Source organism: Capricornis sumatraensis, unplaced genomic scaffold (genome assembly GCF_032405125.1).
Source record: "Capricornis sumatraensis isolate serow.1 unplaced genomic scaffold, serow.2 scaffold1, whole genome shotgun sequence".
Classification (NCBI taxonomy): domain Eukaryota; kingdom Metazoa; phylum Chordata; class Mammalia; order Artiodactyla; family Bovidae; genus Capricornis; species Capricornis sumatraensis.
The window spans coordinates 10,321,485-10,465,663 of record NW_027184612.1 but is presented as its reverse complement, the minus strand read 5'-3'; positions in this window follow the sequence as shown (position 1 = coordinate 10,465,663).

The following is a 144,179-nucleotide window of genomic DNA, read 5'->3' as shown; positions in this document are numbered from 1 at the left end:
AGGCAGTCAACAGAGTAATTTCCAACACTGAGGCAGCTAGTATATTGATAAAACAACTGGCATTTGAAAATGCTAATTCTACCTGCCAGGCCATTTTACGTCCTATTAAAAAAACTGGGGAAATAATAGATTATATCAGGCAATGTGCAGATGTAGGACCAGCGATGATGCAGGGCGTTGCCATAGCTGCAGCCATAAAGGGAAATTCTTACCAGCAGGCAGTACAGTCTTTTTTTACAAATAGAAATAACCCGTCAAAGAGTCATTCCAGTAGTCCAGGCCAGAATATTGGTTTATCCAAGGCCTGCTTCTCTTGCGGACGGGAAGGGCACCTTATGCGAGCTTGTCCCCAAAAAGCAGCCGGTTCTTCTCTGCCGAATTCTCCCTCCCCGGCTGTGCCTACTAATCTCCCTAGATCTCTCTGCCCTCGTTGTCAAAAAGGATATCACTGGGCAAAAGAATGTAGGTCACAATTCCATAGAAATGGAGCCTTTTTGGGCCCCGACCAGCAGTCGGGAAACGGATTGAGGGGCCAGCCTCAGGCCCCGACAACAATTGGGGCAGCCTCACTGAACCCATTCATTCCCTTCGTCCCATCGCAGAACTCATCAGAGCAACCCCAGGCAGCGCAGGACTGGACCTCAGTTCCACCACCTCAGCAATATTAACACCAGATAGCCCCACTGTAAAAATACCTACAGGAGTTAAAGGCCCATTACCAACAGGTTTAGTAGGAATTATACTAGGCAGAAGTTCCTTAGCTATGCAAGGTCTCACAATCATCCCTGGAGTAATTGACTCAGATTATACAGGAGAAATCCAGATAATGATTTCACCCCCAACTAAAACTTTCCAAATACATCAGGGACAAAGAATAGCCCAACTTTTGCTTTTGCCTTACCACACTGCAATTGGGCGCACAGCTACTCAAAATGAAAGGCAGGATAAAGGATTTGGGTCTAGTGATATGGTTTTTTGGATAACAGAAATTACTCAGAAACGTCCTATGAAGACTATCCTGATTAATGGCAAGTCTATTGTGGGGTTATTAGACACAGGAGCAGATGTTTCTTGCATTTCAGGAAAAGACTGGCCCAGCTCCTGGCCCACACATACTACTGAAAATAACTTGGTGGGGATAGGAAGAGCCCCCACAATAGCCAAAAGTGCAAAAATTTTAGATTGGCAATTTGAGGATACCCGTGGAACTTTCCAACCTTATGTCGTTCCTTCGCTCCCCCTTACCCTGTGGGGGAGGGACGTGCTATCTCAAATGGGAGTGTTACTTTTTAGCCCTGATGATAAAGTGACCTCTCAGATGTTGCAGATGGGCTATGATCCATCAAAAGGATTGGGTAAACAACAGACAGGAATAATTGAGCCAATTTGCCCAACTCCTCGCAAGCTACGTGCTGGATTGGGATATCCAAATTTATAATTGAGGCCATTGTTTTTGCTGCCGACCCCATCACATGGAAATCTCAAGATCCGGTGTGGGTAGAACAGTGGCCTCTGCATAAGGAAAAATTATTGGCAGCTAAAGCATTAATCTTTGAACAATTAGAATTGGGACATATTGAGCCCTCCAATAGCCCCTGGAACACTCCTATTTTTGTCATTAAGAAAAAATCTGGTAAATGGCGACTTTTACAGGATTTGAGAGCTATTAATGCCACCATGGAGGACATGGGGGCCTTACAGCCTGGGCTCCCTTCCCCAGTAGCCGTTCCAGAGGGATATAATATAATTGTTATTGATTTACAAGATTGTTTTTTCACTATTCCCTTAAATCCTGAGGATAAAAAGCGATTTGCCTTTAGTCTGCCATCAGAAAATCTTAAACAGCCTTATTTACGGTTTCAGTGGAAGGTTCTGCCTCAGGGAATGAAAAATAGCCCTACTTTATGCCAAAAATTTGTTAATGCCGCTCTAGAAGATACTAGGGCTAAATATGAACACGTGTATATGATTCACTATATGGATGATATTTTAATAGCTCATCCTGATAGAGTTCACCTGCAGACTGTGCTCCAGGACCTGACCCAGGCATTGACAGACAGAGGCCTAAAAATTGCCCCAGAAAAAATTCAAATCAATCCGCCCATAACTTACTTAGGAAGAGTCATAAATTCGGAAACGGTGACTCATACCCCGCTGCAATTGAGAAAAGACCATCTTATTACTTTAAATGATTATCAAAAACTCTTAGGTGATATTAATTGGATTAGACCATATTTAAAATTAACCACTGCCGAATTAAAACCTCTTTTTAACACTTTACGCGGGGATCCTGATCCAACCTCAAAAAGACAATTAACAGCTGAGGCTCAAGAAGCCCTAGGCAAAGTAGAAGCAGCCTTATCAAATAGCTATGTAAAAAGAATTGATTTGACGATGACGTGGCAGTTCCTTTGCCTAGCTACTCCAACGGCGCCTACGGGAGTTCTGTGGCAACGCGGCCCTTTAGAATGGATCCATCTTCCTACCCAAGCTAAAAAAGTCGTGGCTTCTTATCCTGGTTTAATTGCCACATTAATGCTAAAAGGAAGGAAGCGGAGCATTGAATTGTTTGGTAAAGAGCCATCAGAGATTGTAATTCCATATAATAAGGAGCAGCTTGATGCTCTTTTAATGTTTGATGAAGACTGGCAGATTGCCATAGGGAATTACTGTGGTCAAATTTTGCATCATTTACCCTCGCATGTTTTACTAAATTTTATGTCTAACCATCCAGTTATTTTTCCTGTCCGGTGTAAACAGTTCCCTATTTCAGATGCTCAGGTAGTCTTTACTGATGGATCGGCTAACGGTAGAGCCTCTATAGTCACAAGAGATCATCAAAAACTTTTGGAAACACAAGAAACTTCAGCTCAAAGGGCTGAAATCACAGCTGTTATTGAGGCCTTTGTTATGTTTGCGGAGAAAGAATTTAACCTTTATTCTGACTCTCAGTATGTGGTCAGGCTGTTTCCACACATTGAGACTGCAGTTTTGCCTGAAAACAAAACTGCTATCTTCCATTTGTTAACTAAACTGCAGCAGCAAATATGGAAAAGAAATCGGGCGTTCTTTATCGGCCACATTCGGGCTCATTCCGGCCTGCCTGGCCCTTTAAATGCTCTCAATGAATTGGCAGATTCGTTAACCAGGATTTCAGTGGCTTCTGTTTTTGAAGAAGCTCGAGCTTCTCACTCACTTCATCACCAAAATGCCACTGCCTTACGATACCAGTTTCAAATTCCTCGAGAATCTGCCCGAGAGATTGTTCGTTCTTGTTCACATTGTCCTACTACCGTGAATGCTTTGCCTCTGGGAGTTAACCCTCGCGGTCTCAAACCTAATGCACTCTGGCAAATGGATGTAACCCATGTCTCTTCATTTGGAAAACTGTCTTTTGTTCATGTAACTGTAGATACCTTCTCTCATGTTATTATTGCCACTGCTCGTACAGGGGAAGCAGTTAAAGATGTAATACAACATCTTTTTACATGCTTTTCCTATCTGGGCTTGCCAAAAGCTTTAAAAACTGATAATGCTCCTGCTTACACTTCTAAATCTTTTCAGCAATTCTGTACAAGATTTCAAATTAAACATAACACCGGCATCCCTTATAACCCACAAGGACAAGCCATTGTGGAAAGAGCACATCAAACACTGAAAATCCATATTCAAAAACTAAAAGAAGGGGAATTTAAATATAGTTCCCCCCATCAGATTTTGCAACATGCTCTTTTCGTAATAAATAACTTAAATGCTGATTCATCCGGAAACACTGCAATGCTTCGCCATTGGTGCCCAGAGCAATTGAATGCAAAACCATTAGTAAAATGGAGGGACCTTCTTTCCGGACAATGGAAAGGTCCTGACCCCTTATTAACCAATGGGCGAGGGTATGCTTGTGTTTTTCCACAGGACGCGGACGCTCCGATTTGGGTTCCAGACAGACTAATTCGCCATGTCTCAGCTCCCCGGATACCAGAATCCCCCGCCACCGCGATCTCTAAAAAGGAAGAAACTCCCTCTTCCCCCGCTCCCTCCGCCAGCACGGGAAACGCCGCTGACCCCAGGACAGCTGACATTGGAGATCCCGGATAGGCGCGGATCGGAGCCACCCACTGGACAGATGTCACGACTTCAGATACAGGATATTGCACCCCCTGACATTTTGCCTCGCAGGAATCCATTAGGACGCCCAGCTCAGTCAACCCAACAAGCCTCCTTGCCCACCTGGGGACAGATTAAAGCTCTTTGTCGCCAGGCACAGGGGATAGCTACCCTACAGGGATCGTCAGTCTCTCCTGAAAAGGTGTTTATTGCCATGCTTGCCTTGCTCTCTTGCCAGGTAAGCGCTGCTTCCATTCCAACCAAATATTGGGCGTTTCTCCCGGATCCTCCAACTTTCCAAGTTGTTACTTGGAACAGTGACCCCATACGAGTTAGTACAGACCAGCCTCGCCTTTTGGGAGGATCTTATACTTCCTATACAAAAGACCAATACCCTATTAATTTCAATTATACCTTTAAAGGACTAGCAGATGATTTTCCTGTCTGCTTTAATTTTCCTCCTGGCCTTACAGGAGACTTCTTTACCAAGACAGGATGCATTGGAGCCTCCACAAAAGCAGTTATGACAGATTCCCCAACCTCTAAATTTGCATCTATAGGGGATCGGTCTGCTTGGATATTACGAGCCCGTATGCCTGGGGTCCTTGGCCCCTATAAGTCTTTGTCTCTCAAAACTCCATCAGAATATCCAAATTGTGATGATGTTGCTCCCTCAGATGTTATTTGGAAAACTATAGATGATCATTCAGGATATCCGATTTGGAAATCTTGTATTTATAATTCGAGAGTAGATTACAATATGCCGGGAGGAAGAAATTGTGCGATTCAGGACTGGAGCAACCCAAATCCAGGTCAAGACCCTGAGTCTGACGATGACTTTATCAATAGATTGGATAATTGGAAAGAATATTCAATTTCTTGGCCGTTAGTTGCCACCAGACGGCATCATAACCAATTTGTTCCCCCTATGCTGTCTTATATAACTAGAGGTAAAACCTTTTGGCAGCCAGAAATTTGGAGAGCCCTTGCGGCTACCGCCCCTATTATTTTAATCCGACAAAAAAATACCTCTATTTACTCTATTTTAGCTTGTCTACTCTCTCCTTATGTTTTTCTTTTCACTAATGATTCTGAAAGACTTAACATACAATTGAATTATACAGGTGGACCCCATGTAGTGTCTTGTGAACAATGTATGCTTTCATCCTGTTTAACTCCTCAATATAAAGTTTGCTCTTTCATGGTTTTAAAACGTCCGCCCTATCTCATGGTACCTGTAACTGTAGCCACGTATTGGTATGATAACCATGGCCTAGCTGTACTGCAACAGCTACAAGATTTAATGCGAACACGACGGTTTGTGGGCTTACTTGTTTTGGGAATATCAGCTTTGATAACCGCAATTACTTCTGTTACTGTGGCGGCATTATCATTGTCTCAACAAGTGTATACTGCCCAATATGTTGACACCGTATCCAAAAATGTTTCTCTAACGCTGGCAACCCAGGAAATTATAGATAGGAAGCTAGAAATAAGGATTGATGCCTTAGAAGAAGCAGTAATGCATATTGGGAATGAATTACAGAGTCTGAAAATGAAATTGGCTCTTTCATGTCATGCCGATTACCGGTGGATATGTGTTACATCCCTGAAAGTAAATGAGACAGATTTTAAATGGGAGAGGGTCAAAAATCATATTTTAGGTGTCTGGAACAGCTCAGATATTAGTTTAGATTTAGGGAAACTTCATAATCAGATTCAGACCTTGGAACACTCCCGATTAGATTTTACCGCCGCAGGAGAAGCCAATGACTTTTTCCACACCTTCTCTGACTTCATTTCTGGAAAAACTCTTCTGACTACTGTCTCTAGCTATGCTGCTGTGGGTGCCATAATCCTGCTCCTTGTAATCCTGCTTCCTTGTGTTGTCAGGACTCTTCGGCAGAGCATTCGGAATCTCGCGACTGAACTGCACCTAATTTTTTTAAAAAACTAATAAAGAAGGGGGAGTTGCCGGAAGCCAGTGTGAGGAATCCCGCCCGTGACAAGGTCATGAGGAAGGAAGCTGACATACGCAAGGCGTGCTCAGACTTCAGGGACCCCTCTGGATATTCCTAAGCATGTACCCCAGCAAAAATCTGCCGGCTTTTGTGCTCTGCTTTTCCACTTTTCTGATATTCTCTGGAAAAAAGTCAATTCAGGGTTTTAGTCTTCTGCATTTGAAAGGGATGTTTCAGTTAAACCCCTCTGATAGCTCTCTAGTCTGCCTAACAGGTTCCCCAGACCTCTTACAGCTTGTGAATTGCTTACAGCCCCCCAACCGCGAGAGGCACAAAGCTTACAGCTTGTGAATTGCTTACAGCCCCCCAACCGCGGGAGGCACAAAGCTTAAAAGCATCTTAAAGATACAGAGCCTTTTCTAAAGAGTTAAAAATTATATTGGTAGAGGGTTTTCACTGTTGACTCAAGGATTGCTGCCAGACCTCCTTATTCTTTATCTTTTAGGCACCTGGAAGGATGTTAATGTAAGCAGGATGTAGAAAAAGATACATAGTAGTTTTGATGTTAGCAACACTAGACTTTTGAGTTAATTGCTTCTCTTTTGCTATAAATCACTGCACTCCCTCTACTTGTTATAAGTTGCTGTATCCTTGCTGTCTAAGAATGTAACTTTCTTTAGTGCTTTCCGAGAGTGGCACCAGACCTTGGGAAGATCAACACAAATAAGTCTTGTGGTTGACAAACCCTTATCAGAAAAAAGGCTGTAAAATGTTAATTGGCCCTTTTGGTTGGAAGATGATGTAAATTACCTAAGACTTGTGTATACAATTAGGTATGCAGAGAGAAAAGCCTGGTTTTGATAAGAGTCTGGACTGCTAACGCTGCATAACTTTGTGTTACCCATTGATCTCCATGTTTTATCAAAAGTATAAAAGGCCTTCTGAACAATAAAGGACGGGACCAGATTCTCAGACCAGTTTCTCGGACTAGTCTCGGCCTGGTGTCTTGGGAATATGGCTCCCCCCGTGTCTCTCTCTCTCTCTCTTTTTCTCTCCCTTTTCTTCCCTCTGCTCTTTACTTTAATTTCAGGCTGAATTTCCATCTGGGGCGCGGAGGCTCGCCAGGTCTACTTATTTGCCCTGGTTATTAAGATCCGCGAGAAAGGGAGCTTAAGGCGAGGCACCCTTAGATATTCAAGCGGGCACCGGTGGCCCAACGTAGATGGTGCAAATTCCTTGTCTGGAATTTTATTGGTCTTCCGCATAAACCAAGCTATTCAGCCCTATTTCTCCACTTAATCTTCCTACTGCACTACAGTTTCTTAATCTAATCTTATATTAATAAATAAACAAGTCTTTCCACGCCAACGCCGTCCACCCTACGAATTCCCTGGATCCACCGGGGCTGGACCCCGGCAATACCCGTCTCCACTAGAGAGGAAGCACGATGGTCCCGCCCACATCCAGAGGAGCCCCGTTTACCCCTCGTAGCTCGAGATGAGGGATCCTTTCCCTGCTTTCAACGGGAAAGAATTCCCGGCGTTCCCGTCACATCTCAAGAGGAGGCACTCTCAACAGGAAAGGCGAGAGGAACTCCATGGTCGTACCACCATTCCAAGAGTCCCCCAGATGTCTCAGTCCATTCCAGAGGAAACTCTGTGCCCTGCACTGGCTCATCTTTCACGCCGAGGATCGACTCACACCACGGTGGCACGTGGGACAGCCCTGTGGGAAAGCCTCGAGGGAAAACCACAGATCCTTTGATCCACGCGACGGGAAGCGTGACATTGCTGCTACAGCCTGGAAAGAAAACGCACGTGCATGCCCCCACTCGAGACGAGGCCTGACTCCCCTGCGGAGACTCCAGAAGTACCCAAAGATCCATGTCAGCCCCTGAGAGGAATCCTCGGTTCCGGCCCTGACTCCACACAAGGTTTTTGGCCCCGGTATCGACGGGAGAGGAATCCCGAGAGGCCCCCTAGCAACTCGCATAGGGACTGGCCTCTCCTGAGGCCACCAGGGCGGGTCCCTGAGGTCCCCGTCGTAACTCGAGGACACCTGCCGCATCTCGAGAAAATCCAGGAAGTTCTCCCTTCCAGGCGAGAAGAATCCTATTTCCGATGAGGCGTCTGGAGACTAATGACACCTAACCTCTGGAATTTCGAAAGGGTCTTTCACACCCTTGCTGCAACTCAAGAAGTTCACTTCCATACCCGTCTCCACTCGAGAGGAAGCAGGATGGTCCCGCCCACATCCAGAGGAGCCCCGTTTCCCCCTCGTAGCTCGAGATGAGGGATCCTTTCCCTGGTTTCAACGGGAAAGAATTCCCGGCGTTCCCGTCGCATCTCAAGAGGAGGCACTCTCAACAGGAAAGGCGAGAGGAACTCCATGGTGGTACCACCATTCCAAGAGTCCCCCAGATGTCTCAGTCCATTCCAAAGGAAGCTCTTTGCCCTGCACTGGCTCATCTTTCACGCCGAGGATCGACTCACACCACGGTGGCACGTGGGACAGCCCTGTGGGAAAGCCTCGAGGGAAAGCCTCGAGGGAAAACCACAGATCCTATGATCCACGCGACGGGAAGCGTGACATTGCTGCTACAGCCTGGAAGGAAAGTGCACGTGCATACCCCCTCACGAGACGAGGCCTGTCTCCCCTGGCGAGACTCCAGAAGTACCCAAAGATCCATATCAGCCCCTGAGAGGAATCCTCGGTTCTGGCCCTGACTCCACACAAGGTTTTTGGCCCCGGTATCGACGGGAGAGGAATCCCGAGAGGCCCCGTATCAAATCGCATGGGGACTGGCCTCTTGAGGCAACCAGGGCGGGTCCCTGAGGTCCCCGTCGTAACTCGAGAACACCTGCCGCAACTCGAGAAAATCAAGGAAGTTCTCCCTTGCAGGCGAGATGAGGCCTATTTCCGATGAGGCGTCTGGAGACTAATGACACCTAACCTCTGGAACTTCGAAAGGGTCTTTCACACCCTTGCTGCAACTCAAGAAGTTCACCGCCATACCCGTCTCCACTCGAGAGGAAGCACGATGGTCCCGCCCACATCCAGAGGAGCCCCGTTTCCCCCTCATAGCTCGAGATGAGGGATCCTTTCCCTGCTTTCAATGGGAAAGAATTCCCGGCGTTCCCGTCGCATCTCAAGAGGAGGCACTCTCAACAGGAAAGGCGAGAGGAACTCCATGGTCGTACCACCATTCCAAGAGTCCCCCAGATGTCTCAGTCCATTCCAGAGGAACCTCTTTGCCCTGCACTGGCTCATCTTTGACGCCGAGGATCGACTCACACCACGGTGGCACGTGGGACAGCCCTGCGGGAAAGCCTCGAGGGAAAGCCTCGAGGGAAAACCACAGATCCTTAGATGCACGCGACGGGAAGCGTGACATTGCTGCTACAGCCTGGAAGGAAAGCGCACGTGCATGCCCCCACTCGAGACGAGGCCTGACTCCCCTGGGGAGACTCCAGAAGTACCCAAAGATCCATGTCACCCCTGTGAGGAATCCTCGGTTCCGGCCCTGACTCCACACAAGGTTTTTGGCCCTAGTATCGACGGGAGAGGAATCCCGAGAGGCCCCCTAGCAACTCGCATGGGGACTGGCCTCTCCTGAGGCCATCAGGGCGGGTCCCTGTGGTACCCGTCGTAACTCGAGAACACCTGCCGCACCTCGAGAAAATCCAGGAAGTTCTCCCTTCCAGGCGAGATGAGGTCTATTTCCGATGAGGCATCTGGAGACTGACACGTAACCTCTGGAACTCGAAAGGGTCTTTCACACCCTTGCTGCAACTCAAGAAGTTCACCGCCATACCCGTCTCCACTCGAGAGGAAGCACGATGGTCCCACCCACATCCAGAGGAGCCCCGTTTCCCCCTCGTAACTCCAGATGAGGGATCCTTTCCCTGCTTTCAACGGGAAAGAATTCCCGGCGTTCCCGTCGCATCTCAAGAGGAGGCACTCTCAACAGGAAAGGCGAGAGGAACTCCATGGTCGTACCACCATTCCAAGAGTCCCCCAGATGTCTCAGTCCATTCCAGAGGAACCTCTTTGCCCTGCACTGGCTCATCTTTCACGCCGAGGATCGACTCACAACACGGTGGCACGTGGGACAGCCCTGTGGTAAAGCCTCGAGGGAAAGCCTCGAGGGAAAACCACAGATCCTTTGATGCACGCGACGGGAAGCGTGACATTGCTGCTACAGCCTGGAAGGAAAGCGCACGTGCATGCCCCCACTCGAGACGAGGCCTGACTCCCCTGGGGAGACTCCAGAAGTACCCAAAGATCCATATCACCCCTGAGAGGAATCCTCGGTTCCGGCCCTGACTCCACACAAGGTTTTTGGCCCCGGTATCGAGGGGAGAGGAATCCCGAGAGGCCCCCTAGCAACTCGCATGGGGACTGGCCTCTCCTGAGGCCACCAGGGCGTGTCCCTGAGGTCCCCGTCATTACTCGAGAACACCTGCCGCAACTCGAGAAAATCCAGGAAGTTCTCCCTTCCAGGCGAGATGAGGCGCATTTCCGATGAGGCGTCTGGAGACTAATGACACCTAACCTCTGGAACTTCGAAAGGGTCTTTCACACCCTTGCTGCAACTCAAGAAGTTCACCGCCATACCCGTCTCCACTCGAGAGGAAGCACGATGGTCCCGCCCACTTCCAGAGGAGCCCCGTTTCCCCCTCGGAGCTCGAGATGTGGGATCCTTTCCCTGCTTTCAACGGGAAAGAATTCCCGGCGTTCCCGTCGCATCTCAAGAGGAGGCACTCTCAACAGGAAAGTCGAGAGGAACTCCAGGGTCGTACCACCATTCCAAGAGTCCCCCAGATGTCTCAGTCCATTCCAGAGGAACCTCTTTGCCCTGCACTGGCTCATCTTCCACGCCCAGGATCGACTCACACCACGGTGGCACGTGGGACAGCCCTGTGGGAAAGCCTCGAGGGAAAGCCTCGAGGGAAAACCACAGATCCTTTGATCCACGCGACGGGAAGTGTGACATTGCTGCTACAGCCTGGAAGGAAAGCGCACGTGCATGCCCCCACTGGAGACGAGGCCTGACTCCCCTGGGGAGACTCCAGAAGTACCCAAAGATCCATGTCAGCCCCTGAGAGGAATCCTCGGTTCCGGCCTTGACTCCACACAAGGTTTTTGGCCCCGGTATCGACGGGAGAGGAATCCCGAGAGGCCCCCTAGCAACTCGCATGGGGACTGGCCTCTCCTGAGGCCACCAGGGCGGGTCCCTGAGGTCCCCGTCGTAACTCGAGAACACCTGCCGCAACTCGAGAAAATCCAGGAAGTTCTCCCTTCCAGTCGAGATGAGGCCTATTTCCGATGAGGCGTCTGGATACTAATGACACCTAACCTCTGGAACTTCGAAAGGGTCTTTCACACCCTTGCTGCAACTCAAGAAGTTCAGCGCCATACCCGTGTCCACTCGAGAGGAAGCACGATGGTCCCGCCCACATCCAGAGGAGCCCCGTTTCACCCTCGTAGCTCGAGATGAGGGATCCTTTCCCTGCTTTCAACGGGAAAGAATTCCCGGCGTTCCCGTCGCATCTCAAGAGGAGGCACTCTCAACAGGAAAGGCGAGAGGAACTCCATGGTCGTACCACCATTCCAAGAGTCGCCCAGATGTCTCAGTCCATTCCAGAGGAACCTCTTTGCCCTGCACTGGCTCATCTTTCACGCCGAGGATCGACTCACACCACGGTGGCACGTGGGACAGCCCTGCTGGAAAGCCTCGAGGGAAAGCCTCGAGGGAAAACCACAGATCCTTTGATGCACGCGACGGGAAGCGTGACATTGCTGCTACAGCCTGGAAGGAAAGCGCACGTGCATGCCCCCTCTCGAGACGAGGCCTGACTCCCCTGGGGAGACTCCAGAAGTACCCAAAGATCCATGTCAGCCCCTGAGAGGAATCCTCGGTTCCGGCCCTGACTCCACACAAGGTTTTTGGCCCCGGTATCGACGGGAGAGGAATCCCGAGAGGCCCCCTAGCAACTCGCATGGGGACTGGCCTCTCCTGAGGCCACCAGGGCGGGTCCCTGAGGTCCCCGTCGTAACTCGAGAACACCTGCCGCAACTCGAGAAAATCCTGGAAGTTCTCCCTTCCAGGCGAGATGAGGCCTATTTCCGATGAGGCGTCTGGAGACTAATGACACCTAACCTCTGGAACGTCGAAAGGGTCTTTCACACCCTTGCTGCAACTCAAGAAGTTCACCGCCATACCCGTGTCCACTCGAGAGGAAGCACGATGGTCCCGCCCACATCCAGATGAGCCCCGTTTCCCCCTCGTAGCTCGAGATGAGGGATCCTTTCCCTGCTTTCAACGGGAAAGAATTCCCGGCGTTCCCGTCGCATCCAAAGAGGAGGCACTCTCAACAGGAAAGGCGAGAGGAACTCCATGGTCGTACCACCATTCCAAGAGTCCCCCAGATGTCTCAGTCCATTCCAGAGGAACCTCTTTGCCCTGCACTGGCTCATCTTTCACGCCGAGGATCGACTCACACCACGGTGGCACGTGGGACAGCCCTGTGGGAAAGCCTCGAGGGAAAACCACAGATCCTTTGATGCACGCGACGGGAAGCGTGACATTGCTGCTACAGCCTGGAAGGAAAGCGCACGTGCATGCCCCCACTCGAGACGAGGCCTGACTCCCCTGGGGAGACTCCAGAAGTATCCAAAGATCCATGTCACCCCTGAGAGGAATGCTCGGTTCCGGCCCTGACTCCACACAAGGCTTTTGGCCCCGGTATCGACGGGAGAGGAATCCCGAGAGGCCCCCTAGCAACTCGCATGGGGACTGGCCTCTCCTGAGGCCACCAGGGCGGGTCCCTGAGGTCCCCGTCGTAACTCGAGAACACCTGCCGCAACTCGAGAAAATCCAGGAAGTTCTCCCTTCCAGGCGAGATGAGGCCTATTTCCGATGAGGCGTCTGCAGACTAATGACACCTAAACTCTGGAACTTCGAAAGGGTCTTTCACACCCTTGCTGCAACTCAAGAAGTTCACCGCCATACCCGTGTCCACTCGGGAGGAAGCACGATGGTCCCGCCCACATCCAGAGGAGCCCCATTTCCCCCTCGGAGCTCGAGATGAGGGATCCTTTCCCTGCTTTCAACGGGAAAGAATTCCCGGCGTTCCCGTCGCATCTCAAGAGGAGGCACTCTCAACAGGAAAGGCGAGAGGAACTCCATGGTCGTACCACCATTCCAAGAGTCCCCCAGATGTCTCAGTCCATTCCAGAGGAACCTCTTTGCCCTGCACTGGCTCATCTTTCACGCCGAGGATCGACTCACACCACGGTGGCACGTGGGACAGCCCTGTGGGAAAGCCTCGAGGGAAAACCACAGATCCTTTGATCCACGCGACGGGAAGCGAGACATTGCTGCTACAGCCTGGAAGGAAAGCACACGTGCATGCCCCCAATCGAGAAGAGGCCTGACTCCCCTGGTGGGATTCCAGAAGTACCCAAAGATCCATGTCAGCTCCTTAGAGGAATCCTCGGTTCCAGCCCTGACTCCACACAAGGTTTTTGGCCCCGGTATCGACGGGAGAGGAATCCCGAGAGGCCCCCTAGCAACTCGCATGGGGACTGGCCTCTCCTGAGGCCACCAGAGCGGGTCCCTGAGGTCCCCGTCGTAACTCGAGAACACCGGACGCACCTCGAGAAAATCCGGGAAGTTCTCCCTTCCAGGCGAGATGAGGCCTATTTCCGATGAGGCGACTGGAGACTAATGACACCTAACCTCTGGAACTTCGAAAGGGCCTTTCACACCCTTGCTGCAACTCAAGAAGTTTATCGCCATACCCGTCTCCACACGAGAGAAAGCACGATGGTCCCGCCCACATCCAGAGGAGCCCCGTTTCCCCCTCGGAGCTCGAGATGAGGGATCCTTTCCCTGCTTTCAACGGGAAAGAATTCCCGGCATTCCCGTCGAATCTCAAGAGGAGGCACTCTCAACAGGAAAGGCGAGAGGAACTCCATGGTCGTACCACCATTCCAAGAGTCCCCCAGATGTCTCAGTCCATTCCAGAGGAACCTCTTTGCCCTGCACTGGCTCATCTTTCACGCCGAGGATCGACTCACACCACGGTGGCACGTGGGACAGCCCTGTGGGAAAGCCTCGAGGGAAAGCCTCGAGGGAAAACCACAGATCCTTTAATCCACAAGACGGGAAGCGTGACATTGCTGCTACAGCCTGGAAGGAAAGCGCACGTGCATGCCCCCACTCGAGACGAGGCCTGACTCCCCTGGGGAGACTCTAGAAGTACCCAAAGATCCATGTCAGCCCCTGAGAGGAATCCTCGGTTCCGGCCCTGACACCACACAAGTTTTTTGGCCCCGGTATCGACGGGAGAGGAATCCCGAGAGGCCCCCTAGCAACTTGCATGGGGACTGGCCTCTCCTGAGGCCACCAGGGCGGGTCCCTGAGGTCCCCGTCGTAACTCGAGAACACCTGCTGCAACTCGAGAAAATCCAGGAAGTTCTCCCTTCCAGGCGAGATGAGGCCTATTTCCGATGAGGCGTCTCGAGACTAATGACACCTAACCTCTGGAACTTCGAAAGGGTCTTTCACACCCTTGCTGCAACTCAAGAAGTTTACCGCCATACCCGTCTCCACACGAGAGAAAGCACGATGGTCCCGCCCACATACAGAGGAGCCACGTTTCCCCCTCGGAGCTCGAGATGAGGGATCCTTTCGCTGCTTCCAACGGGAAAGAATTCCCGGCATTCCCGTCGCAGCTCAAGAGGAGGCACTCTCAACAGGAAAGGCGAGAGGAACTCCATGGTCGTACCACCATTCCAAGAGTCCCCCAGATGTCTCAGTCCATTCCAGAGGAACCTCTTTGCCCTGCACTGGCTCATCTTTCACGCCGAGGATCGACTCACAGAAAGGTGGCACGTGGGACAGCCCTGTGGGAAAGCCTCGAGGGAAAGCCTCGAGGGAAAACCACAGATCCTTTAATCCTCGCGATGGGAAGCGTGACATTGCTGCTACAGCCTGGAAGGAAAGCGCACGTGCATGCCCCCACTCGAGACGAGGCCTGACTCCCCTGGGGAGACTCCAGAAGTACCCAAAGATCCATGTAACCCCTGAGAGGAATGCTCGGTTCCGGCCCTGACTCCACACAAGGCTTTTGGCCCCGGTATCGACGGGAGAGGAATCCCGAGAGGCCCCCTAGCAACTCGCATGGGGACTGGCCTCTCCTGAGGCCACCAGGGCGGGTCCCTGAGGTCCCCGTCGTAACTCGAGAACACCTGCCGCAACTCGAGAAAATCCAGGAAGTTCTCCCTTCCAGGCGAGATGAGGTCTATTTCCGATGAGGCGTCTGGAGACTGACACGTAACCTCTGGAACTTCGAAAGGGTCTTTCACACCCTTGCTGCAACTCAAGAAGTTCACCGACATACCCGTGTCCACTCGAGAGGAAGCACGATGGTCCCGCCCACATCCCGAGGAGCCCCGTTTCCCCCTCGTAGCTCGAGATGAGGGATCCTTTCCCTGCTTTCAACGGGAAAGAATTCCCGGAGTTCCCGTCACAACTCAAGAGGAGGCACTCTCAACAGGAAAGGCGAGAGGAACTCCATGGTCGTACCACCATTCCAAGAGTCCCCCAGATGTCTCAGTCCATTCCAGAGGAACCTCTTTGCCCTGCACTGGCTCATCTTTCACTCCGAGGATCGACTCAAACCACGGTGGCACATGGGACAGCCCTGTGGGAAAGCCTCGAGGGAAAGCCTCGAGGGAAAACCACAGATCATTTGATCCACGGGACGGGAAGCGTGACATTGCTGCTACAGCCTGAAAGGAAAACGCACGTGCATGCCCCCACTCGAGAAGAGGCCTGACTCCCCTGGGGAGACTCTAGAAGTACCCAAAGATCCATGTCAGCCCCTGAGAGGAATCCTCGGTTCTGGCCCTGACTCCACACAAGGTTTTTGGCCCCGGTATCGACTGGAGAGGAATCCCGAGAGGCCCCCTAGCAACTCGCATGGGGACTGGACTCTCCTGAGGCCATCAGGGCGGGTCCCTGTGGTACCCGTCGTAACTCGAGAACACCTGCCGCACCTCGAGAAAATCCAGGAAGTTCTCCCTTCCAGGCTAGATGAGGCCTATTTCCGATGAGGCGTCTGGAGACTAATGACACCTAACCTCTGGAACTTCGAAAGGGTCTTTCACACCCTTGCTGCAACTCAAGAAGTTCACCGACATACCCGTGTCCACTCGAGAGGAAGCACGATGGTCCCGCCCACATCCCGAGGAGCCCCGTTTCCCCCTCGTAGCTCGAGATGAGGGATCCTTTCCCTGCTTTCAACGGGAAAGAATTCCCGGCGTTCTCGTCACAACTCAAGAGGAGGCACTCTCAACAGGAAAGGCGAGAGGAACTCCATGGTCGTACCACCATTCCAAGAGTCTCCCAGATGTCTCAGTCCATTCCAGAGGAACCTCTTTGCCCTGCACTGGCTCATCTTTCACGCCGAGGATCGACTCACACCACGGTGGCACGTGGGACAGCCCTGTGGGAAAGCCTCGAGGGAAAGCCTCGAGGGAAAACCACAGATCCTTTGATCCACGCGACGGGAAGCGTGACATTGCTGCTACAGCCTGGAAGGATAGCGCACGTGCATGCCCCCACTCGAGACGAGGCCTGACTCCCCTGGGGAGACTCCAGAAGTACCCAAAGATCCATGTCAGCCCCTGAGAGGAATCCTCGGTTCTGGCCCTGACTCCACACAAGGTTTTTGGCGCCAGTATCGACGGGAGAGGAATCCCGAGAGGCCCCCTAGCAACTCGCATGGGGACTGGCCTCTCCTGAGGCCATCAGGGCGGGTCCCTGTGGTACCCGTCGTAACTCGAAAACACCTGCCGCACCTCGAGAAAATCCAGGAAGTTCTCCCTTCCAGGCGAGATGAGGCCTATTTCCGATGAGGCGTCTGGAGACTAATGACACCTAACCTCTGGAACTTCGGAAGGGTCTTTCACACCCTTGCTGCAACTCAAGAAGTTCGCCGACATACCCGTGTCCACTCGAGAGGAAGCACGATGGTCCCGCCCACATCCCGAGGAGCCCCGTTTCCCCCTCGTAGCTCGAGATGAGGGATCCTTTCCCTGCTTTCAACGGGAAAGAATTCCCGGCGTTCCCGTCGCATCTCAAGAGGAGGCACTCTCAACAGGAAAGGCGAGAGGAACTCCATGGTCGTACCAACATTCCAAGAGTCCCCCAGATGTCTCAGTCCATTCCAGAGGAACCTCTTTGCCCTGCACTGGCTCATCTTTCACGCCGAGGATCGACTCACACCACGGTGGCACGTGGGACAGCCCTGTGGGAAAGCCTCGAGGGAAACCTCGAGGGAAAACCACAGATCATTTGATCCACGGGACGGGAAGCGTGACATTGCTGCTACAGCCTGGAAGGAAAGCGCACGTGCATGCCCCCACTCGAGACGAGGCCTGACTCCCCTGGGGAGACTCCAGAAGTACCCAAAGATCCATGTCAGCCCCTGAGAGGAATCCTCGGTTCCGGCCCTGACTCCACACAAGGTATTTGGCCTCAGTATCGACGGGAGAGGAATCCCTAGAGGCCCCCTAGCAACACGCATGGGGACTGGCCTCTCCTGAGGCCATCAGGGCGGGTCCCTGTGGTACCAGTCGTAACTCGAGAACACCTGCCGCACCTCGAGAAAATCCAGGAAGTTCTCCCTTCCAGGCGAGATGAGGTCTATTTCCGATGAGGCGTCTGGAGACTGACACGTAACCTCTGGAACTTCGAAAGGGTCTTTCACACCCTTGCTGCAACTCAAGAAGTTCACCGCCATACCCGTCTCCACTCGAGAGGAAGCACGATGGTCCCGCCCACATCCAGAGGAGCCCCGTTTCCCCCTCATAGCTCGACATGAGGGATCCTTTCCCTGCTTTCAACGGGAAAGAATTCCCAGCGTTCCCGTCCCATCTCAAGAGGAGGCACTCTCAACAGGAAAGGCGAGAGGAACTCCATGGTCGTACCACCATTCCAAGAGTCCCCCAGATGTCTCAGTCCATTCCAGAGGAACCTCTTTGCCCTGCACTGGCTCATCTTTCACTCCGAGGATCGACTCACACCACGGTGGCACATGGGACAGCCCTGTGGGAAAGCCTCGAGGGAAAGCCTCGAGGGAAAACCACAGATCCTTTGATCCACGCGACGGGAAGCGTGACATTGCTGCTACAGCCTGGAAGGAAAGCGCACGTGCATGCCCCCACTCGAGACGAGGCCTGACTCCCCTGGGGCGACTCCAGAAGTACCCAAAGATCCATGTCACCCCTGAGAGGAATCCTCGGTTCTGGCCCTGACTCCACACAAGGTTTTTGGCGCCGGTATCGACGGGAGAGGAATCCCGAGAGGCCCCCTAGCAACTCGCATGGGGACTGGCCTCTCCTGAGGCCATCAGGGCGGGTCCCTGTGGTACCCGTCGTAACTCGAAAACACCTGCCGCACCTCGAGAAAATCCAGGAAGTTCTCCCTTCCAGGCGAGATGAGGCCTATTTCCGATGAGGCGTCTGGAGACTAATGACACCTAACCTCTGGAACTTCGGAAGGGTCTTTCACACCCTTGCTGCAACTCAAGAAGTTCACCGACATACCCGTGTCCACTCGAGAGGAAGCACGATGGTCCCGCCCACATCCCGAGGAGCCCCGTTTCCCCCTCGTAGCTCGAGATGAGGGATCCTTTCACTGCTTTCAACGGGAAAGAATTCCCGGCGTTCCCGTCGCATCTCAAGAGGAGGCACTCTCAACAGGAAAGGCGAGAGGAACTCCATGGTCGTACCACCATTCCAAGAGTCCCCCAGATGTCTCAGTCCATTCCAGAGGAACCCCTTTGCCCTGCACTGGCTCATCTTTCACGCCGAGGATCGACTCACACCACGGTGGCACGTGGGACAGCCCTGTGGGAAAGCCTCGAGGGAAAGCCTCGAGGGAAAACCACAGATCATTTGATCCACGCGACGGGAAGCGTGACATTGCTGCTACAGCCTGAAAGGAAAGCACACGTGCATGCCCCCTCTCGAGACGAGGCCTGACTCTCCTGGGGAGACTCTAGAAGTACCCAAAGATCCATGTCAGCCCCTGAGAGGAATCCTCGGTTCCGGCCCTGACTCCACACAAGGATTTTGGCCCCGGTATCGACGGGAGAGGAATCCCGAGAGGCCCCCTAGCAACTCGCATGGGGATTGGCCTCTCCTGAGGCCACCAGGGCGGGTCCCTGAGGTCCCCGTCGTAACTCGAGAACACCTGCCGCAACTCGAGAAAATCCAGGAAGTTCTCCCTTCCAGGCGAGATGAGGCCTATTTCCGATGAGGCGTCTGGAGACTAATGACACCTAACCTCTGGAACTTCGAAAGGGTCTTTCACACCCTTGCAGCAACTCAAGAAGTTTACCGCCATACCCGTCTCCACAAGAGAGGAAGCACGATGGTCCCGCCCACATCCAGAGGAGCCCCGTTTCCCCCTCGTAGCTCGAGATGAGGGATCCTTTCCCTGCTTTCAACGGGAAAGTATTCCCAGCGATCCCGTCGCATCTCAAGAGGAGGCACTCTCAACAGGAAAGGCGAGAGGAACTCCATGGTCGTACCACCATTCCAAGAGTCCCTCAGATGTCTCAGTCCATTCCAGAGGAACCTCTTTGCCCTGCACTGGCTCATCTTTCACTCCGAGGATCGACTCACACCACGGTGGCACGTGGGACAGCCCTGTGGGAAAGCCTCGAGAGAAAACCACAGATCATTTGATCCACGCGACGGGAAGCGTGACATTGCTGCTACAGCCTGGAAGGAAAGCGCACGTCCATGCCCCCACTCGAGACCAGGCCTGACTCCCCTGGGGAGATTCTAGAAGTACCCAAAGATCCATGTCAGCCCCTGAGAGGAATCCTCGGTTCTGGCCCTGACTCCACACAAGGTTTTTGGCCCCGGTATCGACGGGAGAGGAATCCCGAGAGGCCCCCTATCAACTCGCATGGGGACTGGCCTCTCCTGAGGCCATCAGGGCGGGTCCCTGTGGTACCCGTCGTAACTCGAGAACACCTGCCGCACCTCGAGAAAATCCAGGAAGTTCTCCCTTCCAGGCTAGATGAGGCCTGTTTCCGATGAGGCGTCTGGAGACTAATGACACCTAACCTCTGGAACTTCGAAAGGGTCTTTCACACCCTTGCTGCAACTCAAGAAGTTCACCGACATACCCGTGTCCACTCGAGAGGAAGCACGATGGCCCTGCCCACATCCCGAGGAGCCCCGTTTCCCCCTCGTAGCTCGAGATGAGGGATCCTTTCCCTGCTTTCAACGGGAAAGAATTCCCGGCGTTCCCATCGCATCTCAAGAGGAGGCACTCTCAACAGGAAAGGCGAGAGGAACTCCATGGTCGTACCACCATTCCAAGAGTCCCCCAGATGTCTCAGTCCATTCCAGAGGAACCTCTTTGCCCTGCACTGGCTCATCTTTCATGCCGAGGATCGACTCACACCACGGTGGCACGTGGGACAGCCCTGTGGGAAAGCCTCGAGGGAAAGCCTCGAGGGAAAACCACAGATCCTTTGATGCACGCGACGGGAAGCGTGACATTGCTGCTACAGCCTGGAAGGAAAGCACACGTGCATGCCCCCACTCGAGACGAGGCCTGACTCCCCTGGGGAGACTCCAGAAGTACCCAAAGATCCATGTCAGCCCCTGAGAGGAATCCTCGGTTCCAGCCCTGACTCCACACAAGGTTTTTGGCCCCGGTATCGACGGGAGAGGAATCCCGAGAGGCCCCCTAGCAACTCGCATGGGGACTGGCCTCTCCTGAGGCCACCAGGGCGGGTCCCTGAGGTCCCCGTCGTAACTCGAGAACACCTGCCGCAACTCGAGAAAATCCAGGAAGTTCTCCCTTCCAGGCGAGATGAGGCCTATTTCCGATGAGGCGTCTGGAGACTAATGACACCCAACCTCTGGAACTTCGAAAGGGTCTTTCACACCCTTGCTGCAACTCAAGAAGTTCACCGACATACCCGTGTCCACTCGAGAGGAAGCACGATGGTCCCGCCCACATCCCGAGGAGCCCCGTTTCCCCCTCGTAGCTCGAGATGAGGGATCCTTTCCCTGATTTCAACGGGAAAGAATTCCCGGAGTTCCCGTCACAACTCAAGAGGAGGCACTCTCAACAGGAAAGGCGAGAGGAACTCCATGGTCGTACCACCATTCCAAGAGTCCCACAGATGTCTCAGTCCATTCCAGAGGAACCTCTTTGCCCTGCACTGTCTCATCTTTCACGCCGAGGATCGACTCACACCACGGTGGCACGTGGGACAGCCCTGTGGGAAAGCCTCGAGGGAAAGCCTCGAGGGAAAACCACAGATCCTTTGATCCACAAGACGGGAAGCGTGACATTGCTGCTACAGCCTGGAAGGAAAGCGCACGTGCATGCCCCCACTCGAGACGAGGCCTGACTCCCCTGGGGAGACTCTAGAAGTACCCAAAGATCCATATCAGCCCCTGAGAGGAATCCTCGGTTCCGGCCCTGACTCCACACAAGGTTTTTGGCCCCGGTATCGACGGGAGAGGAATCCCGAGAGGCCACCTAGCAACTCGCATGGAGACTGGCCGTTCCTGAGGCCATCAGGGCGGGTCCCTGTGGTACCCGTCGTAACTCGAGAACACCTGCCGCACCTCGAGAAAATTCAGGAAGTTCTCCCTTCCAGGCTAGATGAGGCCTATTTCCGATGAGGCTTCTGGAGACTAATGACACCTAACCTCTGGAACTTCGAAAGGGTCTTTCACACCCTTGCTGCAACTCAAGAAGTTCACCGCCATACCCGTCTCCACTCGAGAGGAAGCACGATGGTCCCGCCCACATCCAGAGGAGCCCTGTTTCCCCCTCGTAGCTCGAGAAGAGGGATCCTTTCCCTGCTTCCAACGGGAAAGAATTCCCGGCATTCCCGTCGCAGCTCAAGAGGAGGCACTCTCAACAGGAAAGGCGAGAGGAACTCCATGGTCGTACCACCATTCCAAGAGTCCCCCAGATGTCTCAGTCCATTCCAGAGGAACCTCTTTGCCCTGCACTGGCTCATCTTTCACGCCGAGGATCGACTCACAGAAAGGTGGCACGTAGGACAGCCCTGTGGGAAAGCCTCGAGGGAAAGCCTCGAGGGAAAACCACAGATCCTTTAATCCTCGCGATGGGAAGCGTGACATTGCTGCTACAGCCTGGAAGGAAAGCGCACGTGCATGCCCCCACTCGAGACGAGGCCTGACTCCCCTGGGGAGACTGCAGAAGTACCCAAAGATCCATGTAACCCCTGAGAGGAATGCTCGGTTCCGGCCCTGACTCCACACAAGGCTTTTGGCCCCGGTATCGACGGGAGAGGAATCCCGAGAGGCCCCCTAGCAACTCGCATGGGGACTGGCCTCTACTGAGGCCACCAGGGCGGGTCCCTGAGGTCCCCGTCGTAACTCGAGAACACCTGACGCAACTCGAGAAAATCCAGGAAGTTCTCCCTTCCAGGCGAGATGAGGCCTATTTCCGATGAGGCGTCTGGAGACTAATGACACCTAACCTCTGGAACTTCGAAAGGGTCTTTCACACCCTTGCTGCAACTAAAGAAGTTCACCGCCATACCCGTGTCCACTTGGGAGGAAGCACGATGGTCCCGCCCACATCCAGAGGAGCCCCGTTTCCCCCTCGGAGCTCGAGATGAGGGATCCTTTCCCTGCTTTCAACGGGAAAGAATTCCCGGCGTTCCCGTCGCATCTCAAGAGGAGGCACTCTCAACAGGAAAGGCGAGAGGAACTCCATGGTCGTACCACCATTCCAAGAGTCCCCCAGATGTCTCAGTCCATTCCAGAGGAACCCCTTTGCCCTGCACTGGCTCATCTTTCACGCCGAGGATCGACTCACACCACGGTGGCACGTGGGACAGCCCTGTGGGAAAGCCTCGAGGGAAAGCCTCGAGGGAAAACCACAGATCATTTGATCCACGCGACGGGAAGCGTGACATTGCTGCTACAGCCTGGAAGGAAAGCGCACGTGCATGCCCCCACTCGAGACGAGGCCTGACTCCCCTGGGGAGACTCCAGAAGTACCCAAAGATCCATGTCAGCCCCTGAGAGGAATCCTCGGTTCCGGCCCTGACTCCACACAAGGTTTTTGGCCCCGGTATCGACGGGAGAGGAATCCCGAGAGGCCCCCTAGCAACTCGCATGGGGACTGGCCTCTCCTGAGGCCACCAGGGCGGGTCCCTGAGGTCCCCGTCGTAACTCGAGAACACCTGCCCCAACTCGAGAAAATCCAGGAAATTCTCCCTTCCAGGCGAGATGAGGCCTATTTCCGATGAGGCGTCTGGAGACTAATGACACCTAACCTCTGGAACTTCGAAAGGGTCTTTCACACCCTTGCTGCAACTCAAGAAGTTCACCGCCATACCCGTCTCCACTCGAGAGGAAGCACGATGGTCCCGCCCACATCCAGAGGAGCCCCGTTTCCCCCTCGTAGCTCGAGATGAGGGATCCTTTCCCTGCTTTCAACGGGAAAGAATTCCCGGCGTTCCCGTCGGATCTCAAGAGGAGGCACTCTTAACAGGAAAGGCGAGAGGAACTCCATGGTCGTACCACCATTCCAAGAGTCCCCCAGATGTCTCAGTCCATTCCAGAGGAACCTCTTTGCCCTGCACTGGCTCATCATTCGCGCCGAGGATCGACTCACACCACGGTGGCACATGGGACAGCCCTGTGGGAAAGCCTCGAGGGAAAGCCTCGAGGGAAAACCACAGATCCTTTGATCCACGCGACGGGAAGCGTGACATTGCTGCTACAGCCTGGAAGGAAAGCGCACGTGCATGCCCCCACTCGAGACGAGGCCTGACTCCCCTGGGGAGACTCCAGAAGTACCCAAAGGTCCATGTCAGCCCCTGAGAGGAATCCTCGGTTCTGGCCCTGACTCCACACAAGGTTTTTGGCCCCGGTATCGACGGGAGAGGAATCCCGAGAGGCCCCCTAGCAACTCGCATGGGGACTGGCCTCTCCTGAGGCCACCAGGGCGGGTCCCTGAGGTCCCCGTCGTAACTCGAAAACACCAGCCGCAACTCGAGAAAATCCAGGAAGTTCTCCCTTCCAGGCGAGATGAGGCCTATTTCCGATGAGGCGTCTGGAGACTAATGACACCTAATCTCTGGAACTTCGAAAGGGTCTCTCACACCCTTGCTGCAACTCAAGAAGTTTACCGCCATTCCCGTCTCCACACGAGAGAAAGCACGATGGTCCCGCCCACATCCAGAGGATCCCCGTTTCCACCTCGTAGCTCGAGATGAGGGATCCTTTCCCTGCTTTCAACGGGAAAGAATTCCCGGCATTCCCGTCGCATCTCAAGAGGAGGCACTCTCAACAGGAAAGGCGAGAGGAACTCCATGGTCGTACCACCATTCCAAGAGTCCCCCAGATGTCTCAGTCCATTCCAGAGGAACCTCTTTGCCCTGCACTGGCTCATCTTTCACGCCGAGAATCGACTCAAACCACGGTGGCACGTGGGACAGCCCTGTGGGAAAGCCTCGAGGGAAAGCCTAGAGGGAAAACCACAGATACTTTGATCCACGCGACGGGAAGCGTGACATTGCTGCTATAGCCTGGAAGGAAAGCGCACGTGCATGCCCCCACTCGAGACGAGGCCTGACTCCCCTGGGGAGACTCCAGAAGTACCCAAAGATCCATGTCAGCCCCTGAGAGGAATCCTCGGTTCCGGCCCTGACACCACACAAGGTATTTGGCCCCAGTATCGACGGGAGAGGAATCCCGAGAGGCCCCCTAGCAACACGCATGGGGACTGGCCTCTCCTGAGGCCATCAGGGCGGGTCCCTGTGGTACCAGTCGTAACTCGAGAACACCTGCCGCACCTCGAGAAAATCCAGGAAGTTCTCCCTTCCAGGCGAGATGAGGTCTATTTCCGATGAGGCGTCTGGAGACTGACACGTAACCTCTGGAACTTCGAAAGGGTCTTTCACACCCTTGCTGCAACTCAAGAAGTTCACCGACATACCCGTGTCCACTCGAGAGGAAGCACGATGGTCCCGCCCACATCCCGAGGAGCCCCGTTTCCCCCTCGTAGCTTGAGATGAGGGATCCTTTCCCTGATTTCAACGGGAAAGAATTCCCGGAGTTCCCGTCACAACTCAAGAGGAGGCACTCTCAACAGGAAAGGCGAGAGGAACTCCATGGTCGTACCACCATTCCAAGAGTCCCCCAGATGTCTCAGTCCATTCCAGAGGAACCTCTTTGCCCTGCACTGGCTCATCTTTCACTCCGAGGATCGACTCACACCACGGTGGCACATGGGACAGCCCTGTGGGAAAGCCTCGAGGGAAAGCCTCGAGGGAAAACCACAGATCATTTGATCCACGGGACGGGAAGCGTGACATTGCTGCTACAGCCTGGAAGGAAAGCGCACGTGCATGCCCCCACTCGAGAAGAGGCCTGACTCCCCTGGGGAGACTCTAGAATTACCCAAAGATCCATGTCAGCCCCTGAGAGGAATCCTCGGTTCTGGCCCTGACTCCACACAAGGTTTTTGGCCCCGGTATCGACTGGAGAGGAATCCCGAGAGGCCCCCTAGCAACTCGCATGGGGACTGGCCTCTCCTGAGGCCATCAGGGCGGGTCCCTGTGGTACCCGTCGTAACTCGAGAACACCTGCCGCACCTCGAGAAAATCCAGGAAGTTCTCCCTTCCAGGCTAGATGAGGCCTATTTCCGATGAGGCGTCTGGAGACTAATGACACCTAACCTCTGGAACTTCGAAAGGGTCTTTCACACCCTTGCTGCAACTCAAGAAGTTCACCGACATACCCGTGTCCACTCGAGAGGAAGCACGATGGTCCCGCCCACATCCCGAGGAGCCCCGTTTCCCCCTCGTAGCTCGAGATGAGGGATCCTTTCCCTGCTTTCAACGGGAAAGAATTCCCGGCGTTCTCGTCACAACTCAAGAGGAGGCACTCTCAACAGGAAAGGCGAGAGGAACTCCATGGTCGTACCACCATTCCAAGAGTCCCCCAGATGTCTCAGTCCATTCCAGAGGAACCTCTTTGCCCTGCACTGGCTCATCTTTCACGCCGAGGATCGACTCACACCACGGTGGCACGTGGGACAGCCCTGTGGGAAAGCCTCGAGGGAAAGCCTCGAGGGAAAACCACAGATCCTTTGATCCACGCGACGGGAAGCGTGACATTGCTGCTACAGCCTGGAAGGAAAGCGCACGTGCATGCCCCCACTCGAGACGAGGCCTGACTCCCCTGGGGAGACTCCAGAAGTACCCAAAGATCCATGTCAGCCCCTGAGAGGAATCCTCGGTTCCGGCCCTGACTCCACACAAGGTTTTTGGCCCCGGTATCGACGGGAGAGGAATCCCGAGAGGCCCCCTAGCAACTCGCATGGGGACTGGCCTCTCCTGAGGCCACCAGGGCGGGTCCCTGAGGTCCCCGTCGTAACTCGAGAACACCTGCCGCAACTCGAGAAAATCCAGGAAGTTCTCCCTTCCAGGCGAGATGAGGCCTATTTCCGATGAGGCGTCTGGAGACTAATGACACCCAAACTCTGGAACTTCGAAAGGGTCTTTCACACCCTTGCTGCAACTCAAGAAGTTTACCGCCATACCCGTCTCCACACGAGAGAAAGCACGATGGTCCCGCCCACATCCAGAGGAGCCCCGTTTCCCCCTCGTAGCTCGAGATGAGGGATCCTTTCCCTGCTTTCAACGGGAAAGAATTCCCGGCATTCCCGTCGCATCTCAAGAGGAGGCACTCTCAACAGGAAAGGCGAGAGGAACTCCATGGTCGTACCACCATTCCAAGAGTCCCCCAGATGTCTCAGTCCATTCCAGAGGAACCTCTTTGCCCTGCACTGGCTCATCTTTCACGCCGAGAATCGACTCAAACCACGGTGGCACGTGGGACAGCCCTGTGGGAAAGCCTCGAGGGAAAGCCTAGAGGGAAAACCACAGATACTTTGATCCACGCGACGGGAAGCGTGACATTGCTGCTATAGCCTGGAAGGAAAGCGCACGTGCATGCCCCCACTCGAGACGAGGCCTGACTCCCCTGGGGAGACTCCAGAAGTACCCAAAGATCCATGTCAGCCCCTGAGAGGAATCCTCGGTTCCGGCCCTGACACCACACAAGGTATTTGGCCCCAGTATCGACGGGAGAGGAATCCCGAGAGGCCCCCTAGCAACACGCATGGGGACTGGCCTCTCCTGAGGCCATCAGGGCGGGTCCCTGTGGTACCAGTCGTAACTCGAGAACACCTGCCGCACCTCGAGAAAATCCAGGAAGTTCTCCCTTCCAGGCGAGATGAGGTCTATTTCCGATGAGGCGTCTGGAGACTGACACGTAACCTCTGGAACTTCGAAAGGGTCTTTCACACCCTTGCTGCAACTCAAGAAGTTCACCGACATACCCGTGTCCACTCGAGAGGAAGCACGATGGTCCCGCCCACATCCCGAGGAGCCCCGTTTCCCCCTCGTAGCTTGAGATGAGGGATCCTTTCCCTGATTTCAATGGGAAAGAATTCCCGGAGTTCCCGTCACAACTCAAGAGGAGGCACTCTCAACAGGAAAGGCGAGAGGAACTCCATGGTCGTACCACCATTCCAAGAGTCCCCCAGATGTCTCAGTCCATTCCAGAGGAACCTCTTTGCCCTGCACTGGCTCATCTTTCATGCCGAGGATCGACTCACACCACGGTGGCACGTGGGACAGCCCTGTGGGAAAGCCTCGAGGGAAAGCCTCGAGGGAAAACCACAGATCCTTTGATGCACGCGACGGGAAGCGTGACATTGCTGCTACAGCCTGGAAGGAAAGCACACGTGCATGCCCCCACTCGAGACGAGGCCTGACTCCCCTGGGGAGACTCCAGAAGTACCCAAAGATCCATGTCAGCCCCTGAGAGGAATCCTCGGTTCCAGCCCTGACTCCACACAAGGTTTTTGGCCCCGGTATCGACGGGAGAGGAATCCCGAGAGGCCCCCTAGCAACTCTCATGGGGACTGGCCTCTCCTGAGGCCACCAGGGCGGGTCCCTGAGGTCCCCGTCGTAACTCGAGAACACCTGCCGCAACTCGAGAAAATCCAGGAAGTTCTCCCTTCCAGGCGAGATGAGGCCTATTTCCGATGAGGCGTCTGGAGACTAATGACACCCAACCTCTGGAACTTCGAAAGGGTCTTTCACACCCTTGCTGCAACTCAAGAAGTTCACCGACATACCCGTGTCCACTCGAGAGGAAGCACGATGGTCCCGCCCACATCCCGAGGAGCCCCGTTTCCCCCTCGTAGCTCGAGATGAGGGATCCTTTCCCTGATTTCAACGGGAAAGAATTCCCGGAGTTCCCGTCACAACTCAAGAGGAGGCACTCTCAACAGGAAAGGCGAGAGGAACTCCATGGTCGTACCACCATTCCAAGAGTCCCCCAGATGTCTCAGTCCATTCCAGAGGAACCTCTTTGCCCTGCACTGGCTCATCTTTCACGCCGAGGATCGACTCACACCACGGTGGCACGTGGGACAGCCCTGTGGGAAAGCCTCGAGGGAAAGCCTCGAGGGAAAACCACAGATCCTTTGATGCACGCGACGGGAAGCGTGACATTGCTGCTACAGCCTGGAAGGAAAGCGCACGTGCATGCCCCCACTCGAGACGAGGCCTGACTCCCCTGGGGAGACTCCAGAAGTACCCAAAGATCCATGTCACCCCTGAGAGGAATGCTCGGTTCCGGCCCTGACTCCACACAAGTCTTTTGGCCCCGGTATCGACGGGAGAGGAATCCCGAGAGGCCCCCTAGCAACACGCATGGGGACTGGCCTCTCCTGAGGCCACCAGGGCGGGTCCCTGAGGTCCCCGTCGTAACTCGAGAACACCTGCCGCAACTCGAGAAAATCCAGGAAGTTCTCCCTTCCAGGCGAGATGAGTCCTATTTCCGATGAGGCGTCTGCAGACTAATGACACCTAAACTCTGGAACTCCGAAAGGGTCTTTCACACCCTTGCTGCAACTCAAGAAGTTCACCGCCATACCCGTGTCCACTCGGGAGGAAGCACGATGGTTCCGCCCACATCCAGAAGAGGCCCATTTCCCCCTCGGAGCTCGAGATGAGGGATCCGTTCCCTGCTTTCAACGGGAAAGAATTCCCGGCGTTCCCGTCGCATCTCAAGAGGAGGCACTCTCAACAGGAAAGGCGAGAGGAACTCCATGGTCGTACCACCATTCCAAGAGTCCCCCAGATGTCTCAGTCCATTCCAGAGGAACCTCTTTGCCCTGCACTGGCTCATCTTTCACGCCGAGGATCGACTCACACCACGGTGGCACGTGGGACAGCCCTGTGGGAAAGCCTCGAGGGAAAACCACAGATCCTTTGATCCACGCGACGGGAAGCGTGACATTGCTGCTACAGCCTGGAAGGAAAGCACACGTGCATGCCCCCAATCGAGAAGAGGCCTGACTCCCCTGGTGGGACTCCAGAAGTACCCAAAGATCCATGTCAGCTCCTGAGAGGAATCCTCGGTTCCAGCCCTGACTCCACACAAGGTTTTTGGCCCCGGTATCGACGGGAGAGGAATCCCGAGAGGCCCCCTAGCAACTCGCATGGGGACTGGCCTCTCCTGAGGCCACCAGGGCGGGTCCCTGAGGTCCCCGTCGTAACTCGAGAACACCGGACGCACCTCGAGAAAATCCGGGAAGTTCTCCCTTCCAGGCGAGATGAGGCCTATTTCCGATGAGGCCTCTGGAGACTAATGACACCTAACCTCTGGAACTTCGAAAGGGTCTTTCACACCCTTGCTTCAACTCAAGAAGTTTACCGCCATACCCGTCTCCACAAGAGAGAAAGCACGATGGTCCCGCCCACATCCAGAGGAGCCCCGTTTCCCCCTCGGAGCTCGAGTTGAGGGATCCTTTCCCTGCTTTCAACGGGAAAGAATTCCCGGCATTCCCGTCGCATCTCAAGAGGAGGCACTCTCAACAGGAAAGGCGAGAGGAACTCCATGGTCGTACCACCATTCCAAGAGTCCCACAGATGTCTCAGTCCATTCCAGAGGAACCTCTTTGCCCTGCACTGGCTCATCTTTCACGCCGAGGATCGACTCACACCACGGTGGCACGTGGGACAGCCCTGTGGGAAAGCCTCGAGGGAAAGCCTCGAGGGAAAACCACAGATCCTTTGATCCACAAGACGGGAAGCGTGACATTGCTGCTACAGCCTGGAAGGAAAGCGCACGTGCATGCCCCCACTCGAGACGAGGCCTGACTCCCCTGGGGAGACTCTAGAAGTACCCAAAGATCCATGTCAGCCCCTGAGAGGAATCCTCGGTTCCGGCCCTGACTCCACACAAGGTTTTTGGCCCCGGTATCGACGGGAGAGGAATCCCGAGAGGCCACCTAGCAACTCGCATGGAGACTGGCCGTTCCTGAGGCCATCAGGGCGGGTCCCTGTGGTACCCGTCGTAACTCGAGAACACCTGCCGCACCTCGAGAAAATTCAGGAAGTTCTCCCTTCCAGGCTAGATGAGGCCTATTTCCGATGAGGCTTCTGGAGACTAATGACACCTAACCTCTGGAACTTCGAAAGGGTCTTTCACACCCTTGCTGCAACTCAAGAAGTTCACCGCCATACCCGTCTCCACTCGAGAGGAAGCACGATGGTCCCGCCCACATCCAGAGGAGCCCTGTTTCCCCCTCGTAGCTCGAGAAGAGGGATCCTTTCCCTGCTTCCAACGGGAAAGAATTCCCGGCATTCCCGTCGCAGCTCAAGAGGAGGCACTCTCAACAGGAAAGGCGAGAGGAACTCCATGGTCGTACCACCATTCCAAGAGTCCCCCAGATGTCTCAGTCCATTCCAGAGGAACCTCTTTGCCCTGCACTGGCTCATCTTTCACGCCGAGGATCGACTCACAGAAAGGTGGCACGTAGGACAGCCCTGTGGGAAAGCCTCGAGGGAAAGCCTCGAGGGAAAACCACAGATCCTTTAATCCTCGCGATGGGAAGCGTGACATTGCTGCTACAGCCTGGAAGGAAAGCGCACGTGCATGCCCCCACTCGAGACGAGGCCTGACTCCCCTGGGGAGACTCCAGAAGTACCCAAAGATCCATGTAACCCCTGAGAGGAATGCTCGGTTCCGGCCCTGACTCCACACAAGGCTTTTGGCCCAGGTATCGACGGGAGAGGAATCCCGAGAGGCCCCCTAGCAACTCGCATGGGGACTGGCCTCTACTGAGGCCACCAGGGCGGGTCCCTGAGGTCCCCGTCGTAACTCGAGAACACCTGACGCAACTCGAGAAAATCCAGGAAGTTCTCCCTTCCAGGCGAGATGAGGCCTATTTCCGATGAGGCGTCTGGAGACTAATGACACCTAACCTCTGGAACTTCGAAAGGGTCTTTCACACCCTTGCTGCAACTAAAGAAGTTCACCGCCATACCCGTGTCCACTCGGGAGGAAGCACGATGGTCCCGCCCACATCCAGAGGAGCCCCGTTTCCCCCTCGGAGCTCGAGATGAGGGATCCTTTCCCTGCTTTCAATGGGAAAGAATTCCCGGCGTTCCCGTCGCATCTCAAGAGGAGGCACTCTCAACAGGAAAGGCGAGAGGAACTCCATGGTCGTACCACCATTCCAAGAGTCCCCCAGATGTCTCAGTCCATTCCAGAGGAACCCCTTTGCCCTGCACTGGCTCATCTTTCACGCCGAGGATCGACTCACACCACGGTGGCACGTGGGACAGCCCTGTGGGAAAGCCTCGAGGGAAAGCCTCGAGGGAAAACCACAGATCATTTGATCCACGCGACGGGAAGCGTGACATTGCTGCTACAGCCTGGAAGGAAAGCGCACGTGCATGCCCCCACTCGAGACGAGGCCTGACTCCCCTGGGGAGACTCCAGAAGTACCCAAAGATCCATGTCAGCCCCTGAGAGGAATCCTCGGTTCCGGCCCTGACTCCACACAAGGTTTTTGGCCCCGGTATCGACGGGAGAGGAATCCCGAGAGGCCCCCTAGCAACTCGCATGGGGACTGGCCTCTCCTGAGGCCACCAGGGCGGGTCCCTGAGGTCCCCGTCGTAACTCGAGAACACCTGCCCCAACTCGAGAAAATCCAGGAAGTTCTCCCTTCCAGGCGAGATGAGGCCTATTTCCGATGAGGCGTCTGGAGACTAATGACACCTAACCTCTGGAACTTCGAAAGGGTCTTTCACACCCTTGCTGCAACTCAAGAAGTTCACCGCCATACCCGTCTCCACTCGAGAGGAAGCACGATGGTCCCGCCCACATCCAGAGGAGCCCCGTTTCACCCTCGTAGCTCGAGATGAGGGATCCTTTCCCTGCTTTCAACGGGAAAGAATTCCCGGCGTTCCCGTCGGATCTCAAGAGGAGGCACTCTTAACAGGAAAGGCGAGAGGAACTCCATGGTCGTACCACCATTCCAAGAGTCCCCCAGATGTCTCAGTCCATTCCAGAGGAACCTCTTTGCCCTGCACTGGCTCATCATTCGCGCCGAGGATCGACTCACACCACGGTGGCACGTGGGACAGCCCTGTGGGAAAGCCTCGAGGGAAAGCCTCGAGGGAAAACCACAGATCCTTTGATCCACGCGACGGGAAGCGTGACATTGCTGCTACAGCCTGGAAGGAAAGCGCACGTGCATGCCCCCACTCGAGACGAGGCCTGACTCCCCTGGGGAGACTCCAGAAGTACCCAAAGGTCCATGTCAGCCCCTGAGAGGAATCCTCGGTTCTGGCCCTGACTCCACACAAGGTTTTTGGCCCCGGTATCGACGGGAGAGGAATCCCGAGAGGCCCCCTAGCAACTCGCATGGGGACTGGCCTCTCCTGAGGCCACCAGGGCGGGTCCCTGAGGTCCCCGTTGTAACTCGAAAACACCTGCCGCAACTCGAGAAAATCCAGGAAGTTCTTCCTTCCAGGCGAGATGAGGCCTATTTCCGATGAGGCGTCTGGAGACTAATGACACCTAATCTCTGGAACTTCGAAAGGGTCTTTCACACCCTTGCTGCAACTCAAGAAGTTTACCGCCATTCCCGTCTCCACACGAGAGAAAGCACGATGGTCCCGCCCACATCCAGAGGATCCCCGTTTCCACCTCGTAGCTCGAGATGAGGGATCCTTTCCCTGCTTTCAACGGGAAAGAATTCCCGGCATTCCCGTCGCATCTCAAGAGGAGGCACTCTCAACAGGAAAGGCGAGAGGAACTCCATGGTCGTACCACCATTCCAAGAGTCCCCCAGATGTCTCAGTCCATTCCAGAGGAACCTCTTTGCCCTGCACTGGCTCATCTTTCACGCCGAGAATCGACTCAAACCACGGTGGCACGTGGGACAGCCCTGTGGGAAAGCCTCGAGGGAAAGCCTAGAGGGAAAACCACAGATACTTTGATCCACGCGACGGGAAGCGTGACATTGCTGCTATAGCCTGGAAGGAAAGCGCACGTGCATGCCCCCACTCGAGACGAGGCCTGACTCCCCTGGGGAGACTCCAGAAGTACCCAAAGATCCATGTCAGCCCCTGAGAGGAATCCTCGGTTCCGGCCCTGACACCACACAAGGTATTTGGCCCCAGTATCGACGGGAGAGGAATCCCGAGAGGCCCCCTAGCAACACGCATGGGGACTGGCCTCTCCTGAGGCCATCAGGGCGGGTCCCTGTGGTACCAGTCGTAACTCGAGAACACCTGCCGCACCTCGAGAAAATCCAGGAAGTTCTCCCTTCCAGGCGAGATGAGGTCTATTTCCGATGAGGCGTCTGGAGACTGACACGTAACCTCTGGAACTTCGAAAGGGTCTTTCACACCCTTGCTGCAACTCAAGAAGTTCACCGACATACCCGTGTCCACTCGAGAGGAAGCACGATGGTCCCGCCCACATCCCGAGGAGCCCCGTTTCCCCCTCGTAGCTTGAGATGAGGGATCCTTTCCCTGATTTCAACGGGAAAGAATTCCCGGAGTTCCCGTCACAACTCAAGAGGAGGCACTCTCAACAGGAAAGGCGAGAGGAACTCCATGGTCGTACCACCATTCCAAGAGTCCCCCAGATGTCTCAGTCCATTCCAGAGGAACCTCTTTGCCCTGCACTGGCTCATCTTTCACTCCGAGGATCGACTCACACCACGGTGGCACATGGGACAGCCCTGTGGGAAAGCCTCGAGGGAAAGCCTCGAGGGAAAACCACAGATCATTTGATCCACGGGACGGGAAGCGTGACATTGCTGCTACAGCCTGGAAGGAAAGCGCACGTGCATGCCCCCACTCGAGAAGAGGCCTGACTCCCCTGGGGAGACTCTAGAATTACCCAAAGATCCATGTCAGCCCCTGAGAGGAATCCTCGGTTCTGGCCCTGACTCCACACAAGGTTTTTGGCCCCGGTATCGACTGGAGAGGAATCCCGAGAGGCCCCCTAGCAACTCGCATGGGGACTGGCCTCTCCTGAGGCCATCAGGGCGGGTCCCTGTGGTACCCGTCGTAACTCGAGAACACCTGCCGCACCTCGAGAAAATCCAGGAAGTTCTCCCTTCCAGGCTAGATGAGGCCTATTTCCGATGAGGCGTCTGGAGACTAATGACACCTAACCTCTGGAACTTCGAAAGGGTCTTTCACACCCTTGCTGCAACTCAAGAAGTTCACCGACATACCCGTGTCCACTCGAGAGGAAGCACGATGGTCCCGCCCACATCCCGAGGAGCCCCGTTTCCCCCTCGTAGCTCGAGATGAGGGATCCTTTCCCTGCTTTCAACGGGAAAGAATTCCCGGCGTTCTCGTCACAACTCAAGAGGAGGCACTCTCAACAGGAAAGGCGAGAGGAACTCCATGGTCGTACCACCATTCCAAGAGTCCCCCAGATGTCTCAGTCCATTCCAGAGGAACCTCTTTGCCCTGCACTGGCTCATCTTTCACGCCGAGGATCGACTCACACCACGGTGGCACGTGGGACAGCCCTGTGGGAAAGCCTCGAGGGAAAGCCTCGAGGGAAAACCACAGATCCTTTGATCCACGCGACGGGAAGCATGACATTGCTGCTACAGCCTGGAAGGAAAGCGCACGTGCATGCCCCCACTCGAGACGAGGCCTGACTCCCCTGGGGAGACTCCAGAAGTACCCAAAGATCCATGTCAGCCCCTGAGAGGAATCCTCGGTTCCGGCCCTGACTCCACACAAGGTTTTTGGCCCCGGTATCGACGGGAGAGGAATCCCGAGAGGCCCCCTAGCAACTCGCATGGGGACTGGCCTCTCCTGAGGCCACCAGGGCGGGTCCCTGAGGTCCCCGTCGTAACTCGAGAACACCTGCCGCAACTCGAGAAAATCCAGGAAGTTCTCCCTTCCAGGCGAGATGAGGCCTATTTCCGATGAGGCGTCTGGAGACTAATGACACCCAAACTCTGGAACTTCGAAAGGGTCTTTCACACCCTTGCTGCAACTCAAGAAGTTTACCGCCATACCCGTCTCCACACGAGAGAAAGCACGATGGTCCCGCCCACATCCAGAGGAGCCCCGTTTCCCCCTCGTAGCTCGAGATGAGGGATCCTTTCCCTGCTTTCAACGGGAAATAATTCCAGGCATTCCCGTCGCATCTCAAGAGGAGGCACTCTCAACAGGAAAGGCGAGAGGAACTCCATGGTCGTACCACCATTCCAAGAGTCCCCCAGATGTCTCAGTCCATTCCAGAGGAACCTCTTTGCCCTGCACTGGCTCATCATTCGCGCCGAGGATCGACTCACACCACGGTGGCACGTGGGACAGCCCTGTGGGAAAGCCTCGAGGGAAAGCCTCGAGGGAAAACCACAGATCCTTTGATCCACGCGACGGGAAGCGTGACATTGCTGCTACAGCCTGGAAGGAAAGCGCACGTGCATGCCCCCACTCGAGACGAGGCCTGACTCCCCTGGGGAGACTCCAGAAGTACCCAAAGATCCATGTCAGCCCCTGAGAGGAATCCTCGGTTCTGGCCCTGACTCCACACAAGGTTTTTGGCCCCGGTATCGACGGGAGAGGAATCCCGAGAGGCCCCCTAGCAACTCGCATGGGGACTGGCCTCTCCTGAGGCCACCAGGGCGGGTCCCTGAGGTCCCCGTCGTAACTCGAAAACACCTGCCGCAACTCGAGAAAATCCAGGAAGTTCTCCCTTCCAGGCGAGATGAGGCCTATTTCCGATGAGGCGTCTGGAGACTAATGACACCTAATCTCTGGAACTTCGAAAGGGTCTTTCACACCCTTGCTGCAACTCAAGAAGTTTACCGCCATTCCCGTCTCCACACGAGAGAAAGCACGATGGTCCCGCCCACATCCAGAGGATCCCCGTTTCCACCTCGTAGCTCGAGATGAGGGATCCTTTCCCTGCTTTCAACGGGAAAGAATTCCCGGCATTCCCGTCGCATCTCAAGAGGAGGCACTCTCAACAGGAAAGGCGAGAGGAACTCCATGGTCGTACCACCATTCCAAGAGTCCCCCAGATGTCTCAGTCCATTCCAGAGGAACCTCTTTGCCCTGCACTGGCTCATCTTTCACGCCGAGAATCGACTCAAACCACGGTGGCACGTGGGACAGCCCTGTGGGAAAGCCTCGAGGGAAAGCCTAGAGGGAAAACCACAGATACTTTGATCCACGCGACGGGAAGCGTGACATTGCTGCTATAGCCTGGAAGGAAAGCGCACGTGCATGCCCCCACTCGAGACGAGGCCTGACTCCCCTGGGGAGACTCCAGAAGTACCCAAAGATCCATGTCAGCCCCTGAGAGGAATCCTCTGTTCCGGCCCTGACACCACACAAGGTATTTGGCCCCAGTATCGACGGGAGAGGAATCACGAGAGGCCCCCTAGCAACACGCATGGGGACTGGCCTCTCCTGAGGCCATCAGGGCGGGTCCCTGTGGTACCAGTCGTAACTCGAGAACACCTGCCGCACCTCGAGAAAATCCAGGAAGTTCTCCCTTCCAGGCGAGATGAGGTCTATTTCCGATGAGGCGTCTGGAGACTGACACGTAACCTCTGGAACTTCTAAAGGGTCTTTCACACCCTTGCTGCAACTCAAGAAGTTCACCGACATACCCGTGTCCACTCGAGAGGAAGCACGATGGTCCCGCCCACATCCCGAGGAGCCCCGTTTCCCCCTCGTAGCTTGAGATGAGGGATCCTTTCCCTGATTTCAACGGGAAAGAATTCCCGGAGTTCCCGTCACAACTCAAGAGGAGGCACTCTCAACAGGAAAGGCGAGAGGAACTCCATGGTCGTACCACCATTCCAAGAGTCCCCCAGATGTCTCAGTCCATTCCAGAGGAACCTCTTTGCCCTGCACTGGCTCATCTTTCATGCCGAGGATCGACTCACACCACGGTGGCACGTGGGACAGCCCTGTGGGAAAGCCTCGAGGGAAAGCCTCGAGGGAAAACCACAGATCCTTTGATGCACGCGACGGGAAGCGTGACATTGCTGCTACAGCCTGGAAGGAAAGCACACGTGCATGCCCCCACTCGAGACGAGGCCTGACTCCCCTGGGGAGACTCCAGAAGTACCCAAAGATCCATGTCAGCCCCTGAGAGGAATCCTCGGTTCCAGCCCTGACTCCACACAAGGTTTTTGGCCCCGGTATCGACGGGAGAGGAATCCCGAGAGGCCCCCTAGCAACTCGCATGGGGACTGGCCTCTCCTGAGGCCACCAGGGCGGGTCCCTGAGGTCCCCGTCGTAACTCGAGAACACCTGCCGCAACTCGAGAAAATCCAGGAAGTTCTCCCTTCCAGGCGAGATGAGGCCTATTTCCGATGAGGCGTCTGGAGACTAATGACACCCAACCTCTGGAACTTCGAAAGGGTCTTTCACACCCTTGCTGCAACTCAAGAAGTTCACCGACATACCCGTGTCCACTCGAGAGGAAGCACGATGGTCCCGCCCACATCCCGAGGAGCCCCGTTTCCCCCTCGTAGCTCGAGATGAGGGATCCGTTCCCTGCTTTCAACGGGAAAGAATTCCCGGCGTTCCCGTCGCATCTCAAGAGGAGGCACTCTCAACAGGAAAGGCGAGAGGAACTCCATGGTCGTACCACCATTCCAAGAGTCCCCCAGATGTCTCAGTCCATTCCAGAGGAACCTCTTTGCCCTGCACTGGCTCATCTTTCACGCCGAGGATCGACTCACACCACGGTGGCACGTGGGACAGCCCTGTGGGAAAGCCTCGAGGGAAAACCACAGATCCTTTGATCCACGCGACGGGAAGCGTGACATTGCTGCTACAGCCTGGAAGGAAAGCACACGTGCATGCCCCCAATCGAGAAGAGGCCTGACTCCCCTGGTGGGACTCCAGAAGTACCCAAAGATCCATGTCAGCTCCTGAGAGGAATCCTCGGTTCCAGCCCTGACTCCACACAAGGTTTTTGGCCCCGGTATCGACGGGAGAGGAATCCCGAGAGGCCCCCTAGCAACTCGCATGGGGACTGGCCTCTCCTGAGGCCACCAGGGCGGGTCCCTGAGGTCCCCGTCGTAACTCGAGAACACCGGACGCACCTCGAGAAAATCCGGGAAGTTCTCCCTTCCAGGCGAGATGAGGCCTATTTCCGATGAGGCCTCTGGAGACTAATGACACCTAACCTCTGGAACTTCGAAAGGGTCTTTCACACCCTTGCTGCAACTCAAGAAGTTTACCGCCATACCCGTCTCCACAAGAGAGAAAGCACGATGGACCCGCCCACATCCAGAGGAGCCCCGTTTCCCCCTCGGAGCTCGAGATGAGGGATCCTTTCCCTGCTTTCAACGGGAAAGAATTCCCGGCATTCCCGTCGCATCTCAAGAGGAGGCACTCTCAACAGGAAAGGCGAGAGGAACTCCATGGTCGTACCACCATTCCAAGAGTCCCACAGATGTCTCAGTCCATTCCAGAGGAACCTCTTTGCCCTGCACTGGCTCATCTTTCACGCCGAGGATCGACTCACACCACGGTGGCACGTGGGACAGCCCTGTGGGAAAGCCTCGAGGGAAAGCCTCGAGGGAAAACCACAGATCCTTTGATCCACAAGACGGGAAGCGTGACATTGCTGCTACAGCCTGGAAGGAAAGCGCACGTGCATGCCCCCACTCGAGACGAGGCCTGACTCCCCTGGGGAGACTCTAGAAGTACCCAAAGATGCATGTCAGCCCCTGAGAGGAATCCTCGGTTCCGGCCCTGACTCCACACAAGGTTTTTGGCCCCGGTATCGACGGGAGAGGAATCCCGAGAGGCCACCTAGCAACTCGCATGGAGACTGGCCGTTCCTGAGGCCATCAGGGCGGGTCCCTGTGGTACCCGTCGTAACTCGAGAACACCTGCCGCACCTCGAGAAAATTCAGGAAGTTCTCCCTTCCAGGCTAGATGAGGCCTATTTCCGATGAGGCTTCTGGAGACTAATGACACCTAACCTCTGGAACTTCGAAAGGGTCTTTCACACCCTTGCTGCAACTCAAGAAGTTCACCGCCATACCCGTCTCCACTCGAGAGGAAGCACGATGGTCCCGCCCACATCCAGAGGAGCCCCGTTTCCCCCTCGTAGCTCGAGATGAGGGATCCTTTCCCTGCTTTCAACGGGAAAGAATTCCCGGCGTTCCCGTCGGATCTCAAGAGGAGGCACTCTTAACAGGAAAGGCGAGAGGAACTCCATGGTCGTACCACCATTCCAAGAGTCCCCCAGATGTCTCAGTCCATTCCAGAGGAACCTCTTTGCCCTGCACTGGCTCATCATTCGCGCCGAGGATCGACTCACACCACGGTGGCACGTGGGACAGCCCTGTGGGAAAGCCTCGAGGGAAAGCCTCGAGGGAAAACCACAGATCCTTTGATCCACGCGACGGGAAGCGTGACATTGCTGCTACAGCCTGGAAGGAAAGCGCACGTGCATGCCCCCACTCGAGACGAGGCCTGACTCCCCTGGGGAGACTCCAGAAGTACCCAAAGGTCCATGTCAGCCCCTGAGAGGAATCCTCGGTTCTGGCCCTGACTCCACACAAGGTTTTTGGCCCCGGTATCGACGGGAGAGGAATCCCGAGAGGCCCCCTAGCAACTCGCATGGGGACTGGCCTCTCCTGAGGCCACCAGGGCGGGTCCCTGAGGTCCCCGTCGTAACTCGAAAACACCTGCCGCAACTCGAGAAAATCCAGGAAGTTCTCCCTTCCAGGCGAGATGAGGCCTATTTCCGATGAGGCGTCTGGAGACTAATGACACCTAATCTCTGGAACTTCGAAAGGGTCTTTCACACCCTTGCTGCAACTCAAGAAGTTTACCGCCATTCCCGTCTCCACACGAGAGAAAGCACGATGGTCCCGCCCACATCCAGAGGATCCCCGTTTCCACCTCGTAGCTCGAGATGAGGGATCCTTTCCCTGCTTTCAACGGGAAAGAATTCCCGGCATTCCCGTCGCATCTCAAGAGGAGGCACTCTCAACAGGAAAGGCGAGAGGAACTCCATGGTCGTACCACCATTCCAAGAGTCCCCCAGATGTCTCAGTCCATTCCAGAGGAACCTCTTTGCCCTGCACTGGCTCATCTTTCACGCCGAGAATCGACTCAAACCACGGTGGCACGTGGGACAGCCCTGTGGGAAAGCCTCGAGGGAAAGCCTAGAGGGAAAACCACAGATACTTTGATCCACGCGACGGGAAGCGTGACATTGCTGCTATAGCCTGGAAGGAAAGCGCACGTGCATGCCCCCACTCGAGACGAGGCCTGACTCCCCTGGGGAGACTCCAGAAGTACCCAAAGATCCATGTCAGCCCCTGAGAGGAATCCTCGGTTCCGGCCCTGACACCACACAAGGTATTTGGCCCCAGTATCGACGGGAGAGGAATCCCGAGAGGCCCCCTAGCAACACGCATGGGGACTGGCCTCTCCTGAGGCCATCAGGGCGGGTCCCTGTGGTACCAGTCGTAACTCGAGAACACCTGCCGCACCTCGAGAAAATCCAGGAAGTTCTCCCTTCCAGGCGAGATGAGGTCTATTTCCGATGAGGCGTCTGGAGACTGACACGTAACCTCTGGAACTTCGAAAGGGTCTTTCACACCCTTGCTGCAACTCAAGAAGTTCACCGACATACCCGTGTCCACTCGAGAGGAAGCACGATGGTCCCGCCCACATCCCGAGGAGCCCCGTTTCCCCCTCGTAGCTTGAGATGAGGGATCCTTTCCCTGATTTCAACGGGAAAGAATTCCCGGAGTTCCCGTCACAACTCAAGAGGAGGCACTCTCAACAGGAAAGGCGAGAGGAACTCCATGGTCGTACCACCATTCCAAGAGTCCCCCAGATGTCTCAGTCCATTCCAGAGGAACCTCTTTGCCCTGCACTGGCTCATCTTTCACTCCGAGGATCGACTCACACCACGGTGGCACATGGGACAGCCCTGTGGGAAAGCCTCGAGGGAAAGCCTCGAGGGAAAACCACAGATCATTTGATCCACGGGACGGGAAGCGTGACATTGCTGCTACAGCCTGGAAGGAAAGCGCACGTGCATGCCCCCACTCGAGAAGAGGCCTGACTCCCCTGGGGAGACTCTAGAATTACCCAAAGATCCATGTCAGCCCCTGAGAGGAATCCTCGGTTCTGGCCCTGACTCCACACAAGGTTTTTGGCCCCGGTATCGACTGGAGAGGAATCCCGAGAGGCCCCCTAGCAACTCGCATGGGGACTGGCCTCTCCTGAGGCCATCAGGGCGGGTCCCTGTGGTACCCGTCGTAACTCGAGAACACCTGCCGCACCTCGAGAAAATCCAGGAAGTTCTCCCTTCCAGGCTAGATGAGGCCTATTTCCGATGAGGCGTCTGGAGACTAATGACACCTAACCTCTGGAACTTCGAAAGGGTCTTTCACACCCTTGCTGCAACTCAAGAAGTTCACCGACATACCCGTGTCCACTCGAGAGGAAGCACGATGGTCCCGCCCACATCCCGAGGAGCCCCGTTTCCCCCTCGTAGCTCGAGATGAGGGATCCTTTCCCTGCTTTCAACGGGAAAGAATTCCCGGCGTTCTCGTCACAACTCAAGAGGAGGCACTCTCAACAGGAAAGGCGAGAGGAACTCCATGGTCGTACCACCATTCCAAGAGTCCCCCAGATGTCTCAGTCCATTCCAGAGGAACCTCTTTGCCCTGCACTGGCTCATCTTTCACGCCGAGGATCGACTCACACCACGGTGGCACGTGGGACAGCCCTGTGGGAAAGCCTCGAGGGAAAGCCTCGAGGGAAAACCACAGATCCTTTGATCCACGCGACGGGAAGCGTGACATTGCTGCTACAGCCTGGAAGGAAAGCGCACGTGCATGCCCCCACTCGAGACGAGGCCTGACTCCCCTGGGGAGACTCCAGAAGTACCCAAAGATCCATGTCAGCCCCTGAGAGGAATCCTCGGTTCCGGCCCTGATTCCACACAAGGTTTTTGGCCCCGGTATCGACGGGAGAGGAATCCCGAGAGGCCCCCTAGCAACTCGCATGGGGACTGGCCTCTCCTGAGGCCACCAGGGCGGGTCCCTGAGGTCCCCGTCGTAACTCGAGAACACCTGCCGCAACTCGAGAAAATCCAGGAAGTTCTCCCTTCCAGGCGAGATGAGGCCTATTTCCGATGAGGCGTCTGGAGACTAATGACACCCAAACTCTGGAACTTCGAAAGGGTCTTTCACACCCTTGCTGCAACTCAAGAAGTTTACCGCCATACCCGTCTCCACACGAGAGAAAGCACGATGGTCCCGCCCACATCCAGAGGAGCCCCGTTTCCCCCTCGTAGCTCGAGATGAGGGATCCTTTCCCTGCTTTCAACGGGAAAGAATTCCCGGCATTCCCGTCGCATCTCAAGAGGAGGCACTCTCAACAGGAAAGGCGAGAGGAACTCCATGGTCGTACCACCATTCCAAGAGTCCCCCAGATGTCTCAGTCCATTCCAGAGGAACCTCTTTGCCCTGCACTGGCTCATCATTCGCGCCGAGGATCGACTCACACCACGGTGGCACGTGGGACAGCCCTGTGGGAAAGCCTCGAGGGAAAGCCTCGAGGGAAAACCACAGATCCTTTGATCCACGCGACGGGAAGCGTGACATTGCTGCTACAGCCTGGAAGGAAAGCGCACGTGCATGCCCCCACTCGAGACGAGGCCTGACTCCCCTGGGGAGACTCCAGAAGTACCCAAAGATCCATGTCAGCCCCTGAGAGGAATCCTCGGTTCTGGCCCTGACTCCACACAAGGTTTTTGGCCCCGGTATCGACGGGAGAGGAATCCCGAGAGGCCCCCTAGCAACTCGCATGGGGACTGGCCTCTCCTGAGGCCACCAGGGCCGGTCCCTGAGGTCCCCGTCGTAACTCGAAAACACCTGCCGCAACTCGAGAAAATCCAGGAAGTTCTCCCTTCCAGGCGAGATGAGGCCTATTTCCGATGAGGCGTCTGGAGACTAATGACACCTAATCTCTGGAACTTCGAAAGGGTCTTTCACACCCTTGCTGCAACTCAAGAAGTTTACCGCCATTCCCGTCTCCACACGAGAGAAAGCACGATGGTCCCGCCCACATCCAGAGGATCCCCGTTTCCACCTCGTAGCTCGAGATGAGGGATCCTTTCCCTGCTTTCAACGGGAAAGAATTCCCGGCATTCCCGTCGCATCTCAAGAGGAGGCACTCTCAACAGGAAAGGCGAGAGGAACTCCATGGTCGTACCACCATTCCAAGAGTCCCCCAGATGTCTCAGTCCATTCCAGAGGAACCTCTTTGCCCTGCACTGGCTCATCTTTCACGCCGAGAATCGACTCAAACCACGGTGGCACGTGGGACAGCCCTGTGGGAAAGCCTCGAGGGAAAGCCTAGAGGGAAAACCACAGATACTTTGATCCACGCGACGGGAAGCGTGACATTTCTGCTACAGCCTGGAAGGAAAGCGCACGTGCATGCCCCCACTCGAGACGAGGCCTGACTCCCCTGGGGAGACTCCAGAAGTACCCAAAGATCCATGTCAGCCCCTGAGAGGAATCCTCGGTTCCGGCCCTGACTCCACACAAGGTTTTTGGCCCCGGTATCGACGGGAGAGGAATCCCGAGAGGCCCCCTAGCAACTCGCATGGGGACTGGCCTCTCCTGAGGCCACCAGGGCGGGTCCCTGAGGTCCCCGTCGTAACTCGAGAACACCTGCCGCAACTCGAGAAAATCCAGGAAGTTCTCCCTTCCAGGCGAGATGAGGTCTATTTCCGATGAGGCGTCTGGAGACTGACACGTAACCTCTGGAACATCGAAAGGGTCTTTCACACCCTTGCTGCAACTCAAGAAGTTCACCGCCATACCCGTCTCCACTCGAGAGGAAGCACGATGGTCCCGCCCACATCCAGAGGAGCCCCGTTTCCCCCTCGTAGCTCGACATGAGGGATCCTTTCCCTGCTTTCAACGGGAAAGAATTCCCAGCGTTCCCGTCGCATCTCAAGAGGAGGCACTCTCAACAGGAAAGGCGAGAGGAACTCCATGGTCGTACCACCATTCCAAGAGTCCCCCAGATGTCTCAGTCCATTCCAGAGGAACCTCTTTGCCCTGCACTGGCTCATCTTTCACTCCGAGGATCGACTCACACCACGGTGGCACATGGGACAGCCCTGTGGGAAAGCCTCGAGGGAAAGCCTCGAGGGAAAACCACAGATCATTTGATCCACGCGACGGGAAGCGTGACATTGCTGCTACAGCCTGGAAGGAAAGCGCACGTGCATGCCCCCACTCGAGACGAGGCCTGACTCCCCTGGGGAGACTCTAGAAGTACCCAAAGATCCATGTCAGCCCCTGAGAGGAATCCTCGGTTCTGGCCCTGACTCCACACAAGGTTTTTGGCCCCGGTATCGACTGGAGAGGAATCCCGGCAGGCCCCCTAGCAACTCGCATGGGGACTGGCCTCTCCTGAGGCCATCAGGGCGGGTCCCTGTGGTACCCGTCGTAACTCGAGAACACCTGCCGCACCTCGAGAAAATCCAGGAAGTTCTCCCTTCCAGGCTAGATGAGGCCTATTTCCGATGAGGCGTCTGGAGACTAATGACACCTAACCTCTGGAACTTCGAAAGGGTCTTTCACACCCTTGCTGCAACTCAAGAAGTTCACCGACATACCCGTGTCCACTCGAGAGGAAGCACGATGGTCCCGCCCACATCCCGAGGAGCCCCGTTTCCCCCTCGTAGCTCGAGATGAGGGATCCTTTCCCTGCTTTCAACGGGAAAGAATTCCCGGCGTTCCCGTCACAACTCAAGAGGAGGCACTCTCAACAGGAAAGGCGAGAGGAACTCCATGGTCGTACCACCATTCCAAGAGTCCCCCAGATGTCTCAGTCCATTCCAGAGGAACCTCTTTGCCCTGCACTGGCTCATCTTTCACGCCGAGGATCGACTCACACCACGGTGGCACGTGGGACAGCCCTGTGGGAAAGCCTCGAGGGAAAGCCTCGAGGGAAAACCACAGATCCTTTGATCCACGCGACGGGAAGCGTGACATTGCTGCTACAGCCTGGAAGGAAAGCGCACGTGCATGCCCCCACTCGAGACGAGGCCTGACTCCCCTGGGGAGACTCCAGAAGTACCCAAAGGTCCATGTCAGCCCCTGAGAGGAATCCTCGGTTCTGGCCCTGACTCCACACAAGGTTTTTGGCCCCGGTATCGACGGGAGAGGAATCCCGAGAGGCCCCCTAGCAACTCGCATGGGGACTGGCCTCTCCTGAGGCCACCAGGGCGGGTCCCTGAGGTCCCCGTCGTAACTCGAAAACACCTGCCGCAACTCGAGAAAATCCAGGAAGTTCTCCCTTCCAGGCGAGATGAGGCCTATTTCCGATGAGGCGTCTGGAGACTAATGACACCTAATCTCTGGAACTTCGAAAGGGTCTTTCACACCCTTGCTGCAACTCAAGAAGTTTACCGCCATTCCCGTCTCCACACGAGAGAAAGCACGATGGTCCCGCCCACATCCAGAGGATCCCCGTTTCCACCTCGTAGCTCGAGATGAGGGATCCTTTCCCTGCTTTCAACGGGAAAGAATTCCCGGCATTCCCGTCGCATCTCAAGAGGAGGCACTCTCAACAGGAAAGGCGAGAGGAACTCCATGGTCGTACCACCATTCCAAGAGTCCCCCAGATGTCTCAGTCCATTCCAGAGGAACCTCTTTGCCCTGCACTGGCTCATCTTTCACGCCGAGAATCGACTCAAACCACGGTGGCACGTGGGACAGCCCTGTGGGAAAGCCTCGAGGGAAAGCCTAGAGGGAAAACCACAGATACTTTGATCCACGCGACGGGAAGCGTGACATTGCTGCTATAGCCTGGAAGGAAAGCGCACGTGCATGCCCCCACTCGAGACGAGGCCTGACTCCCCTGGGGAGACTCCAGAAGTACCCAAAGATCCATGTCAGCCCCTGAGAGGAATCCTCGGTTCCGGCCCTGACACCACACAAGGTATTTGGCCCCAGTATCGACGGGAGAGGAATCCCGAGAGGCCCCCTAGCAACACGCATGGGGACTGGCCTCTCCTGAGGCCATCAGGGCGGGTCCCTGTGGTACCAGTCGTAACTCGAGAACACCTGCCGCACCTCGAGAAAATCCAGGAAGTTCTCCCTTCCAGGCGAGATGAGGTCTATTTCCGATGAGGCGTCTGGAGACTGACACGTAACCTCTGGAACTTCGAAAGGGTCTTTCACACCCTTGCTGCAACTCAAGAAGTTCACCGACATACCCGTGTCCACTCGAGAGGAAGCACGATGGTCCCGCCCACATCCCGAGGAGCCCCGTTTCCCCCTCGTAGCTTGAGATGAGGGATCCTTTCCCTGATTTCAACGGGAAAGAATTCCCGGAGTTCCCGTCACAACTCAAGAGGAGGCACTCTCAACAGGAAAGGCGAGAGGAACTCCATGGTCGTACCACCATTCCAAGAGTCCCCCAGATGTCTCAGTCCATTCCAGAGGAACCTCTTTGCCCTGCACTGGCTCATCTTTCACTCCGAGGATCGACTCACACCACGGTGGCACATGGGACAGCCCTGTGGGAAAGCCTCGAGGGAAAGCCTCGAGGGAAAACCACAGATCATTTGATCCACGGGACGGGAAGCGTGACATTGCTGCTACAGCCTGGAAGGAAAGCGCACGTGCATGCCCCCACTCGAGAAGAGGCCTGACTCCCCTGGGGAGACTCTAGAATTACCCAAAGATCCATGTCAGCCCCTGAGAGGAATCCTCGGTTCTGGCCCTGACTCCACACAAGGTTTTTGGCCCCGGTATCGACTGGAGAGGAATCCCGAGAGGCCCCCTAGCAACTCGCATGGGGACTGGCCTCTCCTGAGGCCATCAGGGCGGGTCCCTGTGGTACCCGTCGTAACTCGAGAACACCTGCCGCACCTCGAGAAAATCCAGGAAGTTCTCCCTTCCAGGCTAGATGAGGCCTATTTCCGATGAGGCGTCTGGAGACTAATGACACCTAACCTCTGGAACTTCGAAAGGGTCTTTCACACCCTTGCTGCAACTCAAGAAGTTCACCGACATACCCGTGTCCACTCGAGAGGAAGCACGATGGTCCCGCCCACATCCCGAGGAGCCCCGTTTCCCCCTCGTAGCTCGAGATGAGGGATCCTTTCCCTGCTTTCAACGGGAAAGAATTCCCGGCGTTCTCGTCACAACTCAAGAGGAGGCACTCTCAACAGGAAAGGCGAGAGGAACTCCATGGTCGTACCACCATTCCAAGAGTCCCCCAGATGTCTCAGTCCATTCCAGAGGAACCTCTTTGCCCTGCACTGGCTCATCTTTCACGCCGAGGATCGACTCACACCACGGTGGCACGTGGGACAGCCCTGTGGGAAAGCCTCGAGGGAAAGCCTCGAGGGAAAACCACAGATCCTTTGATCCACGCGACGGGAAGCGTGACATTGCTGCTACAGCCTGGAAGGAAAGCGCACGTGCATGCCCCCACTCGAGACGAGGCCTGACTCCCCTGGGGAGACTCCAGAAGTACCCAAAGATCCATGTCAGCCCCTGAGAGGAATCCTCGGTTCCGGCCCTGATTCCACACAAGGTTTTTGGCCCCGGTATCGACGGGAGAGGAATCCCGAGAGGCCCCCTAGCAACTCGCATGGGGACTGGCCTCTCCTGAGGCCACCAGGGCGGGTCCCTGAGGTCCCCGTCGTAACTCGAGAACACCTGCCGCAACTCGAGAAAATCCAGGAAGTTCTCCCTTCCAGGCGAGATGAGGCCTATTTCCGATGAGGCGTCTGGAGACTAATGACACCCAAACTCTGGAACTTCGAAAGGGTCTTTCACACCCTTGCTGCAACTCAAGAAGTTTACCGCCATACCCGTCTCCACACGAGAGAAAGCACGATGGTCCCGCCCACATCCAGAGGAGCCCCGTTTCCCCCTCGTAGCTCGAGATGAGGGATCCTTTCCCTGCTTTCAACGGGAAAGAATTCCCGGCATTCCCGTCGCATCTCAAGAGGAGGCACTCTCAACAGGAAAGGCGAGAGGAACTCCATGGTCGTACCACCATTCCAAGAGTCCCCCAGATGTCTCAGTCCATTCCAGAGGAACCTCTTTGCCCTGCACTGGCTCATCATTCGCGCCGAGGATCGACTCACACCACGGTGGCACGTGGGACAGCCCTGTGGGAAAGCCTCGAGGGAAAGCCTCGAGGGAAAACCACAGATCCTTTGATCCACGCGACGGGAAGCGTGACATTGCTGCTACAGCCTGGAAGGAAAGCGCACGTGCATGCCCCCACTCGAGACGAGGCCTGACTCCCCTGGGGAGACTCCAGAAGTACCCAAAGATCCATGTCAGCCCCTGAGAGGAATCCTCGGTTCTGGCCCTGACTCCACACAAGGTTTTTGGCCCCGGTATCGACGGGAGAGGAATCCCGAGAGGCCCCCTAGCAACTCGCATGGGGACTGGCCTCTCCTGAGGCCACCAGGGCCGGTCCCTGAGGTCCCCGTCGTAACTCGAAAACACCTGCCGCAACTCGAGAAAATCCAGGAAGTTCTCCCTTCCAGGCGAGATGAGGCCTATTTCCGATGAGGCGTCTGGAGACTAATGACACCTAATCTCTGGAACTTCGAAAGGGTCTTTCACACCCTTGCTGCAACTCAAGAAGTTTACCGCCATTCCCGTCTCCACACGAGAGAAAGCACGATGGTCCCGCCCACATCCAGAGGATCCCCGTTTCCACCTCGTAGCTCGAGATGAGGGATCCTTTCCCTGCTTTCAACGGGAAAGAATTCCCGGCATTCCCGTCGCATCTCAAGAGGAGGCACTCTCAACAGGAAAGGCGAGAGGAACTCCATGGTCATACCACCATTCCAAGAGTCCCCCAGATGTCTCAGTCCATTCCAGAGGAACCTCTTTGCCCTGCACTGGCTCATCTTTCACGCCGAGAATCGACTCAAACCACGGTGGCACGTGGGACAGCCCTGTGGGAAAGCCTCGAGGGAAAGCCTCGAGGGAAAACCACAGATCCTTTGATCCACGCGACGGGAAGCGTGACAATTCTGCTACAGCCTGGAAGGAAAGCGCACGTGCATGCCCCCACTCGAGACGAGGCCTGACTCCCCTGGGGAGACTCCAGAAGTACCCAAAGATCCATGTCAGCCCCTGAGAGGAATCCTCGGTTCCGGCCCTGACGCCACACAAGGTTTTTGGCCCCGGTATCGACGGGAGAGGAATCCCGAGAGGCCCCCTAGCAACTCGCATGGGGACTGGCCTCTCCTGAGGCCACCAGGGCGGGTCCCTGAGGTCCCCGTCGTAACTCGAGAACACCTGCCGCAACTCGAGAAAATCCAGGAAGTTCTCCCTTCCAGGCGAGATGAGGTCTATTTCCGATGAGGCGTCTGGAGACTGACACGTAACCTCTGGAACATCGAAAGGGTCTTTCACACCCTTGCTGCAACTCAAGAAGTTCACCGCCATACCCGTCTCCACTCGAGAGGAAGCACGATGGTCCCGCCCACATCCAGAGGAGCCCCGTTTCCCCCTCGTAGCTCGACATGAGGGATCCTTTCCCTGCTTTCAACGGGAAAGAATTCCCAGCGTTCCCGTCGCATCTCAAGAGGAGGCACTCTCAACAGGAAAGGCGAGAGGAACTCCATGGTCGTACCACCATTCCAAGAGTCCCCCAGATGTCTCAGTCCATTCCAGAGGAACCTCTTTGCCCTGCACTGGCTCATCTTTCACTCCGAGGATCGACTCACACCACGGTGGCACATGGGACAGCCCTGTGGGAAAGCCTCGAGGGAAAGCCTCGAGGGAAAACCACAGATCATTTGATCCACGCGACGGGAAGCGTGACATTGCTGCTACAGCCTGGAAGGAAAGCGCACGTGCATGCCCCCACTCGAGACGAGGCCTGACTCCCCTGGGGAGACTCTAGAAGTACCCAAAGATCCATGTCAGCCCCTGAGAGGAATCCTCGGTTCTGGCCCTGACTCCACACAAGGTTTTTGGCCCCGGTATCGACTGGAGAGGAATCCCGGCAGGCCCCCTAGCAACTCGCATGGGGACTGGCCTCTCCTGAGGCCATCAGGGCGGGTCCCTGTGGTACCCGTCGTAACTCGAGAACACCTGCCGCACCTCGAGAAAATCCAGGAAGTTCTCCCTTCCAGGCTAGATGAGGCCTATTTCCGATGAGGCGTCTGGAGACTAATGACACCTAACCTCTGGAACTTCGAAAGGGTCTTTCACACCCTTGCTGCAACTCAAGAAGTTCACCGACATACCCGTGTCCACTCGAGAGGAAGCACGATGGTCCCGCCCACATCCCGAGGAGCCCCGTTTCCCCCTCGTAGCTCGAGATGAGGGATCCTTTCCCTGCTTTCAACGGGAAAGAATTCCCGGCGTTCCCGTCACAACTCAAGAGGAGGCACTCTCAACAGGAAAGGCGAGAGGAACTCCATGGTCGTACCACCATTCCAAGAGTCCCCCAGATGTCTCAGTCCATTCCAGAGGAACCTCTTTGCCCTGCACTGGCTCATCTTTCACGCCGAGGATCGACTCACACCACGGTGGCACGTGGGACAGCCCTGTGGGAAAGCCTCGAGGGAAAGCCTCGAGGGAAAACCACAGATCCTTTGATCCACGCGACGGGAAGCGTGACATTGCTGCTACAGCCTGGAAGGAAAGCGCACGTGCATGCCCCCACTCGAGACGAGGCCTGACTCCCCTGGGGAGACTCCAGAAGTACCCAAAGATCCATGTCAGCCCCTGAGAGGAATCCTCGGTTCTGGCCCTGACTACACACAAGGTTTTTGGCGCCGGTATCGACGGGAGAGGAATCCCGAGAGGCCCCCTAGCAACTCGCATGGGGACTGGCCTCTCCTGAGGCCATCAGGGCGGGTCCCTGTGGTACCCGTCGTAACTCGAAAACACCTGCCGCACCTCGAGAAAATCCAGGAAGTTCTCCCTTCCAGGCGAGATGAGGCCTATTTCCGATGAGGCGTCTGGAGACTAATGACACCTAACCTCTGGAACTTCGAAAGGGTCTTTCACACCCTTGCTGCAACTCAAGAAGTTCACCGACATTCCCGTGTCCACTCGAGAGGAAGCACGATGGTCCCGCCCACATCCCGAGGAGCCCCGTTTCCCCCTCGTAGCTCGAGATGAGGGATCCTTTCCCTGCTTTCAACGGGAAAGAATTCCCGGCGTTCCCGTCGCATCTCAAGAGGAGGCACTCTCAACAGGAAAGGCGAGAGGAACTCCATGGTCGTACCACCATTCCAAGAGTCCCCCAGATGTCTCAGTCCATTCCAGAGGAACCTCTTTGCCCTACACTGGCTCATCTTTCACGCCGAGGATCGACTCACACCACGGTGGCACGTGGGACAGCCCTGTGGGAAAGCCTCGAGGGAAAGCCTCGAGGGAAAACCACAGATCCTTTGATCCACGCGACGGGAAGCGTGACATTGCTGCTACAGCCTGGAAGGAAAGCACACGTGCACGCCCCCACTCGAGACGAGGCCTGACTCCCCTGGGGAGACTCCAGAAGTACCCAAAGATCCATGTCAGCCCCTGAGAGGAATCCTCGGTTCCGGCCGTGACTCCACACAAGGTTTTTGGCCCCGGTATCGACGGGAGAGGAATCCCGAGAGGCCCCCTAGCAACTCGCATGGGGACTGGCCTCTCCTGAGGCCACCAGGGCGGGTCCCTGAGGTCCCCGTCGTAACTCGAGAACACCTGCCGCAACTCGAGAAAATCCAGGAAGTTCTCCCTTCCAGGCGAGATGAGGCCTATTTCTGATGAGGCGTCTGGAGACTAATGACACCTAAACTCTGGAACTTCGAAAGGGTCTTTCACACCCTTGCTGAAACTCAAGAAGTTTACCGCCATACCCGTCTCCACACGAGAGAAAGCACGATGGTCCCGCCCACATACAGAGGAGCCAAGTTTCCCCCTCGTAGCTTGAGATGAGGGATCCTTTCCCTGCTTTCAACGGGAAAGAATTCCCGGCATTCCCGTCGCATCTCAAGAGGAGGCACTCTCAACAGGAAAGGCGAGAGGAACTCCATGGTCGTACCACCATTCCAAGAGTCCCCCAGATGTCTCAGTCCATTCCAGAGGAACCTCTTTGCCTTGCACTGGCTCATCTTTCACGCCGAGGATCGACTCACACCACGGTGGCACGTGGGACAGCCCTGTGGGAAAGCCTCGAGGGAAAGCCTCGAGGGAAAACCACAGATCCTTTGATCCACGCGACGGGAAGCGTGACATTGCTGCTACAGCCTGGAAGGAAAGCACACGTGCATGCCCCCACTCGAGAGGAGGCCTGACTCCCCTGGGGAGACTCCAGAAGTACCCAAAGATCCATGTCAGCCCCTGAGAGGAATCCTCGGTTCCGGCCGTGACTCCACACAAGGTTTTTGGCCCCGGTATCGACGGGAGAGGAATCCCGAGAGGCCCCCTAGCAACTCGCATGGGGACTGGCCTCTCCTGAGGCCACCAGGGCGGGTCCCTGAGGTCCCCGTCGTAACTCGAGAACACCTGCCGCAACTCGAGAAAATCCAGGAAGTTCTCCCTTCCAGGCGAGATGAGGCCTATTTCTGATGAGGCGTCTGGAGACTAATGACACCTAACCTCTGGAACTTCGAAAGGGTCTTTCACACCCTTGCTGCAACTCAAGAAGTTTACCGCCATACCCGTCTCCACACGAGAGAAAGCACGATGGTCCCGCCCACATACAGAGGAGCCACGTTTCCCCCTCGTAGCTTGAGATGAGGGATCCTTTCCCTGCTTTCAACGGGAAAGAATTCCCGGCATTCCCGTCGCATCTCAAGAGGAGGCACTCTCAACAGGAAAGGCGAGAGGAACTCCATGGTCGTACCACCATTCCAAGAGTCCCCCAGATGTCTCAGTCCATTCCAGAGGAACCTCTTTGCCCTGCACTGGCTCATCTTTCACGCCGAGGATCGACTCACACCACGGTGGCACGTGGGACAGCCCTGTGGGAAAGCCTCGAGGGAAAGCCTCGAGGGAAAACCACAGATCCTTTAATCCTCGCGATGCGAAGCGTGACATTGCTGCTACAGCCTGGAAGGAAAGCGCACGTGCATGCCCCCACTCGAGACGAGGCCTGACTCCCCTGGGGAGACTCCAGAAGTACCCAAAGATCCATGTCAGCCCCTGAGAGGAATCCTCGGTTCCGGCCCTGACTCCACACAAGGATTTTGGCCCCGGTATCGACGGGAGAGGAATCCCGAGAGGCCCCCTAGCAACTCGCATGGGGACTGGCCTCTCCTGAGGCCACCAGAGCCGGTCCCTGAGGTCCCCGTCGTAACTCGAGAACACCTGCCGCAACTCGAGAAAATCCAGGAAGTTCTCCCTTCCAGGCGAGATGAGGCCTATTTCCGATGAGGCGTCTGGAGACTAATGACACCTAACCTCTGGAACTTCGAAAGGGTCTTTCACACCCTTGCAGCAACTCAAGAATTTTACCGCCATACCCGTCTCCACACGAGAGGAAGCACGATGGTCCCGCCCACATCCAGAGGAGCCCCGTTTCCCCCTCGTAGCTCGAGATGAGGGATCCTTTCCCTGCTTTCAACGGGAAAGTATTCCCAGCGATCCCGTCGCATCTCAAGAGGAGGCACTCTCAACAGGAAAGGCGAGAGGAACTCCATGGTCGTACCACCATTCCAAGAGTCCCTCAGATGTCTCAGTCCATTCCAGAGGAACCTCTTTGCCCTGCACTGGCTCATCTTTCACTCCGAGGATCGACTCACACCACGGTGGCACGTGGGACAGCCCTGTGGGAAAGCCTCGAGAGAAAACCACAGATCATTTGATCCACGCGACGGGAAGCGTGACATTGCTGCTACAGCCTGGAAGGAAAGCGCACGTCCATGCCCCCACTCGAGACCAGGCCTGACTCCCCTGGGGAGACTCTAGAAGTACCCAAAGATCCATGTCAGCCCCTGAGAGGAATCCTCGGTTCTGGCCCTGACTACACACAAGGTTTTTGGCCCCGGTATCGACGGGAGAGGAATCCCGAGAGGCCCCCTAGCAACTCGCATGGGGACTGGCCTCTCCTGAGGCCATCAGGGCGGGTCCCTGTGGTACCCGTCGTAACTCGAGAACACCTGCCGCACCTCGAGAAAATCCAGGAAGTTCTCCCTTCCAGGCTAGATGAGGCCTATATCCGATGAGGCATCTGGAGACTAATGACACTTAACCTCTGGAACTTCGAAAGGGTCTTTCACACCCTTGCTGCAACTCAAGAAGTTCACCGACATACCCGTGTCCACTCGAGAAGAAGCACGATGGTCCTGCCCACATCCCGAGGAGCCCCGTTTCCCCCTCGTAGCTCGAGATGAGGGATCCTTTCCCTGCTTTCAACGGGAAAGAATTCCCGGCGTTCCCATCGCATCTCAAGAGGAGGCACTCTCAACAGGAAAGGCGAGAGGAACTCCATGGTCGTACCACCATTCCAAGAGTCCCCCAGATGTCTCAGTCCATTCCAGAGGAACCTCTTTGCCCTGCACTGGCTCATCTTTCACGCCGAGGATCGACTCACACCACGGTGGCACGTGGGACAGCCCTGTGGGAAAGCCTCGAGGGAAAGCCTCGAGGGAAAACCACAGATCCTTTGATGCACGCGACGGGAAGCGTGACATTGCTGCTACAGCCTGGAAGGAAAGCACACGTGCATGCCCCCACTCGAGACGAGGCCTGACTCCCCTGGGGAGACTCCAGATGTACCCAAAGATCCATGTCAGCCCCTGAGAGGAATCCTCGGTTCCAGCCCTGACTCCACACAAGGTTTTTGGCCCCGGTATCGACGGGAGAGGAATCCCGAGAGGCCCCCTAGCAACACGCATGGGGACTGGCCTCTCCTGAGGCCACCAGGGCGGGTCCCTGAGGTCCCCGTCGTAACTCGAGAACACCTGCCGCAACTCGAGAAAATCCAGGAAGTTCTCCCTTCCAGGCGAGATGAGGCCTATTTCCGATGAGGCGTCTGGAGACTAATGACACCCAACCTCTGGAACTTCGAAAGGGTCTTTCACACCCTTGCTGCAACTCAAGAAGTTCACCGACATACCCGTGTCCACTCGAGAGGAAGCACGATGGTCCCGCCCACATCCCGAGGAGCCCCGTTTCCCCCTCGTAGCTCGAGATGAGGGATCCTTTCCCTGCTTTCAACGGGAAAGAATTCCCGGAGTTCCCGTCACAACTCAAGAGGAGGCACTCTCAACAGGAAAGGCGAGAGGAACTCCATGGTCGTACCACCATTCCAAGAATCCCCCAGATGTCTCAGTCCATTCCTGAGGAACCTCTTTGCCCTGCACTGGCTCATCTTTCACGCCGAGGATCGACCCACACCACGGTGGTACGTGGGACAGCCCTGTGGGAAAGCCTCGACGGAAAGCCTCGAGGGAAAACCACAGATCCTTTGATCCACGCCACAGGAAGCTTGACATTGCTGCTACAGCCTGGAAGGAAAGCGCACGTGCATGCCCCCACTCGAGACGAGGCCTGACTCCCCTGGGGGGACTCCAGAAGTACCCAAAGATCCATGTCAGCCCCTGAGAGGAATCCTCGGTTCTGGCCCTGACTCCACACAAGGTTTTTGGCCCCGGTATCGACGGGAGAGGAATCCCGAGAGGCCCCCTAGCAACTCGCATGGGGACTGGCCTCTCCTGAGGCCATCAGGGCGGGTCCCTGTGGTACCCGTCGTAACTCGAGAACACCTGCCGCACCTCGAGAAAATCCAGGAAGTTCTCCCTTCCAGGCTAGATGAGGACTATTTCCGATGAGGCGTCTGGAGACTAATGACACCTAACCTCTGGAACTTCGAAAGGGTCTTTCACACCCTTGCTGCAACTCAAGAAGTTCACCGACATACCCGTGTCCACTCGAGAGGAAGCACGATGGTCCCGCCCACATCCAGAGGAGCCCCGTTTCCCCCTCGTAGCTCGAGATGAGGGATCCTTTCCCTGCTTCCAACGGGAAAGAGTTCCCGGCGTTCCCGTCGCATCTCAAGAGGAGGCACTCTCAACAGGAAAGGCGAGAGGAACTCCATGGTCGTACCACCATTCCAAGAGTCCCCCAGATGTCTCAGTCCATTCCAGAGGAACCTCTTTGCCCTGCACTGGCTCATCTTTCACGCCGAGGATCGACTCACACCACGGTGGCACGTGGGACAGCCCTGTGGGAAAGCCTCGAGGGAAAGCCTCGAGGGAAAACCACAGATCCTTTGATCCACGCGACGGGAAGCGTGACATTGCTGCTACAGCCTGGAAGGAAAGCACACGTGCATGCCCCCACTCGAGACGAGGCCTGACTCCCCTGGGGAGACTCCAGAAGTACCCAAAGATCCATGTCAGCCCCTGAGAGGAATCCTCGGTTCCGGCCCTGACTCCACACAAGGTTTTTGGCCCCGGTATCGACGGGAGAGGAATCCCGAGAGGCCCCCTAGCAACTCGCATGGGGACTGGCCTCTCCTGAGGCCATCAGGGCGGGTCCCTGTGGTACCCGTCGTAACTCGAGAACATCTGCCGCACCTCGAGAAAATCCAGGAAGTTCTCCCTTCCAGGCTAGATGAGGCCTATTTCCGATGAGGCGTCTGGAGACTAATGACAACTAACCTCTGGAACTTCGAAAGGGTCTTTCACACCCTTGCTGCAACTCAAGAAGTTCACCGACATACCCGTGTCCACTCGAGAGGAAGCACGATGGTCCCGCCCACATCCCGAGGAGCCCCGTTTCCCCCTCGTAGCTCGAGATGAGGGAACCTTTCCCTGCTTTCAACGGGAAAGAATTCCCGGCGTTCCTGTCGCATCTCAAGAGGAGGCACTCTCAACAGGAAAGGCGAGAGGAACTCCATGGTCGTACCACCATTCCAAGAGTCCCCCAGATGTCTCAGTCCATTCCAGAGGAACCTCTTTGCCCTGCACTGGCTCATCTTTCACGCCGAGGATCGACTCACACCACGGTGGCACATGGGACAGCCCTGTGGGAAAGCCTCGAGGGAAAGCCTCGAGGGAAAACCACAGATCCTTTGATGCACGCGACGGGAAGCGTGACATTGCTGCTACAGCCTGGAAGGAAAGCACACGTGCATGCCCCCACTCGAGACGAGGCCTGACTCGCCTGGGGAGACTCCAGAAGTACCCAAAGATCCATGTCAGCCCCTGAGAGGAATCGTCGGTTCCGGCCCTGACTCCACACAAGGTTTTTGCCCCGGTATCGACGGGAGAGGAATCCCGAGAGGCCCCCTAGCAACTCGCATGGGGACTGGCCTCTCCTGAGGCCACCAGGGCGGGTCCCTGAGGTCCCCGTCGTAACTCGAGAACACCTGCCGCAACTCGAGAAAATCCAGGAAGTTCTCCCTTCCAGGCGAGATGAGGCCTATTTCCGATGAGGCGTCTGGAGACTAATGACACCTAACCTCTGGAACTTCGAAAGGGTCTTTCACACCCTTGCTGCAACTCAAGAAGTTCACCGCCATACCCGTCTCCACTCGAGAGGAAGCACGATGGTCCCGCCCACATCCAGAGGAGCCCCGTTTCCCCCTGGTAGCTCGAGATGAGGGATCCTTTCCCTGCTTTCAACGGGAAAGAATTCCCGGCTTTCCCGTCGCATCTCAAGAGGAGGCACTCTCAACAGGAAAGGCGAGAGGAACTCCATGGTCGTACCACCATTCCAAGAGTCCCTCAGATGTCTCAGTCCATTCCAGAGGAACCTCTTTGCCCTGCACTGGCTCATCTTTCACGCCGAGGATCGACTCACACCACGGTGGCACGTGGGACAGCCCTGTGGGAAAGCCTCGAGGGAAAGCCTCGAGGGAAAACCACAGATCATTTGATCCACGCGACGGGAAGCGTGACATTGCTGCTACAGCCTGGAAGGAAAGCGCACGTGCATGCCCCCACTCGAGACGAGGCCTGACTCCCCTGGGGAGACTCTAGAAGTACCCAAAGATCCATGTCAGCCCCTGAGAGGAATCCTCGGTTCTGGCCCTGACTCCACACAAGGTTTTTGGCCCCGGTGTCGACGGGAGAGGAATCCCGAGAGGCCCCCTAGCAACTCGCATGGGGACTGGCCTCTCCTGAGGCCATCAGGGCGGGTCCCTGTGGTACCCGTCGTAACTCGAGAACACCTGCCGCACCTCGAGAAAATCCAGGAAGTTCTCCCTTCCAGGCTAGATGAGGCCTATTTCCGATGAGGCGTCTGGAGACTAATGACACCTAACCTCTGGAACTTCGAAAGGGTCTTTCACACCCTTGCTGCAACTCAAGAAGTTCACCGACATACCCGTGTCCACTCGAGAGGAAGCACGATGGTCCCGCCCACATCCCGAGGAGCCCCGTTTCCCCCTCGTAGCTCGAGATGAGGGATCCTTTCCCTGCTTTCAACGGGAAAGAATTCCCGGCGTTCCCGTCGCATCTCAAGAGGAGGCACTCTCAATAGGAAAGGCGAGAGGAACTCCATGGTCGTACCACCATTCCAAGAGTCCCCCAGATGTCTCAGTCCATTCCAGAGGAACCTCTTTGCCCTGCACTGGCTCATCTTTCACGCCGACGATCGACTCACACCACGGTGGCACGTGGGACAGCCCTGTGTGAAAGCCTCGAGGGAAAGCCTCGAGGGAAAACCACAGATCCTTTGATCCAGGCCACGGGAAGCGTGACATTGCTGCTACAGCCTGGAAGGAAAGCGCACGTGCATGCCCCCACTCGAGACGAGGCCTGACTCCCCTGGGGAGACTCCAGAAGTACCCAAAGATCCATGTCAGCCCCTGAGAGGAATCCTCGATTCCGGCCCTGACTCCACACAAGGTTTTTGGCCCCGGTATCGACGGGAGAGGAATCCCGAGAGGCCCCCTAGCAACTCCCATGGGGACTGGCCGTTCCTGAGGCCACCAGGGCGGGTCCCTGAGGTCCCCGTCGGAACTCGAGAACACCTGCCACAACTCGAGAAAATCCAGGAAGTTCTCCCTTCCAGGCGAGATGAGGCCTATTTCCGATGAGGCGTCTGGAGACTAACGACACCTAACCTCTGGAACTTCGAAAGGGTCTTTCACACCCTTGCTGCAACTCAAGAAGTTCACCGCCATACCCGTGTCCACTCGAGAGGAAGCACGATGGTCCCGCCCACATCCAGAGGAGCCCCGTTTCCCCCTCATAGCTCGAGATGAGGGATCCTTTCCCTGCTTTCAACGGGAAAGAATTCCCGGCATTCCCGTCGCATCTCAAGAGGAGGCACTCTCAACAGGAAAGGCGAGAGGAACTCCATGGTCGTACCACCATTCCAAGAGTCCCCCAGATGTCTCAGTCCATTCCAGAAGAACCTCTTTGCCCTGCACTGGATCATCTTTCACGCCGAGGATCGACTCACACCACGGTGGCACGTGGGACAGCCCTGTGGGAAAGCCTCGAGGCAAAGCCTCGAGGGAAAACCACAGATCCTTTGATCCACGCGACGAAAAGCGTGACATTGCTGCTACAGCCTGGAAGGAAAGCGCACGTGCATGCCCCCACTCGAGACGAGGCCTGACTCCCCTGGGGAGACTCCAGAAGTACCCAAAGATCCATGTCAGCCCCTGAGAGGAATCCTCGGTTCCGGCCCTGACTCCACACAAGGTTTTTGGCCCCGGTATCGACGGGAGAGGAATCCCGAGAGGCCCCCTAGCAACTCGCATGGGGACTGGCCTCTCCTGAGGCCACCAGGGCGGGTCCCTGAGGTCTCCGTCGTAACTCGAGAGCACCTGTCGAAACTCGAGAAAATCCAGGAAGTTCTCCCTTCCAGGCGAGAAGAATCCTATTTCCGATGAGGCGTCTGGAGACTAACGACACCTAATCTCTGGAACTTCGAAAGGGTCTTTCACACCCTTGCTGCAACTCAAGAAGTTCACCGCCATACCCGTCTCCACTCGCGAGGAAGCACGATGGTCCCGCCCACATCCAGAGGAGCCCCGTTTCCCCCTCGTAGCTCGAGATGAGGGAACCTTTCCCTGCTTTCAACGGGAAAGAATTCCCGGCATTCCCGTCGCATCTCAAGAGGAGGCACTCTCAACAGGAAAGGCGAGATGAACTCCATGTTCGTACCACCATTCCAAGAGTCCCCCAGATGTCTCAGTCCATTCCAGAGGAACCTCTTTGCCCTGCGATGGCTCATCTTTCACGCCGAGGATCGACTCACACCACGGTGGCACGTGGGACAGCCCTGTGGGAAAGCCTCGAGGGAAAGCCTCGAGGGAAAACAACAGATCCTTTGATCCACGCGACGTGAAGCGTGACATTGCTGCTACAGCCTGGAAGGAAAGCGCACGTGCATGCCCCCACTCGAGACGAGGCCTGACTACCCTCGGGAGACTCTAGAAGTACCCAAAGATCCATGTCAGCCCCTGAGAGTAATCCTCGGTTCTGGCCCTGACTCCACACAAGGTTTTTGGCCCCGGTATCGACGGGAGAGGAATCCCGAGAGGCCACCTAGCAACTCGCATGGGGACTGGCCTCTCCTGAGGCCACCAGGGCGGGTCCCTGAGGTCCCCGTCGTAACTCGAGAACACCTGCCGCAACTCGAGAAAATCCAGGAAGTTCTCCCTTCCAGGCGAGATGAGGCCTATTTCCGATGAGGCGTCTGGAGACTAATGACACCTAACCTCTGGAACTTCGAAAGGGTCTTTCACACCCTTGCTGCAACTCAAGAAGTTCACCGACATACCCGTGTCCACTCGAGAGGAAGCACGATGGTCCCGCCCACATCCCGAGGAGCCCCGTTTCCCCCTCGTAGCTCGAGATGAGGGATCCTTTCCCTGCTTTCAACGGGAAAGAATTCCCGGCGTTCCCGTCGCATCTCAAGAGGAGGCACTCTCAACAGGAAAGGCGAGAGGAACTCCATGGTCGTACCACCATTCCAAGAGTCCCCCAGATGTCTCAGTCCATTCCAGAGGAACGTCTTTACCCTGCACTGGCTCATCTTTCACGCCGAGGATCGACTCACACCACGGTGGCACGTGGGACAGCCCTGTGGGAAAGCCTCGAGGGAAAGCCTCGAGGGAAAACCACAGATCCTTTGATGCACGCGACGGGAAGCGTGACATTGCTGCTACAGCCTGGAAGGAAAGCACACGTGCATGCCCCCACTCGAGACGAGGCCTGACTCCCCTGGGGAGACTCCAGAAGTACCCAAAGATCCATGTCAGCCCCTGAGAGGAATCCTCGGTTTCGGCCCTTACTCCACACAAGGTTTTTGGCCCCGGTATCGACGGGAGAGGAATCCCGAGAGGCCCCCTAGCAACTCGCATGGGGACTGGCCTCTCCTGAGGCCACCAGGGCGGGTCCCTGAGGTCTCCGTCGTAACTCGAGAACACCTGTCGCAACTCGAGAAAATCCAGGAAGTTCTCCCTTCCAGGCGAGAAGAATCCTATTTCCGATGAGGCGTTTGGAGACTAATGACACCTAAACTCTGGAACTTCGAAAGGGTCTTTCACACCCTTGCTGCGACTCAAGAAGTTCACCGCCATACCCGTCTCCACTCGCGAGGAAGCACGATGGTCCCGCCCACATCCAGAGAAGCCCCGTTTCCCCCTCGTAGCTCGAGATGAGGGATCCTTTCCCTGCGTTCAACGGGAAAGAATTCCCGGTGTTCCCATCGCATCTCAAGAGGAGGCACTCTCAACAGGAAAGGCGAGAGGAACTCCATGGTCGTACCACCATTCCACGAGTCCCCCAGATGTCTCAGTCCATTCCAGAGGAACCTCTTTGCCCTGCACTGGCTCATCTTTCACGCCGACGATCGACTCACACCACGGTGGCACGTGGGACAGCCCTGTGTGAAAGCCTCGAGGGAAAGCCTCGAGGGAAAACCACAGATCCTTTGATCCAGGCCACGGGAAGCGTGACATTGCTGCTACAGCCTGGAAGGAAAGCGCACGTGCATGCCCCCACTCGAGACGAGGCCTGACTCCCCTGGGGAGACTCCAGAAGTACCCAAAGATCCATGTCAGCCCCTGAGAGGAATCCTCGATTCCGGCCCTGACTCCACACAAGGTTTTTGGCCCCGGTATCGACGGGAGAGGAATCCCGAGAGGCCCCCTAGCAACTCCCATGGGGACTGGCCGTTCCTGAGGCCACCAGGGCGGGTCCCTGAGGTCCCCGTCGGAACTCGAGAACACCTGCCACAACTCGAGAAAATCCAGGAAGTTCTCCCTTCCAGGCGAGATGAGGCCTATTTCCGATGAGGCGTCTGGAGACTAACGACACCTAACCTCTGGAACTTCGAAAGGGTCTTTCACACCCTTGCTGCAACTCAAGAAGTTCACCGCCATACCCGTGTCCACTCGAGAGGAAGCACGATGGTCCCGCCCACATCCAGAGGAGCCCCGTTTCCCCCTCATAGCTCGAGATGAGGGATCCTTTCCCTGCTTTCAACGGGAAAGAATTCCCGGCATTCCCGTCGCATCTCAAGAGGAGGCACTCTCAACAGGAAAGGCGAGAGGAACTCCATGGTCGTACCACCATTCCAAGAGTCCCCCAGATGTCTCAGTCCATTCCAGAGGAACCTCTTTGCCCTGCACTGGATCATCTTTCACGCCGAGGATCGACTCACACCACGGTGGCACGTGGGACAGCCCTGTGGGAAAGCCTCGAGGCAAAGCCTCGAGGGAAAACCACAGATCCTTTGATCCACGCGACGAAAAGCGTGACATTGCTGCTACAGCCTGGAAGGAAAGCGCACGTGCATGCCCCCACTCGAGACGAGGCCTGACTCCCCTGGGGAGACTCCAGAAGTACCCAAAGATCCATGTCAGCCCCTGAGAGGAATCCTCGGTTCCGGCCCTGACTCCACACAAGGTTTTTGGCCCCGGTATCGACGGGAGAGGAATCCCGAGAGGCCCCCTAGCAACTCGCATGGGGACTGGCCTCTCCTGAGGCCACCAGGGCGGGTCCCTGAGGTCTCCGTCGTAACTCGAGAGCACCTGTCGAAACTCGAGAAAATCCAGGAAGTTCTCCCTTCCAGGCGAGAAGAATCCTATTTCCGATGAGGCGTCTGGAGACTAACGACACCTAATCTCTGGAACTTCGAAAGGGTCTTTCACACCCTTGCTGCAACTCAAGAAGTTCACCGCCATACCCGTCTCCACTCGCGAGGAAGCACGATGGTCCCGCCCACATCCAGAGGAGCCCCGTTTCCCCCTCGTAGCTCGAGATGAGGGAACCTTTCCCTGCTTTCAACGGGAAAGAATTCCCGGCATTCCCGTCGCATCTCAAGAGGAGGCACTCTCAACAGGAAAGGCGAGATGAACTCCATGTTCGTACCACCATTCCAAGAGTCCCCCAGATGTCTCAGTCCATTCCAGAGGAACCTCTTTGCCCTGCGATGGCTCATCTTTCACGCCGAGGATCGACTCACACCACGGTGGCACGTGGGACAGCCCTGTGGGAAAGCCTCGAGGGAAAGCCTCGAGGGAAAACAACAGATCCTTTGATCCACGCGACGTGAAGCGTGACATTGCTGCTACAGCCTGGAAGGAAAGCGCACGTGCATGCCCCCACTCGAGACGAGGCCTGACTACCCTCGGGAGACTCTAGAAGTACCCAAAGATCCATGTCAGCCCCTGAGAGTAATCCTCGGTTCTGGCCCTGACTCCACACAAGGTTTTTGGCCCCGGTATCGACGGGAGAGGAATCCCGAGAGGCCACCTAGCAACTCGCATGGGGACTGGCCTCTCCTGAGGCCACCAGGGCGGGTCCCTGAGGTCCCCGTCGTAACTCGAGAACACCTGCCGCAACTCGAGAAAATCCAGGAAGTTCTCCCTTCCAGGCGAGATGAGGCCTATTTCCGATGAGGCGTCTGGAGACTAATGACACCTAACCTCTGGAACTTCGAAAGGGTCTTTCACACCCTTGCTGCAACTCAAGAAGTTCACCGACATACCCGTGTCCACTCGAGAGGAAGCACGATGGTCCCGCCCACATCCCGAGGAGCCCCGTTTCCCCCTCGTAGCTCGAGATGAGGGATCCTTTCCCTGCTTTCAACGGGAAAGAATTCCCGGCGTTCCCGTCGCATCTCAAGAGGAGGCACTCTCAACAGGAAAGGCGAGAGGAACTCCATGGTCGTACCACCATTCCAAGAGTCCCCCAGATGTCTCAGTCCATTCCAGAGGAACGTCTTTACCCTGCACTGGCTCATCTTTCACGCCGAGGATCGACTCACACCACGGTGGCACGTGGGACAGCCCTGTGGGAAAGCCTCGAGGGAAAGCCTCGAGGGAAAACCACAGATCCTTTGATGCACGCGACGGGAAGCGTGACATTGCTGCTACAGCCTGGAAGGAAAGCACACGTGCATGCCCCCACTCGAGACGAGGCCTGACTCCCCTGGGGAGACTCCAGAAGTACCCAAAGATCCATGTCAGCCCCTGAGAGGAATCCTCGGTTTCGGCCCTTACTCCACACAAGGTTTTTGGCCCCGGTATCGACGGGAGAGGAATCCCGAGAGGCCCCCTAGCAACTCGCATGGGGACTGGCCTCTCCTGAGGCCACCAGGGCGGGTCCCTGAGGTCTCCGTCGTAACTCGAGAACACCTGTCGCAACTCGAGAAAATCCAGGAAGTTCTCCCTTCCAGGCGAGAAGAATCCTATTTCCGATGAGGCGTTTGGAGACTAATGACACCTAAACTCTGGAACTTCGAAAGGGTCTTTCACACCCTTGCTGCGACTCAAGAAGTTCACCGCCATACCCGTCTCCACTCGCGAGGAAGCACGATGGTCCCGCCCACATCCAGAGAAGCCCCGTTTCCCCCTCGTAGCTCGAGATGAGGGATCCTTTCCCTGCGTTCAACGGGAAAGAATTCCCGGTGTTCCCATCGCATCTCAAGAGGAGGCACTCTCAACAGGAAAGGCGAGAGGAACTCCATGGTCGTACCACCATTCCACGAGTCCCCCAGATGTCTCAGTCCATTCCAGAGGAACCTCTTTGCCCTGCACTGGCTCATCTTTCACGCCGACGATCGACTCACACCACGGTGGCACGTGGGACAGCCCTGTGTGAAAGCCTCGAGGGAAAGCCTCGAGGGAAAACCACAGATCCTTTGATCCAGGCCACGGGAAGCGTGACATTGCTGCTACAGCCTGGAAGGAAAGCGCACGTGCATGCCCCCACTCGAGACGAGGCCTGACTCCCCTGGGGAGACTCCAGAAGTACCCAAAGATCCATGTCAGCCCCTGAGAGGAATCCTCGATTCCGGCCCTGACTCCACACAAGGTTTTTGGCCCCGGTATCGACGGGAGAGGAATCCCGAGAGGCCCCCTAGCAACTCCCATGGGGACTGGCCGTTCCTGAGGCCACCAGGGCGGGTCCCTGAGGTCCCCGTCGGAACTCGAGAACACCTGCCACAACTCGAGAAAATCCAGGAAGTTCTCCCTTCCAGGCGAGATGAGGCCTATTTCCGATGAGGCGTCTGGAGACTAACGACACCTAACCTCTGGAACTTCGAAAGGGTCTTTCACACCCTTGCTGCAACTCAAGAAGTTCACCGCCATACCCGTGTCCACTCGAGAGGAAGCACGATGGTCCCGCCCACATCCAGAGGAGCCCCGTTTCCCCCTCATAGCTCGAGATGAGGGATCCTTTCCCTGCTTTCAACGGGAAAGAATTCCCGGCATTCCCGTCGCATCTCAAGAGGAGGCACTCTCAACAGGAAAGGCGAGAGGAACTCCATGGTCGTACCACCATTCCAAGAGTCCCCCAGATGTCTCAGTCCATTCCAGAGGAACCTCTTTGCCCTGCACTGGATCATCTTTCACGCCGAGGATCGACTCACACCACGGTGGCACGTGGGACAGCCCTGTGGGAAAGCCTCGAGGCAAAGCCTCGAGGGAAAACCACAGATCCTTTGATCCACGCGACGAAAAGCGTGACATTGCTGCTACAGCCTGGAAGGAAAGCGCACGTGCATGCCCCCACTCGAGACGAGGCCTGACTCCCCTGGGGAGACTCCAGAAGTACCCAAAGATCCATGTCAGCCCCTGAGAGGAATCCTCGGTTCCGGCCCTGACTCCACACAAGGTTTTTGGCCCCGGTATCGACGGGAGAGGAATCCCGAGAGGCCCCCTAGCAACTCGCATGGGGACTGGCCTCTCCTGAGGCCACCAGGGCGGGTCCCTGAGGTCTCCGTCGTAACTCGAGAGCACCTGTCGCAACTCGAGAAAATCCAGGAAGTTCTCCCTTCCAGGCGAGAAGAATCCTATTTCCGATGAGGCGTCTGGAGACTAACGACACCTAATCTCTGGAACTTCGAAAGGGTCTTTCACACCCTTGCTGCAACTCAAGAAGTTCACCGCCATACCCGTCTCCACTCGCGAGGAAGCACGATGGTCCCGCCCACATCCAGAGGAGCCCCGTTTCCCCCTCGTAGCTCGAGATGAGGGAACCTTTCCCTGCTTTCAACGGGAAAGAATTCCCGGCATTCCCGTCGCATCTCAAGAGGAGGCACTCTCAACAGGAAAGGCGAGATGAACTCCATGTTCGTACCACCATTCCAAGAGTCCCCCAGATGTCTCAGTCCATTCCAGAGGAACCTCTTTGCCCTGCGATGGCTCATCTTTCACGCCGAGGATCGACTCACACCACGGTGGCACGTGGGACAGCCCTGTGGGAAAGCCTCGAGGGAAAGCCTCGAGGGAAAACAACAGATCCTTTGATCCACGCGACGTGAAGCGTGACATTGCTGCTACAGCCTGGAAGGAAAGCGCACGTGCATGCCCCCACTCGAGACGAGGCCTGACTACCCTCGGGAGACTCTAGAAGTACCCAAAGATCCATGTCAGCCCCTGAGAGTAATCCTCGGTTCTGGCCCTGACTCCACACAAGGTTTTTGGCCCCGGTATCGACGGGAGAGGAATCCCGAGAGGCCCCCTAGCAACTCGCATGGGGACTGGCCTCTCCTGAGGCCACCAGGGCGGGTCCCTGAGGTCCCCGTCGTAACTCGAGAACACCTGCCGCAACTCGAGAAAATCCAGGAAGTTCTCCCTTCCAGGCGAGATGAGGCCTATTTCCGATGAGGCGTCTGGAGACTAATGACACCTAACCTCTGGAACTTCGAAAGGGTCTTTCACACCCTTGCTGCAACTCAAGAAGTTCACCGACATACCCGTGTCCACTCGAGAGGAAGCACGATGGTCCCGCCCACATCCCGAGGAGCCCCGTTTCCCCCTCGTAGCTCGAGATGAGGGATCCTTTCCCTGCTTTCAACGGGAAAGAATTCTCGGCGTTCCCGTCGCATCTCAAGAGGAGGCACTCTCAACAGGAAAGGCGAGAGGAACTCCATGGTCGTACCACCATTCCAAGAGTCCCCCAGATGTCTCAGTCCATTCCAGAGGAACGTCTTTACCCTGCACTGGCTCATCTTTCACGCCGAGGATCGACTCACACCACGGTGGCACGTGGGACAGCCCTGTGGGAAAGCCTCGAGGGAAAGCCTCGAGGGAAAACCACAGATCCTTTGATGCACGCGACGGGAAGCGTGACATTGCTGCTACAGCCTGGAAGGAAAGCACACGTGCATGCCCCCACTCGAGACGAGGCCTGACTCCCCTGGGGAGACTCCAGAAGTACCCAAAGATCCATGTCAGCCCCTGAGAGGAATCCTCGGTTTCGGCCCTTACTCCACACAAGGTTTTTGGCCCCGGTATCGACGGGAGAGGAATCCCGAGAGGCCCCCTAGCAACTCGCATGGGGACTGGCCTCTCCTGAGGCCACCAGGGCGGCTCCCTGAGGTCCCCGTCGTAACTCGAGAACACCTGCCGCAACTCGAGAAAATCCAGGAAGTTCTCCCTTCCAGGCGAGATGAGGCCTATTTCCGATGAGGCGTCTGGAGACTAATGACACCTAACCTCTGGAACTTCGAAAGGGTCTTTCACACCCTTGCTGCAACTCAAGAAGTTCACCGACATACCCGTCTCCACTCGAGAGGAAGCACGATGGTCCCGCCCACATCCAGAGGAGCCCCGTTTCCCCCTCGTAGCTCGAGATGAGGGATCCTTTCCCTGCTTTCAACGGGAAAGAATTCCCAGCGTTCCCGTCGCATCTCAAGAGGAGGCACTCTCAACAGGAAAGGCGAGAGGAACTCCATGGTCGTACCACCATTCCAAGAGTCCCCCAGATGTCTCAGTCCATTCCAGAGGAACCTCTTTGCCCTGCACTGGCTCATCTTTCACGCCGAGGATCGACTCACACCACGGTGGCACGTGGGACAGCCCTGTGGGAAAGCCTCGAGGGAAAGCCTCGAGGGAAAACCACAGATCCTTTGATCCACGCGACGGGAAGCGTGACATTGCTGCTACAGCCTGGAAGGAAAGCACACGTGCATGCCCCCACTCGAGACGAGGCCTGACTCCCCTGGGGAGACTCCAGAAGTACCCAAAGATCCATGTCAGCCCCTGAGAGGAATCCTCGGTTCCGGCCCTGACTCCACACAAGGTTTTTGGCCCCGGTATCGATGGGAGAGGAATCCCGAGAGGCCCCCTAGCAACTCGCATGGGGACTGGCCTCTCCTGAGGCCACCAGGGCGGGTCCCTGAGGTCCCCGTCGTAACTCGAGAACACCTGCCGCAACTCGAGAAAATCCAGGAAGTTCTCCCTTCCAGGCGAGATGAGGCCTATTTCCGATGAGGCGTCTGGAGACTAATGACACCCAACCTCTGGAACTTCGAAAGGGTCTTTCACACCCTTGCTGCAACTCAAGAAGTTTACCGCCATACCCGTCTCCACACGAGAGAAAGCACGATGGTCCCGCCCACATCCAGAGGAGCCCCGTTTCCCCCTTGTAGCTCGAGATGAGGGATCCTTTCCCTGTTTCAACGGGAAAGAATTCCCGGCATTCCCGTCGCATCTCAAGAGGAGGCACTCTCAACAGGAAAGGCGAGAGGAACTCCATGGTCGTACCACCACTCCAAGAGTCCCCCAGATGTCTCAGTCCATTCCAGAGGAACCTCTTTGCCCTGCACTGGCTCATCTTTCACGCCGAGAATCGACTCACACCACGGTGGCACGTGGGACAGCCCTGTGGGAAAGCCTCGAGGGAAAGCCTCGAGGGAAAACCACAGATCCTTTGATCCACGCGACGGGAAGCGTGACATTGCTGCTACAGCCTGGAAGGAAAGCGCACGTGCATGCCCCCACTCGAGACGAGGCCTGACTCCCCTGGGGAGACTCCAGAAGTACCCAAAGATCCATGTCAGCCCCTGAGAGGAATCCTCGGTTCCGGCCCTGACTCCACACAAGGTTTTTGGCCCCGGTATCGACGGGAGAGGAATCCCGAGAGGCCCCCTAGCAACTCGCATGGGTACTGGCCTCTCCTGAGGCCACCAGGGCGGGTCCCTGAGGTCTCCGTCGTAACTCGAGAACACCTGTCGCAACTCGAGAAAATCCAGGAAGTTCTCCCTTCCAGGCGAGAAGAATCCTATTTCCGTTGAGGCGTTTGGAGACTAATGACACCTAAACTCTGGAACTTCGAAAGGGTCTTTCACACCCTTGCTGCGACTCAAGAAGTTCACCGCCATACCCGTCTCCACTCGCGAGGAAGCACGATGGTCCCGCCCACATCCAGAGGAGCCCCGTTTCCCCCTCGTAGCTCGAGATGAGGGATCCTTTCCCTGCGTTCAACGGGAAAGAATTCCCGGCGTTCCCATCGCATCTCAAGAGGAGGCACTCTCAACAGGAAAGGCGAGAGGAACTCCATGGTCGTACCACCATTCCACGAGTCCCCCAGATGTCTCAGTCCATTCCAGAGGAAACTCTTTGCCCTGCACTGGCTCATCTTTCACGCCGAGGATCGACTCACACCACGGTGGCACATGGGACAGCCCTGTGGGAAAGCCTCGAGGGAAAGCCTCGAGGGAAAACCACAGATTCTTTGATCCACGCGACGGGAAGCGTGACATTCCTGCTACAGCCTGGAAGGAAAGCGCACGTGCATGCCCCCACTCGAGACGAGGCCTGACTCCCCTGGGGAGACTCCACAAGTACCCAAAGATCCATGTCAGCCCCTGAGAGGAATCCTCGATTCCGGCCCTGACTCCACACAAGGTTTTTGGCCCCGGTATCGACGGGAGAGTAATCCCGAGAGGCCCCCTAGCAACTCCCATGGGGACTGGCCGTTACTGAGGCCACCAGGGCGGGTCCCTGAGGTCCCCGTCGTAACTCGAGAACACCTGCCACAAGTCGAGAAAATCCAGGAAGTTCTCCCTTCCAGGCGAGATGAGGCCTATTTCCGATGAGGCGTCTGGAGACTAACGACACCTAACCTCTGGAACTTCGAAAGGGTTTTTCACACCCTTGCTGCTACTCAAGAAGTTCACCGCCATACCCGTGTCCACTCGAGAGGAAGCACGATGGTCCCGCCCACATCCAGAGGAGCCCCGTTTCCCCCTCGTAGCTCGAGATGAGGGATCCTTTCCCTGCTTTCAACGGGAAAGAATTCCCGGCATTCCCGTCGCATCTCAAGAGGAGGCACTCTCAACAGGAAAGGCGAGAGGAACTCCATGGTCGTACCACCATTCCAAGAGTCCCCCAGATGTCTCAGTCCATTCCAGAGGAACCTCTTTGCCCTGCACTGGCTCATCTTTCACGCCGAGGATCGACTCACACCACGGTGGCACGTGGGACAGCCCTGTGGGAAAGCCTCGAGGCAAAGCCTCGAGGGAAAACCACAGATCCTTTGATCCACGCGACGGGAAGCGTGACATTGCTGCTACAGCCTGGAAGGAAAGCGCACGTGCATGCCCCCACTCGAGACGGGGCCTGACTCCCCTGGGGAGACTCCATAAGTACCCAAAGATCCATGTCAGCCCCTGAGAGGAATCCTCGGTTCCGGCCCTGACTCCACACAAGGTTTTTGGCCCCGTTATCGACGGGAGAGGAATCCCGAGAGGCCCCCTAGCAACTCGCATGGGGACTGGCCTCTCCTGAGGCCACCCGGGCGGGTCCCTGAGGTCTCCGTCGTAACTCGAGAACACCTGTCGCAACTCGAGAAAATCCAGGAAGTTCTCCCTTCCAGGCGAGAAGAATCCTATTTCCGATGAGGCGTTTGGAGACTAATGACACCTAAACTCTGGAACTTCGAAAGGGTCTTTCACACCCTTGCTGCAACTCAAGAAGTTCACCGCCATACCCGTCTCCACTCGCGAGGAAGCACGATGGTCCCGCCCACATCCAGAGGAGCCCCGTTTCCCCCTCGTAGCTCGAGATGAGGGATCCTTTCCCTGCTTTCAACGGGAAAGAATTCCCGGCGTTCCCATCGCATCTCAAGAGGAGGCACTCTCAACAGGAAAGGCGAGAGGAACTCCATGGTCGTACCACCATTCCAAGAGTCCCCCAGATGTCTCAGTCCATTCCAGAGGAACCTCTTTGCCCTGCACTGGCTCATCTTTCACGCCAAGGATCGACTCACACCACGGTGGCACGTGGGACAGCCCTGTGGGACAGCCTCGAGGGAAAGCCTCGAGGGAAAACCACAGATCCTTTGATCCACGCGACGGGAAGCGTGACATTGCTGCTACAGCCTGGAAGGAAAGCTCACGTGCATGCCTCCACTCGAGACGAGGCCCGACTCCCCTGGGGAGACTCCAGAAGTACCCAAAGGTCAATGTCAGCCCCTGAGAGGAATCCTCGGTTCCGGCCCTGACTCCACACAAGGTTTTTGGCCCCGGTATCGATGGGAGAGGAATCCCGAGAGGCCCCCTAGCAACTCGCATGGGGACTGGCCTCTCCTGAGGCCACCAGGGCGGGTCCCTGAGGTCCCCGTCGCAACTCGAGAACACCTGCCGCAACTCGAGAAAATCCAGGAAGTTCTCCCTTCCAGGCGAGATGAGGCCTATTTCCGATGAGGCGTCTGGAGACTAATGACACCTAACCTCTGGAACTTCGAAAGGGTCTTTCACACCCTTGCTGCAACTCAAGAAGTTCACCGCCATACCCGTCTCCACTCGAGAGGAAGCACGATGGTCCCGCCCACATCCAGAGGAGCCCCGTTTCCCCCTCGTAGCTCGAGATGAGGGATCCTTTCCCTGCTTTCAACGGGAAAGAATTCCCGGCGTTCCCGTCGCATCTCAAGAGGAGGCACTCTCAACAGGAAAGGCGAGAGGAACTCCATGGTCGTACCACCATTCCAAGAGTCCCCCAGATGTCTCAGTCCATTCCAGAGGAACCTCTTTGCCCTGCACTGGCTCATCTTTCACGCCGAGGATCGACTCACACCACGGTGGCACGTGGGACAGCCCTGTGGGAAAACCTCGAGGGAAAGCCTCGAGGGAAAACCACAGATCCTTTGATCCAGGCCACGGGAAGCGTGACATTGCTGCTACAGCCTGGAAGGAAAGCGCACGTGCATGCCCCCACTCGAGACGAGGCCTGACTCCCCTGGGGAGACTCCAGAAGTACCCAAAGATCCATGTCAGCCCCTGAGAGGAATCCTCGGTTCCGGCCCTGACTCCACACAAGGTTTTTGGCCCCGGTATCGACGGGAGAGGAATCCCGAGAGGCCCCCTAGCACCTCGCATGGGGACTGGCCTCTCCTGAGGCCACCTGGGCGGGTCCCTGAGGTCTCCGTCGTAACTCGAGAACACCTGTCGCAACTCGAGAAAATCCAGGAAGTTCTCCCTTCCAGGCGAGAAGAATCCTATTTCCGATGAGGCGTTTGGAGACTAATGACACCTAAACTCTGGAACTTCGAAAGGGTCTTTCACACCCTTGCTGCAACTCAAGAAGTTCACCGCCATACCCGTCTCCACTCGCGAGGAAGCACGATGGTCCCGCCCACATCCAGAGGAGCCCCGTTTCCCCCTCGTAGCTCGAGATGAGGGATCCTTTCCCTGCTTTCAACGGGAAAGAATTCCCGGCGTTCCCGTCGCATCTCAAGAGGAGGCACTCTCAACAGGAAAGGCGAGAGGAACTCCATGGTCGTACCACCATTCCAAGAGTCCCCCAGATGTCTCAGTCAATTCCAGAGGAACCTCTTTGCCCTGCACTGGCTCATCTTTCACGCCAAGGATCGACTCACACCACGGTGGCACGTGGGACAGCCCTGTGGGACAGCCTCGAGGGAAAGCCTCGAGGGAAAACCACAGATACTTTGATCCACGCGACGGGAAGCGTGACATTGCTGCTACAGCCTGGAAGGAAAGCGCACGTGCATGCCTCCACTCGAGACGAGGCCCGACTCCCCTGGGGAGACTCCAGAAGTACCCAAAGGTCAATGTCAGCCCCTGAGAGGAATCCTCGGTTCCGGCCCTGACTCCACACAAGGTTATTGGCCCCGGTATCGACGGGAGAGGAATCCCGAGAGGCCCCCTAGCAACTCGCATGGGGATTAGCCGTTCCTGAGGCCACCAGGGCGGGTCCCTGAGGTCCCCGTCGTAACTCGAGAACACATGCCGCAACTCGCGAAAATCCAGGAAGTTCTCCCTTCCAGGCGAGATGAGGCCTATTTCCGATGAGGCGTCTGGAGACTAATGACGCCTAACCTCTGGAACTTCGAAAGGGTCTTTCACACCCTTGCTGCAACTCAAGAAGTTCACCGCCATACCCATCTCCACTCGAGAGGAAGCACGATGGTCCCGCCCACATCGAGAGGAGCCCCGTTTCCCCCTCGTAGCTCGAGATGAGGGATCCTTTCCCTGCTTTCAAGGGGAAAGAATTCCCGGCGTTCCCGTCGCATCTCAAGAGGAGGCACTCTCAACAGGAAAGGCGAGAGGAACTCCATGGTCGTACCACCATTCCAAGAGGCCCCCAGATGTCTCAGTCCATTCCAGAGGAACCTCTTTGCCCTGCACTGGCTCATCTTTCACGCCAAGGATCGACTCACACCACGGTGGCACGTGGGACAGCCCTGTGGGAGAGCCTCGAGGGAAAGCCTCGAGGGAAAACCACAGATCCTTTGATCCAGGCCACGGGAAGCGTGACATTGCTGCTACAGCCTGGAAGGAAAGCGCACGTGCATGCCCCCACTCGAGACGAGGCCTGACTCCCCTGGGGAGACTCCAGAAGTACCCAAAGATCCATGTCAGCACCTGAGAGGAATCCTCGGTTCCGGCCCTGACTCCACACAAGGTTTTTGGCCCCGATATCGACGGGAGGGGAATCCCGAGAGGCCCCCTAGCAACTCGCATGGGGACTGGCCTCTCCTGAGGCCACCAGGGCGGGTCCCTGAGGTCCCCGTCGTAACTCGAGAACACCTGCCGCAACTCGAGAAAATCCAGGAAGTTCTCCCTTTCAGGCGAGATGAGGCCTATTTCCAATGAGGCGTCTGGAGACTAATGACACCTAACCTCTGGAACTTCGAAAGGGTCTTTCACACCCTTGCTGCAACTCAAGAAGTTCACCGCCATACCCGTCTCCACTCGAGAGGAAGCACGATGGTCCCGCCCACATCCAGAGGAGCCCCGTTTCCCCCTCGTAGCTCGAGATGAGGGATCCTTTCCCTGCTTTCAACGGGAAAGAATTCCCGGCGTTCCCGTCGCATCTCAAGAGGAGGCACTCTCAACAGGAAAGGCGAGAGGAACTCCATGGTCATACCACCATTCCAAGAGACCCCCAGATGTCTCAGTCCATTCCAGAGGAACCTCTTTGCCCTGCACTGGCTCATCTTTCACGCCGAGGATCGACTCACACCACGGTGGCACGTGGGACAGCCCTGTGGGAAAGCCTCGAGGGAAAGCCTCGAGGAAAAACCACAGATCCTTTGATCCACGAGACGGGAAGCGTGACATTGCTGCTACAGCCTGGAAGGAAAGCGCACGTGCATGCCCCCACTCGAGACGAGGCCTGACTCCCCTGGGGAGACTCCAGAAGTACCCAAAGATCCATGTCAGCCCCTGAGAGGAATCCTCGGTTCCGGCCGTGACTCCACACAAGGTTTTTGGCCCCGGTATCGACGGGAGAGGAATCCCGAGAGGCCCCCTAGCAACTCGCATGGGGACTGGCCTCTCCTGAGGCCACCAGGGCGGGTCCCTGAGGTCCCCGTCGTAACTCGAGAACACCTGCCGCAACTCGAGAAAATCCAGGAAGTTCTCCCTTCCAGGCGAGATGAGGCCTATTTCTGATGAGGCGTCTGGAGACTAATGACACCTAACCTCTGGAACTTCGAAAGGGTCTTTCACACCCTTGCTGCAACTCAAGAAGTTTACCGCCATACCCGTCTCCACACGAGAGAAAGCACGATGGTCCCGCCTACATACAGAGGAGCCACGTTTCCCCCTCGTAGCTTGAGATGAGGGATCCTTTCCCTGCTTTCAACGGGAAAGAATTCCCGGCATTCCCGTCGCATCTCAAGAGGAGGCACTCTCAACAGGAAAGGCGAGAGGAACTCCATGGTCGTACCACCATTCCAAGAGTCCCCCAGATGTCTCAGTCCATTCCAGAGGAACCTCTTTGCCCTGCACTGGCTCATCTTTCACGCCGAGGATCGACTCACACCACGGTGGCACGTGGGACAGCCCTGTGGGAAAGCCTCGAGAGAAAACCACAGATCATTTGATCCACGCGACGGGAAGCGAGACATTGCTGCTACAGCCTGGAAGGAAAGCGCACGTCCATGCCCCCACTCGAGACCAGGCCTGACTCCCCTGGGGAGACTCTAGAAGTACCCAAAGATCCATGTCAGCCCCTGAGAGGAATCCTCGGTTCTGGCCCTGACTCCACACAAGGTTTTTGGCCCCGGTATCGACGGGAGAGGAATCCCGAGAGGCCCCCTAGCAACTCGCATGGGGACTGGCCTCTCCTGAGGCCATCAGGGCGGGTCCCTGTGGTACCCGTCGTAACTCGAGAACACCTGCCGCACCTCGAGAAAATCCAGGAAGTTCTCCCTTCCAGGCTAGATGAGGCCTATATCCGATGAGGCATCTGGAGACTAATGACACTTAACCTCTGGAACTTCGAAAGGGTCTTTCACACCCTTGCTGCAACTCAAGAAGTTCACCGACATACCCGTGTCCACTCGAGAGGAAGCACGATGGTCCTGCCCACATCCCGAGGAGCCCCGTTTCCCCTCGTAGCTCGAGATGAGGGATCCTTTCCCTGCTTTCAACGGGAAAGAATTCCCGGAGTTCCCGTCACAACTCAAGAGGAGGCACTCTCAACAGGAAAGGCGAGAGGAACTCCATGGTCGTACCACCATTCCAAGAATCCCCCAGATGTCTCAGTCCATTCCTGAGGAACCTCTTTGCCCTGCACTGGCTCATCTTTCACGCCGAGGATCGACCCACACCACGGTGGTACGTGGGACAGCCCTGTGGGAAAGCCTCGAGGGAAAGCCTCGAGGGAAAACCACAGATCCTTTGATCCACGCCACAGGAAGCTTGACATTGCTGCTACAGCCTGGAAGGAAAGCGCACGTGCATGCCCCCACTCGAGACGAGGCCTGACTCCCCTGGGGGGACTCCAGAAGTACCCAAAGATCCATGTCAGCCCCTGAGAGGAATCCTCGGTTCTGGCCCTGACTCCACACAAGGTTTTTGGCCCCGGTATCGACGGGAGAGGAATCCCGAGAGGCCCCCTAGCAACTCGCATGGGGACTGGCCTCTCCTGAGGCCATCAGGGAGGGTCCCTGTGGTACCCGTCGTAACTCGAGAACACCTGCCGCACCTCGAGAAAATCCAGGAAGTTCTCCCTTGCAGGCTAGATGAGGACTATTTCCGATGAGGCGTCTGGAGACTAATGACACCTAACCTCTGGAACTTCGAAAGGGTCTTTCACACCCTTGCTGCAACTCAAGAAGTTCACCGACATACCCGTGTCCACTCGAGAGGAAGCACGATGGTCCCGCCCACATCCAGAGGAGCCCCGTTTCCCCCTCGTAGCTCGAGATGAGGGATCCTTTCCCTGCTTCCAACGGGAAAGAATTCCCGGCGTTCCCGTCGCATCTCAAGAGTAGGCACTCTCAACAGGAAAGGCGAGAGGAACTCCATGGTCGTACCACCATTCCAAGAGTCCCCCAGATGTCTCAGTCCATTCCAGAGGAACCTCTTTGCCCTGCACTGGCTCATCTTTCACGCCGAGGATCGACTCACACCACGGTGGCACGTGGGACAGCCCTGTGGGAAAGCCTCGAGGGAAAGCCTCGAGGGAAAACCACAGATCCTTTGATCCACGCGACGGGAAGCGTGACATTGCTGCTACAGCCTGGAAGGAAAGCACACGTGCATGCCCCCACTCGAGACGAGGCCTGACTCCCCTGGGGAGACTCCAGAAGTACCCAAAGATCCATGTCAGCCCCTGAGAGGAATCCTCGGTTCCGGCCCTGACTCCACACAAGGTTTTTGGCCCCGGTATCGACGGGAGAGGAATCCCGAGAGGCCCCCTAGCAACTCGCATGGGAATGGCCTCTCCTGAGGCCATCAGGGCGGGTCCCTGTGGTACCCGTCGTAACTCGAGAACATCTGCCGCACCTCGAGAAAATCCAGGAAGTTCTCCCTTCCAGGCTAGATGAGGCCTATTTCCGATGAGGGGTCTGGAGACTAATGACAACTAACCTCTGGAACTTCGAAAGGGTCTTTCACACCCTTGCTGCAACTCAAGAAGTTCACCGACATACCCGTGTCCACTCGAGAGGAAGCACGATGGTCCCGCCCACATCCCGAGGAGCCCCGTTTCCCCCTCGTAGCTCGAGATGAGGGAACCTTTCCCTGCTTTCAACGGGAAAGAATTCCCGGCGTTCCTGTCGCATCTCAAGAGGAGGCACTCTCAACAGGAAAGGCGAGAGGAACTCCATGGTCGTACCACCATTCCAAGAGTCCCCCAGATGTCTCAGTCCATTCCAGAGGAACCTCTTTGCCCTGCACTGGCTCATCTTTCACGCCGAGGATCGACTCACACCACGGTGGCACATGGGACAGCCCTGTGGGAAAGCCTCGAGGGAAAGCCTCGAGGGAAAACCACAGATCCTTTGATGCACGCGACGGGAAGCGTGACATTGCTGCTACAGCCTGGAAGGAAAGCACACGTGCATGCCCCCACTCGAGACGAGGCCTGACTCGCCTGGGGAGACTCCAGAAGTACCCAAAGATCCATGTCAGCCCCTGAGAGGAATCGTCGGTTCCGGCCCTGACTCCACACAAGGTTTTTGCCCCGGTATCGACGGGAGAGGAATCCCGAGAGGCCCCCTAGCAACTCGCATGGGGACTGGCCTCTCCTGAGGCCACCAGGGCGGGTCCCTGAGGTCCCCGTCGTAACTCGAGAACACCTGCCGCAACTCGAGAAAATCCAGGAAGTTCTCCCTTCCAGGCGAGATGAGGCCTATTTCCGATGAGGCGTCTGGAGACTAATGACACCTAACCTCTGGAACTTCGAAAGGGTCTTTCACACCCTTGCTGCAACTCAAGAAGTTCACCGCCATACCCGTCTCCACTCGAGAGGAAGCACGATGGTCCCGCCCACATCCAGAGGAGCCCCGTTTCCCCCTGGTAGCTCGAAATGAGGGATCCTTTCCCTGCTTTCAACGGGAAAGAATTCCCGGCGTTCCCGTCGCATCTCAAGAGGAGGCACTCTCAACAGGAAAGGCGAGAGGAACTCCATGGTCGTACCACCATTCCAAGAGTCCCTCAGATGTCTCAGTCCATTCCAGAGGAACCTCTTTGCCCTGCACTGGCTCATCTTTCACGCCGAGGATCGACTCACACCACGGTGGCACGTGGGACAGCCCTGTGGGAAAGCCTCGAGGGAAAGCCTCGAGGGAAAACCACAGATCATTTGATCCACGCGACGGGAAGCGTGACATTGCTGCTACAGCCTGGAAGGAAAGCGCACGTGCATGCCCCCACTCGAGACGAGGCCTGACTCCCCTGGGGAGACTCTAGAAGTACCCAAAGATCCATGTCAGCCCCTGAGAGGAATCCTCGGTTCTGGCCCTGACTCCACACAAGGTTTTTGGCCCCGGTGTCGACGGGAGAGGAATCCCGAGAGGCCCCCTAGCAACTCGCATGGGGACTGGCCTCTCCTGAGGCCATCAGGGCGGGTCCCTGTGGTACCCGTCGTAACTCGAGAACACCTGCCGCACCTCGAGAAAATCCAGGAAGTTCTCCCTTCCAGGCTAGATGAGGCCTATTTCCGATGAGGCGTCTGGAGACTAATGACACCTAACCTCTGGAACTTCGAAAGGGTCTTTCACACCCTTGCTGCAACTCAAGAAGTTCACCGACATACCCGTGTCCACTCGAGAGGAAGCACGATGGTCCCGCCCACATCCCGAGGAGCCCCGTTTCCCCCTCGTAGCTCGAGATGAGGGATCCTTTCCCTGCTTTCAACGGGAAAGAATTCCCGGCGTTCCCGTCGCATCTCAAGAGGAGGCACTCTCAATAGGAAAGGCGAGAGGAACTCCATGGTCGTACCACCATTCCAAGAGTCCCCCAGATGTCTCAGTCCATTCCAGAGGAACCTCTTTGCCCTGCACTGGCTCATCTTTCACGCCGAGGATCGACTCACACCACGGTGGCACGTGGGACAGCCCTGTGGGAAAGCCTCGAGGGAAAGCCTCGAGGGAAAACCACAGATCCTTTGATCCACGCGACGGGAAGCGTGACATTGCTGCTACAGCCTGGAAGGAAAGCACACGTGCATGCCCCCACTCGATACGAGGCCTGACTCCCCTGGGGAGACTCCAGAAGTACCCAAAGATCCATGTCAGCCCCTGAGAGGAATCCTCGGTTCCGGCCCTGACTCCAAACAAGGTTTTTGGCCCCGGTATCGATGGGAGAGGAATCCCGAGAGGCCCCCTAGCAACTCGCATGGGGACTGGCCTCTCCTGAGGCCACCAGGGCGGGTCTCTGAGGTCCCGGTCGTAACTCGAGAACACCTGCCGCAACTCGAGAAAATCCAGGAAGTTCTCCCTTCCAGGCGAGATGAGGCCTATTTCCGATGAGGCGTCTGGAGACTAATGACACCCAACCTCTGGAACGTCGAAAGGGTCTTTCACACCCTTGCTGCAACTCAAGAAGTTTACCGCCATACCCGTCTCCACACGAGAGAAAGCACGATGGTCCCGCCCACATCCAGAGGAGCCCCGTTTCCCCCTTGTAGCTCGAGATGAGGGATCCTTTCCCTGCTTTCAACGGGAAAGAATTCCCGGCATTCCCGTCGCATCTCAAGAGGAGGCACTCTCAACAGGAAAGGCGAGAGGAACTCCATGGTCGTACCACCACTCCAAGAGTCCCCCAGATGTCTCAGTCCATTCCAGAGGAACCTCTTTGCCCTGCACTGGCTCATCTTTCACGCCGAGAATCGACTCACACCACGGTGGCACGTGGGACAGCCCTGTGGGAAAGCCTCGAGGGAAAGCCTCGAGGGAAAACCACAGATCCTTTGATCCACGCGACGGGAAGCGTGACATTGCTGCTACAGCCTGGAAGGAAAGCGCACGTGCATGCCCCCACTCGAGACGAGGCCTGACTCCCCTGGGGAGACTCCAGAAGTACCCAAAGATCCATGTCAGCCCCTGAGAGGAATCCTCGGTTCCGGCCCTGACTCCACACAAGGTTTTTGGCCCCGGTATCGACGGGAGAGGAATCCCGAGAGGCCCCCTAGCAACTCGCATGGTGACTGGCCTATCCTGAGGCCACCAGGGCGGGTCCCTGAGGTCTCCGTCGTAACTCGAGAACACCTGTCGCAACTCGAGAAAATCCAGGAAGTTCTCCCTTCCAGGCGAGAAGAATCCTATTTCCGATGAGGCGTTTGGAGACTAATGAAACCTAAACTCTGGAACTTCGAAAGGGTCTTTCACACCCTTGCTGCGACTCAAGAAGTTCACCGCCATACCCGTCTCCACTCGCGAGGAAGCACGATGGTCCCGCCCACATCCAGAGGAGCCCCGTTTCCCCCTCGTAGCTCGAGATGAGGGATCCTTTCCCTGCGTTCAACGGGAAAGAATTCCCGGCGTTCCCATCGCATCTCAAGAGGAGGCACTCTCAACAGGAAAGGCGAGAGGAACTCCATGGTCGTACCACCATTCCACGAGTCCCCCAGATGTCTCAGTCCATTCCAGAGGAACCTCTTTGCCCTGCACTGGCTCATCTTTCACGCCGACGATGGACTCACACCACGGTGGCACGTGGGACAGCCCTGTGTGAAAGCCTCGAGGGAAAGCCTCGAGGGAAAACCACAGATCCTTTGATCCAGGCCACGGGAAGCGTGACATTGCTGCTACAGCCTGGAAGGAAAGCGCACGTGCATGGCCCCACTCGAGACGAGGCCTGACGGCCCTGGGGAGACTCCAGAAGTACCCAAAGATCCATGTCAGCCCCTGAGAGGAATCCTCGATTCCGGCCCTGACTCCACACAAGGTTTTTGGCCCCGGTATCGACGGGAGAGGAATCCCGAGATGCCCCCTAGCAACTCCCATGGGGACTGGCCGTTCCTGAGGCCACCAGGGCGGGTCCCTGAGGTCCCCGTCGTAACTCGAGAACACCTGCCACAACTCGAGAAAATCCAGGAAGTTCTCCCTTCCAGGCGAGATGAGGCCTATTTCCGATGAGGCGTCTGGAGACTAACGACACCTAACCTCTGGAACTTCGAAAGGGTCTTTCACACCCTTGCTGCAACTCAAGAAGTTCACCGCCATACCCGTGTCCACTCGAGAGGAAGCACGATGGTCCCGCCCACATCCAGAGGAGCCCCGTTTCCCCCTCGTAGCTCGAGATGAGGGATCCTTTCCCTGCTTTCAACGGGAAAGAATTCCCGGCATTCCCGTCGCATCTCAAGAGGAGGCACTCTCAACAGGAAAGGCGAGAGGAACTCCATGGTCGTACCACCATTCCAAGAGTCCCCCAGATGTCTCAGTCCATTCCAGAGGAACCTCTTTGCCCTGCACTGGCTCATCTTTCACGCCGAGGATCGACTCACACCACGGTGGCACGTGGGACAGCCCTGTGGGAAAGCCTCGAGGCAAAGCCTCGAGGGAAAACCACAGATCCTTTGATCCACGCGACGGGAAGCGTGACATTGCTGCTACAGCCTGGAAGGAAAGCGCACGTGCATGCCCCCACTCGAGACGAGGCCTGACTCCCCTGGGGAGACTCCAGAAGTACCCAAAGATCCATGTCAGCCCCTGAGAGGAATCCTCGGTTCCGGCCCTGACTCCACACAAGGTTTTTGGCCCCGGTATCGACGGGAGAGGAATCCCGAGAGGCCCCCTAGCAACTCGCATGGTGACTGGCCTCTCCTGAGGCCACCAGGGCGGGTCCCTGAGGTCTCCGTCGTAACTCGAGAACACCTGTCGCAACTCGAGAAAATCCAGGAAGTTCTCCCTTCCAGGCGAGAAGAATCCTATTTCCGATGAGGCGTTTGGAGACTAATGAAACCTAAACTCTGGAACTTCGAAAGGGTCTTTCACACCCTTGCTGCGACTCAAGAAGTTCACCGCCATACCCGTCTCCACTCGCGAGGAAGCACGATGGTCCCGCCCACATCCAGAGGAGCCCCGTTTCCCCCTCGTAGCTCGAGATGAGGGATCCTTTCCCTGCGTTCAACGGGAAAGAATTCCCGGCGTTCCCATCGCATCTCAAGAGGAGGCACTCTCAACAGGAAAGGCGAGAGGAACTCCATGTTCGTACCACCATTCCACGAGTCCCCCAGATGTCTCAGTCCATTCCAGAGGAACCTCTTTGCCCTGCACTGGCTCATCTTTCACGCCGACGATGGACTCACACCACGGTGGCACGTGGGACAGCCCTGTGTGAAAGCCTCGAGGGAAAGCCTCGAGGGAAAACCACAGATCCTTTGATCCAGGCCACGTTAAGCGTGACATTGCTGCTACAGCCTGGAAGGAAAGCGCACGTGCATGGCCCCACTCGAGACGAGGCCTGACGGCCCTGGGGAGACTCCAGAAGTACCCAAAGATCCATGTCAGCCCCTGAGAGGAATCCTCGATTCCGGCCCTGACTCCACACAAGGTTTTTGGCCCCGGTATCGACGGGAGAGGAATCCCGAGAGGCCCCCTAGCAACTCCCATGGGGACTGGCCGTTCCTGAGGCCACCAGGGCGGGTCCCTGAGGTCCCCGTCGTAACTCGAGAACACCTGCCACAACTCGAGAAAATCCAGGAAGTTCTCCCTTCCAGGCGAGATGAGGCCTATTTCCGATGAGGCGTCTGGAGACTAACGACACCTAACCTCTGGAACTTCGAAAGGGTCTTTCACACCCTTGCTGCAACTCAAGAAGTTCACCGCCATACCCGTGTCCACTCGAGAGGAAGCACGATGGTCCCGCCCACATCCAGAGGAGCCCCGTTTCCCCCTCGTAGCTCGAGATGAGGGATCCTTTCCCTGCTTTCAACGGGAAAGAATTCCCGGCATTCCCGTCGCATCTCAAGAGGAGGCACTCTCAACAGGAAAGGCGAGAGGAACTCCATGGTCGTACCACCATTCCAAGAGTCCCCCAGATGTCTCAGTCCATTCCAGAGGAACCTCTTTGCCCTGCACTGGCTCATCTTTCACGCCGAGGATCGACTCACACCACGGTGGCACGTGGGACAGCCCTGTGGGAAAGCCTCGAGGCAAAGCCTCGAGGGAAAACCACAGATCCTTTGATCCACGCGACGGGAAGCGTGACATTGCTGCTACAGCCTGGAAGGAAAGCGCACGTGCATGCCCCCACTCGAGACGGGGCCTGACTCCCCTGGGGAGACTCCATAAGTACCCAAAGATCCATGTCAGCCCCTGAGAGGAATCCTCGGTTCCGGCCCTGACTCCACACAAGGTTTTTGGCCCCGTTATCGACGGGAGAGGAATCCCGAGAGGCCCCCTAGCAACTCGCATGGGGACTGGCCTCTCCTGAGGCCACCCGGGCGGGTCCCTGAGGTCTCCGTCGTAACTCGAGAACACCTGTCGCAACTCGAGAAAATCCAGGAAGTTCTCCCTTCCAGGCGAGAAGAATCCTATTTCCGATGAGGCGTTTGGAGACTAATGACACCTAAACTCTGGAACTTCGAAAGGGTCTTTCACACCCTTGCTGCAACTCAAGAAGTTCACCGCCATACCCGTCTCCACTCGCGAGGAAGCACGATGGTCCCGCCCACATCCAGAGGAGCCCCGTTTCCCCCTCGTAGCTCGAGATGAGGGATCCTTTCCCTGCTTTCAACGGGAAAGAATTCCCGGCGTTCCCATCGCATCTCAAGAGGAGGCACTCTCAACAGGAAAGGCGAGAGGAACTCCATGGTCGTACCACCATTCCAAGAGTCCCCCAGATGTCTCAGTCCATTCCAGAGGAACCTCTTTGCCCTGCACTGGCTCATCTTTCACGCCAAGGATCGACTCACACCACGGTGGCTCGTGGGACAGCCCTGTGGGACAGCCTCGAGGGAAAGCCTCGAGGGAAAACCACAGATCCTTTGATCCACGCGACGGGAAGCGTGACATTGCTGCTACAGCCTGGAAGGAAAGCGCACGTGCATGCCTCCACTCGAGACGAGGCCCGACTCCCCTGGGGAGACTCCAGAAGTACCCAAAGGTCAATGTCAGCCCCTGAGAGGAATCCTCGGTTCCGGCCCTGACTCCACACAAGGTTTTTGGCCCCGGTATCGATGGGAGAGGAATCCCGAGAGGCCCCCTAGCAACTCGCATGGGGACTGGCCTCTCCTGAGGCCACCAGGGCGGGTCCCTGAGGTCCCCGTCGCAACTCGAGAACACCTGCCGCAACTCGAGAAAATCCAGGAAGTTCTCCCTTCCAGGCGAGATGAGGCCTATTTCCGATGAGGCGTCTGGAGACTAATGACACCTAACCTCTGGAACTTCGAAAGGGTCTTTCACACCCTTGCTGCGACTCAAGAAGTTCACCGCCATACCCGTCTCCACTCGCGAGGAAGCACGATGGTCCCGCCCACATCCAGAGGAGCCCCGTTTCCCCCTCGTAGCTCGAGATGAGGGATCCTTTCCCTGCGTTCAACGGGAAAGAATTCCCGGCGTTCCCATCGCATCTCAAGAGGAGGCACTCTCAACAGGAAAGGCGAGAGGAACTCCATGTTCGTACCACCATTCCACGAGTCCCCCAGATGTCTCAGTCCATTCCAGAGGAACCTCTTTGCCCTGCACTGGCTCATCTTTCACGCCGACGATGGACTCACACCACGGTGGCACGTGGGACAGCCCTGTGTGAAAGCCTCGAGGGAAAGCCTCGAGGGAAAACCACAGATCCTTTGATCCAGGCCACGGGAAGCGTGACATTGCTGCTACAGCCTGGAAGGAAAGCGCACGTGCATGGCCCCACTCGAGACGAGGCCTGACGGCCCTGGGGAGACTCCAGAAGTACCCAAAGATCCATGTCAGCCCCTGAGAGGAATCCTCGATTCCGGCCCTGACTCCACACAAGGTTTTTGGCCCCGGTATCGACGGGAGAGGAATCCCGAGAGGCCCCCTAGCAACTCCCATGGGGACTGGCCGTTCCTGAGGCCACCAGGGCGGGTCCCTGAGGTCCCCGTCGTAACTCGAGAACACCTGCCACAACTCGAGAAAATCCAGGAAGTTCTCCCTTCCAGGCGAGATGAGGCCTATTTCCGATGAGGCGTCTGGAGACTAACGACACCTAACCTCTGGAACTTCGAAAGGGTCTTTCACACCCTTGCTGCAACTCAAGAAGTTCACCGCCATACCCGTGTCCACTCGAGAGGAAGCACGATGGTCCCGCCCACATCCAGAGGAGCCCCGTTTCCCCCTCGTAGCTCGAGATGAGGGATCCTTTCCCTGCTTTCAACGGGAAAGAATTCCCGGCATTCCCGTCGCATCTCAAGAGGAGGCACTCTCAACAGGAAAGGCGAGAGGAACTCCATGGTCGTACCACCATTCCAAGAGTCCCCCAGATGTCTCAGTCCATTCCAGAGGAACCTCTTTGCCCTGCACTGGCTCATCTTTCACGCCGAGGATCGACTCACACCACGGTGGCACGTGGGACAGCCCTGTGGGAAAGCCTCGAGGCAAAGCCTCGAGGGAAAACCACAGATCCTTTGATCCACGCGACGGGAAGCGTGACATTGCTGCTACAGCCTGGAAGGAAAGCGCACGTGCATGCCCCCACTCGAGACGAGGCCTGACTCCCCTGGGGAGACTCCAGAAGTACCCAAAGATCCATGTCAGCCCCTGAGAGGAATCCTCGGTTCCGGCCCTGACTCCACACAAGGTTTTTGGCCCCGGTATCGACGGGAGAGGAATCCCGAGAGGCCCCCTAGCAACTCGCATGGGGACTGGCCTCTCCTGAGGCCACCAGGGCGGGTCCCTGAGGTCTCCGTCGTAACTCGAGAACACCTGTCGCAACTCGAGAAAATCCAGGAAGTTCTCCCTTCCAGGCGAGAAGAATCCTATTTCCGATGAGGCGTTTGGAGACTAATGACACCTAAACTCTGGAACTTCGAAAGGGTCTTTCACACCCTTGCTGCGACTCAAGAAGTTCACCGCCATACCCGTCTCCACTCGCGAGGAAGCACGATGGTCCCGCCCACATCCAGAGAAGCCCCGTTTCCCCCTCGTAGCTCGAGATGAGGGATCCTTTCCCTGCGTTCAACGGGAAAGAATTCCCGGCGTTCCCATCGCATCTCAAGAGGAGGCACTCTCAACAGGAAAGGCGAGAGGAACTCCATGGTCGTACCACCATTCCACGAGTCCCCCAGATGTCTCAGTCCATTCCAGAGGAACCTCTTTGCCCTGCACTGGCTCATCTTTCACGCCGACGATCGACTCACACCACGGTGGCACGTGGGACAGCCCTGTGTGAAAGCCTCGAGGGAAAGCCTCGAGGGAAAACCACAGATCCTTTGATCCAGGCCACGGGAAGCGTGACATTGCTGCTACAGCCTGGAAGGAAAGCGCACGTGCATGCCCCCACTCGAGACGAGGCCTGACTCCCCTGGGGAGACTCCAGAAGTACCCAAAGATCCATGTCAGCCCCTGAGAGGAATCCTCGATTCCGGCCCTGACTCCACACAAGGTTTTTGGCCCCGGTATCGACGGGAGAGGAATCCCGAGAGGCCCCCTAGCAACTCCCATGGGGACTGGCCGTTCCTGAGGCCACCAGGGCGGGTCCCTGAGGTCCCCATCGTAACTCGAGAACACCTGTCGCAACTCGAGAAAATCCAGGAAGTTCTCCCTTCCAGGCGAGATGAGGCCTATTTCCGATGAGGCGTCTGGAGACTAACGACACCTAACCTCTGGAACTTCGAAAGGGTCTTTCACACCCTTGCTGCAACTCAAGAAGTTCACCGCCATACCCGTGTCCACTCGAGAGGAAGCACGATGGTCCCGCCCACATCCAGAGGAGCCCCGTTTCCCCCTCGTAGCTCGAGATGAGGGATCCTTTCCCTGCTTTCAACGGGAAAGAATTCCCGGCATTCCCGTCGCATCTCAAGAGGAGGCACTCTCAACAGGAAAGGCGAGAGGAACTCCATGGTCGTACCACCATTCCAAGAGTCCCCCAGATGTCTCAGTCCATTCCAGAGGAACCTCTTTGCCCTGCACTGGCTCATCTTTCACGCCGAGGATCGACTCACACCACGGTGGCACGTGGGACAGCCCTGTGGGAAAGCCTCGAGGCAAAGCCTCGAGGGAAAACCACAGATCCTTTGATCCACGCGACGGGAAGCGTGACATTGCTGCTACAGCCTGGAAGGAAAGCGCACGTGCATGCCCCCACTCGAGACGGGGCCTGACTCCCCTGGGGAGACTCCATAAGTACCCAAAGATCCATGTCAGCCCCTGAGAGGAATCCTCGGTTCCGGCCCTGACTCCACACAAGGTTTTTGGCCCCGTTATCGACGGGAGAGGAATCCCGAGAGGCCCCCTAGCAACTCGCATGGGGACTGGCCTCTCCTGAGGCCACCCGGGCGGGTCCCTGAGGTCTCCGTCGTAACTCGAGAACACCTGTCGCAACTCGAGAAAATCCAGGAAGTTCTCCCTTCCAGGCGAGAAGAATCCTATTTCCGATGAGGCGTTTGGAGACTAATGACACCTAAACTCTGGAACTTCGAAAGGGTCTTTCACACCCTTGCTGCAACTCAAGAAGTTCACCGCCATACCCGTCTCCACTCGCGAGGAAGCACGATGGTCCCGCCCACATCCAGAGGAGCCCCGTTTCCCCCTCGTAGCTCGAGATGAGGGATCCTTTCCCTGCTTTCAACGGGAAAGAATTCCCGGCGTTCCCATCGCATCTCAAGAGGAGGCACTCTCAACAGGAAAGGCGAGAGGAACTCCATGGTCGTACCACCATTCCAAGAGTCCCCCAGATGTCTCAGTCCATTCCAGAGGAACCTCTTTGCCCTGCACTGGCTCATCTTTCACGCCAAGGATCGACTCACACCACGGTGGCTCGTGGGACAGCCCTGTGGGACAGCCTCGAGGGAAAGCCTCGAGGGAAAACCACAGATCCTTTGATCCACGCGACGGGAAGCGTGACATTGCTGCTACAGCCTGGAAGGAAAGCGCACGTGCATGCCTCCACTCGAGACGAGGCCCGACTCCCCTGGGGAGACTCCAGAAGTACCCAAAGGTCAATGTCAGCCCCTGAGAGGAATCCTCGGTTCCGGCCCTGACTCCACACAAGGTTTTTGGCCCCGGTATCGATGGGAGAGGAATCCCGAGAGGCCCCCTAGCAACTCGCATGGGGACTGGCCTCTCCTGAGGCCACCAGGGCGGGTCCCTGAGGTCCCCGTCGCAACTCGAGAACACCTGCCGCAACTCGAGAAAATCCAGGAAGTTCTCCCTTCCAGGCGAGATGAGGCCTATTTCCGATGAGGCGTCTGGAGACTAATGACACCTAACCTCTGGAACTTCGAAAGGGTCTTTCACACCCTTGCTGCAACTCAAGAAGTTCACCGCCATACCCATCTCCACTCGAGAGGAAGCACGATGGTCCCGCCCACATCCAGAGGAGCCCCGTTTCCCCCTCGTAGCTCGAGATGAGGGATCCTTTCCCTGCTTTCAACGGGAAAGAATTCCCGGCGTTCCCGTCGCATCTCAAGAGGAGGCACTCTCAACAGGAAAGGCGAGAGGAACTCCATGGTCGTACCATCATTCAAAGAGTCCCCCAGATGTCTCAGTCCATTCCAGAGCAACCTCTTTGCCCTGCACTGGCTCATCTTTCACGCCGAGGATCGACTCACACCACGGTGTCACGTGGGACAGCCCTGTGGGAAAGCCTCGAGGGAAAGCCTCGAGGGAAAACCACAGATCCTTTGATCCAGGCCACGGGAAGCGTGACATTGCTGCTACAGCCTGGAAGGAAAGCGCACGTGCATGCCCCCACTCGAGACGAGGCCTGACTCCCCTGGGGAGACTCCAGAAGTACCCAAAGATCCATGTCAGCCCCTGAGAGGAATCCTCGGTTCCGGCCCTGACTCCACACAAGGTTTTTGGCCCCAGTATCGACGGGAGGGGAATCCCGAGAGGCCCCCTAGCAACTCGCATGGGGACTGGCCTCTCCTGAGGCCACCAGGGCGGGTCCCTGAGGTCCCCGTCGTAACTCGAGAACACCTGCTGCAACTCGAGAAAATCCAGGAAGTTCTCCCTTCCAGGCGAGATGAGGCCTATTTCCGATGAGGCGTCTGCAGACTAATGACACCTAACCTCTGGAACTTCGAAAGGGTCTTTCACACCCTTGCTGCAACTCAAGAAGTTCACCGCCATACCCGTCTCCACTCGAGAGGAAGCACGATGGTCCCGCCCACATCCAGAGGAGCCCCGTTTCCCCCTCGTAGCTCGAGATGAGGGATCCTTTCCCTGCTTTCAACGGGAAAGAATTCCCGGCGTTCCCGTCGCATCTCAAGAGGAGGCACTCTCAACAGGAAAGGCGAGAGGAACTCCATGGTCGTACCACCATTCCAAGAGTCCCCCAGATGTCTCAGTCCATTCCAGAGGAACCTCTTTGCCCTGCACTGGCTCATCTTTCACGCCGAGGATCGACTCACACCACGGTGGCACGTGGGACAGCCCTGTGGGAAATCCTAGAGGGAAAGCCTCGAGGAAAAACCACAGATCCTTTGATCCACGAGACGGGAAGCGTGACATTGCTGCTACAGCCTGGAAGGAAAGCGCACGTGCATGCCCCCACTCGAGACGAGGCCTGACTCCCCTGGGGAGACTCCAGAAGTACCCAAAGATCCATGTCAGCACCTGAGAGGAATCCTCGGTTCCGGCCCTGACTCCACACAAGGTTTTTGGCCCCGGTATCGACGGGAGAGGAATCCCGAGAGGCCCCCTAGCAACTCGCATGGGGACTGGCCTCTCCTGAGGCCACCAGGGCGGGTCCCTGAGGTCCCCGTCGTAACTCGAGAACACCTGCCGCAACTCGAGAAAATCCAGGAAGTTCTCCCTTCCAGGCGAGATGAGGCCTATTTCCGATGAGGCGTCTGGAGACTAATGACACCTAACCTCTGGAACTTCGAAAGGGTCTTTCACACCCTTGCTGCAACTCAAGAAGTTCACCGCCATACCCATCTCCACTCGAGAGGAAGCACGATGGTCCCGCCCACATCCAGAGGAGCCCCGTTTCCCCCTCGTAGCTCGAGATGAGGGATCCTTTCCCTGCTTTCAACGGGAAAGAATTCCCGGCGTTCCCGTCGCATCTCAAGAGGAGGCACTCTCAACAGGAAAGGCGAGAGGAACTCCATGGTCGTACCATCATTCAAAGAGTCCCCCAGATGTCTCAGTCCATTCCAGAGCAACCTCTTTGCCCTGCACTGGCTCATCTTTCACGCCGAGGATCGACTCACACCACGGTGTCACGTGGGACAGCCCTGTGGGAAAGCCTCGAGGGAAAGCCTCGAGGGAAAACCACAGATCCTTTGATCCAGGCCACGGGAAGCGTGACATTGCTGCTACAGCCTGGAAGGAAAGCGCACGTGCATGCCCCCACTCGAGACGAGGCCTGACTCCCCTGGGGAGACTCCAGAAGTACCCAAAGATCCATGTCAGCCCCTGAGAGGAATCCTCGGTTCCGGCCCTGACTCCACACAAGGTTTTTGGCCCCAGTATCGACGGGAGGGGAATCCCGAGAGGCCCCCTAGCAACTCGCATGGGGACTGGCCTCTCCTGAGGCCACCAGGGCGGGTCCCTGAGGTCCCCGTCGTAACTCGAGAACACCTGCTGCAACTCGAGAAAATCCAGGAAGTTCTCCCTTCCAGGCGAGATGAGGCCTATTTCCGATGAGGCGTCTGGAGACTAATGACACCTAACCTCTGGAACTTCGAAAGGGTCTTTCACACCCTTGCTGCAACTCAAGAAGTTCACCGCCATACCCGTCTCCACTCGAGAGGAAGCACGATGGTCCCGCCCACATCCAGAGGAGCCCCGTTTCCCCCTCGTAGCTCGAGATGAGGGATCCTTTCCCTGCTTTCAACGGGAAAGAATTCCCGGCGTTCCCGTCGCATCTCAAGTGGAGGCACTCTCAACAGGAAAGGCGAGAGGAACTCCATGGTCGTACCACCATTCCAAGAGTCCCCCAGATGTCTCAGTCCATTCCAGAGGAACCTCTTTGCCCTGCACTGGCTCATCTTTCACGCCGAGGATCGACTCACACCACGGTGGCACGTGGGACAGCCCTGTGGGTAAACCTCGAGGGAAAGCCTCGAGGGAAAACCACAGATCCTTTGATCCCAGCCACGGGAAGCGTGACATTGCTGCTACAGCCTGGAAGGAGAGCGCACGTGCATGCCCCCACTCGAGACGAGGCCTGACTCCCCTGGGGAGACTCCAGAAGTACCCAAAGATCCATGTCAGCCCCTGAGAGGAATCCTCGGTTCCGGCCCTGAATCCACACAAGGTTTTTGGCCCCGGTATCGACGGGAGAGGAATCCCCAGAGGCCCCCTAGCAACTCGCATGGGGACTGGCCTCACCTGAGGCCACTAGGGCGGGTCCCTGAGGTCCCCGTCGTAACTCGAGAACACCTGCCGCAACTCGAGAAAATCCAGGAAGTTCTCCCTTCCAGGCGAGATGAGGCCTATTTCCGATGAGGCGTCTGGAGACTAATGACACCTAACCTCTGGAACTTCGAAAGGGTCTTTCACACCCTTGCTGCAACTCAAGAAGTTCACCGCCATACCTGTCTCCACTCAAGAGGAAGCACGATGATCCCGCCCGCATCCAGAGGAGCCCCGTTTCCCCCTCGTAGCTCGAGATGAGGGATCCTTTCCCTGCTTTCAACGGGAAAGAATTCCCGGCGTTCCCGTCGCATCTCAAGAGGAGGCACTCTCAACAGGAAAGGCGAGAGGAACTCCATGGTCGTACCACCATTCTAAGAGTCCCCCAGATGTCTCAGTCCATTCCAGAGCAACCTCTTTGCCCTGGACTGGCTCATCTTTCACGCCGAGGATCGACTCACACCACGGTGGCACGTGGGACAGCCCTGTGGAAAGCCTCGAGGGAAAGCCTCGAGGGAAAACCACAGATCCTTTGATCCAGGCCACGGGAAGCGTGACATTGCTGCTACATCCTGGAAGGAAAGCGCACGTGCATGCCCCCACTCGAGACGAGGCCTGACTCGCCTGGGGAGACTCCAGAAGTACCCAAAGATCCATGTCAGCCCCTGAGAGGAATCGTCGGTTCCGGCCCTGACTCCACACAAGGTTTTTGCCCCGGTATCGACGGGAGAGGAATCCCGAGAGGCCCCCTAGCAACTCGCATGGGGACTGGCCTCTCCTGAGGCCACCAGGGCGGGTCCCTGTGGTCCCCGTCGTAACTCGAGAACATCTGCCGCAACTCGAGAAAATCCAGGAAGTTCTCCCTTCCAGGCTAGATGAGGCCTATTTCCGATGAGGCGTCTGGAGACTAATGACACCTAACATCTGGAACTTCGAAAGGGTCTTTCACACCCTTGCTGCAACTCAAGAAGTTCACCGCCATACCCGTCTCCACTCGAGAGGAAGCACGATGGTCCCGCCCACATCCAGAGGAGCCCCGTTTCCCCCTGGTAGCTCGAGATGAGGGATCCTTTCCCTGCTTTCAACGGGAAAGAATTCCCGGCATTCCCGTCGCATCTCAAGAGGAGGCACTCTCAACAGGAAAGGCGAGAGGAACTCCATGGTCGTACCACCATTCCAAGAGTCCCTCAGATGTCTCAGTCCATTCCAGAGGAACCTCTTTGCCCTGCACTGGCTCATCTTTCACGCCGAGGATCGACTCACACCACGGTGGCACGTGGGACAGCCCTGTGGGAAAGCCTCGAGGGAAAGCCTCGAGGGAAAACCACAGATCATTTGATCCACGCGACGGGAAGCGTGACATTGCTGCTACAGCCTGGAAGGAAAGCGCACGTGCATGCCCCCACTCGAGACGAGGCCTGACTCCCCTGGGGAGACTCTAGAAGTACCCAAAGATCCATGTCAGCCCCTGAGAGGAATCCTCGGTTCTGGCCCTGACTCCACACAAGGTTTTTGGCCCCGGTGTCGACGGGAGAGGAATCCCGAGAGGCCCCCTAGCAACTCGCATGGGGACTGGCCTCTCCTGAGGCCATCAGGTCGGGTCCCTGTGGTACCCGTCGTAACTCGAGAACACCTGCCGCACCTCGAGAAAATCCAGGAAGTTCTCCCTTCTAGGCTAGATGAGGCCTATTTCCGATGAGGCGTCTGGAGACTAATGACACCTAACATCTGGAACTTCGAAAGGGTCTTTCACACCCTTGCTGCAACTCAAGAAGTTTACCGCCATACCCGTCTCCACACGAGAGAAAGCACGATGGTCCCGCCCACATCCAGAGGAGCCCCGTTTCCCCCTCGTAGCTCGAGATGAGGGATCCTTTCCCTGCTTTCAACGGGAAAGAATTCCCGGCATTCCCGTCGCATCTCAAGAGGAGGCACTCTCAACAGGAAAGGCGAGATGAACTCCATGGTCGTACCACCATTCCAAGAGTCCCCCAGATGTCTCAGTCCATTCCAGAGGAACCTCTTTGCCCTGCGATGGCTCATCTTTCACGCCGAGGATCGACTCACACCACGGTGGCACGTGGGACAGCCCTGTGGGAAAGCCTCGAGGGAAAGCCTCGAGGGAAAACCACAGATCCTTTGATCCAGGCCACGGGAAGCGTGACATTGCTGCTACAGCCTGGAAGGAAAGCGCACGTGCATGCCCCCAGTCGAGACGAGGCCTGACGGCCCTGGGGAGACTCCAGAAGTACCCAAAGATCCATGTCAGCCCCTGAGAGGAATCCTCGATTCCGGCCCTGACTCCACACAAGGTTTTTGGCCCCGATATCGACGGGAGAGGAATCCCGAGAAGCCCCCTAGCAACTCCCATGGGGACTGGCCGTTCCTGAGGCCACCAGGGCGGGTCCCTGAGGTCCCCGTCGTAACTCGAGAACACCTGCCACAACTCGAGAAAATCCAGGAAGTTCTCCCTTCCAGGCGAGATGAGGCCTATTTCCGATGAGGCGTCTGGAGACTAACGACACCAAACCTCTGGAACTTCGAAAGGGTCTTTCACACCCTTGCTGCAACTCAAGAAGTTCACCGCCATACCCGTGTCCACTCGAGAGGAAGCACGATGGTCCCGCCCACATCCAGAGGAGCCCCATTTCCCTTTCGTAGCTCGAGATGAGGGATCCTTTCCCTGCTTTCAACGGGAAAGAATTCCCGGCATTCCCGTCGCATCTCAAGAGGAGGCACTCTCAACAGGAAAGGCGAGAGGAACTCCATGGTCGTACCACCATTCCAAGAGTCCCCCAGATGTCTCAGTCCATTCCAGAGGAACCTCTTTGCCCTGCGATGGCTCATCTTTCACGCCTAGGATCGACTCACACCACGGTGGCACGTGGGACAGCCCTGTGGGAAAGCCTCGAGGGAAAGCCTCGAGGGAAAACAACAGATCCTTTGATCCACGCGACGTGAAGCGTGACATTGCTGCTACAGCCTGGAAGGAAAGCGCACGTGCATGCCCCCACTCGAGACGAGGCCTGACTACCCTCGGGAGACTCTAGAAGTACCCAAAAATCCATGTCAGCCCCTGAGAGGAATCCTCGGTTCTGGCCCTGACTCCACACAAGGTTTTTGGCCCCGGTATCGACGGGAGAGGAATCCCGAGAGGCCCCCTAGCAACTCGCATGGGGACTGGCCTCTCCTGAGGCCACCAGGGCGGGTCCCTGAGGTCCCCGTCGTAACTCGAGAACACCTGCCGCAACTCGAGAAAATCCAGGAAGTTCTCCCTTCCAGGCGAGATGAGGCCTATTTCCGATGAGGCGTCTGGAGACTAATGACACCTAACCTCTGGAACTTCGAAAGGGTCTTTCACACCCTTGCTGCAACTCAAGAAGTTCACCGCCATACCCGTGTCCACTCGAGAGGAAGCACGATGGTCCCGCCCACATCCAGAGGAGCCCCATTTCCCTTTCGTAGCTCGAGATGAGGGATCCTTTCCCTGCTTTCAACGGGAAAGAATTCCCGGCATTCCCGTCGCATCTCAAGAGGAGGCACTCTCAACAGGAAAGGCGAGATGAACTCCATGGTCGTACCACCATTCCAAGAGTCCCCCAGATGTCTCAGTCCATTCCAGAGGAACCTCTTTGCCCTGCGATGGCTCATCTTTCACGCCTAGGATCGACTCACACCACGGTGGCACGTGGGACAGCCCTGTGGGAAAGCCTCGAGGGAAAGCCTCGAGGGAAAACAACAGATCCTTTGATCCACGCGACGGGAAGCGTGACATTGCTGCTACAGCCTGGAAGGAAAGCGCACGTGCATGCCCCCACTCGAGACGAGGCCTGACTACCCTCGGGAGACTCTAGAAGTACCCAAAAATCCATGTCAGCCCCTGAGAGGAATCCTCGGTTCTGGCCCTGACTCCACACAAGGTTTTTGGCCCCGGTATCAACGGGAGAGGAATCCCGAGAGGCCCCCTAGCAACTCGCATGGGGACTGGCCTCTCCTGAGGCCACCAGGGCGGGTCCCTGAGGTCCCCGTCGTAACTCGAGAACACCTGCCGCAACTCGAGAAAATCCAGGAAGTTCTCCCTTCCAGGCGAGATGAGGCCTATTTCCGATGAGGCGTCTGGAGACTAATGACACCTAACCTCTGGAACTTCGAAAGGGTCTTTCACACCCTTGCTGCAACTCAAGAAGTTCACCGACATACCCGTGTCCACTCGAGAGGAAGCACGATGGTCCCGCCCACATCCCGAGGAGCCCCGTTTCCCCCTCGTAGCTCGAGATGAGGGATCCTTTCCCTGCTTTCAACGGGAAAGAATTCCCGGCGTTCCCGTCGCATCTCAAGAGGAGGCACTCTCAACAGGAAAGGCGAGAGGAACTCCATGGTCGTACCACCATTCCAAGAGTCCCCCAGATGTCTCAGTCCATTCCAGAGGAACCTCTTTGCCCTGCACTGGCTCATCTTTCACGCCGAGGATCGACTCACACCACGGTGGCACGTGGGACAGCCCTGTGGGAAAGCCTCGAGGGAAAGCCTCGAGGGAAAACCACAGATCCTTTGATGCACGCGACGGGAAGCGTGACATTGCTGCTACAGCCTGGAAGGAAAGCACACGTGCATGCCCCCACTCGAGACGAGGCCTGACTCCCCTGGGGAGACTCCAGAAGTACCCAAAGATCCATGTCAGCCCCTGAGAGGAATCCTCGGTTCCGGCCCTGACTCCACACAAGGTTTTTGGCCCCGGTATCGACGGGAGAGGAATCCCGAGAGGCCCCCTAGCAACTCGCATGGGGACTGGCCTCTCCTGAGGCCACCAGGGCGGCTCCCTGAGGTCCCCGTCGTAACTCGAGAACACCTGCCGCAACTCGAGAAAATCCAGGAAGTTCTCCCTTCCAGGCGAGATGAGGCCTATTTCCGATGAGGCGTCTGGAGACTAATGACACCTAACCTCTGGAACTTCGAAAGGGTCTTTCACACCCTTGCTGCAACTCAAGAAGTTCACTGACATACCCGTCTCCACTCGAGAGGAAGCATGATGGTCCCGCCCACATCCAGAGGAGCCCCGTTTCCCCCTCGTAGCTCGAGATGAGGGATCCTTTCCCTGCTTTCAACGGGAAAGAATTCCCAGCGTTCCCGTCGCATCTCAAGAGGAGGCACTCTCAACAGGAAAGGCGAGAGGAACTCCATGGTCGTACCACCATTCCAAGAGTCCCCCAGATGTCTCAGTCCATTCCAGAGGAACCTCTTTGCCCTGCACTGGCTCATCTTTCACGCCGAGGATCGACTCACACCACGGTGTCACGTGGGACAGCCCTGTGGGAAAGCCTCGAGGGAAAGCCTCGAGGGAAAACCACAGATCCTTTGATCCACGCGACGGGAAGCGTGACATTGCTGCTACAGCCTGGAAGGAAAGCACACGTGCATGCCCCCACTCGAGACGAGGCCTGACTCCCGTGGGGAGACTCCAGAAGTACCCAAAGATCCATGTCAGCCCCTGAGAGGAATCCTCGGTTCCGGCCCTGACTCCACACAAGGTTTTTGGCCCCGGTATCAACGGGAGAGGAATCCCGAGAGGCCCCCTAGCAACTCGCCTAGGGACTGGCCTCTCCTGAGGCCACCAGGGCGGGTCCCTGAGGTCCCCGTCATAACTCGAGAACACCTGCCGCAACTCGAGAAAATCCAGGAAGTTCTCCCTTCCAGGCGAGATGAGGCCTATTTCCGATGAGGCCTCTGGAGACTAATGACACCTAACCTCTGGAACTTCGAAAGGGTCTTTCACACCCTTGCTGCAACTCAAGAAGTTCACCGCCATACCCGTCTCCACTCGAGAGGAAGCACGATGGTCCCGCCCACATCCAGAGGAGCCCCGTTTCCCCCTCGTAGCTCGAGATGAGGGATCCTTTCCCTGGTTTCAACGGGAAAGAATTCCCGGCGTTCCCGTCGCATCTCAAGAGGAGGCACTCTCAACAGGAAAGGCGAGAGGAACTCCATGGTCGTACCACCATTCCAAGAGTCGCCCAGATGTCTCAGTCCATTCCAGAGGAACCTCTTTGCCCTGCACTGGCTCATCTTTCACGCCGAGGATCGACTCACACCACGGTGGCACGTGGGACAGCCCTGTGGGAAAGCCTCGAGGGAAAGCCTCGAGGGAAAACCACATATCCTATGATCCACGTGACGGGAAGCGTGACATTGCTGCTACAGCCTGAAAGGAAAGCGCACGTGCATGCCCCCACTCGAGACGAGGCCTGACTACACTGGCGAGACTCCAGAAGTACCCAAAGATCCATGTCAGCCCCTGAGAGGAATCCTCGGTTCCGGCCCTGACTCCACACAAGCTTTTTGGCCCCGGTATCGACGGGAGAGGAATCCCGAGAGGCCCCCTAGCAACTCGCATGGGGACTGGCCTCTCCTGAGGCCACCAGGGCGGGTTCCTGAGGTCCCCGTCGAAACTCGAGAACACCTGCCGCAACTCGAGAAAATCCAGGAAGTTCTCCCTTCCAGTCGAGATGAGGCCTATTTCCGATGAGGCGTCTGGAGTCTAATGACACCTAACCTCTGGAACTTCGAAAGGGTCTTTCACACCCTTGCTGCAACTCAAGAAGTTCACCGCCATACCCGTCTCCACTCGAGAGGAAGCACGATGGTCCCGCCCACATCCAGAGGAGCCCCGTTTCCCCCTCGTAGCTCGAGATGAGGGATCCTTTCCCTGCTTTCAACGGGAAAGAATTCCCGGCGTTCCCGTCGCATCTCAAGAGGAGGCACTCTCAACAGGAAAGGCGAGAGGAACTCCATGGTCGTACCACCATTCCAAGAGTCCCCCAGATGTCTCAGTCCATTCCAGAGGAACCTCTTTGCCCTGCACTGGCTCATCTTTCACGCCGAGGATCGACTCACACCACGGTGGCACGTGGGACAGCCCTGTGGGAAAGCCTCGAGGGAAAACCACAGATCCTTTGATCCACGCGACGGGAAGCGTGACATTGCTGCTACAGCCTGGAAGGAAAGTGCACGTGCATGCCCCCACTCGAGACGAGGCCTGACTCCCCTGGGGAGACTCCAGAAGTACCCAAAGATCCATGTCAGCCCCTGAGAGGAATCCTCGGTTCCGGCCCTGACTCCACACAAGGTTTTTGGCCCCGGTATCGACGGGAGAGGAATCCCGAGAGGCCCCCTAGCAACTCGCATGGGGACTGGCCTCTCCTGAGGCCACCAGGGCGGGTCCCTGAGGTCCCCGTCGTAACTCGAGAACACCTGCCGCAACTCGAGAAAATCCAGGAAGTTCTCCCTTCCTGGCGAGATGAGGCCTATTTCCGATGAGGCGTCTGGAGACTAATGACACCTAACCTCTGGAACTTCGAAAGGGTCTTTCACACCCTTGCTGCAACTCAAGAAGTTCACCGCCATACCCGTCTCCACTCGAGAGGAAGCACGATGGTCCCGCCCACATCCAGAGGAGCCCCGTTTCCCCCTCGTAGCTCGAGATGAGGGATCCTTTCCCTGCTTTCAACGGGAAAGAATTCCCGGCGTTCCCGTCGCATATCAAGAGGAGGCACTCTCAACAGGAAAGGCGAGAGGAACTCCATGGTCGTACCACCATTCCAAGAGTCCCCCAGATGTCTCAGTCCATTCCAGAGGAAACTCTTTGCACTGCACTGGCTCATCTTTCACGCCGAGGATCGACTCACACCACGGTGGCACGTGGGACAGCCCTGTGGGAAAACCTCGAGGGAAAGCCTCGAGGGAAAACCACAGATCCTTTGATCCACGCGACGGGAAGCGTGACATTGCTGCTACAGCCTGGAAGGAAAGCGCACGTGCATGCCCCCACTCGAGACGAGGCCTGATCCTCTGGGGAGACTCCAGAAGTACCCAAAGATCCATGTCAGCCCCTGAGAGGAATCCTCGGTTCCGGCCCTGACTCCACACAAGGTTTTTGGCCCCGGTATCAACGGGAGAGGAATCCCGAGAGGCCCCCTAGCAACTCGCCTAGGGACTGGCCTCTCCTGAGGCCACCAGGGCGGGTCCCTGAGGTCCCCGTCGTAACTCGAGAACACCTGCCGCAACTCGAGAAAATCCAGGAAGTTCTCCCTTCCAGGCGAGATGAGGCCTATTTCCGATGAGGCCTCTGGAGACTAATGACACCTAACCTCTGGAACTTCGAAAGGGTCTTTCACACCCTTGCAGCAACTCAAGAAGTTCACCGCCATACCCGTCTCCACTCGAGAGGAAGCACGATGGTCCCGCCCACATCCCGAGGAGCCCCGTTTCCCCCTCGTAGCTCGAGATGAGGGATCCTTTCCCTGCTTTCAACGGGAAAGAATTCCCGGCGTTCCCGTCGCATCTCAAGAGGAGGCACTCTCAACAGGAAAGGCGAGAGGAACTCCATGGTCGTACCACCATTCCAAGAGTCGCCCAGATGTCTCAGTCCATTCCAGAGGAACCTCTTTGCCCTGCACTGGCTCATCTTTCACGCCGAGGATCGACTCACACCACGGTGGCACGTGGGACAGCCCTGTGGGAAAGCCTCGAGGGAAAACCACAGATCCTTTGATCCACGCGACGGGAAGCGTGACATTGCTGCTACAGCCTGGAAGGAAAGCGCACGTGCATGCCCCCACTCGAGACGAGGCCTGATTCCCTGGGGAGACTCCAGAAGTACCCAAAGATCCATGTCAGCCCCTGAGAGGAATCCTCGGTTCCGGCCCTGACTCCACTCAAGGTTTTTGGCCCCGGTATCGACGGGAGAGGAATCCCGAGAGGCCCCCTAGCAACTCGCATGGGGACTGGCCTCTCCTGAGGCCACCAGGGCGGGTCCCTGAGTTCCCCGTCGTAACTTAAGAACACCTGCCGCAACTCAAGAAAATCCAGGAAGTTCTCCCTTCCAGGCGAGATGAGGCCTATTTCCGATGAGGCGTCTGGAGACTAATGACACCTAACCTCTGGAACTTTGAAAGGGTCTTTCACACCCTTGCTGCAACTCAAGAAGTTCTCCGCCATACCCGTCTCCACTCGAGAGGAAGCACGATGGTCCCGCCCACATCCAGAGGAGCCCCGTTTTCCCCTCGGTGCTCGAGATGAGGGATCCTTTCCCTGCTTTCAACGGGAAAGAGTTCCCAGCGTTCCCGTCGCATCTCAAGAGGAGGCACTCTCAACAGGAAAGGCGAGAGGATCTCCATGGTCGTACCACCATTCCAAGAGTCCCCCAGATGTCTCAGTCCATTCCAGAGGAACCTCTTTGCGCTGCACTGGCTCATCTTTCACGCCGAGGATCGACTCACACCACGGTGGCACGTGGGACAGCCCTGTGGGAAAGCCTCGAGGGAAAGCCTCGAGGGAAAACCACAGATCCTTTGATCCACGCGACGGGAAGCGTGACATTGCTACTACAGCCTGGAAGGAAAGCGCACGTGCATGCCCCCACTCGAGACGAGGTCTGACTCCACTGGGGAGACTCCAGAAGTACCCAAAGATCCATGTCAGCCCCTGAGAGGAATCCTCGGTTCCGGCCCTGACTCCACACAAGGTTTTTGGCCCCAGTATCGACGGGAGAGGAATCCCGAGAGGCCCCCTAGCAACTCGCATGGGGACTGGCCTCTCCGGAGGCCACCAGGGCGGGTCCCTGAGGTCCCCGTCGTAACTCGAGAACACCTGCCGCAACTCGAGAAAATCCAGGAAGTTCTCCCTTCCAGGCGAGATGAGGCCTATTTCCGATGAGGCCTCTGGAGACTATTGACACCAAACCTCTGGAACTTCGAAAGGGTCTTTCACACCCTTGCTGCAACTCAAGAAGTTCACCGCCATACCCGTCTCCACTCGAGAGGAAGCACGATGGTCCCGCCCACATCCAGAGGAGCCCCGTTTCCCCCTCGTAGCTCGAGATGAGGGATCCTTTCCCTGGTTTCAACGGGAAAGAATTCCCGGCGTTCCCGTCGCATCTCAAGAGGAGGCACTCTCAACAGGAAAGGCGAGAGGAACTCCATGGTCGTACCACCATTCCAAGAGTCCCCCAGATGTCTCAGTCCATTCCAGAGGAACCTCTTTGCCCTGCACTGGCTCATCTTTCACGCCGAGGATCGACTCACACCACGGTGGCACGTGGGACAGCCCTGTGGGAAAGCCTCGAGGGAAAGCCTCGAGGGAAAACCACAGATCCTTTGATCCACGCGACGGGAAGCGTGACATTGCTGCTACAGCCTGGAAGGAAAGCGCACGTGCATGCCCCCACTCGAGACGAGGCCTGACTCCCCTGGGGAGACTCCAGAAGTACCCAAAGATCCATGTCAGCCCCTGAGAGGTATCCTCGGTTCCGGCCCTGAATCCACACAAGCTTTTTGGCCCCGGTATCGACGGGAGAGGAATCCCTAGAGGCCCCCTAGCAACTCGCATGGGGACTGGCCTCTCCTGAGGCCACCAGGGCCGGTCCCTGAGGTTCCCGTCGTTACTCGAGAACACCTGCCACAACTCGAGAAAATCCAGGAAGTTCTCCCTTCCAGGCGAGATGAGGCTTATTTCCGATGAGGCGTCTGGAGACTAATGACACCTAACCTCTGGAACTTCGAAAGGGTCTTTGACACCCTTGCTGCAACTCAAGAAGTTCACCACCATACCCGTCTCCACTCGAGAGGAAGCACGATGGTCCCGACCACATCCAAAGGAGCCCCGTTTCCCCCTCGTAGCTCGAGATGAGGGATCCTTTCCCTGCTTTCAATGGGAAAGAATTCCCTGCGTTCCCGTCGCATCTCAAGAGGAAGCACTCTCAACAGGAAAGGCGAGAGGAACTCCATGGTCGTACCACCATTCCAAGAGTCCCCCAGATGTCTCAGTCCATTCCAGAGGAAGCTCTTTGCCCTGCACTGGCTCATCTTTCACGCCGAGGATCGACTCACACCACGGTGGCACGTGGGACAGCCCTGTGGGAAAGCCTCGAGGGAAAGCCTCGAGGGAAAACCACAGATCCTTTGATCCACGCGACGGGAAGCGTGACATTGCTGCTACAGCCTGGAAGGAAAGCGCACGTGCATGCCCCCACTCGAGACGAGGCCTGACTCCCCTGGGGAGACTCCAGAAGTACCCAAAGATCCATGTCAGCCCCTGAGAGGAATCCTCGGTTCCGGCCCTGACTCCACTCAAGGTTTTTGGCCCCGGTATCGACTGGAGAGGAATCCCGAGAGGCCCCCTAGCAACTCGCATGGGGACTGGCCTCTCCTGAGGCCACCAGGGCGGGTCCCTGAGTTCCCCGTCGTAACTTAAGAACACCTGCCGCAACTCGAGAAAATCCAGGAAGTTCTCCCTTCCAGGCGAGATGAGGCCTATTTCCGATGAGGCCTCTGGAGAATAATGACACCTAACCTCTGGAACTTCGAAAGGGTCTTTCACAGCCTTGCTGCAACTCAAGAAGTTCACCACCATACCCGTCTCCACTAGAGAGGAAGCACGATGGTCCCGCCCACATCCAGAGGAGCCCCGTTTCCCCCTCGTAGCTCGAGATGAGGGATCCTTTCCCTGCTTTCAACGGGAAAGAATTCCCGGCGTTCCCGTCGCATCTCAAGAGGAGGCACTCTCAACAGGAAAGGCGAGAGTAACTCCATGGTCGTACCACCATTCCAAGAGTCCCCCAGATGTCTCAGTCCATTCCAGAGGAACCTCTTTGCCCTGCACTGGCTCATCTTTCACGCCGAGGATCGACTCACACCACGGTGGCACGTGGGACAGCCCTGTGGGAAAGCCTCGAGGGAAAGCCTCGAGGGAAAACCACAGATCCTTTGATCCACGCGACGGGAAGCGTGACATTGCTGCTACAGCCTGGAAGGAAAGCGCACGTGCATGCCCCCACTTGAGACGAGGCCTGACTCCCCTGGGGAGACTCCAGAAGTACCCAAAGATCCATGTCAGCCCCTGAGAGGAATCCTCGGTTCCGGCCCTGACTCCACACAAGGTTTTTGGCCCCGGTATCAACGGGAGAGGAATCCCGAGAGGCCCCCTAGCAACTCGCCTAGGGACTGGCCTTTCCTGAGGCCACCAGGGCGGGTCCCTGAGGTCCCCGTCGTGACTCGAGAACACCTGCCGCAACTCGAGAAAATCCAGGAAGTTCTCCCTTCCAGGCGAGATGAGGCCTATTTCCGATGAGGCGTCTGGAGACTAATGACACCTAACCTCTGGAACTTCGAAAGGGTCTTTCACACCCTTGCTGCAACTCAAGAAGTTCACCACCATACCCGTCTCCACTCGAGAGGAAGCACGATGGTCCCGACCACATCCAAAGGAGCCCCGTTTCCCCCTCGTAGCTCGAGATGAGGGATCCTTTCCCTGCTTTCAATGGGAAAGAATTCCCTGCGTTCCCGTCGCATCTCAAGAGGAAGCACTCTCAACAGGAAAGGCGAGAGGAACTCCATGGTCGTACCACCATTCCAAGAGTCCCCCAGATGTCTCAGTCCATTCCAGAGGAAGCTCTTTGCCCTGCACTGGCTCATCTTTCACGCCGAGGATCGACTCACACCACGGTGGCACGTGGGACAGCCCTGTGGGAAAGCCTCGAGGGAAAGCCTCGAGGGAAAACCACAGATCCTTTGATCCACGCGACGGGAAGCGTGACATTGCTGCTACAGCCTGGAAGGAAAGCGCACGTGCATGCCCCCACTCGAGACGAGGCCTGACTCCCCTGGGGAGACTCCAGAAGTACCCAAAGATCCATGTCAGCCCCTGAGAGGAATCCTCGGTTCCGGCCCTGACTCCACTCAAGGTTTTTGGCCCCGGTATCGACTGGAGAGGAATCCCGAGAGGCCCCCTAGCAACTCGCATGGGGACTGGCCTCTCCTGAGGCCACCAGGGCGGGTCCCTGAGTTCCCCGTCGTAACTTAAGAACACCTGCCGCAACTCGAGAAAATCCAGGAAGTTCTCCCTTCCAGGCGAGATGAGGCCTATTTCCGATGAGGCCTCTGGAGACTAATGACACCTAACCTCTGGAACTTCGAAAGGGTCTTTCACAGCCTTGCTGCAACTCAAGAAGTTCACCACCATACCCGTCTCCACTAGAGAGGAAGCACGATGGTCCCGCCCACATCCAGAGGAGCCCCGTTTCCCCCTCGTAGCTCGAGATGAGGGATCCTTTCCCTGCTTTCAACGGGAAAGAATTCCCGGCGTTCCCGTCGCATCTCAAGAGGAGGCACTCTCAACAGGAAAGGCGAGAGGAACTCCATGGTCGTACCACCATTCCAAGAGTCCCCCAGATGTCTCAGTCCATTCCAGAGGAACCTCTTTGCCCTGCACTGGCTCATCTTTCACGCCGAGGATCGACTCACACCACGGTGGCACGTGGGACAGCCCTGTGGGAAAGCCTCGAGGGAAAGCCTCGAGGGAAAACCACAGATCCTTTGATCCACGCGACGGGAAGCGTGACATTGCTGCTACAGCCTGGAAGGAAAGCGCACGTGCATGCCCCCACTTGAGACGAGGCCTGACTCCCCTGGGGAGACTCCAGAAGTACCCAAAGATCCATGTCAGCCCCTGAGAGGAATCCTCGGTTCCGGCCCTGACTCCACACAAGGTTTTTGGCCCCGGTATCAACGGGAGAGGAATCCCGAGAGGCCCCCTAGCAACTCGCCTAGGGACTGGCCTTTCCTGAGGCCACCAGGGCGGGTCCCTGAGGTCCCCGTCGTGACTCGAGAACACCTGCCGCAACTCGAGAAAATCCAGGAAGTTCTCCCTTCCAGGCGAGATGAGGCCTATTTCCGATGAGGCCTCTGGAGACTAATGACACCTAACCTCTGGAACTTCGAAAGGGTCTTTCACACCCTTGCTGCAACTCAAGAAGTTCACCGCCATACCCGTCTCCACTAGAGAGGAAGCACGATGGTCCCGCCCACATCCAGAGGAGCCCCGTTTCCCCCTCGTAGCTCGAGATGAGGGATCCTTTCCCTGCTTTCAACGGGAAAGAATTCCCGGCGTTCCCGTCGCATCTCAAGAGGAGGCACTCTCAACAGGAAAGGCGAGAGGAACTCCATGGTCGTACCACCATTCCAAGAGTCCCCCAGATGTCTCAGTCCATTCCAGAGGAACCTCTTTGCCCTGCACTGGCTCATTTTTCACGCCGAGAATCGACTCACACCACGGTGTCACGAGGGACAGCCCTGTGGGAAAGCCTCGAGGGAAAGCCTCGAGGGAAAACCGCAGATCCTTTGATCCACGCGACGGGAAGCGTGACATTGCTGCTACAGCCTGGAAGGAAAGTGCACGTGCATGCCCCCACACGAGACGAGGCCTGTCTCACCTGGCGAGTCTCCAGAAGTACCCAAAGATCCATATCAGTCCCTGAGAGGAATCCTCGGTTCCGGCCCTGACTCCACACAAGGTTTTTGGCCCCGGTATCGACGGGAGAGGAATCCCGAGGGGCCCCCTAGCAACACGCATAGGGACTGGCCTCTCCTGAGGCCAACAGGGCGGGTCCCTGAGGTCCCCGTCGTAACTCGAGAACACCTGCCGCAACTCGAGAAAATCAAGGAAGTTCTCCCTTCCAGGCGAGATGAGGCTTATTTCCGATGAGGCGTCTGGAGACTAATGACACCTAACCTCTGGAACTTCGAAAGGGTCTTTCACACCCTTGCTGCAACTCAAGAAGTTCACCGCCATACCCGTCTCCACTCGAGAGAAAGCACGATGGTCCCGGCCACATCCAGAGGAGCCCCGTTTCCCCCTCGTAGCTCGAGATGAGGGATCCTTTCCCTGCTTTCAACGGCAAAAAATTCCCGGCGTTCCCGTCGCATCTCAAGAGGAGGCACTCTCAACAGGAAAGGCGAGAGGAACTCCATGGTCGTACCACCATTCCAAGAGTCCCCCAGATGTCTCAGTCCATTCCAGAGGAACCTCTTTGCCCTGCACTGGCTCATCTTTCACGCCGAGGATCGACTCACACCACGGTGGCACGTGGGACAGCCCTGTGGGAAAGCCTCGAGGGAAAACCACACATCATTTGATCCACGCGACGGGAAGCGTGACATTGCTGCTACAGCCTGGAAGGAAAGTGCACGTGCATGCCCCCACTCGAGACGAGGCCTGACTCCCCTGGGGAGACTCCAGAAGTACCCAAAGATCCATGTCAGCCCCTGAGAGGAATCCTCGGTTCCGGCCCTGACTCCACACAAGGTTTTTGGCCCCGGTATCGACGGGAGAGGAATCCCGAGAGGCCCCCTAGCAACTCGCATAGGGACTGGCCTCTCCTGAGGCCACCAGGGCGGGTCCCTGAGGTCCCCGTCGTAACTCGAGAACACCTGCCGCAACTCGAGAAAATCCAGGAAGTTCTCCCTTCCAGGCGAGATGAGGCCTATTTCCGATGAGGCGTCTGGAGACTAATGACACCTTACCTCTGGAACTTCGAAAGGGTCTTTCACAGCCTTGCTGCAACTCAAGAAGTTCACCACCATACCCGTCTCCACTAGAGAGGAAGCACGATGGTCCCGCCCACATCCAGAGGAGCCCCGTTTCCCCCTCGTAGCTCGAGATGAGCGATCCTTTCCCTGCTTTCAACGGGAAAGAATTCCCGGCGTTCCCGTCGCATCTCAAGAGGAGGCACTCTCAACAGGAAAGGCGAGAGGATCTCCATGGTCGTACCACCATTCCAAGAGTCCCCCAGATGTCTCAGTCCATTCCAGAGGAACCTCTTTGCCCTGCACTGGCTCATCTTTCACGCCCAGGATTGACTCACACCACGGTGGCACGTGGGACAGCCCTGTGGGAAAGCCTCGAGGGAAAGCCTCGAGGGAAAACCACAGATCCTTTGATCCACGCGACGGGAAGCGTGACATTGCTGCTACAGCCTGGAAGGAAAGTGCACGTGCATGCCCCCACTCGAGACGAGGCCTGACTCCCCTGGGGAGACTCCAGAAGTACCCAAAGATCCATGTCAGCCCCTGAGAGGAATCCTCGGTTCCGGCCCTGACTCCACACAAGGTTTTTGGCCCCGGTATCGACGGGAGAGGAATCCCGAGGGGCCCCCTAGCAACACGCATAGGGACTGGCCTCTCCTGAGGCCAACAGGGCGGGTCCCTGAGGTCCCCGTCGTAACTCGAGAACACCTGCCGCAACTCGAGAAAATCAAGGAAGTTCTCCCTTCCAGGCGAGATGAGGCCTATTTCCGATGAGGCGTCTGGAGACTAATGACACCTAACCTCTGGAACTTCGAAAGGGTCTTTCACACCCTTGCTGCAACTCAAGAAGTTCACCGCCATACCCGTCTCCACTCGAGAGAAAGCACGATGGTCCCGCCCACATCCAGAGGAGCCCCGTTTCCCCCTCGTAGCTCGAGATGAGGGATCCTTTCCCTGCTTTCAACGGCAAAAAATTCCCGGCGTTCCCGTCGCATCTCAAGAGGAGGCACTCTCAACAGGAAAGGCGAGAGGAACTCCATGGTCGTACCACCATTCCAAGAGTCCCCCAGATGTCTCAGTCCATTCCAGAGGAACCTCTTTGCCCTGCACTGGCTCATCTTTCACGCCGAGGATCGACTCACACCACGGTGGCACGTGGGACAGCCCTGTGGGAAAGCCTCGAGGGAAAACCACACATCATTTGATCCACGCGACGGGAAGCGTGACATTGCTGCTACAGCCTGGAAGGAAAGTGCACGTGCATGCCCCCACTCGAGACGAGGCCTGACTCCCCTGGGGAGACTCCAGAAGTACCCAAAGATCCATGTCAGCCCCTGAGAGGAATCCTCGGTTCCGGCCCTGACTCCACACAAGGTTTTTGGCCCCGGTATCGACGGGAGAGGAATCCCGAGAGGCCGCCTAGCAACTCGCATAGGGACTGGCCTCTCCTGAGGCCACCAGGGCGGGTCCCTGAGGTCCCCGTCGTAACTCGAGAACACCTGCCGCAACTCGAGAAAATCCAGGAAGTTCTCCCTTCCAGGCGAGATGAGGCCTATTTCCGATGAGGCGTCTGGAGACTAATGACACCTTACCTCTGGAACTTCGAAAGGGTCTTTCACAGCCTTGCTGCAACTCAAGAAGTTCACCACCATACCCGTCTCCACTAGAGAGGAAGCACGATGGTCCCGCCCACATCCAGAGGAGCCCCGTTTCCCCCTCGTAGCTCGAGATGAGGGATCCTTTCCCTGCTTTCAACGGGAAAGAATTCCCGGCGTTCCCGTCGCATCTCAAGAGGAGGCACTCTCAACAGGAAAGGCGAGAGGAACTCCATGGTCGTACCACCATTCCAAGAGTCCCCCAGATGTCTCAGTCCATTCCAGAGGAAGCTCTTTGCCCTGCACTGGCTCATCTTTCACGCCCAGGATTGACTCACACCACGGTGGCACGTGGGACAGCCCTGTGGGAAAGCCTCGAGGGAAAGCCTCGAGGGAAAACCACAGATCCTTTGATCCACGCGACGGGAAGCGTGACATTGCTGCTACAGCCTGGAAGGAAAGCGCACGTGCATGCCCCCACTTGAGACGAGGCCTGACTCCCCTGGGGAGACTCCAGAAGTACCCAAAGATCCATGTCAGCCCCTGAGAGGAATCCTCGGTTCCGGCCCTGACTCCACACAAGCTTTTTGGCCCCGGTATCGACGGGAGAGGAATCCCGAGAGGCCCCCTAGCAACTCGGATGGGGACTGGCCTCTCCGGAGGCCACCAGGTCGGGTCCCTGAGGTCCCCGTCGTAACTCGAGAACACCTGCCGCAACTCGAGAAAATCCAGGAAGTTCTCCCTTCCAGGCGAGATGAGGCCTATTTCCGATGAGGCCTCTGGAGACTAATGACACCAAACCTCTGGAACTTCGAAAGGGTCTTTCACACCCTTGCTGCAACTCAAGAAGTTCACCGCCATACCCGTCTCCACTCGAGAGGAAGCACGATGGTCCCGCCCACATCCAGAGGAGCCCCGTTTCCCCCTCGTAGCTCGAGATGAGGGATCCTTTCCCTGCTTTCAACGGGAAAGAATTCCCGGCGTTCCCGTCGCATCTCAAGAGGAGGCACTCTAAACAGGAAAGGCGAGAAGATCTCCATGGTCGTACCACCATTCCAAGAGTCCCCCAGATGTCTCAGTCCATTCCTGAGGAACCTCTTTGCCCTGCACTGGCTCATCTTTCACGCCGAGGATCGACTCACACCACGGTGGCACGTGGGACAGCCCTGTGGGAAAGCCTCGAGGGAAAGCCTCGAGGGAAAACCACAGATCCTTTGATCCACGCGACGGGAAGCGTGACATTGCTGCTACAGCCTGGAAGGAAAGCGCACGTGCATGCCCCCACTCGAGACGAGGTCTGACTCCACTGGGGAGACTCCAGAAGTACCCAAAGATCCATGTCAGCCCCTGAGAGGAATCCTCGGTTCCGGCCCTGACTCCACACAAGGTTTTTGGCCCCGGTATCGACGGGAGAGGAATCCCGAGAGGCCCCCTAGCAACTCGCATGGGGACTGGCCTCTCCTGAGGCCACCAGGGCGGGTCCCTGAGGTCCCCGTCGTAACACGAGAACACCTGCCGCAACTCGAGAAAATCCAGGAAGTTCTCCCTTCCAGGCGAGATGAGGCCTATTTCCGATGAGGCCTCTGGAGACTAATGACACCAAACCTCTGGAACTTCGAAAGGGTCTTTCACACCCTTGGTGCAACTCAAGAAGTTCACCGCCATACCCGTCTCCACTCGAGAGGAAGCACGATGGTCCCGCCCACATCCAGAGGAGCCCCGTTTCCCCCTCGTAGCTCGAGATGAGGGATCCTTTCCCTGCTTTCAACGGGAAAGAATTCCCGGCGTTCCCGTCGCATCTCAAGAGGAGGCACTCTCAACAGGAAAGGCGAGAGGAACTCCATGGTCGTACCACCATTCCAAGAGTCCCCCAGATGTCTCAGTCCATTTCAGAGGAACCTCTTTGCCCTGCACTGGCTCATCTTTCACGCCGAGGATCGACTCACAACACGGTGGCACGTGGGACAGCCCTGTGGGAAAGCCTCGAGGGAAAGCCTCGAGGGAAAACCACAGATCCTTTGATCCACGCGACGGGAAGCATGACATTGCTGCTACAGCCTGGAAGGAAAGCGCACATGCATGCCCCCACTCGAGACGAGGCCTGACTCCCCTGGGGAGACTCCAGAAGTACCCAAAGATCCATGTCAGCCCCTGAGAAGAATCCTCGGTTCCGGCCCTGACTCCACATAAGCTTTTTGGCCCCGGTATCGACGGGAGAGGAATCCCGAGAGGCCCCCTAGCAACTCGGATGGGGACTGGCCTCTCCGGAGGCCACCAGGTCGGGTCCCTGAGGTCCCCGTCGTAACTCGAGAACACCTGCCGCAACTCGAGAAAATCCAGGAAGTTCTCCCTTCCAGGCGAGATGAGGCCTATTTCCGATGAGGCCTCTGGAGACTAATGACACCAAACCTCTGGAACTTCGAAAGGGTCTTTCACACCCTTGCTGCAACTCAAGAAGTTCACCGCCATACCCGTCTCCACTCGAGAGGAAGCACGATGGTCCCGCCCACATCCAGAGGAGCCCCGTTTCCCCCTCGTAGCTCGAGATGAGGGATCCTTTCCCTGCTTTCAACGGGAAAGAATTCCCGGCGTTCCCGTCGCATCTCAAGAGGAGGCACTCTAAACAGGAAAGGCGAGAGGAACTCCATGGTCGTACCACCATTCCAAGAGTCCCCCAGATGTCTCAGTCCATTCCAGAGGAACCTCTTTGCCCTGCACTGGCTCATCTTTCACGCCGAGGATCGACTCACAACACGGTGGCACGTGGGACAGCCCTGTGGGAAAGCCTCGAGGGAAAGCCTCGAGGGAAAACCACAGATCCTTTGATCCACGCGACGGGAAGAGTGACATTGCTGCTACAGCCTGGAAGGAAAGCGCACGTGCATGCCCCCACTCGAGACGAGGCCTGACTCCCCTGGGGAGACTCCAGAAGTACCCAAAGATCCATGTCAGCCCCTGAGAGGAATCCTCGGTTCCGGCCCTGACTCCACACAAGCTTTTTGGCCCCGGTATCGACGGGAGAGGAATCCCGAGAGGCCCCCTAGCAACTCGCATGGGGACTGGCCTCTCCTGAGGCCACCAGGGCCGGTCCCTGAGGTCCCCGTCGTAACTCGAGAACACCTGCCGCAACTCGAGAAAATCCAGGAAGTTCTCCCTTCCAGGCGAGATGAGGCCTATTTCCGATGAGGCGTCTGGAGACTAATGACACCTAACCTCTGGAACTTCGAAAGGGTCTTTCACACCCTTGCTGCAACTCAAGAAGTTCACCACCATACCCGTTTCCACTCGAGAGGAAGCACGATGGTCCCGACCACATCCAAAGGAGCCCCGTTTCCCCCTCGTAGCTCGAGATGAGGGATCCTTTCCCTGCTTTCAACGGGAAAGAATTCCCTGCGTTCCCGTCGCATCTCAAGAGGAGGCACTCTCAACAGGAAAGGCGAGAGGAACTCCATGGTCGTACCACCATTCCAAGAGTCCCCCAGATGTCTCAGTCCATTCCAGAGGAAGCTCTTTGCCCTGCACTGGCTCATCTTTCATGCCGAGGATCGACTCACACCACGGTGGCACGTGGGATAGCCCAGTGGGAAAGCCTCGAGGGAAAGCCTCGAGGGAAAACCACAGATCCTTTGATCCAAGCGACGGGAAGCGTGACATTGCTGCTACAGCCTGGAAGGAAAGCGCACGTGCATGCCCCCACTCGGACGAGGCCTGACTCCACTGGGGAGACTCCAGAAGTACCCAAAGATCCATGTCAGCCCCTGAGAGGAATCCTCGGTTCCGGCCCTGACTCCACACAAGGTTTTTGGCCCCGGTATCGACGGGAGAGGAATCCCGAGAGGCCCCCTAGCAACTCGCATGGGGACTGGCCTCTCCGGAGGCCACCAGGGCGGGTCCCTGAGGTCCCCGTCGTAACTCGAGAACACCTGCCGCAACTCGAGAAAATCCAGGAAGTTCTCCCTTCCAGGCGAGATGAGGCCTATTTCCGATGAGGCCTCTGGAGACTAATGACACCAAACCTCTGGAACTTCGAAAGGGTCTTTCACACCCTTGCTGCAACTCAAGAAGTTCACCGCCATACCCGTCTCCACTCGAGAGGAAGCACGATGGTCCCGCCCACATCCAGAGGAGCCCCGTTTCCCCCTCGTAGCTCGAGATGAGGGATCCTTTCCCTGCTTTCAACGGGAAAGAATTCCCGGCGTTCCCGTCGCATCTCAAGAGGAGGCACTCTAAACAGGAAAGGCGAGAGGAACTCCATGGTCGTACCACCATTCCAAGAGTCGCCCAGATGTCTCAGTCCATTCCAGAGGAACCTCTTTGCCCTGCACAGGCTCATCTTTCACGCCGAGGATCGACTCACAACACGGTGGCACGTGGGACAGCCCTGTGGGAAAGCCTCGAGGGAAAGCCTCGAGGGAAAACCACAGATCCTTTGATCCACGCGACGGGAAGCGTGACATTGCTGCTACAGCCTGGAAGGAAAGCGCACGTGCATGCCCCCACTCGAGACGAGGCCTGACTCCCCTGGGGAGACTCCAGAAGTACCCAAAGATCCATGTCAGCCCCTGAGAGGAATCCTCGGTTCCGGCCCTGACTCCACACAAGCTTTTTGGCCCCGGTATCGACGGGAGAAGAATCCCGAGAGGCCCCCTAGCAACTCGCATGGGGACTGGCCTCTCCTGAGGCCACCAGGGCCGGTCCCTGAGGTCCCCGTCGTAACTCGAGAACACCTGCCGCAACTCGAGAAAATCAAGGAAGTTCTCCCTTCCAGGCGAGATGAGGCCTATTTCCGATGAGGCGTCTGGAGACTAATGACACCTAACCTCTGGAACTTCGAAAGGGTCTTTCACACCCTTGCTGCAACTCAAGAAGTTCACCGCCATACCCGTCTCCACTCGAGAGGAAGCACGATGGTCCCGCCCACATCCAGAGGAGCCCCGTTTCCCCCTCGTAGCTCGAGATGAGGGATCCTTTCCCTGCTTTCAACGGGAAAGAATTCCCGGTGTTCCCGTCGCATCTCAAGAGGAGGCACTCTAAACAGGAAAGGCGAGAGGAACTCCATGGTCGTACCACCATTCCAAGAGTCCCCCAGATGTCTCAGTCCATTCCAGAGGAACCTCTTTGCCCTGCACTGGCTCATCTTTCACGCCGAGGATCGACTCACAACACGGTGGCACGTGGGACAGCCCTGTGGGAAAGCCTCGAGGGAAAGCCTCGAGGGATAACCACAGATCCTTTGATCCACGCGACGGGAAGCGTGACATTGCTGCTACAGCCTGGAAGGAAAGCGCACGTGCATGCCCCCACTCGAGACGAGGCCTGACTCCCCTGGGGAGACTCCAGAAGTACCCAAAGATCCATGTCAGCCCCTGAGAGGAATCCTCGGTTCCGGCCCTGACTCCACACAAGCTTTTTGGCCCCGGTATCGACGGGAGAGGAATCCCGAGAGGCCCCCTAGCAACTCGCATGGGGACTGGCCTCTCCTGAGGCCACCAGGGCCGGTCCCTGAGGTCCCCGTCGTAACTCGAGAACACCTGCCGCAACTCGAGAAAATCCAGGAAGTTCTCCCTTCCAGGCGAGATGAGGCCTATTTCCGATGAGGCGTCTGGAGACTAATGACACCTAACCTCTGGAACTTCGAAAGGGTCTTTCACACCCTTGCTGCAACTCAAGAAGTTCACCACCCTACCCGTTTCCACTCGAGAGGAAACACGATGGTCCCGACCACATCCAAAGGAGCCCCGTATCCCCCTCGTAGCTCGAGATGAGGGATCCTTTCCCTGCTTTCAACGGGAAAGAATTCCCTGCGTTCCCGTCGCATCTCAAGAGGAGGCACTCTCAACAGGAAAGGCGAGAGGAACTCCATGGTCGTACCACCATTCCAAGAGTCCCCCAGATGTCTCAGTCCATTCCAGAGGAAGCTCTTTGCCCTGCACTGGCTCATCTTTCACGCCGAGGATCGACTCACACCACGGTGGCACGTGGGATAGCCCTGTGGGAAAGCCTCGAGGGAAAGCCTCGAGGGAAAACCACAGATCCTTTGATCCAAGCGACGGGAAGCGTGACATTGCTGCTACAGCCTGGAAGGAAAGCGCACGTGCATGCCCCCACTCGAGACGAGGCCTGACTCCACTGGGGAGACTCCAGAAGTACCCAAAGATCCATGTCAGCCCCTGAGAGGAATCCTCGGTTCCGGCCCTGACTCCACACAAGGTTTTTGGCCCCGGTATCGACGGGAGAGGAATCCCGAGAGGCCCCCTAGCAACTCGGATGGGGACTGGCCTCTCCGGAGGCCACCAGGTCGGGTCCCTGAGGTCCCCGTCGTAACTCGAGAACACCTGCCGCAACTCGAGAAAATCCAGGAAGTTCTCCCTTCCAGGCGAGATGAGGCCTATTTCCGATGAGGCCTCTGGAGACTAATGACACCAAACCTCTGGAACTTCGAAAGGGTCTTTCACACCCTTGCTGCAACTCAAGAAGTTCACCGCCATACCCGTCTCCACTCGAGAGGAAGCACGATGGTCCCGCCCACATCCAGAGGAGCCCCGTTTCCCCCTCGTAGCTCGAGATGAGGGATCCTTTCCCTGCTTTCAACGGGAAAGAATTCCCGGCGTTCCCGTCGCATCTCAAGAGGAGGCACTCTAAACAGGAAAGGCGAGAGGAACTCCATGGTCGTACCACCATTCCAAGAGTCCCCCAGATGTCTCAGTCCATTCCAGAGGAACCTCTTTGCCCTGCACTGGCTCATCTTTCACGCCGAGGATCGACTCACAACACCGTGGCACGTGGGACAGCCCTGTGGGAAAGCCTCGAGGGAAAGCCTCGAGGGAAAACCACAGATCCTTTGATCCACGCAACGGGAAGCGTGACATTGCTGCTACAGCCTGGAAGGAAAGCGCACGTGCATGCCCCCACTCGAGACGAGGCCTGACTCCCCTGGGGAGACTCCAGAAGTACCCAAAGATCCATGTCAGCCCCTGAGAGGAATCCTCGGTTCCGGCCCTGACTCCACACAAGCTTTTTGGCCCCGGTATCGACGGGAGAGGAATCCCGAGAGGCCCCCTAGCAACTCGCATGGGGACTGGCCTCTCCTGAGGCCACCAGGGCCGGTCCCTGAGGTCCCCGTCGTAACTCGAGAACACCTGCCGCAACTCGAGAAAATCAAGGAAGTTCTCCCTTCCAGGCGAGATGAGGCCTATTTCCGATGAGGCGTCTGGAGACTAATGACACCTAACCTCTGGAACTTCGAAAGGGTCTTTCACACCCTTGCTGCAACTCAAGAAGTTCACCACCCTACCCGTCTCCACTCGAGAGGAAGCACGATGGTCCCGACCACATCCAAAGGAGCCCCGTTTCCCCCTCGTAGCTCGAGATGAGGGATCCTTTCCCTGCTTTCAACGGGAAAGAATTCCCTGCGTTCCAGTCGCATCTCAAGAGGAGGCACTCTCAACAGGAAAGGCGAGAGGAACTCCATGGTCGTACCACCATTCCAAGAGTCCCCCAGATGTCTCAGTCCATTCCAGAGGAAGCTCGTTGCCCTGCACTGGCTCATCTTTCACGCCGAGGGTCGACTCACACCACGGTGGCACGTGGGACAGCCCTGTGGGAAAGCCTCGAGGGAAAGCCTCGAGGGAAAACCACAGATCCTTTGATCCAAGCGACGGGAAGCGTGACATTGCTGCTACAGCCTGGAAGGAAAGCGCACGTGCATGCCCCACTCGAGACGAGGCCTGACTCCACTGGGGAGACTCCAGAAGTACCCAAAGATCCATGTCAGCCCCTGAGAGGAATCCTCGGTTCCGGCCCTGACTCCACACAAGGATTTTGGCCCCGGTATCGACGGGAGAGGAATCCCGAGAGGCCCCCTAGCAACTCGCATGGGGACTGGCCTCTCCGGAGGCCACCAGGGCGGGTCCCTGAGGTCCCCGTCGTAACTCGAGAACACCTGCCGCAACTCGAGAAAATCCAGGAAGTTCTCCCTTCCAGGCGAGATGAGGCCTATTTCCGATGAGGCCTCTGGAGACTAATGACACCTAACCTCTGGAACTTCGAAAGGGTCTTTCACACCCTTGCTGCAACTCAAGAAGTTCACTGCCATACCCGTCTCCACTCGAGAGGAAGCACGATGGTCCCGCCCACATCCAGAGGAGCCCCGTTTCCCCCTCGTAGCTCGAGATGAGGGATCCTTTCCCTGGTTTCAACGGGAAAGAATTCCCGGCGTTCCCGTCGCATCTCAAGAGGAGGCACTCTCAACAGGAAAGGCGAGAGGAACTCCATGGTCGTACCACCATTCCAATAGTCCCCCAGATGTCTCAGTCCATTCCAGAGGAACCTCTTTGCCCTGCACTGGCTCATCTTTCACGCCGAGGATCGACTCACAACACGGTGGCACGTGGGACAGCCCTGTGGGAAAGCCTCGAGGGAAAGCCTCGAGGGAAAACCACAGATCCTTTGATCCACGCGACGGGAAGCGTGACATTGCTGCTACAGCCTGGAAGGAAAGCGCACGTGCATGCCCCCACTCGAGACGAGGCCTGACTCCCCTGGGGAGACTCCAGAAGTACCCAAAGATCCATGTCAGCCCCTGAGAGGAATGTTCGGTTCCAGCCTTGACTCCACACAAGCTTTTTGGCCCCGGTATCGACGGGAGAGGAATCCCGAGAGGCCCCCTAGCAACTCGCATGGGGACTGGCCTCTCCTGAGGCCACCAGGGCGGGTCCCTGAGGTCCCCGTCGTAACTCGAGAACACCTGCCGCAACTCGAGAAAATCCAGGAAGTTCTCCCTTCCAGGCGAGATGAGGCCTATTTCCGATGAGGCCTCTGGAGACTAATGACATCTAACCTCTGGAACTTCGAAAGGGTCTTTCACACCCTTGCTGCAACTCAAGAAGTTCACCGCCATACCCGTCTCCACTCGAGAGGAAGCACGATGGTCCCGCCCACATCCAGAGGAGCCCCGTTTCCCCCTCGTAGCTCGAGATGAGGGATCCTTTCCCTGCTTTCAACGGCAAAAAATTCCCGGCGTTCCCGTCGCATCTCAAGAGGAGGCACTCTCAACAGGAAAGGCGAGAGGAACTCCATGGTCGTACCACCATTCCAAGAGTCCCCCAGATGTCTCAGTCCATTCCAGAGGAAGCTCTTTGCCCTGCACTGGCTCATCTTTCACGCCGAGGGTCGACTCACACCACGGTGGCACGTGGGACAGCCCTGTGGGAAAGCCTCGAGGGAAAGCCTCGAGGGAAAACCACAGATCCTTTGATCCAAGCGACGGGAAGCGTGACATTGCTGCTACAACCTGGAAGGAAAGCGCACGTGCATGCCCCCACTCGAGACGAGGCCTGACTCCACTGGGGAGACTCCAGAAGTACCCAAAGATCCATGTCAGCCCCTGAGAGGAATCCTCGGTTCCGGCCCTGACTCCACACAAGGTTTTTGGCCCCGGTATCGACGGGAGAGGAATCCCGAGAGGCCCCCTAGCAACTCGCATGGGGACTGGCCTCTCCGGAGGCCACCAGGGCGGGTCCCTGAGGTCCCCGTCGTAACTCGAGAACACCTGCCGCAACTCGAGAAAATCCAGGAAGTTCTCCCTTCCAGGCGAGATGAGGCCTATTTCCGATGAGGCCTCTGGAGACTAATGACACCTAACCTCTGGAACTTCGAAAGGGTCTTTCACACCCTTGCTGCAACTCAAGAAGTTCACCGCCATACCCGTCTCCACTCGAGAGGATGCACGATGGTCCCGCCCACATCCAGAGGAGCCCCGTTTCCCCCTCGTAGCTCGAGATGAGGGATCCTTTCCCTGCTTTCAACGGCAAAAAATTCCCGGCGTTCCCGTCGCATCTCAAGAGGAGGCACTCTCAACAGGAAAGGCGAGAGGAACTCCATGGTCGTACCACCATTCCAAGAGTCCCCCAGATGTCTCAGTCCATTCCAGAGGAACCTCTTTGCCCTGCACTGGCTCATTTTTCACGCCGAGAATCGACTCACACCACGGTGTCACGTGGGACAGCCCTGTGGGAAAGCCTCGAGGGAAAGCCTTGAGCGAAAACCGCAGATCCTTTGATCCACGCGACGGGAAGCGTGACATTGCTGCTACAGCCTGGAAGGAAAGTGCACGTGCATGCCCCCACACGAGACGAGGCCTGTCTCCCCTGGCGAGACTCCAGAAGTACCCAAAGATCCATATCAGTCCCTGAGAGGAATCCTCGGTTCCGGCCCTGACTCCACACAAGGTTTTTGGCCCCGGTATCGACGGGAGAGGAATCCCGAGGGGCCCCCTAGCAACACGCATAGGGACTGGCCTCTCCTGAGGCCACCAGGGCGGGTCCCTGAGGTCCCCGTCGTAACTCGAGAACACCTGCCGCAACTCGAGAAAATCCAGGAAGTTCTCCCTTCCAGGCGAGATGAGGCCTATTTCCGATGAGGCGTCTGGAGACTAATGACACCTAACCTCTGGAACTTCGAAAGGATCTTTCACACCCTTGCTGCAACTCAAGAAGTTCACCGCCATACCCGTCTCCACTCGAGAGGAAGCACGATGGTCCCGCCCACATCCAGAGGAGCCCCGTTTCCCCCTCGTAGCTCGAGATGAGGGATCCTTTCCCTGCTTTCAACGGGAAAGAATTCCCGGCGTTCCCGTCGCATCTCAAGAGGAGGCACTCTCAACAGGAAAGGCGAGAGGAACTCCATGGTCGTACCACCATTCCAAGAGTCCCCCAGATGTCTCAGTCCATTCCAGAGGAACCTCTTTGCCCTGCACTGGCTCATCTTTCACGCCGAGGATCGACTCACACCACGGTGGCACGTGGGACAGCCCTGTGGGAAAGCCTCGAGGGAAAACCACAGATCCTTTGATCCACGCGACGGGAAGCGTGACATTGCTGCTACAGCCTGGAAGGAAAGTGCACGTGCATGCCCCCACTCGAGACGAGGCCTGACTCCCCTGGGGAGACTCCAGAAGTACCCAAAGATCCATGTCAGCCCCTGAGAGGAATCCTCGGTTCCGGCCCTGACTCCACACAAGGTTTTTGGCCCCGGTATCGACGGGAGAGGAATCCCGAGAGGCCCCCTAGCAACTCGCATGGGGACTGGCCTCTCCTGAGGCCACCAGGGCGGGTCCCTGAGGTCCCCGTCGTAACTCGAGAACACCTGCCGCAACTCGAGAAAATCCAGGAAGTTCTCCCTTCCAGGCGAGATGAGGCCTATTTCCGATGAGGCCTCTGGAGACTAATGACACCTAACCTCTGGAACTTCGAAAGGGTCTTTCACACCCTTGCTGCAACTCAAGAAGTTCACCGCCACACCCGTCTCCACTCGAGAGGATGCACGATGGTCCCGCCCACATCCAGAGGAGCCCCGTTTCCCCCTCGTAGCTCGAGATGAGGGATCCTTTCCCTGCTTTCAACGGCAAAAAATTCCCGGCGTTCCCGTCGCATCTCAAGAGGAGGCACTCTCAACAGGAAAGGCGAGATGAACTCCATGGTCGTACCACCATTCCAAGAGTCCCCCCGATGTCTCAGTCCATTCCAGAGGAACCTCTTTGCCCTGTACTGGCTCATTTTTCACGCCGAGAATCGACTCACACCACGGTGTCACGTGGGACAGCCCTGTGGGAAAGCCTCGAGGGAAAGCCTTGAGCGAAAACCGCAGATCCTTTGATCCACGCGACGGGAAGCGTGACATTGCTGCTACAGCCTGGAAGGAAAGTGCACGTGCATGCCCCCACACGAGACGAGGCCTGTCTCCCCTGGCGAGACTCCAGAAGTACCGAAAGATCCATATCAGTCCCTGAGAGGAATCCTCGGTTCCGGCCCTGACTCCACACAAGGTTTTTGGCCCCGGTATCGACGGGAGAGGAATCCCGAGGGGCCCCCTAGCAACACGCATAGGGACTGGCCTCTCCTGAGGCCAACAGGGCGGGTCCCTGAGGTCCCCGTCGTAACTCGAGAACACCTGCCGCAACTCGAGAAAATCAAGGAAGTTCTCCCTTCCAGGCGAGATGAGGCCTATTTCCGATGAGGCGTCTGGAGACTAATGACACCTAACCTCTGGAACTTCGAAAGGGTCTTTCACACCCTTGCTGCAACTCAAGAAGTTCACCGCCATACCCGTCTCCACTCGAGAGAAAGCACGATGGTCCCTCCCACATCCAGAGGAGCCCCGTTTCCCCCTCGTAGCTCGAGATGAGGGATCCTTTCCCTGCTTTCAACGGCAAAAATTTCCCGGCGTTCCCGTCGCATCTCAAGAGGAGGCACTCTCAACAGGAAAGGCGAGAGGAACTCCATGGTCGTACCACCATTACAAGAGTCCCCCAGATGTCTCAGTCCATTCCAGAGGAACCTCTTTGCCCTGCACTGGCTCATCTTTCACGCCGAGGATCGACTCACACCACGGTGGCACGTGGGACAGCCCTGTGGGAAAGCCTCTAGGGAAAACCACACATCATTTGATCCACGCGACGGGAAGCGTGACATTGCTGCTACAGCCTGGAAGGAAAGTGCACGTGCATGCCCCCACTCGAGACGAGGCCTGACTCCCCTGGGGAGACTCCAGAAGTACCCAAAGATCCATGTCAGCCCCTGAGAGGAATCCTCGGTTCCGGCCCTGACTCCACACAAGGTTTTTGGCCCCGGTATCGACGGGAGAGGAATCCCGAGAGGCCCCCTAGCAACTCGCCTAGGGACTGGCCTCTCCTGAGGCCACCAGGGCGGGTCCCTGAGGTCCCCGTCGTAACTCGAGAACACCTGCCGCAACTGGAGAAAATCCAGGAAGTTCTCCCTTCCAGGCGAAATGAGGCCTATTTCCGATGAGGCGTCTGGAGACTAATGACACCTTACCTCTGGAACTTCGAAAGGGTCTTTCACACCCTTGCTGCAACTCAAGAAGTTCACCGCCATACCCGTCTCCACTAGAGAGGAAGCACGATGGTCCCGCCCACATCCAGAGGAGCCCCGTTTCCCCCTCGTAGCTCGAGATGAGGGATCCTTTCCCTGGTTTCAACGGGAAAGAATTCCCGGCGTTCCCGTCGCATCTCAAGAGGAGGCACTCTCAACAGGAAAGGCGAGAGGAACTCCATGGTCGTACCACCATTCCAAGAGTCCCCCAGATGTCTCAGTCCATTCCAGAGGAACCTCTTTGCCCTGCACTGGCTCATCTTTCACGCCGAGGATCGACTCACAACACGGTGGCACGTGGGACAGCCCTGTGGGAAAGCCTCGAGGGAAAGCCTCGAGGGAAAACCACAGATCCTTTGATCCACGCGACGGGAAGCGTGACATTGCTGCTACAGCCTGGAAGGAAAGCGCACGTGCATGCCCCCACTCGAGACGAGGCCTGACTCCCCTGGGGAGACTCCAGAAGTACCCAAAGATCCATGTCAGCCCCTGAGAGGAATCCTCGGTTCCGGCCCTGACTCCACACAAGGTTTTTGGCCCCGGTATCAACGGGAGAGGAATCCCGAGAGGCCCCCTAGCAACTCGCCTAGGGACTGGCCTCTCCTGAGGCCACCAGGGCGGGTCCCTGAGGTCCCCGTCGTAACTCGAGAACACCTGCCGCAACTCGAGAAAATCCAGGAAGTTCTCCCTTCCAGGCGAGATGAGGCCTATTTCCGATGAGGCCTCTGGAGACTAATGACACCAAACCTCTGGAACTTCGAAAGGGTCTTTCACACCCTTGCTGCAACTCAAGAAGTTCACCGCCATACCCGTCTCCACTCGAGAGGAAGCACGATGGTCCCGCCCACATCCAGAGGAGCCCCGTTTCCCCCTCGTAGCTCGAGATGAGGGATCCTTTCCCTGCTTTCAACGGCAAAAAATTCCCGGCGTTCCCGTCGCATCTCAAGAGGAGGCACTCTCAACAGGAAAGGCGAGATGAACTCCATGGTCGTACCACCATTCCAAGAGTCCCCCCGATGTCTCAGTCCATTCCAGAGGAACCTCTTTGCCCTGCACTGGCTCATTTTTCACGCCGAGAATCGACTCACACCACGGTGTCACGTGGGACAGCCCTGTGGGAAAGCCTCGAGGGAAAGCCTTGAGCGAAAACCGCAGATCCTTTGATCCACGCGACGGGAAGCGTGACATTGCTGCTACAGCCTGGAAGGAAAGTGCACGTGCATGCCCCCACACGAGACGAGGCCTGTCTCCCCTGGCGAGACTCCAGAAGTACCGAAAGATCCATATCAGTCCCTGAGAGGAATCCTCGGTTCCGGCCCTGACTCCACACAAGGTTTTTGGCCCCGGTATCGACGGGAGAGGAATCCCGAGGGGCCCCCTAGCAACACGCATAGGGACTGGCCTCTCCTGAGGCCAACAGGGCGGGTCCCTGAGGTCCCCGTCGTAACTCGAGAACACCTGCCGCAACTCGAGAAAATCAAGGAAGTTCTCCCTTCCAGGCGAGATGAGGCCTATTTCCGATGAGGCGTCTGGAGACTAATGACACCTAACCTCTGGAACTTCGAAAGGGTCTTTCACACCCTTGCTGCAACTCAAGAAGTTCACCGCCATACCCGTCTCCACTCGAGAGAAAGCACGATGGTCCCTCCCACATCCAGAGGAGCCCCGTTTCCCCCTCGTAGCTCGAGATGAGGGATCCTTTCCCTGCTTTCAACGGCAAAAATTTCCCGGCGTTCCCGTCGCATCTCAAGAGGAGGCACTCTCAACAGGAAAGGCGAGAGGAACTCCATGGTCGTACCACCATTACAAGAGTCCCCCAGATGTCTCAGTCCATTCCAGAGGAACCTCTTTGCCCTGCACTGGCTCATCTTTCACGCCGAGGATCGACTCACACCACGGTGGCACGTGGGACAGCCCTGTGGGAAAGCCTCTAGGGAAAACCACACATCATTTGATCCACGCGACGGGAAGCGTGACATTGCTGCTACAGCCTGGAAGGAAAGTGCACGTGCATGCCCCCACTCGAGACGAGGCCTGACTCCCCTGGGGAGACTCCAGAAGTACCCAAAGATCCATGTCAGCCCCTGAGAGGAATCCTCGGTTCCGGCCCTGACTCCACACAAGGTTTTTGGCCCCGGTATCGACGGGAGAGGAATCCCGAGAGGCCCCCTAGCAACTCGCCTAGGGACTGGCCTCTCCTGAGGCCACCAGGGCGGGTCCCTGAGGTCCCCGTCGTAACTCGAGAACACCTGCCGCAACTGGAGAAAATCCAGGAAGTTCTCCCTTCCAGGCGAAATGAGGCCTATTTCCGATGAGGCGTCTGGAGACTAATGACACCTTACCTCTGGAACTTCGAAAGGGTCTTTCACACCCTTGCTGCAACTCAAGAAGTTCACCGCCATACCCGTCTCCACTAGAGAGGAAGCACGATGGTCCCGCCCACATCCAGAGGAGCCCCGTTTCCCCCTCGTAGCTCGAGATGAGGGATCCTTTCCCTGGTTTCAACGGGAAAGAATTCCCGGCGTTCCCGTCGCATCTCAAGAGGAGGCACTCTCAACAGGAAAGGCGAGAGGAACTCCATGGTCGTACCACCATTCCAAGAGTCCCCCAGATGTCTCAGTCCATTCCAGAGGAACCTCTTTGCCCTGCACTGGCTCATCTTTCACGCCGAGGATCGACTCACAACACGGTGGCACGTGGGACAGCCCTGTGGGAAAGCCTCGAGGGAAAGCCTCGAGGGAAAACCACAGATCCTTTGATCCACGCGACGGGAAGCGTGACATTGCTGCTACAGCCTGGAAGGAAAGCGCACGTGCATGCCCCCACTCGAGACGAGGCCTGACTCCCCTGGGGAGACTCCAGAAGTACCCAAAGATCCATGTCAGCCCCTGAGAGGAATCCTCGGTTCCGGCCCTGACTCCACACAAGGTTTTTGGCCCCGGTATCAACGGGAGAGGAATCCCGAGAGGCCCCCTAGCAACTCGCCTAGGGACTGGCCTCTCCTGAGGCCACCAGGGCGGGTCCCTGAGGTCCCCGTCGTAACTCGAGAACACCTGCCGCAACTCGAGAAAATCCAGGAAGTTCTCCCTTCCAGGCGAGATGAGGCCTATTTCCGATGAGGCCTCTGGAGACTAATGACACCAAACCTCTGGAACTTCGAAAGGGTCTTTCACACCCTTGCTGCAACTCAAGAAGTTCACCGCCATACCCGTCTCCACTCGAGAGGAAGCACGATGGTCCCGCCCACATCCAGAGGAGCCCCGTTTCCCCCTCGTAGCTCGAGATGAGGGATCCTTTCCCTGCTTTCAACGGGTAAGAATTCCCGGCGCTCCCGTCGCATCTCAAGAGGAGGCACTCTCAACAGGAAAGGCGAGAGGAACTCCATGGTCGTACCACCATTCCAAGAGTCCCCCAGATGTCTCAGTCCATTCCAGAGGAACCTCTTTGCCCTGCACTGGCTCATCTTTCACGCCGAGGATCGACTCACACCACGGTGGCACGTGGGACAGCCCTGTGGGAAAGCCTCGAGGGAAAGCCTCGAGGGAAAACCACAGATCCTTTGATCCACGCGACGGGAAGCGTGACATTGCTGCTACAGCCTGGAAGGAAAGCGCACGTGCATGCCCCCACTCGAGACGAGGCCTGACTCCCCTGGGGAGACTCCAGAAGTACCCAAAGATCCATGTCAGCCCCTGAGAGGAATCCTCGGTTCCGGCCCTGACTCCACACAAGGTTTTTGGCCCCGGTATCAACGGGAGAGGAATCCCGAGAGGCCCCCTAGCAACTCGCCTAGGGACTGGCCTCTCCTGAGGCCACCAGGGCGGGTCCCTGAGGTCCCCGTCGTAACTCGAGAACACCTGCCGCAACTCGAGAAAATCCAGGAAGTTCTCCCTTCCAGGCGAGATGAGGCCTATTTCCGATGAGGCCTCTGGAGACTAATGACACCAAACCTCTGGAACTTCGAAAGGGTCTTTCACACCCTTGCTGCAACTCAAGAAGTTCACCGCCATACCCGTCTCCACTCGAGAGGAAGCACGATGGTCCCGCCCACATCCAGAGGAGCCCCGTTTCCCCCTCGTAGCTCGAGATGAGGGATCCTTTCCCTGCTTTCAACGGGTAAGAATTCCCGGCGCTCCCGTCGCATCTCAAGAGGAGGCACTCTCAACAGGAAAGGCGAGAGGAACTCCATGGTCGTACCACCATTCCAAGAGTCCCCCAGATGTCTCAGTCCATTCCAGAGGAACCTCTTTGCCCTGCACTGGCTCATCTTTCACGCCGAGGATCGACTCACAACACGGTGGCACGTGGGACAGCCCTGTGGGAAAGCCTCGAGGGAAAGCCTCGAGGGAAAACCACAGATCCTTTGATCCACGCGACGGGAAGCGTGACATTGCTGCTACAGCTTGGAAGGAAAGTGCACGTGCATGCCCCCACACGAGACGAGGCCTGTCTCCCCTGGCGAGACTCCAGAAGTACCCAAAGATCCATATCAGTCCCTGAGAGGAATCCTCGGTTCCGGCCCTGACTCCACACAAGGTTTTTGGCCCCGGTATCGACGGGAGAGGAATCCCGAGGGGACCCCTAGCAACACGCATAGGGACTGGCCTCTCCTGAGGCCACCAGGGCGGGTCCCTGAGGTCCCCGTCGTAACTCGAGAACACCTGCCGCAACTCGAGAAAATCAAGGAAGTTCCCCCTTCCAGGCGAGATGAGGCCTATTTCCGATGAGGCGTCTGGAGACTAATGACACCTAACCTCTGGAACTTCGAAAGGGTCTTTCACACCCTTGCTGCAACTCAAGAAGTTCACCGCCATACCCGTCTCCACTCGAGAGAAAGCACGATGGTCCCGCCCACATCCAGAGGAGCCCCGTTTCCCCCTCGTAGCTCGAGATGAGGGATCCTGTCCCTGCTTTCAACGGCAAAAAATTCCCGGCGTTCCCGTCGCATCTCAAGAGGAGGCACTCTCAACAGGAAAGGCGAGAGGAACTCCATGGTCGTACCACCATTCCAAGAGTCCCCCAGATGTCTCAGTCCATTCCAGAGGAACCTCTTTGCCCTGCACTGGCTCATCTTTCACGCCGAGGATCGACTCACACCACAGTGGCACGTGGGACAGCCCTGTGGGAAAGCCTCTAGGGAAAACCACACATCATTTGATCCACGCGACGGGAAGCGTGACATTGCTGCTACAGCCTGGAAGGAAAGTGCACTTGCATGCCCCCACTCGAGACTAGGCCTGAATCCCCTGGGGAGACTCCAGAAGTACCCAAAGATCCATGTCAGCCCCTGAGAGGAATCCTCGGTTCCGGCCCTGACTCCACACAAGGTTTTTGGCCCCGGTATCGACGGGAGAGGAATCCCGAGAGGCCCCCTAGCAACTCGCATAGGGACTGGCCTCTCCTGAGGCCACCAGGGCGGGTCCCTGAGGTCCCCGTCGTAACTCGAGAACACCTGCCGCAACTGGAGAAAATCCAGGAAGTTCTCCCTTCCAGGCGAAATGAGGCCTATTTCCGATGAGGCGTCTGGAGACTAATGACACCTTACCTCTGGAACTTCGAAAGGGTCTTTCACACCCTTGCTGCAACTCAAGAAGTTCACCGCCATACCCGTCTCCACTAGAGAGGAAGCACGATGGTCCCGCCCACATCCAGAGGAGCCCCGTTTCCCCCTCGTAGCTCGAGATGAGGGATCCTTTCCCTGCTTTCAACGGGAAAGAATTCCCGGCGTTCCCGTCGCATCTCAAGAGGAGGCACTCTCAACAGGAAAGGCGAGAGGAACTCCATGGTCGTACCACCATTCCAAGAGTCCCCCAGATGTCTCAGTCCATTCCAGAGGAACCTCTTTGCCCTGCACTGGCTCATCTTTCACGCCGAGGATCGACTCACACCACGGTGGCACGTGGGACAGCCCTGTGGGAAAGCCTCGAGGGAAAGCCTCGAGGGAAAACCACAGATCCTTTGATCCACGCGACGGGAAGCGTGACATTGCTGCTACAGCCTGGAAGGAAAGCGCACGTGCATGCCCCAACTCGAGACGAGGCCTGACTCCCCTGGGGAGACTCCAGAAGTACCCAAAGATCCATGTCAGCCCCTGAGAGGAATCCTCGGTTCCGGCCCTGACTCCACACAAGCTTTTTGGCCCCGGTATCGACGGGAGAGGAATCCCGAGAGGCCCCCTAGCAACTCGCATGGGGACTGGCCTCTCCTGAGGCCACCAGGGCGGGTCCCTGAGGTCCCCGTCGTAACTCGGGAACACCTGCCGCAACTCGAGAAAATCCAGGAAGTTCTCCCTTCCAGGCGAGATGAGGCCTATTTCCGATGAGGCCTCTGGAGACTAATGACACCAAACATCTGGAACTTCGAAAGGGTCTTTCACACCCTTGCTGCAACTCAAGAAGTTCACCGCCATACCCGTCTCCACTAGAGAGGAAGCACGATGGTCCCGCCCACATCCAGAGGAGCCCCGTTTCCCCCTCGTAGCTCGAGATGAGGGATCCTTTCCCTGCTTTCAACGGGTAAGAATTCCCGGCGTTCCCGTCGCATCTCAAGAGGAGGCACTCTCAACAGGAAAGGCGAGAGGAACTCCATGGTCGTACCACCATTCCAAGAGTCCCCCAGATGTCTCAGTCCATTCCAGAGGAACCTCTTTGCCCTGCACTGGCTCATCTTTCACGCCGAGGATCGACTCACAACACGGTGGCACGTGGGACAGCCCTGTGGGAAAGCCTCGAGGGAAAGCCTCGAGGGAAAACCACAGATCCTTTGATCCACGCGACGGGAAGCGTGACATTGCTGCTACAGCCTGGAAGGAAAGCGCACGTGCATGCCCCCACTTGAGACGAGGCCTGACTCCCCTGGGGAGACTCCAGAAGTACCCAAAGATCCATGTCAGCCCCTGAGAGGAATCCTCGGTTCCGGCCCTGACTCCACACAAGCTTTTTGGCCCCAGTATCGACGGGAGAGGAATCCCGAGAGGCCCCCTAGCAACTCGCATGGGGACTGACCTCTCCTGAGGCCACCAGGGCGGGTCCCTGAGGTCCCCGTCGTAACTCGAGAACACCTGCCGCAACTCGAGAAAATCCAGGAAGTTCTCCCTTCCAGGCGAGATGAGGCCTATTTCCGATGAGGCGTCTGGAGACTAATGACACCTAACCTCTGGAACTTCGAAAGGATCTTTCACACCCTTGCTGCAACTCAAGAAGTTCACCGCCATACCCGTCTCCACTCGAGAGGAAGCACGATGGTCCCGCCCACATCCAGAGGAGCCCCGTTTCCCCCTCGTAGCTCGAGATGAGGGATCCTTTCCCTGCTTTCAAGGGGAAATAATTCCCGGCGTTCCCGTCGCATCTCAAGAGGAGGCACTCTCAACAGGAAAGGCGAGAGGAACTCCATGGTCGTACCACCATTCCAAGAGTCCCCCAGATGTCTCAGTCCATTCCAGAGGAACCTCTTTGCCCTGCACTGGCTCATCTTTCATGCCGAGGATCGACTCACACCACGGTGGCACGTGGGACAGCCCTGTGGGAAAGCCTCGAGGGAAAACCACAGATCCTTTGATCCACGCGACGGGAAGCGTGACATTGCTGCTACAGCCTGGAAGGAAAGTGCACGTGCATGCCCCCACTCGAGACGAGGCCTGACTCCCCTGGGGAGACTCCAGAAGTACCCAAAGATCCATGTCAGCCCCTGAGAGGAATCCTCGGTTCCGGCCCTGACTCCACACAAGGTTTTTGGCCCCGGTATCGACGGGAGAGGAATCCCGAGAGGCCCCCTAGCAACTCGCATGGGGACTGGCCTCTCCTGAGGCCACCAGGGCGGGTCCCTGAGGTCCCCGTCGTAACTCGAGAACACCTGCCGCAACTCGAGAAAATCCAGGAAGTTCTCCCTTCCAGGCGAGATGAGGCCTATTTCCGATGAGGCCTCTGGAGACTAATGACACCTAACCTCTGGAACTTCGAAAGGGTCTTTCACACCCTTGCTGCAACTCAAGAAGTTCACCGCCACACCCGTCTCCACTCGAGAGGATGCACGATGGTCCCGCCCACATCCAGAGGAACCCCGTTTCCCCCTCGTAGCTCGAGATGAGGGATCCTTTCCCTGCTTTCAACGGCAAAAAATTCCCGGCGTTCCAGTCGCATCTCAAGAGGAGGCACTCTCAACAGGAAAGGCGAGAGGAACTCCATGGTCGTACCACCAATCCAAGAGTCCCCCAGATGTCTCAGTCCATTCCAGAGGAACCTCTTTGCCCTGCACTGGCTCATTTTTCACGCCGAGAATCGACTCACACCACGGTGTCACGTGGGACAGCCCTGTGGGAAAGCCTCGAGGGAAAGCCTTGAGCGAAAACCGCAGATCCTTTGATCCACGCGACGGGAAGCGTGACATTGCTGCTACAGCCTGGAAGGAAAGTGCACGTGCATGCCCCCACACGAGACGAGGCCTGTCTCCCCTGGCGAGACTCCAGAAGTACCCAAAGATCCATATCAGTCCCTGAGAGGAATCCTCGGTTCCGGCCCTGACTCCACACAAGGTTTTTGGCCCCGGTATCGACGGGAGAGGAATCCCGAGGGGACCCCTAGCAACACGCATAGGGACTGGCCTCTCCTGAGGCCACCAGGGCGGGTCCCTGAGGTCCCCGTCGTAACTCGAGAACACCTGCCGCAACTCGAGAAAATCAAGGAAGTTCCCCCTTCCAGGCGAGATGAGGCCTATTTCCGATGAGGCGTCTGGAGACTAATGACACCTAACCTCTGGAACTTCGAAAGGGTCTTTCACACCCTTGCTGCAACTCAAGAAGTTCACCGCCATACCCGTCTCCACTCGAGAGAAAGCACGATGGTCCCGCCCACATCCAGAGGAGCCCCGTTTCCCCCTCGTAGCTCGAGATGAGGGATCCTGTCCCTGCTTTCAACGGCAAAAAATTCCCGGCGTTCCCGTCGCATCTCAAGAGGAGGCACTCTCAACAGGAAAGGCGAGAGGAACTCCATGGTCGTACCACCATTCCAAGAGTCCCCCAGATGTCTCAGTCCATTCCAGAGGAACCTCTTTGCCCTGCACTGGCTCATCTTTCACGCCGAGGATCGACTCACACCACAGTGGCACGTGGGACAGCCCTGTGGGAAAGCCTCTAGGGAAAACCACACATCATTTGATCCACGCGACGGGAAGCGTGACATTGCTGCTACAGCCTGGAAGGAAAGTGCACTTGCATGCCCCCACTCGAGACGAGGCCTGACTCCCCTGGGGAGACTCCAGAAGTACCCAAAGATCCATGTCAGCCCCTGAGAGGAATCCTCGGTTCCGGCCCTGACTCCACACAAGGTTTTTGGCCCCGGTATCGACGGGAGAGGAATCCCGAGAGGCCCCCTAGCAACTCGCATAGGGACTGGCCTCTCCTGAGGCCACCAGGGCGGGTCCCTGAGGTCCCCGTCGTAACTCGAGAACACCTGCCGCAACTGGAGAAAATCCAGGAAGTTCTCCCTTCCAGGCGAAATGAGGCCTATTTCCGATGAGGCGTCTGGAGACTAATGACACCTTACCTCTGGAACTTCGAAAGGGTCTTTCACACCCTTGCTGCAACTCAAGAAGTTCACCGCCATACCCGTCTCCACTAGAGAGGAAGCACGATGGTCCCGCCCACATCCAGAGGAGCCCCGTTTCCCCCTCGTAGCTCGAGATGAGGGATCCTTTCCCTGCTTTCAACGGGAAAGAATTCCCGGCGTTCCCGTCGCATCTCAAGAGGAGGCACTCTCAACAGGAAAGGCGAGAGGAACTCCATGGTCGTACCACCATTCCAAGAGTCCCCCAGATGTCTCAGTCCATTCCAGAGGAACCTCTTTGCCCTGCACTGGCTCATCTTTCACGCCGAGGATCGACTCACACCACGGTGGCACGTGGGACAGCCCTGTTTGAAAGCCTCGAGGGAAAGCCTCGAGGGAAAACCACAGATCCTTTGATCCACGTGACGGGAAGCGTGACATTGCTGCTACAGCCTGGAAGGAAAGCGCACGTGCATGCCCCAACTCGAGACGAGGCCTGACTCCCCTGGGGAGACTCCAGAAGTACCCAAAGATCCATGTCAGCCCCTGAGAGGAATCCTCGGTTCCGGCCCTGACTCCACACAAGCTTTTTGGCCCCGGTATCGACGGGAGAGGAATCCCGAGAGGCCCCCTAGCAACTCGCATGGGGACTGGCCTCTCCTGAGGCCACCAGGGCGGGTCCCTGAGGTCCCCGTCGTAACTCGGGAACACCTGCCGCAACTCGAGAAAATCCAGGAAGTTCTCCCTTCCAGGCGAGATGAGGCCTATTTCCGATGAGGCCTCTGGAGACTAATGACACCAAACATCTGGAACTTCGAAAGGGTCTTTCACACCCTTGCTGCAACTCAAGAAGTTCACCGCCATACCCGTCTCCACTAGAGAGGAAGCACGATGGTCCCGCCCACATCCAGAGGAGCCCCGTTTCCCCCTCGTAGCTCGAGATGAGGGATCCTTTCCCTGCTTTCAACGGGTAAGAATTCCCGGCGTTCCCGTCGCATCTCAAGAGGAGGCACTCTCAACAGGAAAGGCGAGAGGAACTCCATGGTCGTACCACCATTCCAAGAGTCCCCCAGATGTCTCAGTCCATTACAGAGGAACCTCTTTGCCCTGCACTGGCTCATCTTTCACGCCGAGGATCGACTCACAACACGGTGGCACGTGGGACAGCCCTGTGGGAAAGCCTCGAGGGAAAGCCTCGAGGGAAAACCACAGATCCTTTGATCCACGCGACGGGAAGCGTGACATTGCTGCTACAGCCTGGAAGGAAAGCGCACGTGCATGCCCCCACTTGAGACGAGGCCTGACTCCCCTGGGGAGACTCCAGAAGTACCCAAAGATCCATGTCAGCCCCTGAGAGGAATCCTCGGTTCCGGCCCTGACTCCACACAAGCTTTTTGGCCCCAGTATCGACGGGAGAGGAATCCCGAGAGGCCCCCTAGCAACTCGCATGGGGACTGACCTCTCCTGAGGCCACCAGGGCGGGTCCCTGAGGTCCCCGTCGTAACTCGAGAACACCTGCCGCAACTCGAGAAAATCCAGGAAGTTCTCCCTTCCAGGCGAGATGAGGCCTATTTCCGATGAGGCGTCTGGAGACTAATGACACCTAACCTCTGGAACTTCGAAAGGATCTTTCACACCCTTGCTGCAACTCAAGAAGTTCACCGCCATACCCGTCTCCACTCGAGAGGAAGCACGATGGTCCCGCCCACATCCAGAGGAGCCCCGTTTCCCCCTCGTAGCTCGAGATGAGGGATCCTTTCCCTGCTTTCAAGGGGAAAGAATTCCCGGCGTTCCCGTCGCATCTCAAGAGGAGGCACTCTCAACAGGAAAGGCGAGAGGAACTCCATGGTCGTACCACCATTCCAAGAGTCCCCCAGATGTCTCAGTCCATTCCAGAGGAACCTCTTTGCCCTGCACTGGCTCATCTTTCACGCCGAGGATCGACTCACACCACGGTGGCACGTGGGACAGCCCTGTGGGAAAGCCTCGAGGGAAAACCTCAGATCCTTTGATCCACGCGACGGGAAGCGTGACATTGCTGCTACAGCCTGGAAGGAAAGTGCACGTGCATGCCCCCACTCGAGACGAGGCCTGACTCCCCTGGGGAGACTCCAGAAGTACCCAAAGATCCATGTCAGCCCCTGAGAGGAATCCTCGGTTCCGGCCCTGACTCCACACAAGGTTTTTGGCCCCGGTATCGACGGGAGAGGAATCCCGAGAGGCCCCCTAGCAACTCGCATGGGGACTGGCCTCTCCTGAGGCCACCAGGGCGGGTCCCTGAGGTCCCCGTCGTAACTCGAGAACACCTGCCGCAACTCGAGAAAATCCAGGAAGTTCTCCCTTCCAGGCGAGATGAGGCCTATTTCCGATGAGGCCTCTGGAGACTAATGACACCTAACCTCTGGAACTTCGAAAGGGTCTTTCACACCCTTGCTGCAACTCAAGAAGTTCACCGCCACACCCGTCTCCACTCGAGAGGATGCACGATGGTCCCGCCCACATCCAGAGGAGCCCCGTTTCCCCCTCGTAGCTCGAGATGAGGGATCCTTTCCCTGCTTTCAACGGCAAAAAATTCCCGGCGTTCCCGTCGCATCTCAAGAGGAGGCACTCTCAACAGGAAAGGCGAGATGAACTCCATGGTCGTACCACCATTCCAAGAGTCCCCCAGATGTCTCAGTCCATTCCAGAGGAACCTCTTTGCCCTGCACTGGCTCATTTTTCACGCCGAGAATCGACTCACACCACGGTGTCACGTGGGACAGCCCTGTGGGAAAGCCTCGAGGGAAAGCCTTGAGCGAAAACCGCAGATCCTTTGATCCACGCGACGGGAAGCGTGACATTGCTGCTACAGCCTGGAAGGAAAGTGCACGTGCATGCCCCCACACGAGACGAGGCCTGTCTCCCCTGGCGAGACTCCAGAAGTACCGAAAGATCCATATCAGTCCCTGAGAGGAATCCTCGGTTCCGGCCCTGACTCCACACAAGGTTTTTGGCCCCGGTATCAACGGGAGAGGAATCCCGAGGGGCCCCCTAGCAACACGTATATGGACTGGCCTCTCCTGAGGCCAACAGGGCGGGTCCCTGAGGTCCCCGTCGTAACTCGAGAACACCTGCCGCAACTCGAGAAAATCAAGGAAGTTCTCCCTACCAGGCGAGATGAGGCCTATTTCCGATGAGGCGTCTGGAGACTAATGACACCTAACCTCTGGACCTTCGAAAGGGTCTTTCACACCCTTGCTGCAACTCAAGAAGTTCACCGCCATACCCGTCTCCACTCGAGAGAAAGCACGATGGTCCCTCCCACATCCAGAGGAGCCACGTTTCCCCCTCGTAGCTCGAGATGAGGGATCCTTTCCCTGCTTTCAACGGCAAAAAATTCCCGGCGTTCCCGTCGCATCTCAAGAGGAGGCACTCTCAACAGGAAAGGCGAGAGGAACTCCATGGTCGTACCACCATTACAAGAGTCCCCCAGATGTCTCAGTCCATTCCAGAGGAACCTCTTTGCCCTGCACTGGCTCATCTTTCACGCCGAGGATCGACTCACACCACGGTGGCACGTGGGACAGCCCTGTGGGAAAGCCTCGAGGGAAAACCTCAGATCCTTTGATCCACGCGACGGGAAGCGTGACATTGCTGCTACAGCCTGGAAGGAAAGTGCACGTGCATGCCCCCACTCGAGACGAGGCCTGACTCCCCTGGGGAGACTCCAGAAGTACCCAAAGATCCATGTCAGCCCCTGAGAGGAATCCTCGGTTCCGGCCCTGACTCCACACAAGGTTTTTGGCCCCGGTATCGACGGGAGAGGAATCCCGAGAGGCCCCCTAGCAACTCGCATAGGGACTGGCCTCTCCTGAGGCCACCAGGGCGGGTCCCTGAGGTCCCCGTCGTAACTCGAGAACACCTGCCGCAACTGGAGAAAATCCAGGAAGTTCTCCCTTCCAGGCGAAATGAGGCCTATTTCCGATGAGGCGTCTGGAGACTAATGACACCTTACCTCTGGAACTTCGAAAGGGTCTTTCACACCCTTGCTGCAACTCAAGAAGTTCACCGCCATACCCGTCTCCACTAGAGAGGAAGCACGATGGTCCCGCGCACATCCAGAGGAGCCCCGTTTCCCCCTCGTAGCTCGAGATGAGGGATCCTTTCCCTGCTTTCAACGGGAAAGAATTCCCGGCGTTCCCGTCGCATCTCAAGAGGAGGCACTCTCAACAGGAAAGGCGAGAGGAACTCCATGGTCGTACCACCATTCCAAGAGTCCCCCAGATGTCTCAGTCCATTCCAGAGGAACCTCTTTGCCCTGCACTGGCTCATCTTTCACGCCGAGGATCGACTCACACCACGGTGGCACGTGGGACAGCCCTGTGGGAAAGCCTCGAGGGAAAGCCTCGAGGGAAAACCACAGATCCTTTGATCCACGTGACGGGAATCGTGACATTGCTGCTACAGCCTGAAAGGAAAGCACACGTGCATGCCCCTACTCGAGACGAGGCCTGACTCCACTGGGGTGACTCCAGAAGTACCCAAAGATCCATGTCAGCCCCTGAGAGGAATCCTCGGTTCCGGCCCTGACTCCACACAAGGTTTTTGGCCCCGGTATCGACGGGAGAGGAATCCCGAGAGGCCCCCTAGCAACTCGCATGGGGACTGGCCTCTCCGGAGGCCACCAGGGCGGGTCCCTGAGGTCCAGGTCGTAATTCGAGAACACCTGCCACAACTCGAGAAAATCCAGGAAGTTCTCCCTTCCAGGCGAGATGAGGCCTATTTCCTATGAGGCCTCTGGAGACTAATGACACCAAACCTCTGGAACGTCGAAAGGGTCTTTCACACCCTTGCTGCAACTCAAGAAGTTCACCGCCATACCCGTCTCCACTCGAGAGGAAGCACGATGGTCCCGCCCACATCCAGAGGAGCCCCGTTTCCCCCTCGTAGCTCGAGATGAGGGATCCTTTCCCTGGTTTCAACGGGAAAGAATTCCCGGCGTTCCCGTCGCATCTCAAGAGGAGGCACTCTCAACAGGAAAGGCGAGAGGAACTCCATGGTCGTACCACCATTCCAAGAGTCCCCCAGATGTCTCAGTCCATTCCAGAGGAACCTCTTTGCCCTGCACTGGCTCATCTTTCACGCCGAGGATCGACTCACAACACGGTGGCACGTGGGACAGCCCTGTGGGAAAGCCTCGAGGGAAAGCCTCGAGGGAAAACCACAGATCCTTTGATCCACGCGACGGGAAGCGTGACATTGCTGCTACAGCCTGGAAGGAAAGCGCACGTGCATGCCCCCACTCGAGACGAGGCCTGACTCCCCTGGGGAGACTCCAGAAGTACCCAAAGATCCATGTCAGCCCCTGAGAGGAATCCTCGGTTCCGGCCCTGACTCCACACAAGGTTTTTGGCCCCGGTATCGACGGGAGAGGAATCCCGAGAGGCCCCCTAGCAACTCGCATGGGGACTGGCCTCTCCTGAGGCCACCAGGGCGGGTCCCTGAGGTCCCCGTCGTAACTCGAGAACACCTGCCGCAACTCGAGAAAATCCAGGAAGTTCTCCCTTCCAGGCGAGATGAGGCCTATTTCCGATGAGGCCTCTGGAGACTAATGACACCAAACCTCTGGAACTTCGAAAGGGTCTTTCACACCCTTGCTGCAACTCAAGAAGTTCACCGCCATACCCGTCTCCACTCGAGAGGAAGCACGATGGTCCCGCCCACATCCAGAGGAGCCCTGTTTCCCCCTCGTAGCTCGAGATGAGGGATCCTTTCCCTGCTTTCAACGGGTAAGAATTCCCGGCGTTCCCGTCGCATCTCAAGAGGAGGCACTCTCAACAGGAAAGGCGAGAGGAACTCCATGGTCGTACCACCATTCCAAGAGTCCCCCAGATGTCTCAGTCCATTCCAGAGGAACCTCTTTGCCCTGCACTGGCTCATCTTTCACGCCGAGGATCGACTCACAACACGGTGGCACGTGGGACAGCCCTGTGGGAAAGCCTCGAGGGAAAGCCTCGAGGGAAAACCACAGATCCTTTGATCCACGCGACGGGAAGCGTGACATTGCTGCTACAGCCTGGAAGGAAAGCGCACGTGCATGCCCCCACTCGAGACGAGGCCTGACTCCCCTGGGGAGACTCCAGAAGTACCCAAAGATCCATGTCAGCCCCTGAGAGGAATCCTCGGTTCCGGCCCTGACTCCACACAAGGTTTTTGGCCCCGGTATCAACGGGAGAGGAATCCCGAGAGGCCCCCTAGCAACTCGCCTAGGGACTGGCCTCTCCTGAGGCCACCAGGGCGGGTCCCTGAGGTCCCCGTCGTAACTCGAGAACACCTGCCGCAACTCGAGAAAATCCAGGAAGTTCTCCCTTCCAGGCGAGATGAGGCCTATTTCCGATGAGGCCTCTGGAGACTAATGACACCTAACCTCTGGAACTTCGAAAGGGTCTTTCACACCCTTGCTGCAACTCAAGAAGTTCACCACCATACCCGTCTCCACTCGAGGGGAAGCACGATGGTCCCGCCCACATCCAGAGGAGCCCCGTTTTCCCCTCGGTGCTCGAGATGAGGGATCCTTTCCCTGGTTTCAACGGGAAAGAATTCCCGGCGTTCCCGTCGCATCTCAAGAGGAGGCACTCTCAACAGGAAAGGCGAGAGGAACTCCATGGTCGTACCACCATTCCAAGAGTCCCCCAGATGTCTCAGTCCATTCCAGAGGAACCTCTTTGCCCTGCACTGGCTCATCTTTCACGCCGAGGATCGACTCACACCACGGTGGCACGTGGGACAGCCCTGTGGGAAAGCCTCGAGGGAAAACCACAGATCCTTTGATCCACGCGACGGGAAGCGTGACATTGCTGCTACAGCCTGGAAGGAAAGTGCACGTGCATGCCCCCACTCGAGACGAGGCCTGACTCCCCTGGGGAGACTCCAGAAGTACCCAAAGATCCATGTCAGCCCCTGAGAGGAATCCTCGGTTCCGGCCCTGACTCCACACAAGGTTTTTGGCCCCGGTATCGACGGGAGAGGAATCCCGAGAGGCCCCCTAGCAACTCGCATGGGGACTGGCCTCTCCTGAGGCCACCAGGGCGGGTCCCTGAGGTCCCCGTCGTAACTCGAGAACACCTGCCGCAACTCGAGAAAATCCAGGAAGTTCTCCCTTCCAGGCGAGATGAGGCCTATTTCCGATGAGGCCTCTGGAGACTAATGACACCTAACCTCTGGAACTTCGAAAGGGTCTTTCACACCCTTGCTGCAACTCAAGAAGTTCACCGCCATACCCGTCTCCACTCGAGAGGATGCACGATGGTCCCGCCCACATCCAGAGGAGCCCCGTTTCCCCCTCGTAGCTCGAGATGAGGGATCCTTTCCCTGCTTTCAACGGCAAAAAATTCCCGGCGTTCCAGTCGCATCTCAAGAGGAGGCACTCTCAACAGGAAAGGCGAGAGGAACTCCATGGTCGTACCACCATTCCAAGAGTCCCCCAGATGTCTCAGTCCATTCCAGAGGAACCTCTTTGCCCTGCACTGGCTCATTTTTCACGCCGAGAATCGACTCACACCACGGTGTCACGTGGGACAGCCCTGTGGGAAAGCCTCGAGGGAAAGCCTTGAGCGAAAACCGCAGATCCTTTGATCCACGCGACGGGAAGCGTGACATTGCTGCTACAGCCTGGAAGGAAAGTGCACGTGCATGCCCCCACACGAGACGAGGCCTGTCTCCCCTGGCGAGACTCCAGAAGTACCCAAAGATCCATATCAGTCCCTGAGAGGAATCCTCGGTTCCGGCCCTGACTCCACACAAGGTTTTTGGCCCCGGTATCGACGGGAGAGGAATCCCGAGGGGACCCCTAGCAACACGCATAGGGACTGGCCTCTCCTGAGGCCACCAGGGCGGGTCCCTGAGGTCCCCGTCGTAACTCGAGAACACCTGCCGCAACTCGAGAAAATCAAGGAAGTTCCCCCTTCCAGGCGAGATGAGGCCTATTTCCGATGAGGCGTCTGGAGACTAATGACACCTAACCTCTGGAACTTCGAAAGGGTCTTTCACACCCTTGCTGCAACTCAAGAAGTTCACCGCCATACCCGTCTCCACTCGAGAGAAAGCACGATGGTCCCGCCCACATCCAGAGGAGCCCCGTTTCCCCCTCGTAGCTCGAGATGAGGGATCCTTTCCCTGCTTTCAACGGCAAAAAATTCCCGGCGTTCCCGTCGCATCTCAAGAGGAGGCACTCTCAACAGGAAAGGCGAGAGGAACTCCATGGTCGTACCACCATTCCAAGAGTCCCCCAGATGTCTCAGTCCATTCCAGAGGAACCTCTTTGCCCTGCACTGGCTCATCTTTCACGCCGAGGATCGACTCACACCACGGTGGCACGTGGGACAGCCCTGTGGGAAAGCCTCTAGGGAAAACCACACATCATTTGATCCACGCGACGGGAAGCGTGACATTGCTGCTACAGCCTGGAAGGAAAGTGCACGTGCATGCCCCCACTCGAGACGAGGCCTGACTCCCCTGGGGAGACTCCAGAAGTACCCAAAGATCCATGTCAGCCCCTGAGAGGAATCCTCGGTTCCGGCCCTGACTCCACACAAGGTTTTTGGCCCCGGTATCGACGGGAGAGGAATCCCGAGAGGCCCCCTAGCAACTCGCATAGGGACTGGCCTCTCCTGAGGCCACCAGGGCGGGTCCCTGAGGTCCCCGTCGTAACTCGAGAACACCTGCCGCAACTGGAGAAAATCCAGGAAGTTCTCCCTTCCAGGCGAAATGAGGCCTATTTCCGATGAGGCGTCTGGAGACTAATGACACCTTACCTCTGGAACTTCGAAAGGGTCTTTCACACCCTTGCTGCAACTCAAGAAGTTCACCACCATACCCGTCTCCACTAGAGAGGAAGCACGATGGTCCCGCCCACATCCAGAGGAGCCCCGTTTCCCCCTCGTAGCTCGAGATGAGGGATCCTTTCCCTGCTTTCAACGGGAAAGAATTCCCGGCGTTCCCGTCGCATCTCAAGAGGAGGCACTCTCAACAGGAAAGGCGAGAGGAACTCCATGGTCGTACCACCATTCCAAGAGTCCCCCAGATGTCTCAGTCCATTCCAGAGGAACCTCTTTGCCCTGCACTGGCTCATCTTTCACGCCCAGGATTGACTCACACCACGGTGGCACGTGGGACAGCCCTGTGGGAAAGCCTCGAGGGAAAGCCTCGAGGGAAAACCACAGATCCTTTGATCCACGCGACGGGAAGCGTGACATTGCTGCTACAGCCTGGAAGGAAAGCGCACGTGCATGCCCCCACTCGAGACGAGGCCTGACTCCCCTGGGGAGACTCCAGAAGTACCCAAAGATCCATGTCAGCCCCTGAGAGGAATCCTCGGTTCCGGCCCTGACTCCACACAAGGTTTTTGGCCCCGGTATCAACGGGAGAGGAATCCCGAGAGGCCCCCTAGCAACTCGCCTAGGGACTGGCCTCTCCTGAGGCCACCAGGGCGGGTCCCTGAGGTCCCCGTCGTAACTCGAGAACACCTGCCGCAACTCGAGAAAATCCAGGAAGTTCTCCCTTCCAGGCGAGATGAGGCCTATTTCCGATGAGGCCTCTGGAGACTAATGACACCTAACCTCTGGAACTTCGAAAGGGTCTTTCACACCCTTGCTGCAACTCAAGAAGTTCACCGCCATACCCGTCTCCACTAGAGAGGAAGCACGATGGTCCCGCCCACATCCAGAGGAGCCCCGTTTCCCCCTCGTAGCTCGAGATGAGGGATCCTTTCCCTGCTTTCAACGGGAAAGAATTCCCGGCGTTCCCGTCGCATCTCAAGAGGAGGCACTCTCAACAGGAAAGGCGAGAGGAACTCCATGGTCGTACCACCATTCCAAGAGTCGCCCAGATGTCTCAGTCCATTCCAGAGGAACCTCTTTGCCCTGCACTGGCTCATCGTTCAAGCCGAGGATCGACTCACACCACGGTGGCACGTGGGACAGCCCTGTGGGAAAGCCTCGAGGGAAAACCACAGATCCTTTGATCCACGCGACGGGAAGCGTGACATTGCTGCTACAGCCTGGAAGGAAAGTGCACGTGCATGCCCCCACTCGAGACGAGGCCTGACTCCCCTGGGGAGACTCCAGAAGTACCCAAAGATCCATGTCAGCCCCTGAGAGGAATCCTCGGTTCCGGCCCTGACTCCACACAAGGTTTTTGGCCCCGGTATCGACGGGAGAGGAATCCCGAGAGGCCCCCTAGCAACTCGCATGGGGACTGGCCTCTCCTGAGGCCACCAGGGCGGGTCCCTGAGGTCCCCGTCGTAACTCGAGAACACCTGCCGCAACTCGAGAAAATCCAGGAAGTTCTCCCTTCCAGGCGAGATGAGGCCTATTTCCGATGAGGCGTCTGGAGACTAATGACACCTAACCTCTGGAACTTCGAAAGGGTCTTTCACACCCTTGCTGCAACTCAAGAAGTTCACCGCCATACCCGTCTCCACTCGAGAGGAAGCACGATGGTCCCGCCCACATCCAGAGGAGCCCCGTTTCCCCCTCGTAGCTCGAGATGAGGGATCCTTTCCCTGCTTTCAACGGGAAAGAATTCCCGGCGTTCCCGTCGCATCTCAAGAGGAGGCACTCTCAACAGGAAAGGCGAGAGGAACTCCATGGTCGTACCACCATTCCAAGAGTCCCCCAGATGTCTCAGTCCATTCCAGAGGAACCTCTTTGCCCTGCACTGGCTCATCTTTCACGCCGAGGATCGACTCACACCACGGTGGCACGTGGGACAGCCCTGTGGGAAAGCCTCGAGGGAAAGCCTCGAGGGAAAACCAAATATCCTTTGATCCACGTGACGGGAAGCGTGACATTGCTGCTACAGCCTGGAAGGAAAGCGCACGTGCATGCCCCTACTCGAGACGAGGCCTGACTCCTCTGGGGAGACTCCAGAAGTACCCAAAGATCCATGTCAGCCCCTGAGAGGAATCCTCGGTTCCGGCCCTGACTCCACTCAAGGTTTTTGGCCCCGGTATCGACGGGAGAGGAATCCCGAGAGGCCCCCTAGCAACTCGCATGGGGACTGGCCTCTCCTGAGGCCACCAGGGCGGGTCCCTGAGTTCCCCGTCGTAACTTAAGAACACCTGCCGCAACTCGAGAAAATCCAGGAAGTTCTCCCTTCCAGGCGAGATGAGGCCTATTTCCGATGAGGCGTCTGGAGACTAATGACACCTAACCTATGGAACTTTGAAAGGGTCTTTCACACCCTTGCTGCAACTCAAGAAGTTCTCCGCCATACCCGTCTCCACTCGAGAGGAAGCACGATGGTCCCGCCCACATCCAGAGGAGCCCCGTTTTCCCCTCGGTGCTCGAGATGAGGGATCCTTTCCCTGCTTTCAACGGGAAAGAATTCCCGGCGTTCCCGTCGCATCTCAAGAGGAGGCACTCTCAACAGGAAAGGCGAGAGGATCTCCATGGTCGTACCACCATTCCAAGAGTCCCCCAGATGTCTCAGTCCATTCCAGAGGAACCTCTTTGCCCTGCACTGGCTCATCTTTTACGCCGAGGATCGACTCACACCACGGTGGCACGTGGGACAGCCCTGTGGGAAAGCCTCGAGGGAAAGCCTCGAGGGAAAACCACAGATCCTTTGATCCACGCGACGGGAAGCGTGACATTGCTGCTACAGCCTGGAAGGAAAGCGCACGTGCATGCCCCCACTCGAGACGGGGTCTGACTCCACTGGGGAGACTCCAGAAGTACCCAAAGATCCATGTCAGCCCCTGAGAGGAATCCTCGGTTCCGGCCCTGACTCCACACAAGGTTTTTGGCCCCGGTATCGACGGGAGAGGAATCCCGAGAGGCCCCCTAGCAACTCGCATGGGGACTGGCCTCTCCGGAGGCCACCAGGGCGGGTCCCTGAGGTCCCCGTCGTAACTCGAGAACACCTGCCGCAACTCGAGAAAATCCAGGAAGTTCTCCCTTCCAGGCGAGATGAGGCCTATTTCCGATGAGGCCTCTGGAGACTAATGACACCAAACCTCTTGAACTTCGAAAGGGTCTTTCACACCCTTGGTGCAACTCAAGAAGTTCACCGCCATACCCGTGTCCACTCGAGAGGAAGCACGATGGTCCCGCCCACATCCAGAGGAGCCCCGTTTCCCCCTCGTAGCTCGAGATGAGGGATCCTTTCCCTGCTTTCAACGGGAAAGAATTCCCGGCGTTCCCGTCGCATCTCAAGAGGAGGCACTCTCAACAGGAAAGGCGAGAGGAACTCCATGGTCGTACCACCATTCCAAGAGTCCCCCAGATGTCTCAGTCCATTTCAGAGGAACCTCTTTGCCCTGCACTGGCTCATCTTTCACGCCGAGGATCGACTCACAACACGGTGGCACGTGGGACAGCCCTGTGGGAAAGCCTCGAGGGAAAGCCTCGAGGGAAAACCACAGATCCTTTGATCCACGCGACGG